The 142,338-nt window shown below is 46.5% G+C and overlaps 5 protein-coding genes across 8 annotated transcripts in view; 2 read left to right on the top strand and 3 right to left on the bottom strand.

The window, feature by feature from the left end:
- Positions 1-29,086, top strand: part of LOXL2 (lysyl oxidase like 2) — a 124,049-nt gene extending 94,963 nt beyond the window's left edge. The window contains exons 7-13 of the mRNA XM_043986445.1: positions 1,640-1,807; positions 5,433-5,595; positions 7,612-7,855; positions 17,986-18,101; positions 19,815-19,951; positions 26,429-26,540; positions 27,241-29,086. Coding sequence (XP_043842380.1) covers positions 1,640-1,807; positions 5,433-5,595; positions 7,612-7,855; positions 17,986-18,101; positions 19,815-19,951; positions 26,429-26,540; positions 27,241-27,320 — 1,020 coding nt within the window. The 3' untranslated portion in view covers positions 27,321-29,086. The remainder of the gene's footprint in view (positions 1-1,639; positions 1,808-5,432; positions 5,596-7,611; positions 7,856-17,985; positions 18,102-19,814; positions 19,952-26,428; positions 26,541-27,240) is intronic.
- Positions 29,087-34,516: 5,430 nt separating this feature from the next.
- On the bottom strand, positions 34,517-46,692 carry R3HCC1 (R3H domain and coiled-coil containing 1; the record flags this gene model as incomplete). Its single annotated transcript, XM_043981291.1, has 8 exons — positions 34,517-34,840; positions 37,047-37,142; positions 37,249-37,319; positions 38,109-38,284; positions 41,036-41,636; positions 42,170-42,307; positions 43,942-44,069; positions 46,669-46,692. Coding segments are annotated over 8 exons (1,365 nt in total), but the record flags the coding sequence as incomplete, so codon positions are not given.
- Positions 46,693-60,513: 13,821 nt separating this feature from the next.
- Positions 60,514-134,017, bottom strand: LOC122741570 (zinc finger protein OZF-like). Of its 3 annotated transcripts, none has more exons than XM_043985198.1 (5): positions 133,933-134,017; positions 123,659-125,081; positions 88,225-89,117; positions 80,754-80,763; positions 60,514-64,908 (listed from the first exon to the last, which is right to left on the bottom strand). In XM_043985198.1, exons 2-5 carry the CDS (start codon positions 125,008-125,010, stop codon positions 64,416-64,418), a joined length of 2,748 nt encoding a protein of 915 aa, XP_043841133.1. In that variant the 5' UTR covers positions 125,011-125,081; positions 133,933-134,017; the 3' UTR covers positions 60,514-64,415. The 3 variants fall into 3 exon arrangements, with proteins under 3 accessions (XP_043841133.1, XP_043841131.1, XP_043841132.1); XM_043985196.1 differs by lacking the exons at positions 60,514-64,908; positions 80,754-80,763; positions 123,659-125,081; positions 133,933-134,017 and adding exons at positions 93,580-93,675; positions 94,348-94,474; positions 101,280-101,356; positions 105,108-105,242 and having other exon boundaries at positions 87,097-89,550; XM_043985197.1 differs by lacking the exons at positions 60,514-64,908; positions 80,754-80,763; positions 123,659-125,081; positions 133,933-134,017 and adding exons at positions 93,580-93,675; positions 101,280-101,356; positions 105,108-105,133 and having other exon boundaries at positions 87,097-89,550.
- Positions 65,031-75,373, bottom strand: LOC122741571 (zinc finger protein 215-like). Its single transcript, XM_043985199.1, has 5 exons — positions 75,302-75,373; positions 73,109-73,599; positions 71,852-71,940; positions 65,939-66,052; positions 65,031-65,257 (listed from the first exon to the last, which is right to left on the bottom strand). The coding sequence occupies exons 2-5, from the start codon at positions 73,473-73,475 to the stop codon at positions 65,177-65,179; spliced, it is 651 nt and encodes a 216-aa protein (XP_043841134.1). The 5' UTR covers positions 73,476-73,599; positions 75,302-75,373; the 3' UTR covers positions 65,031-65,176.
- LOC122741572 (zinc finger protein 32-like) lies at positions 104,963-109,360 on the top strand. 2 transcript variants are annotated; one of them, XM_043985201.1, is made up of 3 exons: positions 104,963-105,545; positions 105,786-105,840; positions 107,645-109,360. In XM_043985201.1, exon 3 carries the CDS (start codon positions 107,932-107,934, stop codon positions 108,487-108,489), a length of 558 nt encoding a protein of 185 aa, XP_043841136.1. In that variant the 5' UTR covers positions 104,963-105,545; positions 105,786-105,840; positions 107,645-107,931; the 3' UTR covers positions 108,490-109,360. The 2 variants fall into 2 exon arrangements, with proteins under 2 accessions (XP_043841136.1, XP_043841135.1); XM_043985200.1 differs by lacking the exon at positions 105,786-105,840.
- Positions 134,018-142,338: the final 8,321 nt, after the last annotated feature.

Raw genomic sequence — 142,338 nt, 5'->3', positions numbered from 1 at the left:
TCATAGCACGTGTCTCCTCACCCAACACTCTGTTCCCCTCTCAGAGCCTCAGTTTCTTTATCCATAAAGTGGGGTTACCAGCAATATGTGTAGTAGTGAAGAGAGGGTCTAACCTTGAAATCAGGGTAGTCTAGTTTCATGGCTTGCCTCTGACACATGCTAGTTATGTGTATGATCATGGTTTATTCACTAGGTGTTGCCTAAGCAGATGAGATCATAGTCCCAGACCAAAGAAAGGAAGGAAGGAAGGAAGGAAGGAAAAGGAACGAAGGAAGGAAGGAAAAGAAAGGAAAGAAACAAAGAAAAGAAAGGAAAAAAGAAAGGAAGGAAGGAAGGAAAAAAGAAAGAAAGAAAGAAAGAGAGAGAGAGAGAAAGAAAGAAGCCTCTTTGTTTGATCCTGTCCTGGATAAATAAATTAACCTCTCCCAGCCTCAGTTTGCTCATCTATAAAATGGGTACCTACATCCCAGGGTTGTTGTGATGATCAAATGAGATGCTTATAAAGTGCTTTGCAAACCTTAATGTGCCAAATAAATGCTTCCTATTATGATACTGAGAAGCAGGGAAGTTTAGTAGAGAGCCAGAAGACCTGAGTTCAAGTCCTACTTCTAACACACCCCAGCTATATGACCCTAGGCAAGTCATTTTACTTCAGTGCTCTAAGCCCTAGTTTTTTAAACTGTGGGTCATGACCCCATATGGGGTATCATAACTGAATGAGGGGGTCGTGAAAATTTTGGCAACAGTAAGAGGCTATGTATACCTATTTTATATGCCTATACATATGACGTTGCATAAAAATTTCTCAGTCAAAAAGGGGTCACAAGTGAAAAAGTTTAAGAAGCCCTGCTCTAAACAGTCTCTAAGACTCAAGTTGCAGTAAGGGTCCTGACCTACATTGTTAGAGGGAATTTACTCATTTGGGAGGCCATTTTACCAATGAAGTAAGAGGTTCAGTTCTTACCAGAATCCAATGAGAATCAACCGAGATAATGCCTGTAAATGCTTTTAAAAATTTAAAGTGATAGACATACACACATACACGCATACATCCATGTACACACATGCATGTGTACGTAGAGGGGGTCCCAAAAGTCTCAGTGCACTTTTAAGTTGTAAGTTGTCTGTAGATATACACACGTGTACACACATGTGTGTACCTATTGCACATGTATATACATATATGCATATATAATAAGATACACATATACACATGAATATGTATTGTGTGTTACTTATCATTGTTATTGCCTGTGTGACCTAGGACAAGTTACAGCCTCTCCGGGGCTCAGTTTTCTCCTATGTGAAATGAAGGGATTCTACTTCTAAATCCTGTGATCTTGTTAACTCCAATGGGCAGAGCACTAGAAATTCTGTGAAGGTTCTAGATCTCTGGTTGGTGTGGGGGCTGTGTGTGTGTGGCCAGGTGGGGGTAGGGGTGGGGAGAAGAAGCAGTGTCCCATATACCCCACCATTGTTCATTCGTGCCCCCTCCCCCACCCTGGTCTCAGACTGAGGGGCATGATGGGTTTGGACTGGACTCCTGGGAAAGCCTGGGGAAGAGAGTGGAGGGACACGAATGGCTATTGTGAGAGGCCTTCCCTTCCCTCTCCAGTGACCATCTTCCTTTTCTCCACAGCTGCGCCTGAGCGGGGGCCGCAACCCCTACGAGGGACGTGTAGAGGTGCTGGTGGAGCGTAACAGGACGCTGAAATGGGGGACTGTGTGTGGGGAGAACTGGGGCGTCGTGGAGGCCATGGTGGTCTGCCGACAGCTGGGCCTCGGGTTTGCCAGTAACGCCTTCCAGGTAGGACCCAACCCCTTCCCTGGAGTCCAATAGCTCTCCACCTGTTGAAATCCTGCCAACTCTTGGTTTGGTTCAAGGTCCGTGCCTTTCCACGAAACCTTCCCCAAGAGACAAGTTTGGAGTCAATGAACCTACGTTTGAATCCCGGCTCTGTCATTTACTACCTGTGGGACCCTGAGCAAATCCTCTCTGGGCCTCAGTTTCTTGTCTTTTCTTTAAAAAAATAATAATAATGAACATTTTTATTTACAGTTTCTCCATCTGTAACTGAGGTCCCTATATTTCTACATCTCTAGTCCTATAACTAAGCTCCCCCACTCCCTTGTCCAACAAGAAGAGTCTAGGACACACCCCAGCATGATGAACTTTTCCCAGCGCTGGATTCCCAGTGTCTCCCCCCCCCCCCGGCTTTTTCCAAGAACAAAAAGAGAGTGTGCTCGAGATAAACCCGAGAGTCTTGTGCTGTGCCGTGATGATACGAGACGCCAAGGGAGGAGGGGCCTTGGGCTTGGTGATTTTGCAAAGGCTAAACTGGGTGGCGAGGTCGGGTGCTGAGCCGAGGGCGGGGAACCACTGGAGGGTTCCTTCCTGGCCTCCCCACCTCTCTAGCTCCCTATTCCTTTGCTGCAGGGGTGCGGGGATGAGGCCAGCCAGCACTCAGGCTGCTTGCAACAGCTGTTCCAGATGCAACGTGGCATCTCAGTTAATGCTGTTTACAGCTGGTCCCAGCAGGAGGGATGCGGGGGAGAGCAGGAGCTTGGATCTCCCGGGGCAACAGGAAAACAACCAGGCAGGTTGGCCCAGCCCCTGTCGAGCAGAGGGTACACCCCATCTCGGAAGGCCGAGGTCACCTGAGACACGCTCCTGCTTACAAGGACACAGTGGATGGGATGGGCAGTGAGGAGACATAAAGTTGGCAGGGCCCCATCATGCTCCAGCCTGGATGAGGCTGGACACTGAGAGCACAGGAGGGGAAAGATCAGGAATCAGCAGACCCAATGGCCTGACACTCGCCCAGAGTGAGCATCCCTACTGGGGCAAACTCGCCAAACCTCTCTGAATCTATAAAAGGGGAAGAATTATATTGGCCCTGACTATGCCATAGGGTTGTGTGAGGACAGATCTCTTTGTGAACCTTATTATTGTCATGGCTCAGTCGTTTTCAGATGTATCTGAGTCTGCATGACTCCATTTGGGGTTTTCTTGGCAGAGATACTGGAGTGGTTTGCCATTTCCATCTCCAGTTCATTTTACAGATGAGGAAACTGAGGCAAGCAGCATTAAATGACTTGCCCAGGATGACACAGCTAGTAAGTGTCTGAGGCTGGATTTGAACTCAGGTCCTCCTGACGCCAGAGCTGGTGCTCTATCCACTGCGCCACCTCGATGCCTCTCATGTGAACCTTATGGTGACAAGCAAATGGGAGCTACACGCTAGTAATCAGCATTTTTTAAGCACCTGCTGTGTGCCAAAGGCTATGTTAAGCGCTGGGACACAAGAACAGTCCTCATGGTCAAGAAGCTCCCATTCTAATGGGGGAGAGAACATCCGAGGAGACCCACAGTTACCCTGAGTGGGGATGACAGAACCTCTGTTCCTGCCTCACCAGTTCCATCTTCCCCCTCAAAGTAGAAGGAATATTTCCTACTCATGAATCATGGGGGAGAATGCACTGACTCGGGTGGGGGGGACTCTCTTGGGGACAGCTGCAGGAGAAGCCCTAGAGTCAGCCCCAGATTCAGGCCTGGCCATGGATCGCAGGCTGCTACACGAGCTGTGTGACTTTGGACGAGTCGCCCTCTCTGTGACTCGGTTTCTTCATCTGTAAAAGGAGGGGGTTGGGCTATAAGCGGCCTCTGAGGTCCCTTCTAAGTCTAGATGGGTGACCCCGTCATTGGGGATAGGACATGTAGGCTGGGGACTGAACCTACGATAGCATTGTTATAAAGAATCCCCAGGGGAGGAACCGTCCTCCCCCAGTGCAGATCACCACCCTCTCTGCAATTTAGACCATCAGAGAGTATCCTGAGGCACTGGGAGGTTATGTGATTTGTCCAGGGAGATAGAGCCAGATTGTGTCACTGGTGAGACTTGAACCCAGGTCATTTTGACTCCAACAGGGGTGTCTCATCATCACTCAATGCTGCCCATCACATGGCTTGCCTATTGTGGGTGTGTAATAAATATTCGTTGGATTGAATTGAGGGGAATTGTCATTGTTTTTGCCACTTGTAGCAGTTAATAAGGTAACACCTGGGGCAGCTACCTGGTGAAGTAGATAGAGCACTGGGACTGGAGTCAGGAAGACCTGAGTTCAAATCCAGCCTTAGACATTTACTAGTTGTGTGATCCTGGGCAAGGCACTTCACCTCTGCCTCAGTTTCCTAACCTGTAAACTGGTAATCATGACAGCACCTTCTTCCTGGGGTTTTTGTGAGGATCAAATGAGACAATAATTGTAAGTGCTCTGCACAATGCCCAGGCAAGGGTAGGACCGGGTAGGTGTCATATCCGTGTTAGTTATTGTTACTATTAATGATGGCGATCATCACCAATATTCTGCATAGACCCTGAACTGGGAGCCAAATGTTCTAGGTTCATATTCTAGCTCTGCCACTCACTGGACACCCAGCCTAGAACAAGTCTCTCTCCCCCTGCTCACTACTCCCCTAGTGCCTCCGGGAGAAAATACAATCTCTTCAGTTTGGCATTTAAAGGCCTTCCCCAAATGTGGCCCCTAGTTTCCACCTTATTTCTTTGCCCAGGTTTTCCCATCTATGTGGAAGGTAGTCCCTACACACCCTCACCTCTAGGATGCCTCCTTGGAAGCTCAGCCGAGGTGCCTCCTCCTGCAGGAAGCCTTCCCTGATGCCTGTAGCTATTTGTGCTCCTTCCTCCTCATCTCCTCTTTTTGGGGGTGGGGGGGGGGTGGAACCTGGACCAGTGACATCATTCACATGGAAAACTCTCAGTGAGAAAACCCTCTGCCAATGCAGACTGGCACTGCTTTGTGACTGTTGGTCTTGGAGAGTTTCCTGGGGATCCTGAGAGAGTAAGTGACTTGTCCAGGGTCACACATATGGCATATGTACAAAGTAAGACTTGAACCGAGATTTTCCTGACCCTGTGGCTAGCTGTGCCCACTATGCCATTCTGCCTCATGGTCCCATCAATCTGCCCTCCTCATGGTACCACAAAATATCCTTAGAACCATAGGGATCTAGAGCTGGAAGGGACCACAGAAGCCACATAGTCTAGCCCCCTCATTTTATAATGGAGGAAACTAAGGCCCAGGGAAGTTAGGTGACTTGCTCAAGGTCACGTGGGTAAGTGACCATTCATTAGAGGTGGAATTTGAACCTGGGTCCTGTGACACCTGTGGCCCGGCTCACTCCTTTGTATCGTGTAGGAGCACATAAACTCCTTGAAAGCTAGCATCATTTCACTTTTGTCTTTGTAGTCTCTTCTTCTAACACAGTGCCTAGCACTTGTTGGGTTGCACTGACCTTATTTTCTGCCCTCCATCCCAAGGCTGTTGAATGAGAGGGCAGCTAGCAAGGACAGGTCACCCTCCAAGGCAAGAGCAGGTCAGTACATTATTCTTTCATTTCTTCCTTGCCCTAGGAAACCTGGTACTGGCAAGGGGACATCAACGCCAACACCGTAGTCATGAGCGGGGTCAAGTGCTCTGGGACAGAGATGGCGCTGTCACACTGCCGCCACCACGGAGAGAATGTGGCTTGTCCCCCAGGCGAGCATCATGCTGCCGGCGTCGTCTGCTCAGAAAGTGAGTGGCTTTTAGTGCCTGCGCCCTCCCACCCTGCAGGGGAGCAGAAGCAAACCCTGGGTTCTCAAGGAGTATTTGTTACTGGGTATTTGTTTATTCTCCTAGTAGAGTGTAAGCCTCTGGAGGACAGGAACTGTCTCCCTTTTGGTTTTGTATTCCTAGTGCCTAGTACAGTGCCTGACACTTATTAATGAGTAAATGCTTGTTGAATTGAATTGAGTTACCATGCATTGGGGAAAATATGAGAGGCAGCAGGACACAGAGGAAAAAGCACTTACTCCCAGGGTAACCTCAGTTTACTCACTCCTCTCTGGGACTCGGTCTTTTTTCCCAAAAAATGAGAAAGTTAGACTAGACTATCTCAAAGGGACCTTCCTATTCTAAATCCTGTGGTCCCATGACCTCCATGCCCAACTACAAGAGAGAAAGAGAGAAATCAGAATGCCCAACACTAGTGAAAAGAAAGGAATCTCAGGGTAAGAAAGTACTTCCTCCACCATCTCCACTCAATGGCTTTGCCAGGTGGCTCAACCAGCCTCTGCTAGCTGACCCTCCTCTTCCTCTTTACCACCACCACCACCATTATGTCAGGGAAGTTTATAAGGTGTTCTTTTTGTCACAGACATTATTTGAACCTGTCCATAACCCTGTGAGGTGAGTGCCCATTTTATAGCTAAGAGAACTGAGGGCCAGAGGAGAAGTGGAGTGACCTGTCCAACATCGCACCAGGAGCCCATGGCAGAATCAGAAGTAGCAAAAGGAAGGAAGGAAGGAAGGAAAGAAAAAAAGAAAGAAAGAAAGAAAGAGAGAGAGAGAGAGAGAGAGAGAGAGAGAGAGAGAGAGAAAGAAAGAAAGAAAGAAAGAAAGAAAGAAAGAAAGAAAGAAAGAAAGAAAGAAAGAAAGAAAGAAAGAAAGAAAGAAAGAAAGAAAGAAAGAAAGAAAGAAAGAAAGAAAATCCTGGTCAATTTGTGGTACCACTCTTTTGGAACCACATCAACAATCAGATGAGCATCCAGAGGAGAATGACCAGTGGGTTGAGATGGAATAGAAAGGCACTCATTAGGCACTTCCTGTGTGCCAAGTGCTGTGCTAAGAAATGTGAATAGAATGGAAAATTGAAACAGTCCCTGCTGTCAAAGAGCTCACATTCTGTCCCACACCTGACTCCTCCATCACATATTATCGCCTCCAAGTAGAACACGGAAGAGGGGCTAGACTTGTTCTTCTCAGCCTGATGGGCACCCCTGGCAGGGATGGGTGGAAGTTCGACTTCACCTCAATGTCAGGAAATGATTCTAACTGTAAGAAAGATCTGAAAGTAGAATTTGTGATCTCAGAAGCTTTTCTAACTGAAGATCTTCAGGCACTCTTATTCCTATCTTATGGGACAGTCTTATTGCTATCAACAAGGAGGCTGGGCAGCCTCCTCTTTGGGACACTGTAGGAAGCAAGCGTTCATGTTGAGTTTGGACCAGACAAACTCAGAGGTTCTTTCACACTGAAATGCTTTGATTCTCTGAATTCAAGTGAATTCATAGTGGAATTCTATGTAGTGGAAATTCAGGGAATGGCAAAGATGTCGATCTAGGGACAGCTAGGTGGTGCAGTGGATAAAGCACCAGCCCTGGATTCAGGAGGACCTGAGTTCAAATCCAACCTCAGTCACTTGACACTTACTAGCTGTGTGACCCTGGCCAAGTCACTTAACCCCAATTGACCTGCAAAAAAAAAAAGATGTCGATCTAGACACGAGGAATAATGTAGAAAAACAAAATTGAGGATGTGTTTGAGGGACAGAGAACAATCCACTTCAGTTGGAGCATAGACTTTGTGGAAGAAATAACTAGAAAATTTGAGTAGGAAAAAAAAAAGAAAAAAGAAGGGTAAGGAGTCCTTTAGGCTGAGCCATGGAGATGAAGCATTTCTGTTGGTTGGCTTTGATTGCGTTTCATCGTTCCCTTTCCGCCTCACACCCTGGGGCTGTGTTAACCTCTCCGCCTTCCTGGCTCCTGGCAGCTGCCCCTGATCTGGTCCTCAATGCGGAGATGGTCCAGCAGACGACATACCTGGAAGACCGGCCCATGTTTATGCTGCAGTGCGCCATGGAAGAGAACTGCCTGGCATCCTCTGCTGCCCAGACCTCACCCACCACAGGCTACCGCCGGCTGCTGCGATTCTCCTCCCAGATCCACAACAACGGCCAGTCGGACTTCCGGCCCAAGAATGGCCGCCACGCATGGATCTGGCACGACTGTCACAGGTAAGCGTCTGCTGCCCCCCTCCCGTCACCCCGCCCACCCCACATGCACTTCCCACCTGGGAGGGGTCCCCAAGGCTCAGCGTCTGCCAGGGTAGAAACCGTGTGATCTAGTGATTGCTTCCAGGGGCTACGTAAGCCCTCGTCCAGAATCCTGTCTTCTCGTTCTATCTGGACGTGGTGTAATAACAACAGCAACAATAGCAATAATAATATTGATGTGTAATAATGATGACAGTGATATAATAGCTATAATGTAATCAATCATATGCAATGATGATCTTAATAAAATCATGATTATTACGATATAAAATAATGATAATGATGCAATAGTTATAAGTATCCTATATAATAATGGTGACAATGATAAAATAGTTATAATAACAACAATGATGGTGATGCTAACATTTATATAGTGCTTAGTACCAAGTGCTTTTTATAAATCCATCTCCTTTGATCCTCTCAAAGACTCTGCAGTACATACCATTATTACCCCCATTTTACAGTTGAGGAAACAGGTAGACAGAGGCACTTCCTATGCCTTGTGTGACTTGCCCAAGGTCACACAACTAGCAAGTGGAGACAGACAGACGTGAGTTAGAATCCTACCCTGGACTCACGCTGGCTGTGTGACTCTGAACAAATTATTCAAGCTCTCAATGCTGAGGATGACTCCCCTAGACAGTACATTGCAGAGAAGGTATCTCTGCACATTTCTGTCCGTTTGTCATAGGGATGGGGACAATACTAGGTTATGTGGGAAGAACACTGGACTGCCAATCAGGCAACCTGTGTTCAAGTCCTGACTTGGGGTAGAGCCTATGGCAGAGATGTAGCAAAAACCCTAAGATGACCCATCCCGAGCCCCTCAGCCCCGGGAGGTGAAAGGACTTATGCACAGTCATACAAGGGAATAAGCATCAGAGCAAACTCAGGCTCTCTGACGCCAGATCCAGAGATCTTTCCAGTTTACCGCCTTCTCCCGTCCCTTCTCTAATCCTCAGTTTCTTCATCTGTTCAATGGGGTGGTTTTTGAATTTTCAGCCTCACAGGGCCTGCTTTGTAGACCTAAAGGCCTTGAGAAATGTGACATGGAAGTGCTTAAAAAATTTTGGTGTGATTTCATCAATATGAGGGGGCATATTGGACTCTGGGGGCATGGTGCAGCCCCTTTTATAGCCCTCCTAGACCCACAGCCGTTCTGTCTCCCTGCTGTCCTCCTCTCTGTGCCTGAATTTGACCCCCAGGGCTAGGACCCCTTGTGCCAAGTCTGGTGTTAACCCCAGAAGGCTGTGATCTCCCTGCGTGGAACAGTCCTTCCAGTTTGGAGGTCAAGCTAATGAGAGAAGGGCAGGATGTCATTGGAAGGGGACACTCGCTTTTAGAATTATTATCTGGATTTTGCTAGACCCAAGCCATCCCAGGACCGCACAGACTCCTATATCTGATGTTTAAATTCCTCTACAAGCCTTTCCACGTCTGTGGCAGGCTATTCCTCTTCAAGCGTTCTGTGTCCCTTCCAAAGTGATCTTCTCTGATCAAATCTGATAACACGTGTGTCCCTTTGCAAACCTTAAAGTTTTATATAAATAAAAGTAGTTATTATTATTATTATTAGCTTCTTCCCAATACACAGCAGTCCAGCCACCATGTCTTTGCACTGGTTGCTCCCCAAGCCTGGAATATGATCCCTCCTCTTTTCCTTGTTGTTGTTCAGCCATTCAGTCATATCCAAGTCTTTGTGACCTGATGGACCATAGCACGCCAGCTCCTTCTGTCCTCCACTCTCTCTTGAAGTCTGTCCAAGTTCATGCTCACTGCTTCCCTATCTTTCCATCTCATCCTCTGCCGTCCCCTTTTCTTTTTGACTTCAATCTTTTTCAACATTAGGATGAGTCCCATCTTCTCATTATGGAGCCAAAGTATTTAAGGTTCAGCTTCAGAATCTGACTTTCCAATGAATAGTCTGAATTAATTTCTTTAAGTATTGAGCAATTTGATCTCCTTGCTGTCCAAGGATCCTCAAACGTCTTCTCCAGCACCACAGTCTGAAAGCTTCTATTCTGCGGTGCTCAGCTTTCCTTATAGTCCATCTCTCACAGACACACATTTTTATTGGAAAAACCATAGCTTTGACTATACAGGCTTCAGTAGGCAAGGTGATGTCTCTGCTTTTTAGCCTGCTGTACAGACTTGCCAGCACTTCCCTCCCAAGGAGCAGGCATTTTTCCATTTCATGGCTGCAATCACTGTCCGCAGTGGTATTTGAACCCCAAGAATATAAAAACTGACACTGCTTCCATTTCTTCTCCCGCTATTCGCCAGGAGATGATGGGACCAGCTAGCAAGACCTCAGTTGTTGTTGTTTTTAATATTAAGGTTCGAACCAGTTTTTACACTCTTCTCTCTCACCCCCATTAAGAGGTTTATTAATTCTTCTTCACTTTCTGCCATCAGAGAGGTATCATCTGCATATCTGAGATTGTTGATATTCCTCCTGGCAATTTAATTCTGGCTTTTGATTCATCCAGCCTGGCATTTCACATGAAGTACTCTGCATATAAGTTAAATAAATAAGGTGACAATATACAGCCTTTTTATACCCCTTTCCCAATCTTTTTTTTTTTTTGGTGAGGCAATTGGGGTTAAGTGACTTGCCCAGGGTCACACAGCCAGTAAGCGCAAAATGTCTGAGGCCGGATTTGAACTCAGGTCCTCCTGAATCCAGGGCCGGTGCTCTATCCACTGCGCCACCTAGCTGCCCTACCCCTTTCCCAATCTTAAACCAATGAGTTGTTCCATGTTCAGTTCTAACTGGTGCTCCTTGACCTTGTGTCCTAGGGACACAAGTAAGATGATCTGGTCCTCCTGTCTCTTTAAGGATTTGCCACATTTTGATGTGACCCACACAGTCAAAGGCTTTGGTTTAGTCAATGAATCAGAAGTAGATGTTTTTCTGGACCTCCTTTGCTTTCTTCATAATCCAGTGAATGTTGTCAATTTGGTCTCTAGTTCCTCTGTCTCTTCAAAAACCAGCCTGCTCTTCTGGGAATTCTTGGTTCACATATTGCTGAAGCCCGGCTTGCAGAATCTTAAGCATAACCTTATTGGGGCGTGAAATGAGGGCAGTTGTTTGGAAATTTGAACATTCCTTGGCAGTGCCCTTCTTCAGGATTGGGACACAAACTGATCTTTTCCAATCCAGTGACCGCTGTTGAGTTTCCCAAATCTGCTGGCAGATTGAGTGCAGCACTTTAACAGCATCATCTCTTAGGGTTTTAAATAGCTCAGCTGGAATTCCATCACCTCCACTAGCCTTATGGTTAGCAGTGCTCCCTAAGGCCCATTTGACTTAATTCTCTAGGATGTCTGGCCCTAGACCAGTAACCACACCATCTCTTAACATCAGTAATGTTAAGATCTTTCTTTTATAGTTATTTTGTGTTTTCTTGCCCCCTCTTCTTCATCTCTTAAATCCCAACCACTTTTATCACGTTCATTTTTGCATGAATCATTCCCTTGATCTCTCTAATTCTCTTGAAGAGCTCTCTAGTCTTTCCCAATCTATTTCTATGCATTGTTCACTTAAGAAAACTCTTATCTCTCTCTGCTATTGTCTGGAATTCCACTTTCATTGGAGTATCTCCTTCCCTTTCTCCTTTCCCTTTCCCTTAATTTCTCAGCTACTTCCAGAGAGTCAGTCATTTTACTATCTTGCTCTTTTACTTTGGAGTTGTTGTTGTCTCTTACACAACAGCGCAAACTTCTGTCCAGTTTTTGGGATACTTTCTACCAGACCTAAACCCTTAAATCTATTTGTTGCTTTCACTTCATATTCATAAGGGATGTTATTTAGGTCATACCTATGTGGTCTGATGATTTTCCCTACTTTCTTCAATTTAAGTCTAAATTTTGCAAAGAAGCTCCTGCTCTTAGCCAATCAACTCCAAGTCTTGTTTTAATTGACTATGTAGAGCTTCTCCTCCTTTGGATGCAAAGTATATAATCATTGCTATTTCAATATTGATCATCTGGTGATGTCCATGTGTAGATTCACCTTTTGGGTCATTGAAAAAGAGTCTTTTGGGGCAGCTAGGTGGTGCAGTGGATAGAGCATCGGCCCTGGAGTCAGGAGTACCTGAGTTCAAATCCGGCTTCAGACACTTAACACTTACTAGCTGTGTGACCCTGGGCAAGTCACTTAACCCCAATTGCCTCACTAAAAAAAAAAAAAAAGAAGAGAAAAGAAAAAAAGAAAAAGAGTCTTTGCTATAACCAGGGAGTTACCTTGACAAAGTCTGCCCTGTTTCATTTTATGCTCCAAGAACAAATTTGACTGTTAATTGCAATTTTAAAATTTCCTACTTTACCATTTAATCTTTTATGATAAATGTGACATGTTTTGGGGGTGTTATTTCTAGAAGATGTTGTAGTTTTTCATAGAACCAATCAACTTTGGCCTCTTTGGCATAAGTGGATGGACCTAGACTTGTATTATTGTGATGTTAAACAGTTTGCTTTGGATTCAGATGGATCATTCTTTCATTTTTGAGATTATACCCCAACACTTCTTTTTTCTTCACCCTTTTATTGACTATATGGCTACTCCATTTCTTTTTTTTTTTTTTTTTTTTTTTGCGGGGCAATGGGGGTGAAGTGACTTGCCCAGGGTCACACAGCTAGTAAGTGTCAAGTGTCTGAGGCTGGATTTGAACTCAGGTACTCCTGAATCCAGGGCCAGCGTTTTAACCACTGCTCCATCTAGCTGCCCCCAACTCCATTTCTTCTAAAGGATTCTTGCCCACAGTAGTCTATGTAGTGATCACCAGAATTAAATCCACCTGTTCCCATCCATCCGCGTTCACTGACATCCAAGATGTTGATGTTTAATCTTTTCGTCTCCTGTTTGACCACATGCAGCTTGGCTCATAGATCTCACACTCCAGGTTCCAGTGCAATATGAATCTTTACAGATTCAGTCGGACTTCCTTTTACCACCAAATGCGTCTGCAGCTGAACTTCCTTTTGGCTTCTGCCCATTCTTTCTGGAGATACTCATTGCTGTCCTCTGCTCTTCCCCAGCAGTGTGTTGGACACCTTCTGACCTAAGGGGCTCATTTTCTTTTTTTCTTTTTTCTTTAATTTTTTTTATTTAGAATTTTTATTTTCCCAAATTAAATGTAAAAACAAATTTTGACATCAATTTTTAAAAACTTGTTCTAAATTCTCTTCCTTCCTCCCCCCCCAAGAACTCAAGCAATTCAATATAAGTTATACATGAGTAGTCATGCAAAACATTTCCACATTAGCCAGGTTGTGAAAGAAAACAGACAAAAACAAAACTTCAGATAAAGGAACTAACAAAAAAATTTATGCTTTAATCTGTATTCAGATACCATCAGTTCTTTTTCTGTAGATGGACTGCATTTTTCATAAGACCTTCAGAGTTGTCTTGGATCACTGCATTGCTAAAAACAACTGAGTCATTCACAGCAGATCATCTTACACTATTGCTATTATTTTGTATACAGTACATTTCACTCTGCATCAGCTCATGCAGGTCTTTCAAGGTTTTTCTGATAGCATCCTGCTCTCATCTTTTTTTTTCATAGTAAACTACATTTATATAGTACTTTAAAGAGAGATTTCCTTACAATAAACCCATGAGGTTGATTCTTGCAACAACAGTAATAGATGACATTTATATAGTACCTTATACCTGACAAAGAATTCTCTTCACAATAGGAAGGGCTCATCTTCTGGTGTCATCTGTTTACCATTTTAGTCCATGGGGTTTTCTTGGCAAAGGTAGTGGATTGATTTGCCATTTCCTTCTCCAGTGGACCACCTTTTGTCTGAACTCTCCACCATGCGCTGTCTGTCTTGGGTAACCCTGCATGGAGGTTATGGTTTCCTTGAGCTATGCAAGCAAGCTACCCCCCCCCTCGCCCCCGCCATGACAAGGCAGGATCTGGGATGGGGGTGGGGAATGCCCTCCTCTCTTCTACCTACAAGAATCCCTCATTTCCTTTTGATGTGAGTCTCTCCCTCCTCCCTCCAGTTATTGGCTCCGTTTTTGCTCTGAAATTACTTTCACTTACTTTGTGCATATTGTGAATTTATTGATCATCTTTGCCTCTCTAGACTCCATGCCCAGGACAGTGACTGGCCTGTAGTGTCAAAATGTGGGCTGCCCAAGGCCAGGGGCTATTTCATTTTGGCTTCTGTACCCTGCATTTCTTGGCATACTGCTTGGAGTAGAGTAGACATTTAATAAATGATTATTGAATGAATAAACATGGGTTTCCTCTGGCGAATTATATTAGCACCATGAAGACATTGGTGCCTAATGGATTCCATTTTTTTCTGGATTCCATTTTTAAAACCATATGGATTGCCAGGGACAAACCCACAGACATCTTAATGCTGAATCTGCTCCTGCATACATAAGTAGAGTATAATTATCGTCTATGCCATCCATATGGAAGCACACCCGGAGATTACATGGTAGGAGACTGTATGGGCCATATATTTACCCCCATAAGAAATGCTCCCTCTTCTAATAATAGGCCCATGGAGATGTCATTGAAAAATGTCTTCTGATCTCTAGCCTCAAAGAAGTCACCCTCCTTCTTCCACATGGTCTAGTTTATTTGAAGCTTCTAAGTGGCCAGGTGGGTGTTTCAGTCAGTAGTTTGGGTGTGGCGGACAGAGGAGGCAGTCCTGATTAAGCATTCAGTCATCCTTCCCATTCCTTATTCTAGGGAAAATAGAAGGGGATTTTTCTGGAAGATAACATATGGACCACAGAATTTCTCAGAGAACATCTGCTAAGTTATGGAGGGGCTATGGTCTAGGGTGGAGGTGGGAATGTCCTCACCAAACAAATTACAGATCTTTGAAGATCTGTCAGAATACTAAAATATGAGGGCTAAGTTGGAAATGGTCAGGACTTGGAGCAGGAGCGACCAACCTGTGGTCCTACGGCCATGTGAAGGATGAGGAAAATAATGGTCCCCACAAGTTGGGGTGGGAGATAGTATCATATGCTTTGAAAAAGTTAAAATGATGTCATAACAATGAGACCCATGAAATCTCTGTGGCCAAGCCAGTAGGCCCTTTGGGCTTCGCTCCTGTGGCCCTGGATCCTGACAGTGGAACTTTCTTGGCCAGAGCCAGGCTTCCATATCATTTCCCAAACCACGATGCTCTTCATACTCTCCCTCCCCTTTTAACTCTCTTTTATGTGCTGTCTTCCCCCATTAACATTAACATCTTTCTTCCTTCCCTCTTTCTTTCTTTCTTTCTTTCTTTCTTTCTTTCTTTCTTTCTTTCTTTCTTTCTTTCTTTCTTTCTTTCTTTTTCTTCCTTCCTTCCTTCCTTCCTTCCTTCCTTCCTTCCTTCCTTTCTTTCTTTTTCTTTCTTTGTGGGTCAATGAGGGTTAAGTGACTTGCTCAGGGTCACACAGCTACTAAGTGTCACGTGTCTGAGGTCAGATTTGAACTCAGGTCCTCCTGAATCCAGGGCCAGTGCTTTATCCAGTGCACCACCTAGCTACCCCGAATTTGTATTTCAATGTAAATTTTTTTGTATCAATTCATTCATTCTAGTCTTAAAATGTAAGCTCTTCAAGGGCAAGGACTGTCTTGCCTGCTTGTTTTGGCATCCCCAGCACTTAGGACTGTGCCTGGTACATACTTAATAAATGCCTAATTGGTCATCATTCATTCACATTGTTGTTAAAGCGTATGGACAGTCATGAGAAGTAAACCCCCATTTTAAAGGCAAGGAAACTGAGTTCAGATGACTTGCCACAGCCAGTAAATGTGACCACTTCTCGGGTACGTTCCAGAGAGAATTAGTTTTCAGGTATGGTTTGGGTGAGGCGGAGGCCGAAGTCTCTCCCAAGTCCAGAATTCTGTTGATCCTGTACTTCTAATCCCTCTTTTGTGTTATGGGCTTTCAAATACTTCATCTCTACCTATATGATCCTATAGCCTCTAGGAGGGCAGATTTCATCCCTCCAACTCTTAGGGGCACCACACTATCTAAGGCTTAGAAGAGACGTCTGCAGTGCTTCGGTTTAACCCATACTTGAGAGGAATTCCCCCTAGAGCATGCTGGGAAAGGAGTCCTCCAGCCTCTGCCTGGGTGGCGGGGGAGCCCACCACCTTATTCTTCAGGATAAAGGGTCCCCCAGTAAGCCCCCCACTCTCCTAAGGTTTTGCAAGCAGCCATCGATCTTAACAGTCTTGGGGAAGGAAAGGAGAAGGGGCCCAGTGTGGGAGAAGAAGGTATATTCCAGGATGGAAGATTCTCTTTGACCAGACTATTTGTCTGGAGGTCTGGCCTGGACTCTGTTTAGACAGTGAAATATAAACGGATTTCTCTCTGGTCCTCCCAGCTGGTAAACAGGAGAACAGAAGCCCACCTCTGAATGAGGCAGACGTTTTTAGGCCCTGAGTCCGAGCCAAGGTCTTGGTCTGCTCTAGGGAGAAGCTCAAGTAGACTCCCTGAAAGCCGCTCCGCCTGTGGACACCACAAAATGATTGTTCTCGGGGCATCTGATGCTCGGATATGTCTTCCACAGAAACTCAGCTGACCTGGGAACTGCCACCTGATGCCAGCAGGCAGTCAAGATTAGCATTCTCAGGTAGCATGTTCAGTCCTGAAAACATGGAAGGAAAAGGCACCTCTTCCCCCCCTGCCCCAGAAAGTCAGCCCTCAGAGGTCAACATGTCTAAGGAGAAGAGATGATTGGATAGAGAGCCTGGAAAGGACTTTTGAGATCATTCAGGCGAACCTTTCAGCTGAAAGGACCCAAGAGGCTTAGCGCCCAAGGCTTGAAGGAGCCTATTTGAAAACAGGGGAGGGGCTGCCAAAAATCGCACTTTAAGATTGTGTTCTCTTGAACCTTCAGCACCTAGGTGGGGCCTGGGGTCAGGAAGATTCCCCTTTGTGATTTCAAATCCGGCTTCAGACATTGACTATCTGTGTGACCCTAGACAAGTCACTTAATGCTGTTTGCCTCAGTTTCCCCATGTACCATGAGCTGGAGAAGGAAATGGCAAACCACTCTGGTATCTTTGCCAAGAAAACTCCAAATGGGGTCACAGAGAGTCGGATGTGACTGGACAACAAAAATAACAAAACTCTTGGACCTGACTCTCTAAAATAGCTGAATATATATATATATATATATATATATATATATATATATATATATATATATATATATAGTGGCTTCCCCTCAAAAAAGCTTATATAATTAATAGGGGCAAACCCATATTGCACATATTTTTGGGAACTCATATTTTTGTCAGGGCAGGGCACTCAGCTTGTGTTTCATCTGACTTTTAAGGTCACTGGCCCCAGGGTGGGGATGCCTGTCCTCCCACACCAGGCACCCAAGGGCCAGAGATCTGGACTGGAAGGATTGTGGTTGGAAGCAGGGGGTCAGAGCTCAGATCTGAGCCCTGCTGATTGCCAGCCAGCAGGCAGAGGACAGGCCTACAATGATCCCCCTCCTTTAAAAGGTCTTTTCCTTCATGTCTTATGTTCATATTGAGCCTTTGAGCTTACAGAGACCTTTCCAAAACTCATCTTTGTGGATCTCTGCTGTGAGAATTACATTGGCTAGGGAATATTAGACCCATTTTACAGTTGAGGAAAACGCAAGGTAAGATAAGTAAAATGACTTGTCCGGGGTCACACCACTAGTCAGGGGCAAGTAGCATTGAGACTTGAACTCAGGTTGCCAGGGTCCTGGGCTCAGAATCACAGAGGGGCCTCAGTCAGAGGCTATCTAATCCAAGGCACAAGAGGACAAGACTCTTCTCTGTAGCATCCCTGATAAGAGGCTGGTCCAGTCTCTGCTCGAAGACCAGCATGGGATAATGGATAGAGCACTTGACTTGGAAATCAAGAAGACCTGAGTTCAAATCTTGCCTCAGACACTTCCAGCTGTGCAGCTCTGGGCAAATTGATGAACCTCTCTGCCCCTCAGTTTCTTCATATGTAAAATTAGGGGGGCTGAACTTGGCCTCTCAGGTCCTTTCTAGCTCTGTCTCTACCATCCCATGGGGATGCCTTGAGTGTTGGTGGGGGCTGAGTTTTCTCCTTCTCTCCCCTAGGCACTACCACAGCATGGAAGTCTTTACGCACTATGACCTGCTGAATCTCAATGGGACCAAGGTAGCCGAAGGTCACAAAGCCAGCTTCTGCCTGGAAGACACCGAGTGTGAAGGAGGTGGGCTCCCTTCCAGCCAAGGATGAGGGGAGGGGGGACGGACCTGGCTTCCAGGTAATGACCCCCCACCATGCCTAAGAAAAGGCCCCTCATGCTGCTTTTGCCTGTGCCAGATGGAGCTTCACAGGTTTTTAGAGTTGGAAAGGGTCTCAGTGGTCACTTAATCTAAGCCACAACTGACTGTGACATCCCCAAAGAGTGGCCATCCAGGCTCCATTCAAAGACCTTTAGTGATGGGGAACTCACTACCTACTCTCTTGGCCCATTATGCTCTCAGACAGATCTAAGCTAAACCCACCTCTCTTCATCTTCCTCCCACGGCTCCCAGTTCTACCCTTTGGACCAAGCAGTACAAAATGAAAGGCAGTTTGGGCTGGATGTGGGGGAAAGCTTTCACTGAAAACTAACCTTGTGTGGGGAGGGCTGTCTCAGAAGGCAGGGGGGCTTGAAGCCAAGGCTGGAGGACCACTCTTTAGCAGTGCTGTCAAGGGAGTCCCAGATGAGGCGCAGATTGGGCACCAGCATCCCTCACAACTCCAGAATGGCGGCCCTTGGTCACTCAATCCATGGGCTGGTGTTTGCAGAGAGGCTGCGTGAGGCCTGGGGGATCAAGGCTCCCTTGGTCCCTGCTCTCAGAGATCTTTTAGTCTAGAGAAACAAAACGTTCTCATACAACAAAGATAAACAGCCACGTTAGACCAGAGGGAGGGATGTCACGGCATGTGGGCTTACGTGACATGGTCTGAGGGCAAGAAGTGTGGAGGAGCTGAGGTCACTGTGGCCACAGCTATTGGGCAAGACCCTGTGAAGGATTTGGGGGTTGGGCTGGGCCTGGAATGACCGGAAGGATCTGGCTCTGCTGAGAGAACCAAGCTGGGACTTCTGAGCTGCTGATCTACATGTCACTGGTTATACTCTGTAATTGATACTTACTTGTTAAAAGGGTTAGATTCCAGCTAATTGTGCCTGAGTGTGTGTGTGTGTGTGTGTGTGTGTGTGTGTGTGTGTGTGTGTGTGTGTGTGTGTGTGAGAGAGAGAGAGAGAGAGAGAGAGAGAGAGAGAGAGAGAGAGAGAGAGAGAGGGAGACAGATGAGGGGAGAGAGAAAAAGAAAAAGACAGATGGGCAGAGAGAGAGAGAGGGGGGCAGGGAGAAACAGAGACAGGGAGACAGAGAAACACACAGAAAGATAAACAGAGATAGAAAGACAGGACCGAAAGAAAGAGAAAGGAGGGGAGAGAGAGCAAGAAAGGAAAAGACAGAGAGATAGGCAGAGAGAAAGAGAAAAAAGAGAGCCAGGGACAGACAAAGACAAAGAGAGATAGAGAAAGGAGGGAAATAAAGAGAGAGGAATAGGGAGAGAAACAGAGACAGAGACAGAGATAGAGACATAAAGAAAGAGACAAGAGATGGAGAGAAGGGAAAGAGAGGAACAGAGAGAAACACACAGAGAGGCAGAGACAGAGACAGAGCGAGAGAGACAGAGATAGAGAGAGGAGAGGGGAGAGAGAAGCAGAGAGACACAGAGACAGACAGACAGACAGAGACAGTGAGACAGAGATAGAGAGAAAGTGACTCTGGGGTGAGTCGGCCAGGGAACATCACTGCCGAAGCAGCCAGGTGTGGCTAGCAGCATGGGTGGATGACTGCACCTCAGGGAAAGGAGTTAGCAAGGAGGACGACACAGTCCCTCCTGTCTCTGCCCCTTTCTCTAGAAATCCAGAAGAATTATGAGTGCGCCAACTTCGGCGAGCAGGGCATCACTCTCGGCTGCTGGGACATCTACCGCCACGACATTGACTGCCAGTGGGTTGACATCACTGATGTGCCCCCCGGGGACTATCTGTTCCAGGTACGGCTTCAGGAGCTCCCCTCCCTCTCCCAGTCCAGAAAAGCAGCTGGCTTGGGGAGGGAGAGAGGAGGAGCTGGTCATTTCCCTCTTGCCACAGCCTGCCCTGATGTCCCATCTATCCCCTGCCAACTGCCCAGGCTAAGTCTCCAGGCAGCCCCTACCCCCCCCCCCAGCAGCCTTGGTCTCCTGAGATTCTGGCCCTCCCCCACAACCTGAGCATGTCCAAGCAACGTGACTGCCCTCACTCTCAGCACCTCATCTTGCAAACAGTGTGAATGGTAGTTGTTCTGCTCACCTCACAAAGCTGTTCTGAGGCTCCATTGAAATCAGGAGAGGCGTGGGGATGCCTGTCACGGGCAGAGTTTGTTCCCTTCTGCTAATGCAACTCAGCATCTTCTCTGCAACTCATAGTCTTAGGGCACTGAGAGCCCAGTTAAGTGACTTGTCCAGGAACACACAGCCAGTGTGTGTCAGAGGTGACACTTGAACGCAGATCTTCCCAGTGCCGGGGCCAGCTCTATCCATTCTGCATGGGTGTCAGGCTCAAATAGAAACCTAAAAAATGACTTTGAAAACCACAGGTAGACCCGATCTCTGTTGTATCGCACTTTTACTTATTTTCTTAAACATTTCCTGATTACATTTTAATCTGTTTGGGTTGCGCTCTGGGCTGTTTTCAGGGGCCACTGGTTTGACATTTGTGTTCTTACCATGCCCTCTCTCATATGATCTTATGATACAAAGATGAAGAAAAGAATCCCTACCCTCGGGGAGTTTATAATCCACTTGAGAGGATAAATTGAGACAAATATAAGCCAAGCACTGAGTACCTGTTCTTCTTCAGTCGTGTCCTACTCTTTGTGACTCTTTTTGGAGTTTCCTTGACATTTCCTTCTCCAGATCATTTTTCAGATGAAGAGACTGAGGCAAATGGGGTTAAGTGACTTGCCCAGGGTCACACTACTAGGAAGTATCTGAGTCAGGTCTTTAGGATTCCAGGTCTTATACTCCATCTACTGCACCACCTAGCTATCTTGGTGAGGTCAAAAAAGAGATTGGAGGAGACAGTGGTCACTGCTCACTGGAGATTAGCCAGGCTTTGTCCTAAAGGTGACAGATGAATTGGGCCTTGATGACCTCTGGATGACCTGCTAAGGCTGCATCTCTATGGTTCCTGTCTTCAGGCAAAGATGAGAAGCCTGGCCAGGGGTGGGGTGTAACCCCACAAAAGGCATGGGCTTGGGAGAGAAGATGAGTCTAGGCAAAGGCAGCCGGTCCAGCCTGTGCTGGCTGGTGGGAGTTACCCTGAGAGGCTGCTCCCCACTGGGCAGGCCGGCCACATTCCTCCACCTCTGTAGACGTGTCTCTCTGAGCCTTTCTCCTCTTCCCTTGCCCAGCCGGGTGGCACGGTGGGTAACCAGGAATGTGCAATCCAGCTTTGACACTATTCCAAGGAATTCGGCCAGCCCAGGGCCCAGCCCCGTCCCCCACCCTGCCAATAGATCTCAACACCTGTGGAGAAGTGACCACAAGGGGAGGGCAGGAATGAGCCAGCCTGGTACTTCTGTTCAGGCTCAGCCAGAACCACAGACTTAGAGAGGGAAGGGCCCATCAAACATCCGAGGTGCCATGTTAATATTTAACAAGTCAGCATCAAGGTAAGAGCATCCGCCCATCCACACATGATGTGCAAAATGTAATCATGCATATGCATCTCACTAGACTTTTACTTAATTTTTCCAATGAACAAAAAAATCCATTTTCTTTCCTTCCCACCTACCTCTCCCCATTGGGGAAAAAAGAAAGGAAGGAAGGAAGGAAGGAAGGAAGGAAGGAAGGAAGGAAGGAAGGAAGGAAGGAAGGAAGGAAGGAAGGAAGGAAGGAAGGAAGAAAGAAAGAAAGAAAGAAAGAAAGAAAGAAAGAAAGAAAGAAAGAAAGAAAGAAAGAAAGAAAGGAAGGAAGGAAGGAAGGAAGGAAGGAAGGAAGGAAGGAAGGAAGAAAGAAAGGAAGAAAGAAAGAAAGAAAGAAAAACAGGGGCAGCTAGGTGGTGCAGTGGATAGAGCACCGGCCCTGGATTCAGGAGGACCTGAGTTCAAATTTGACATCAGACACTTGACACTTACTAGCTGTGTGACCCTGGGCAAGTCACTTAACACCAATTGCCTCACCAAAAAAAAAGAAAAGAAAGAAAGAAAGAACAACAAACCTCTGTAATAAATATGCATAATTGAGCCAAACAAATGCCTGGATTGGCCAAATCCAGAAAAGTATGTGTCCTTCCACTCCTTTCTCTCTGAGGTGGGGGCAGGTTTCATCCTAGAACTGGGATTGGTCTTGAGCATCCATGAGTTCCAAAGTCTTTCAAAGGTCTTTACTGTGTATGTGCATGTGAGTGTATATGAGTGTGCGCATGTGCTTGTGAGTGTGGAGTTTCCTCGAGTGGGAGCATTCTATAACAATGAAATCACAGATCAAGGGCCTACCCCTATTATACTTAACACATATAAGTAGCAGTCTGGATTTGAACCCAGAACTTCAGAGTTCAAATCTGGTTTTCTGCCTCTTATTTACTAGTTGTGAAAATATGGGCAAGTCACTTCACCTCTCCCAGCCTCTGTTTCTTCCTCTATAAAATAGGAACCCACTTCTTGTTGTTGTGAAGATCAGATGAGAAAATATTTATAAAGAACTAGACATGCCTTCAAGTTCTATAGAAATGTGAATTATCTGTCCTTTTTTCTGAGGAAGAAACTGAGGCACCAGGACTTATGAGGGGGTCACACACTTTGTATGTGGCAGAATGGGGATTAGAACCCGGGCTGCTAACTTCCTGTCTAACATTCTTTCCTTTGTATCACCTGAGAAGGTAGAAGGCCAGCAGGACAGAGGAGAATGGGGTGCATTGTGCCCACTCCTGCAAACGTCTCCCAGACATTTCCCCTTTGGTGTGTGTGTGTTTAAACAGAGCCGATGAGGTGCCAGGTTATGAATGAATATTCCAAAGTGACTTCAGTGGGCAGGTTTGTGTTGGCTATTTCCAGGGTAAACCTCTGTGGTGTTTCAGAGGGGCAAGGGTGGGGGGAAGCGACGGTGGAAAAACCGTGGTAGGAAAGTGGGGCATTCATAAGTCAGGACACTCATCTCCTCTGCCAAAGGGAGAGGGCTGAGCTCAGAGGGACCAGGGAGCCTGATGCCCACTTGATGAGGCCATCAGAACCGCACCCTGAGGGTTGGGCCGGCAGCACCCAGCAGAAGGCCCATTGCCCCCCGGCTGAGGAAGCAGAACTGGTGACCCTGGAGGGCTCTGAAGCCAACCACGGGCCGGCCCAGCCTTGGTCAACCCACTTCTATGCTGAACCCAGCAGTCTGGCTCAGGGTTGGGAGGGTGGGACCCAGCCTAGGGATAAAAGAGGCCGCAGACGGCCTGGCAGGGAAGGGAATCTCAGAGGCAGCCTCCAGCCTCTTCCCCAGCAGGCTGGTGCAATGGGGAGTGGGGAGGTGTCCCCGCCCAGGGCTCAGCTTTTAATGATCATGGTTAGTATGCCATACTGTTAATGATGATGGTGGTGGTGGTGGTGACCATCATCATCCTCCAGGGAATTTCCTCACCTGGGAATTCCTTGTGACAATGAAACCACAGATTTAGTCGTCGTCAACAACAACCCTTAATTTTATCACTATTATTGTCTGCGACAGCCAGGTGGCACAGTGGATGGAGCACTGGTCCTGAAGTTGGGAGGACCTGAGTCCAAATCCGACCTCAGCCACTTACTAGCTGTGTGACCCTGGGCAAGTCACTTAACCCTCGTTGCTTTAAACATCTGGGGCCATCTTCAGCTGTCCTGATATATATCTTGCCACTGGAGCCAGATGGCTCTGGAGGAGAGAATGAGGCTGGTGACCTTGTACAGCCCTGCCTCACTTAAATCCCATTCACTGCAAGTCATGACATCACCCCGATGTCATAGTCCTCTTAGGGAAAGAGCCTCTCCACCTCATGTCAGTCCTCTCCAATGTCCAGAAAAAAGCCTTCCCGTTTCTAAACCCATGCCCCGTCCCTGCTCTACTAAGTTTCTGTCACCTGCAGGCTCCCCTTAGTCCTCAGTCCATTTTGTAGAGCAGAAATGGCTGCCAGGCCACCAGGCTCCCCCTACCTTGTCAAGTGACCTGCCCCGCCTACTTCATTTCCAAAATCTCAGAGGCCAATCAGGGCAGCCCTAACCCAAACATATATAGTATACCCAGATTCATTCATTCAACAAACATTTAAATACCTAGTGTGTTCTGTGAGAGACACTGGAGGAGATGCAAGAGGGGCAAGTTCTTTCTGATGGTGTCCTCAGGCATGACCCCCACTGAAGAAAATAGTTTATAAGAGCCATAGGATTAATTTTTTTAAATTAATTTGATTTGCCCATTAACATGCATTTATTTTCTTTTTAAATGTTTATTTCATTAAATATTTTCCAATTATATGTAAAAATTTAACATTCATTTTTTAAAATTTTGAGTTTTAAATTCTCTTCCTTCCTCCCACTCCTCTTCCACCCATTGAGAAGGCAAGCAATATGATAACGATTATACATGTGAAATCATGCAAAATACATTTCTATATTATCCATTATGCATTCATTTTCAGCTTTCCCCACTTCCCAACCCTAAATGAACAAAAAGATGGCAAAGCAAAACCTTCCTAGCAAATATGTACAGCCAAGCAAAACAGATTTCCTTCTCGGCCACGTCCAAGAGTCCAGATTTTATTCTGCCCCCAGTCCATCTCCTCTCAGTCAGGAGGTGGATGGACATCATCCTTTATCATCAGTCCTCTGGAATCAGGATAGGCCATTGCATCGATCAGGGTTGACACTGTAGAAATTATTTTTCTGGTTCTTCTGACTTCAACCTGCATCAGTTCATGTGAGTCTTCTCAGGTTTCTCTGAAAACAACCCCTTCATCATTTCTTTCTGTACAGTAGTATTCCATTCCCTCCATATCCCCTAACTTGTTCCTCCACTCCTCAGGTGATAGATAACAGGCACCCTCTCCACAGAAAAAAGAGCTGCTCTAAATATTTTTACACACATGGGTCCTTCTTGGATCTTTCTGGGCCTACTCATTGGTACAAAGGTCATCCCTCCTTCCCTTCCCCTCCCGGTTCCCTGAGCCAGCAAGCAATCTGATATAGGCCGTACCTGTTCAATTATGCAAAACATTTCCATGCCAGTAATTTTGTACAAGAAGACTCCAACAAACAAAGAGGATGAAAGTGAAAAATATTATGCTCCAGTCATAATTAATAGTTAGCATTTATATAGCACTTTGAGATTTGCATATGTACATTTGTTATCTCATTTGATTTTTACAACAACCCTGGGAGGGAGGTACCATTATTCTCATTTTACTGAAGAAGAAACTGAAGCAGATTCAGTGAATTGCCCAGGATCACACCCTAATAAGTGTGTGAGGATAGATTTGAACTCAGGACGTGCTAGTTCCAGGTGGGCAGCGTTCTATCCACTGTACTCTCTAGCAGAAAAATGAAGGGGTTGGTCTAGACTTCTGAGGTTCTTTCCAGCTCTGGATCTGTGATCCAGGGAGGGTTAAAGAAAACCTGAGAACTGCCTTCAAGTATCTGGAAACTCACCAGGGACTGGAGGGATCAGACTCTTTTCTGCTCAGTGCTGAAGGGCAGAATTGGGAGCAGAGATGAGAAGTTTGGGAGATGATGTCCCAGAGAACTTCTCAAACGAGAGCTGTCCCAGTGTGAGGGAGGCCCCTCACTGTAGGAGGTGGGGGCTCCACCTCACAGTCAAGGTCAAGCAGAAGGCAGACAGCCACATGTTGGGGACTTTGTAGGGGAGAATCTCCGTTAGGTCCAAGGCCAAAGTCTTACAGGCATGATGTGAAGGCACACCCCTTCTCAGCATCTGAGCATTGTTAGACCATGAGTTGGAAGTGACCTCAGAGACCTCATTTTACATGAAGAAACTGAGGCTCCAGAGAGATGAGACGGCTGGTGCCCAAGGGCACACAGTGAGTGGCAGGGCCAGGAATCCAAGGGAGGGTATTTGATCCCAGAGCCAAAGCCTCCCCGACCAGCCAAGTGTGGCCCCCTCCCCTAAATGAGGTTCCATTTCCAGGAGCCTGGGGCTGGTTGCAGCCTTTAAAAGTACATCCCAGCGGCTCCCAGGCCCAGAGATCTTGAGAAAATCCAGTGTGTTCAAGCCCATGCCTCCCAGAGCATGGTGGACAGAGGTCCCAGAACAGTTGACTGCTGAGCCTGGAATCAGGAAGACCTGAGTCCAGGAGGGACCTTAGAATCTGATCCAACATTCTAATTTTATAGAGGATGAAAATTCCCTAGAGAAGGAAAGGGACTTATCCAAGGTCACCTAGCTCATTAAGCTGGAGGCCTGGTCTTCTGACTCTCACATTCCAGATGTTGCTTGACTCGATTTCCCTCTCCCTCTTCCCAGATCATCATTAACCCCAACTACGAAGTGGCTGAGTCAGACTACAGCAACAACATCATGAAGTGCCGGACCCGCTATGACGGGCACCGCATCTGGATGTACAACTGTCACATAGGTGAGTCCAGGGCGCAGGCTGGGAGGCAAGGGGGCAAGGACACAGAAGCCCCTGGAGCTCCCTCCACATCTCCTCCCTGCACCTCTTCCTAGCTCTGAAAAGCCCACGCAGGTGGTCTACTTCCTCAGGGAGCCAAGGTCATTCTGTCGCTTTTGGTAGTGGGCTCAGGCCCCACGCCAACCTCCCTCTCTGGGATGGGGAAGGAAGCTACAGATGCCAGGCCCAGGCCGAGGCCGCGTTTTCACGCCCAGCCTTGGCCGGCAGAAGGAGGGCACACAGAACTGACCCCAGAGCTATTTAAAGGGCTGGGCAGAGGCCACCCAGCTCAGTGTGCTTGTGACCACAAAATTGTAGGAGTTCAGTTTAACAACCAGTTTGTTGCATGTTGTCTGGCCCACTTGGCAGCCCTGTGTGTCAAGCTGTCTTTCTGATGTGAACTGAGGAGTGGGGAGCTATTATTGCTTAGCCAGCCTTCCTTTCTAGGGTATATCCAATTCAATTGAATGAATATTTATTAAACACCTACTGGGCGCTTCCTTCCCTACACTCTTCCTTTTTCAAGCGCTCATGTAGTCTCTCCTTTAAGTGTTCCTAAAAGTTTTTTTTGGGGGGGGGAGGAGGGAGAGGGTGAGCTTTTCTCCTTCCCAAATCAACCATTTCTCTATCTTCCCTTACCCGCCTCTCTCCCCTCCCCCAACAGGTGGCTCATACAGTGAAGAAACAGAGAATAAATTTAATCACTTCAGAGGACTCTCAAATAACCTGCTCCCCACTCAGTGAAGAGTCAGCCTTGGACCCCCTGGACCCCGTGCCCTAGGGCCTCACTGCACTGGTCTCCCTGGGACCTTCCCTAACCACTGCACAGCACAGCTCAGATGGATCCCCCATACTCCCTCTTTTTTTTTTTTTTTTTTGGTGAGGCAGTTGGGGTTAAGTGACTTGCCTAGGGTCACACAGCTAGTAAGTGTCAAGGGTTTGAGGTCGGATATGAACTCAGGTCCTCCTGAGTTCAGGGCCGGTGCTCTATCCACTGTGCCACTTAGCTGCCCCACATACTCCCTCTTTTGACTCCCCGACAATTGCCTTGGGTTCCTGCGGTGGGGCCCAGGACCTGCCTTGGCCTGGTGTAGTAGGCTCAAGACCAGGAAGGGACCTTAGAGACCTAGCCCAGACCCCTCATTTTCTAAATGGAACAACTAGCCCAGAGAGGGGAAGGCACTCACCCAAGGTCACACAGCCTGTGTTCTGATTCAGTTCTTTCCACTAAACTATGTTTTCTCCTGCCCAAAACATATCTGATATTTGAACCCTTTTCTTCTCTACCTCCCCTGGTACATGAGAGTTAGGGGGACACAACAGGGCAACTGCCACAGAGACACGCAGCACTCGGGGTTCAGGGGAGGGCAGGGCAGCACCCACCACGATGCAGAGGAAAATGGTCATCCTTACCCTAGTGAGCTGATCCTGCCTTACAGCCCCAGGTGTGCAGCTGCCCCCTCAGGATAGAAACCCAGCTAGCCAAAGCAGGCAGGGGCACTATCTAAGGAGCCCAAGGCCTCAGTTTCCTTGAGACTTTGTGACTCCAGATGCTCCCCGGCCTTCCCTTCATATCTCTTGTCAGACAGAGATTAGTGACCTCTTGGTATAGACCTCCAGCTCCCCAGGGCCACGATTTGAAGCTAGTGCCCTCCCCTTCCCCAGCCAGCTACCCTTTGGTGGAAATCCATCAAGAGAGTAGGCAGCCTGCTTCCCCTAAGCTCTTTCCAAAGCATCTTCTTAATCTCCCAGTCTCTATGCTGCTACATCCCCAGATATCCCATGCTAGAGGTTTAGCCAAAGCAATGCATGCCTGTGTCTTCAGCTCCAAAATCAAGTCTGTGTGGGCCTCCATTTGCAAATCACCGTCCACGACTGGGAAATTCTCTTCCCATTGCAATCCATGCAGCCCAGAGCTATGTATATATTTCAGGAAACCCCTGGTGGGGCAGTCACTGAAAAAAGCTTCCCTTTATTGCCTTCAAGTCAGAGGCAGCCTGCAGGGTTATAGTGGTGCTCACGCTCCCCCTCATCCTCCAGTCTGGTTGATTTCACCCAGGCTAGTCCTCCAGAGTCTGGTTGATTTCATCCAGAATGGATCCAGTGACTTCTCACTCCACTCAGCCTTCCATCTTTCCCACCACTCGCTGGTGCTACCTGTATATGTTTCATATCAGGGGACTGGGAGAGCATGTGCTTTTTTTTTTTTTTCTATTTTAAGGATACCAGTTTTACATTGTATTTGCATGTTATGTCCCAAACCAAATGTAATGATATTTAATGTGGGCATCTGGGCCCTTGGAAGCACAGCCATACAGAAGAAACTGAAGCCAAACCCACCTGTGTAAGCGCCATTGCTGCCCTCACCACATCACTACCACCACCATCGTCATCCTGCTGGGCCAACCTGAATGATTGGTGCTATAAACAAGTTCCTGGGTGGGAGGACACTCACCAGGTGCTGCAGGTCATCACAGATGTTTACATATACTTGAATCACAGGTGTTTGTTCCCAGAATAAAAGGTTACTCTTATATGCAACGTGTGTGTTTCTGTTGGGTCACGTGTCTGACCTAGTGCACAGATCGTCACTACCACCAGAATCACAGGCAGGGAGCTCACAGGGGCCGTCTGATCCCATGAGAATCCTCCTCTACAGTAGTCATTCAGCCTCTGCTTGAAGACCTCCAGGAAGGATGAGCTCACCCATCTTCCAAGCAAGCCCAGTATATTTTGTTTCTTTTTTTTTTTTTTGTGGGGCAATGGGGGTTAAGTGACTTGCCCAGGGTCACACAGCTAGTAAGTGTCAAGTGTCTGTGGCCAGATTTGAACTCAGGTCCTCCTGAATCCAGGGCTGGTGCTTTATCCACTGTGCCCCCTATTTTGTTTCTTTTTTTAAAATAGTCTTTTATTTTATTTTTTCTAATAATAAAGATAGTTTTCAACATTCATTTTAGTAAGATTTTGAGTTCCAAATTTTTCTCCCTCCCCTCTCCTCCCTTCTCCCCATGAGTTATACGGCACAACCATGTTGAACATATTTCTACATGAGTCATATTGTGAGAAAAGAATCAGAACAAAAGGGAAAAAACGTAAGAAAGAAGATACAAAAAACCCAACAACTAGAAAAGTGAAAATAGTTGGATCTTCCTTGTGACTCCACAGTTCTTTTTCTGGATGTGGAGGAGCTAAGTCTCTCCTAGTCGATCATCGCACAATGTCGCTGTTACTGCGTGCAAGTGTTCTCTTGGCTCTGCTCACTTCGCTCAGCATCAGTTCATGTGAGTCTTTCCGCCTGCTCATCGTTTCTTATAGCCCAACATATTCCATCACATTCATATACCACAACTTGTTCAGAAGCACAGTATACTTTTTTTTTTTTATTAGTGAGGCAATTGGGATTAAGTGACTTGCCCAGGGTCACACAGCTAGTAAGTATTAAGTGTCTGAGGCCGGATTTGAACTCAGGTACTCCTGAATCCAGGGCCGGTGCTTTACCACTGCGCCATCTAGCTGCCCCCCACAGTATACTTTGAAAGAAACACAAAATGCCATTCACTTTCTAGGACACCCATGGACGACATTTGGAACCTTGTCTGGGCCTCAGTTTTCTCTTCCTGAAAATAAGTTTTCCTCCGGCTCTAAATTCTGTGATCTTATGACTCCCCCTGCCCCACATGACATTCAGCACACAGTAGGTCCTTCCTACATGTTTTGCTGCGTGAATGAGTCTCAGAACTAGAAGGGACATCAGAGGCCATCTAGTCTGACCCATGCCTGAAGAATAATCCCCTCTGGTAGATGCTGGATCTGCTACGTGCTACCTGTGTGACCTTGGGCAAGTCCCTGGACAGCTCTGGGCCTCAGTGTCCCCATCTGTAAAATAAGGGGTCGGACGAGGTGGGCTCTGAAATCCTTCCAGCTCTGGATCTGGGCCCCTATGTTTGATTCTGAGTGATCCAGCCTTTGTCCAAGGACCCCGCGTGATGGGGGCGGGGGGGGGGAGGGCAACACTCCCTGACCAAACCTCTTCCACTCTGGGACGGTTCTCACAGCTTGAAAGTTCTTCCTGATGCCCAGCAAAAACTGGTCCTTTTTCTACTTCCCCACACTGGGACTGGTTCTGCCCTCGGGGGCCAGGCAGAACAAGATGTATCCCTCCTCCCTGGGACAGCCCTGGACACACTTGAAAAGAGCTCTCATGCTCCCCTGTTCTATGTGCCAAGTTCTGCGCTGGCTGCTGGGCATGGACAACATGAACACCTCTGCTTTCAAGGAGCTTGCATTCTAACGGGGGAAGTGGGGCCATCTACAAATACATCCAGAATAGAAAAGGTATAAATACAAGGTCCCCCAGGAAGGAGGGTGTGAGGAGGTTGGCCCAGTGAAGTGACATGCCCAAGGTCAACCAGCTAATCAACAAGCATTTATTAAGCACTTACTATATGCCAGACACTGTAATAAGCCCTGGAGATGAAAAGAATGGCAAAAGATAGCATTCATACCAGGTAGCCCACATTCTTCATGGGAAATAAATGGTGGAGGTAGAACTCAAACCAAGACATAATTCCAAGAAAGCAAGCACACAATAGGAGCTCACGAAATGCTTTGTTGTCTTTTTTCTCTTCCTTCCTTTTCTTTCTCTTTTTCTCTTGTCTCCTCTCCTCCTCCTCCTCCTCCTTCTTCTTCTTCTTCTTCTTCTTCTTCTTCTTCTTCTTCTTCTTCTTCTTCTTCTTCTTCTTCTTCTTCTTCTTCTTCTTCTCTCTCTCTCTCTCTCTCTCTCTCTCTCTCTCTCTCTCTCTCTCACACACACACACACACACACACACACACACACACACACACACACACCCCGCATGCTCTTTCTACTTGCTCTGAAATCAGAGGAATTGGGTCCCTATTTCAAATCCTTCCTGCCCCTTATTACCCCTGTAACCTTGGGCAAATGACTTCATGTCTCTGGGCCTCAGTTTGCTCATCTGCCAGATGAGAAGGTTAGACTCTAAAGTCCCTTCCAGATCTAAATCTATGATGCTATGATCCTCATTCCTGCATCTGGCTCTTTCCTAAGGACCTTAGGGATCCAGGATCGTCTGATCCAACTCCCTCATTTTATAGAGGAAACTGAGGCCCAGCTGGGTCAGTGAATGACTCAGCTTCTTGTGGCTAGAAAACAATAGAGGTAGCATTCAAACCCCAGTGTCCTGACTCCACCTCAGCTGTTCTTCCCACTGAGCAATACTGCCTCCCAGTATGGTAAAGGGGAAAGAGCATCAGCTCTGAAGTGCCAGAATCAGGGTTCAAATCCTGTCTCTGACACTCACTGTGTGACATTGGTTAAGCTGCTTCAACTCTCTGTGCCTCCATTTCTGTACAATGCTAGGGGTTCATCTTGATGACTTCTGAGGTCCTTTCCAGCTATGCATCTATGACCCCTCAGATGGGCTCTGAAGGGTTAGGATATGTGTTTCTCTGCACAGTGCCTGGCACATAGTAGGTGCTTAATAAATGCTTCTGGGCCCAGAACTAGGCAGCATTAAGCTGGCCACACTCTGTCTGGGTCTCCCTTGTGATTAATGTCACCCCAACAGAATGTCTCTGTGCAAACCTGATTGACCTTCTGGGACCTCAAACCTGTCACCTCAGCCTCAGCTGCACAACTCGGGTCTCGCCAAACAAGAGAACCAGTTCTTAAGGACCAACATGGGTCCCGCTGTCCCTCAGGAAGGAGAATTTCCTGCCCCCTTTCATTGTTTTCCTGGAGTCTCTATTTCAAGGGCTCATGGTGGTCGTAGCATGGTACCAACCAAAGCAAAGAGGGAGTGCAAACATGGCATCCACGGGATCTATTCTGAGGACTCTAAGATCCCTTCTCTCTCCTGCCCCTCCAGTCTCACGTAAGACCCTTATGTATGGAGGGAGATGAGCCAGCCACACAGTGAGTGGGTGAGATAATGGACGGTGGCCCCAAAGCATCCCTGGTCTTTTTCAATGGATCAATGATATCAACTTTGGCGCAGTCCATCTCTCCCCTAAACCACTTCCAGAGGATTGGCCCATCATGCTGGAGGCTTTCAGAGTTTTCTGGGTACCAGGGAGGCAGTGCCATGTGATGGTGAGTGGGGTCTGGAGTCAGAGACCACCCTGGTGATCAAACCTCTGCCACTGACTCCCTTCCTCCCCTGTAAAATGAGGGGGTTAGACTCCCAGCCCAAAATCTATGATCCCAGCAGTCCTGCTGCTTTTGGTATAACCTGCCCATTTCCCTTCTCTTTAAATATTTTTATTGATAACTTTTATTTTTTTATCACCTACATTTTTCAGTGTATTCCTCTTCCCTCCCTTTCCCAGAATGCCATTGCCTATAAGAGGAAAAACGGCATCAGCACAGTCTGTAATCTTCAAACACATTAATAACCTTGGACTATAACAAGCTGCAATACCAGGCCATCACGAGTCATTAAATCATTTCATCTAAATGTGTAAATTGGGGCAGCTAGGTGGCGCAGTGGATAAAGCACCAGCCCTGGATTCAGAAGGACCTGAGTTCAAATCAGGACTCAGACATTTGACACTTACTAGCTGTGTGACCCTGGGCAAGTCACTTAACCCCCATTGCTCTACAAAACAAACAACCCCCCCAAAACCCCATAAATGTGTAAATCAAAGAATTGAGTGAGGTTAAGATTCTGTGTTGTTCTTTGGAGACATCTGACCACCACACTGAAAAGGCCCGACATCATGTACAGAGTTCTGTACCTGTATCCCCCCACCTCTGCAAAGGGGATGCGGACAGGAGGATCATTTCTTCTTTCAATCTTTTTTGTTGTTGTTGTTTGTTTGTTTTTGGTGGGGGCAATGAGGGTTAAGTGACTTGCCCAGGGTCACACAGCTAGTAAGTGTCAAGTGTCTGAGGCCAGATTTGAACTCAGGTCCTCCTGAATCCAGGGCTGGTGCTTTATCCACTGTACCACCTAGCTGCCCCCTCTTCTTTCAATCTTACAGGTCACAAGCTGGCCCATATGCCTGACCTGAACACAGATCATCATGGGTAATACACTGCCATCTACTTTCCCCTTCTAAGTATCACTCCATTGCCTGGCACATAGTGGCTGCCTAATAAATGTTTAACTGCCTTTGAGTTATTCAGTTATGATTCTTTGGAGAGGATGATGTTCTGTGATTCATGGTCCTATAACAGTAACAGATTTTCTATGTTAAAGGTTTTGGGGGTTTTTTTGGGGGGGGGAGTCATGGAACAGCTCAGAGTCACTTGAAAGAACTGTTTCTTAAGATCCCATGTGGCACTGTAACTTCCACTATACCTGGTAGGACAGGAGGAGAAAGTCAGGAAGAGTTCTCACCTGCCCAGGTGAAAACTAGCCACCTCACAGTGTAATACCATGGACAGAGTCCTGGACTTGGAGTCTGGAATACTTGGGTTCAAATCCTGCCTCAGACACTTCCTAGCTGAGACCCCCCGTGCCTCAGTTTCCCTATGTGTAAATGGGATACTACCACCCACTTGCCAGTTATGTATTTCAGGGAAGGTAGGGCAGAAAGGGGCTTCAACCTCGGTTTGGATGCCGTTAACTTTTGTTTCCCATGTAGAAGTTTCCCCTCTACAGCCCACACAGAATTTCCACATTTAGGGAGAACCCCAACACCTCCCCGCCCCGCCCCCCCTCCCCCTCCAGCTGACCAGTTGTTTTGTGGTTTGGTCAGAGTCAGAAAGAGGAAAGACACTGGTTCTGTGAAAGGGCCCAGACTGGGGCAGAAATACCTGCAGGCCAGGTCGCAGCCGCCCCTCCTCCCCTCCCCCTCTCCCACCTGGTCCTTAAGGCATGGAGCAGGGAGGCAGCCAGCCTGGCGGACAGCTCCCCCTGGTGGCCAGCTTATCATCGCTGGGGCCGGCATCAAGAAAGACACAGGGGTCCAACTTTCATCCAGTCGGCTTTTAATTTTCTTCTCAACATCTAAAAGCATGGTCAAGGCCACCAGGCTGGGCCCCAGGGCTGGCGCCCTTTGGTGACGGCTGTTGGCTAGGGCTGGTCCTTGGGCGTGGTCTCCGGGGGCCGGCCCCCGGAGCCCTGGAGTCCGGGTCCTCGGGTGTTCCGGTGGGAAGCGGGCGACTCAAGACTGGGCAGGGGTCTCGCTCTTCAGCTGTTCTCTGTATTTCTTCTGGAGGCCCAGGGCCCGGGCCACGAGCCTCCGGGCCACGGCCGTGTTGGTCTGCGGTCGCTCCTTGGCCAAATGCAGGAGCTCTGAAAGTAACAGCCCCTGCTTGTCCTAGGCCGAGCCTGGGGTGGGGAGTGGGGGCCTCCATGGGAGGGCCCCCCTCAGACTCCCGGCCTGGTCCTCTCCTCCCCCCACCCCGACCGGAATAAAGCCCCGCCCCTCTACCTCTCAATTTCCCTGCCTGTAAAACAGATGCATCTTAAAGACAAGGAATCATAGATAACTCTCATTTCTAAAGCGTCTTCCCTTAAAGCGCACCCTCCCTCTGCATTCCTGGCACTTGGCGCAGTGCCTGAGACGGGCCGGGGACAGCAGGGATGCCTACCAGGGCTCCCTCCCAAGTTTCTCAGGATCCCAGGCCTGGCTCCCAGTATCCAGACGTGCCCCACCCCATCATCCAGGGCTTAGCAGAGGCCTCCTGCCTGAGCAATGGGCAGGAAGCACAGAGAGAAACGGCAGGGGGGGGGGGCTGTTATGTGATGCCTGCCCCCTTTCCCCGCTACATTGCCCCCCCCCCCCCCCAGAGAAGAGCACACAGCTCCCACAGGGCCTTAGGCCCCAGAGCCTGACAGGACCATAGGAGGTCATCCAGCCACTTATAGGCCAAGGCCCCAAGGCCCAGAGGGGCCAAGCTACATGACCAATGCTCATACCACAAACCCAGGACTCTAAACACTGCCCCACTTCTGCCTAACTAGTGGCTGGACCCTGCACCAGGGCTCTGAGGCTTCTAGATGGTACAGTGGGCAGTGGGCTGGGCCTGGAGTCAGGAAGACCCGAGTTCAAATCCAGCCTCAGACACTTACAAGCTGGGTGATACTTAATCTCTGCCTGCCTCAGTCACCTTATCTATAAAATAGGGATAATAACAGCACCTTCCTCCCAGGGTTGTTGTGAAGATCGAATGAGATAATCTATGATCCTATGAACTGACTCCCTGGCTAAGTCACGAAGTATCTCTATGCCTCAGTTTTCTTATCTATACAACGAGGGTGTGTGAAGTGGGGTCGGGCCAAAACGGAGGCCTCATCTGTGTCGTCTGGGCTTCTTCCTCTGTGTCTGACTCAAACATGCCTCTTCCCTGGGGTCTACCCTGACCCACCCAGCTGGGGCTGCTCCTCCCATGCAGTCCCTCCTTGGATCCTCCCTGAGGACCAATGACCATCACTGGTGATGACCTCTCCTCATCAGGCCTCACAAAGCTCCATCGACCTCTCTGTCTTTACCCATGTTGTGTCTTCATCTGGGGGGCAGGGGTCTCATCCCCCTCCTAGATAAGAGCTCTGGGAGACTCCTGTGTCTCAGCCAAACCCTGCATCACCCCTAGCACAGGCTGGGCAGACAGTGGGGACTTAGCAGAAGTGATGGATGGATGCAAGGAGAGAGGGAGGTCAAAGAGTATTCAAAGAGTAGCCATTATAGCACTTAACAGGCATGATCTGGGCGGTAAATGGGATCACTATTATCATCCCCATATTACAACTGGGGAAACTGAGGCAGGCCAGAGTTAAGTGACTTGCCAGAATGACTGAGGGCCTGGGGCTGAATTTGAACTTGGGTTTTCCTGCCTCCAGGTCCAGAGCTCTACCCCCACCCAGGCCTCTATCTCTCTCTGGGGCAATGAGAGTTAAGTGACTTGCCCAGGATCACACAGCTAAGTGTCAAGTGTCTGAGGTCGGATTTGAACTCAGGTCCTCCTGAATCCAGGGCCAGTGCTTTATCCACTGCACCACCTAGCTGCCTCTACTTTATCTCTCAACACAGCCATCACTCAGTGCCTTGGAGCTCTGGAAACTCATTTACTGTGTACAGACATTAGGCCCCTTGCCGGTTGGGGGGGTGGGGGGGGCCAGACCAGGCTTAGCAGCATGGGCACTTTCCAGTGTGGAACTGTACTTACAGGCAAGTCAGAGCCCCCTCTGTAAGGTAGCATTTTTAGAGAACTGACTGGGCTAGCTCAAGGGGTTAAGGGACTTGCCCAGAGTCACACAGCCCAAGCTGGACAGAGATGGGATTTATATTTTCTATTTATAGACTGCTCAGATGCTAAGTGGTAGGGACTGCCTCATTTGGCCTACACAGAGTAGGTCCATTAGAAAATGGACCTACCTTCAGTGTCTGGGGGCTACTGAGGCAGGAAAGGGGGCAGGGCAGGGAGGGAAGGGCCATCCCCACCCCCCCTTCCCCCACCCACCCCCAACCCCCAATGAGGCCCAAGCTCTGGCTCCTTACTTGGACGCTGGAGGGCTTTGAGCTTGGACTGTTTGGTTCCCTGAGTGAGGGGACGGATCTTTAGTGCTGAGAAATCCCTGGTCAGGGCTTCATTGGCTGCAGAGGGAGAACACACCTGGATGTCAGGGAGCTCCGCCCCATGCCTACCCTAGAGTCAGGCTTCACCTGGGAGCCTGGAGCAGAGAGACTGCAAGGCCATTACCTGATGCCAGGCAAGGAAAGATGCCCAAAGCATGGGTGTCATCCACCCACTGGATCTTGAACCCCTTCTCCCTGTGGGGAAAGAAGACACATCATTGGTAAGAAAATATAACCAAACAAAAGCATTCTCTCTCAAAACCTTTCAGAAAACATCCCCGCACCATTCCCAAACGCGTCTCATTCTCTACCGTGTGACCCCCAAACAAGTCACTTGATTTCTCAGAGCCTCAGTTTCCCAGTCTGCAAACCGGGTTTTACTAACAGCACTCACCTCCCGCCGCTGATGTGAGGGACAAATGAGGCCGCATTTGCAAGCCTTTCGTGATCATACAGACGTGTTCTCATCTCTGATTGGGGAGGGGTCACCAATTTAGAGTTGGACAGCACATTAAAGGATGTCCTCTAACTCCCCTCATTTTACAAATGTGGAAACCAAGGCCAGATGAAGTGAAGTGACCTCACAGCCTTGCAAGTCTAGGCTGGAAGGGACTTCAGCCCATCTAACCCCTTCTTCTACAGGTGAGGAAACTGAGGCTGAGGTAGTCTGAGTGACTTACAAAGTCACAGCCCCAGCCAGTGAGCGGCAGAGGCGACATCTGAACCCAGGGCCCCTGAGATCCTAGGCCCATCCCCCAGAACACTCCCATACAGAGTAATGAGATGCCCCCCCACACAGCACCCTGGTCAGCTTCACTTATGGAATGATGGGGATGGAGGCCCCTGGGGTGGGGGGACAGGAGACAAAAGGGATTCACCCTCTGCGGATGGAAGCGATACTGCCAGGCCAGGGGTTGGGGCCGCCACACTGGCTCCTTCTCCTTCCAGCCCGTGTCCCCCTAAACCTGGCCCCTGCCCACTCACTGAAATTCCGAGAACACTCCCATGAGGTCCTCCGTCTTCAAGGAAGGCTCAAACCCGTAGATTTCTACCACGTGGCCGAAGCTGCTCTCTCCCAAAGACTGCTCGTCATCCAGGTAACAGCTGTCCAGGTGAATCTTCTTGATGTGAACCTCTCTGTCAACCAGGTTGTCCATGATCTGGGAACCAGCCAGAGGGGAGAGTCTTTGGGGAGGCCTCCTGAGACGAGGCGGTGTTTGGGAGGAGCAAGCAGAGCCCCTCCACACGGAGTGGGAGGATGGGGGGAGATCCAGGTTCTGTCATTGAGTATCTGTGTGTGTGAGTTAGTGTGCACACGTGAATGTGTTTGTGCATTGTATATATGTATGTAAGGCTGAGCACATGTGTGTACGGTGTATGGGTGTGTGCGTGTGTGTACACACCTGCACGAGCGCACATGTCACAGTTGCACACACATGTGTGTGGTTGGACATGTGTTATATTGCACGCATGTATACACGTGCATGCATGGGTGGGTATGTTGTATGTGCATGTATGCATGTGGGCATGCATGTGCTTTGTTGTGTTGCACATGTGCATGGGTGAGTGTACACAGATGCGTAGCCTATATGCCTGTGTACTGGTCCGGATACATGGGGGTGGGGGGCTCCCAGAATGGCCAGTCCCTCCCCCGATGCAGCTCTCCAATGATTCTCTAGCTCTGCATCACCCAGGCACTGTGTGTCTGAGGCCAGACTCAGACGAGGCTCTTCTTGGCTCTGAGGCTGGCCCCTCCCCCCGCACTACACTGCCCCTTGCTGGACGGCCCACAGGAGGAAATCCCTTCCTCACTCTGCGTCTCAGCTCTCCCCACTGGGCTTGGACCTGCTGATATCCCGAGCCCCTTCTTAGGTTGCTACAACCCCAGGGACGAACACAAGAGGGAGCCCAGCCCTGTGGGGGAAGGGAGGCAGAACAACCTTTGGCGATGGGGTCAGAGGCCTTGGGCTCGGGCACTCATCACCTCTGGGACCCTGGGTAAGCCCCTGATTCCCCAGGACCTCAGGGCTGGAGTCAGGGACCTCTGAGGCGCTTCTAGTTCCAATCATGGAATATGGGCATCTCCCCAGGGGTTCTGAAGACACTCTCCTACAGTTATGAAGGGGCTTTTGGAGGAGGGGGCTAATGAGGAGACCCTTCCCCAGCACAGTGGTAAACTGGCAGCTGGGTTGGGAAACAAGAGACGGGTTCTATTCAATTTTCCCAACCGGGCAGGTCATGGAACCCTTTCTGCTCTCAAGTTTCCCCATCTTTAAAATGGGCATAATTTCACCTGTTGCATTCTGGGCTCTTCCCTCCCTCATTCAGTTAGGTGGTACTATGGATAGAGTCAGGAAGGCCTGAGTTCAAATCCTGCCTCAGACAATTCCTATCTGTGTGACCCTGGGCAAGTCACTTAACCTACATCTGCCCCAGTTTTCTCAAGGGAACAATGGGGATAATAACAGCACCTACCTCACAGGGTTGTTGTGAGGATCAAATGGATATTTGTAAAGTGCTTTGCAAACCTCAGAAGCTCTCTCACTCTCTCTCTCAAAAAAAAAAATGTGTGTGTGTGTGTGTGTATGTGTGTGTGTATGTTTATATATATGTGAGTGTGTATCATAATAGTCTAATATATAGTGTATATAAGAGATATTACTATTACCATAGTTCTTGTTATTATCATTATTGTTATCACTCCTAAAGCACCAGTCTGACCATGTCACTCCATGACTCTATAACTCCAGTGGCTCCCTATGACCTCCGGGATCAGGAACCAAATTCTCTCTGGCTCTCAAGTTCCTGGCCTCCTGACCGGCTCCAGCCTTCTGAAACTTCACTCTGCTCTTCACACTCCCAAGTCCAGTCATCTGCAGTCACTCACCAACACTCCAGGAGGACACTCCGACTCCCACCTCCATGCCTGGGAGGCTTTCCCTTCCCCCATCTGTCTTTTGGAATCCCGGATTTACACCAAGACTGAGTTTAAGTCCTTCCTTCTGCAGGTGGGAGCCAGAGTCACGCCCCCTCTTCCCCCACCCACCCCACTGCTGTACCTTCTTCCCTGGGCTCACACCTGCCTTAAGCTCTTCTATTATCATCAATGACAACAGTCATAAGGAGCAGCTGGCTCTTATACAACACCTACTATGTGCCAGGCACTGTGCTAAGCACCTTACAGATGTGACCTCATTTGATCCTCCCAACAACCCTGGGAGCTAGGTGCTATGATTACCCCCATTTTACAGATGAGGACACTGAGGCAGACACACCTGCTAAGTGACTTGCCCAGGGTCACAGAGCTAGGAAGAATGTGAGGTCAGATTTGAACTCAGGTCCTCCTGACTCCAGACCCATGGCTCTTAACCCACTAAGGCCCTGGGGAAATGCTCCCTGACTGGGAGCCAATCTGCCTTGGGAGAGGACCCCAGGCCCCGTCCAAAGGAAAGAACAAGTCAGGTCAGGCAGGGGTCTCGGGGCAGCCTGGAGACCTGCTGTGGACCAGAAGGATGCATTGCTCCAACCTCCCTTCTGCTTGGCGATGGCTCTGCGCCGGAGCGGGGGGCAGGAGACGGACAATCCCACTGGCCACCCAACACCCACAGAGGCAGTCCGTGCTCCAAGTGAAAGGCTGAATCCACAGATAAAAAAATGCCCATCCCTGTTCCCTGACACCTCCTGCCCTCGAGTTCCCTGGCTCCACCAACACCCCTCCCCCAAACCTATGCCCCGGTACTGATAGGTAACTTCTGACATCTCCTCCTTCTCCTCCATCCCTGGGAATGCAGCTGTCTGAGGCTGGTCCTGCCTGTGCTGCCCAGGTGACTTTGGTCCTGCTTCCTTTTCTGCACCAGGAAGGCTCTTGGACAGGGTCCCTCCCCACATCTCAGACCCAAGGGGCCCGTTACCTCCTGTATCAGCTCCACAGACTCATCCTCTGAACAGCTGTAGTCTCCTTCGTCCTCCGCCCTCTTGGGAGGGGGAGTCTGCCGCCTAATCTCTGAGGATGGCTGGAGATTGGAGCTGACTGGATCCTTTGGCTCCTGGGAGTCCCCCTCCTGTGACTGGCTCTTGGAGCCGGGGGGATCCAGCTCCTCTGAGTCCGGCTTAGGCTCACCCTTTTGGCTCATTTCATTCTGGTCTGTGACATCTCCTGCCACTCCGGGCACTGCCATGTGGGGCCGTCTGGGATCAGGGTCGGGGCCCTGCTCCTTATTGCCAATGTCTTTGGGCTCTTCTGGGGTTTCTCCAGCTGGGTTCCTGTCCCCATCCCCATCCCCGATATCTGCCCCTTGCGGGGACAGGTTTGAACTCCGCTCAGCTTTGTGGCGTAGCGCCCGAGGCACATACAGGGCCTGGTCAGGTTTGCGGCCCCGCTGCCTCCGGCCTGGCCGTGGACCCCGGGATCCGGTGGCTGGCTCCTGGGCTAAGTTGGGCCGGGGCCTTCGGACCTTGCCCTGGCGGCCGGGCATCGAACAGGAGGGAGTGAAGTTATCCAAATTCGGTAACCTAGAAGCAAAGTGGGAGAAGAGGCATTCTATGTGGCCACAGGTCACTCATGACAGCTGGCATTTCTGCAGCAATTGAGGCACAAGAGCCCTGAGCCTCAGGGAGGGTAGATATTCCTTTCCCACTTTACAGACCCCAGGGTTGGAGCTGATAGGGACCTGAGGAAACCAAGACACAGGAAGTCAAAGTGACTTGCCCAAGGTCACAGAGGTGGTCAAACTGGGAATCAGACCCAGGTCTTCTGACTCGCAATCTTCCCCATCCACCATGCAGCTCGGGACCTTGCCCAGGGTCACATGGCCAAGAAGTGGCAGCCTGGCTACGCCCAGTCTCCCAATGCCAAGGCCAGCAGCCTTTACAGTGCATCCCACTTTCAGGGCATGATTTGATCAAAGAAGGGCTCAAGCCCAAGGCAGGGGCTGTGTCCCGGGGTCTCTGGCTCCGAGGCCCCCATCTGTGTCCTCCATTGAGAAGCTGGAGAGCTGATCCCAGAGTCCCCCGGGGGCTCAGCCCTGGGGAGCAGGGCTTCCCACCTGCTTTCCAGATGACAGATGACAGTCCTCCTCTTCCATCCCTCCCCAACTGAGAAGCTGCTCAGGAAATCGAAATTCTCGGCTGTTCGGTGGATCAAGTACCGGAGGCGACTAGAAAGGGGTGGGAAGAGAAGCACCCTGTGGGAGGGATGAGGGAGGGCATTAGTCAGGCTGGTGTCACTGGGGGATTCCCTGGACCTGTCCTGGACTGGGACGGGGGAGGGACTCAGGTGGCTCCCTACAGGCCACCCTCCAGGGCAGTGAAGGAGCCAACCATCTACTCAGCCAACACAGAAGGAACAAGAAGGGTCCTTTTACAGATGAGGAAAGTGAGACCCGGTAGGGCTGAGTCACTCGCCTGAGGTCACATGGCTACTGAGCATTAAGATTGAGACAGGCCCTCAGGTCTTTTGGCTCTAAAGCCAGTCTCCTTACAGAGAACCACACTCGTCTTCTCAGCTGAGTGACCCTGAGCAAATCTTTGCCTCTCTGATCCTCAGTCCCACCGTCTATAAACTGGGCACAACAATAACTATACTGCCTGCCTCACAGGCAGGGCTGCTGAGGGGCTCAATTGAAAGGATGCAAACAAACAGCTCTGAAGAGTTTCAAGCACTATGTTAAGGTGTGCTATTCTCATCAGGTCAGGGAAGAAGAATGTAGAGTACTTGGGATTTTCCCAAGGAGCTCGGGCATTATACTATCACTGACTCAGACCCAGGAGGGCCCTCAGAGGTTATCTAGTCTTTGCCACTCATTTTATAGATAAAGAAACTGAGGCTGAGAGAGGCCAAGAGATTTGTCCAACGTCACAGGGGGCTCAATAAGCACCAGAGCCTGGGCTGGAGCCCCCACTACAGGTGTCTGCCCAATGCATCCCGCACAGGATTATCTGAGCTAGAGAGGGACATCTGCTTGGGAACAGGTTTAAGTGACTTGCCCAGAGTCACACAGCTAGTCAGTGTCTGAGGCTGGATTTGAACTCAGATCTTCCTGACTGTAGGATGGGCACTCTGTCCACTGGGCTGCTCAGCTGCCCCTGAAAACATGCTGCTTTAAAGTTGGCAAAGTACTTTACATAAATCACTTCATTTGATAAGGTGATTAGAGATTGCTTGTCCAATCAGTCTATCAACAAACATCTATAAAGCACCTACTATGTGCCAGGCATTCTGCTAAGTGTTTGGGATACAAAGAAAAGTTCCCATCCTCAAGAAGCTTCCATTATAATGTCAGAGGTGACATGATACAAGGTCCCCTTCATGGGGTTGTTGCAAGGATCAAATGAGAGCTTTGTAAAATGCCGTGTGAACATGAGCCACTATAATTATCGGATCTCCTCGGCACCTTACAGCCACCCTGGGAGGTCAGTGCCAGAAGCGTTATTATTATTATCACCCCCATTTTAGAGATGAGGACACTGAGGCTCAGGAAAGTTGAAGTGACTCACACAGTCACAAAGCTAATACAGGTAAGAGGCAGGGTCTGAGCGCATGTCTTCCTGATTCCAAGGTCAACAGTCCATCTAAGTCACACTGTCTCTCTCAGCCAAGATGTTTAACCCTGATCCCTCCCGGGGCCAAATGCTTCCCTTTGTTCAATGGGGCCACAGACTATGCCTTCTGAACCGTGGACCTGCATATAACTGATCTGGGTGAGAGGGAACGGAGGGGTCAGCACGGATCCTGGAACCAAGCACTCCTCTGTATGCTGAGAGGGGACTGGATCGGCAACTGCACCTCTCAGAGCTCTCTGCCCCCGAGCTACCTCACCTGGACAGCTGCTTCTGCAGGAAGAATCGGTCCAGCTCCTCCTTGACGTGGAGGACGAAATCATTCTCTGTTGGGGAGAGGACGACACCATCCAAGCTGAGCAGGGCCAGGGTGAATTCTGAGGATTCCTGCACAGAAGACCGAGAGGTTGTGACATCAGACAATGAAGCCGAGGATGAGGAGAACAGGGATCCACGTTCTCACTTTCAAGAAGCCCCAGTCAGGGAAGGAAAGACCGTCCATCCTACTTTACAGAGGAAAAAACCTAACATGGGCCGAGTCCCTTCACCTCTGGCTTCTCCATCTGTGAAATGACTGATGGCCCCTAGGGTCCCTCGAGCTAGGAGGCCAACGTCCCAGGACCACAGTCCAGGTCTATGTGGTGTATTGCTACCAAGAGCTTTGTACCCGCACTACAGAATTGGCTGGAATGTGGTGGTGAATTCTGGGCTAGAGCCAGGAGGCCTAGCTTTGGTGCCGGGAGCAAGGGGGAATTTGCCTCGCCCTCCACCCACCCCATGGTCATTGGATCCCCAGAAAGCATGGGTGAGCTAGGTCATGCAAATGTCGTTATCTTCTTCTTATTATTAGAGCACTGGACTTAGAGTCTAAGACTTGAGCTTAAACCCTAGCTGGGTGACCCTGAGCAAGTCACTTAACTTCTATCTGTCTTAGTTTCCTCAATTGTAAAAGGGGGATAGTAACAGCACCTACCTCACAGGACTGTCGTAAGGATCAAATGAGATCATATTTGTAACAGTGCTTAGCACAGTGTTTAGCCAATGCAAAGTTATGGAGAAAGGACAAGTCTGTGTAGCACCCTACTCACTTTACCACTAGGGGTCGCCTAAGGTGCTTCCCAACTCAGACATTCTGTTTCTTAAAATCCAACATTCCTGGTTCTAAGACCTCTTTCAGCTCTGACATCCTAAAATCTAGTTTCTTCTGTAAAATGAAGTGGATGGACTAACGGATCTCTAAGATCCCCATCAGCTATGACATTCTATTTCCCATTCCAGGATGCTCTGAGAGAAGCCCCTGAATTGTATTAATAATAATTGCTAGTATTTATATAGCACTTTATAGGTTTGCAAAGTGCTTTACAAATAGTATCTCATTGAAATGCAAATTAAAACAACTCTGAGATACCACCTCACACTTATCAGATTGGCTAATCACAAGCAAGGAAAATGACAAATGCTGGAGAAAAATTGGGATACGAATGCAATGTTGGTGGAATAGTGAAATAGTCCAACTATTCTGGAGAACAGGTCTGGAGAAAAACATACCCCAAGGGGTATAAAACTGCGTACCCTTTGACCCAACAATAAGTCTATATCCCAAAGAGATCAAAGGAAAGGGAAAAGGACCTATTTGTACAAAAATATTTAAAGCAGCTCTTTCTTTTTGTGATAGCAATTGAAAGTTGAGGAGATGCCCATCAACTGGAAAATGGCTGAACAAGTTGCGGTATATGATTGTGATGGAATGCTATTGTGCTCTAAGAAATGATGAGCCAACAGATTTCAGAAAAACCTGGGAAGACTTATGAACTCATGCGAAAAGAAGTGAGAAGAACCGGGAGAACATTGTACGCAGCAACAGCAACATTGTAACAATGATCAATCGTGAAAGACAGTGACTCCGATCAAAACAATGACCTAGGACAATTTCAAAGGATCCATGATGAAAAATCCAGAGAGCAAACTCGGGATGATGATGATGAACTCTGCCGACTGAAATATATTTTTTCACTTTAAAATTTTTTTCTTGATTGTATTTCTGTGTTTTCTTTTGCAACATGGCTATATAAAAAACGTTTTCCATGACGTCATTATATCATCGCAATAACCAGACAAGGTAGGTACTATTATCACCCCTTTTTACAGATGGGGAAAATGAGTCAGAGGGAGGGTAAGTGATTTGACCATGGCAGTATTCGAACACTGCTGTAACTTTCCACGTTCTAATCTACCATTGGAGGGCTCTGATTATTCTAACATTCCAAGCTCCCTTCGACCGTTCTACATTCGTCTATCTATTGTGGCATTCGTGTTCTATCTCCTGTAACACTCTACTTTCTATTCTAACATTCTACGGCCCACTGCAACATTCTAGGTTGTATTTATTCTGCATTTCACTGTAGCATCCTGCGTTCTATTCTAATAGTCTACATTCTATTAACATCATTCAAACCCCCTACGTCCTTCGGCCCTCTCCAGCTCCGACAATCGAAGTTCGAACTTTTGCTGGGTAAAACGCGGAGTTGGAGTGGGTGACCTCCGGGCAATCAGATCTCAGTCTATGGCCCCCTGGAAGAGCCCCCCACTGGGGGATCCCCAACCCAGCGGAGCCGGAAGCCGCGGGAGGTCATCCAAGGCTACAGCACTCCGTGGAGGCGTGGGAGGGGGAGGTCCCAGACGGGTCAGTGGGAAGGGGGGGGAGGGGCTTGCGGGAGTCAGGGGTCCCGCCGGCGCGGGGGTCGGGGGCGTGCACACGCTCCTGCCTTTGGCTCCAGGCGGGTTCGATGCAGACCGGGAGGCAGCGCCGCCCCCACCCCCACCCCCGGGGCGCGATCGCCGGCCCCCAGCCCCCGAGCAAGGACGTGCACTTGAAGGGTGGGGGCGGAGGGGTCTCAAGTAACCCCTGCCCGACCCCAAGTACTTGGTGCGGTGCGCAGTACTGCCCACCCCGCCTCCCCCAACGCGGAGTCCCCGAGATACTCACCGCGGCCGGACCTCCGAGCAGCCGTCACTCCTAGTCTCTGACCCGCCTCCTCTCTCTGACTCGCCCCTCCCTGCCCTTAAAAAAAAAAAAAAAAGCCCAACTCCCCGGGCAGGGCCGCAGCTCCACCCCGCGGCCCGGGGGAGGCATGGCAACAGGACGGGTCCAGATGCTCACAGCGACCTTAGAGGGAGCACATCTCGTCCAAGCCCTTCCTTTTACAGAAAAGGAAACTGAGGGCCCGAGAGACGGGAAGGGACTTTTCCCAATGCCCCAGAGTTAGGAAGAGGCAGAGCTGACTTCTGATTCTAGACCGCGTGCTTTGTTCCAACCCCCCCCCCCCAACACACACACACACACACACACACACACACACACGCACACACACACACACACGCACACACACACACACACGCACACACACACACACACACATACACACGCACACACACACACACACTCCCCGGGCCTGGCTTGGCTCATCATAGATTTAGAGCGGACATGACCCTCCTCATTTTGTAGATGAGGAAACGGAGACAAGTGAGTCGTCCGAGGTCACAAAGAATCCGGATTCAAACCCAGGTTCCCTAGATTCAATCAAGTATCTTTTAATCAATAGCCAATCAATAAACTTTTATTAAGAGCCTACTGTTTGCAAAGTATTAAGCGCTAGGGATACAAAAAGAGGCAAAAGAGATATCTGAATATATGTGTGTATATATATCTATCTATATGTATATGTATAGAGATATATAGATATAACCTATATCAGATTACCTGCTGTCTAGGGGAGGGGGGAGGGAGGGGAGGGAGGGAGAAAAATCTGAAATTGTAAAGCATGTATAAACAAAAGTTGAGAACTATCTTTACATGTAACGGAAAAAATAAAATACCTCATACATTAAAAAAAAAAAAGAAAAAAAGAGATATCTGAGAGGCAGCTAGGTGACTCAGTGAATAGAAACCCACCCCGTCCAGGAGTCAGGAGGGCCTGAGTTCAAATCCACCCTGACACTTACTAGCTGCGTGACCCTGGGCAAGTCATTGAACAGCGATTGCCTCCCCACCCCCCCACCCCCAAAAAGACAATGCCTTCCCTCAAGGAGTTCAGAGTCTAATTATGTAGCAGGCACTGGGGAGGAAGAATGAAACAATCTTTACTCAAGCAAGGAACTTAAAATCTTAAGAAGGGAGACAGCCAAAACTGACATATTGACATACATTCACACAGAGGAAAAGCTGATAAACTGGGGCCCTAAACCCCTCCTTAATGTTGCTCAGTGATTTCGAGAAGATGTCTGCACCCATAGTCTAAGATTTTTAGATGCCCAGAGCTGGAAGGAGCCTCAAGGGTTCTCATTCAAGACACTCATTTTATAGACCAGGAAACTGAGGGCCAAGTGATCATCCGGATGGCTCTAGGATTCAAACTCAGGACCTCTGTCTCCAGAACCAGGGCTTTCCACTGTATCTTGCCACCTTGCCCTGCTGAGAGCTCCATGTATAATTCTGGACGAGTCATTTTTTCTTTCTGAGTCTCAGTTTTCTCATCTGTAAAATAAGTCTAGATCACCTCTAAGGTCCCACTTATCCTGTTTTTGTTGTTCAGCTGCATCCCATTCTTTGCGGTCTTTTGGGGGGTTTTCTTGGCAGAGATACTGGAGTGGTTTGCCATTTCCTTCTCCAGCTTATTTTACAGATGAGGAATTGAGACAAACAGGGTGAAGTGACTTACCCAGTGTCATAACAGCTAGTAAGTATCTGAAGCTGGATTTGAACTCAAGAGGGTGAGTCTTCCTGACTCTGGGCTCAGCACTCTATCCACCTCAACACCTAGCTGCCTTTTGCCACCATGTGCCAAGGGATGCAGAGGTTGGCAGGGGTGGGGGATGGGGGCACCATAGCTGTGTCATTCCATCTGCAATCTTGAAGCTGTTTGTTTCTGGGATAATGGCCCAATAATAACCTACTTACATTTCTATAGTATTTTAGGGTTCACAAAAGGCCAGACACAGGGGGTGGGGATGGTAGAAAGAGCAGAGGATTGGGAAGCAACCATCCTAGCCTCAGTCCTGGCTTTGTGACTGGCTGAGTCTCTTTACACTGTTTTCTCTTCTGTAGAATGAGGGGTTTGAACTGGGTGATTTCTAAGAGCTTTCCTAGCCCTAAAATTTGATATTTACTAAAACCCTACTAGCTACAGATTGCAGTCATGGTCTTCTGTGTTTCCTAGGAGAATGCACACCCCTGGAGGGCAGGCACTGTTTCCTTTTTGTCTTTGTACCTGCATGGTACAGAAGAGGTGATCAATAAGTGCTTGTTGATTGACTGATGGATTTATTTTACAGATGAGGACACTGAGCACCCTTAGGTGAAGTGACCTGTCCAGGGTATGGAGTTATTAGGAGACCCCCTGCTTTCTAGAGCTAAGGCCCAGCAGACAAGCTGTGCCCTGAGCTTGGCATAACAACAATCCTTTGTGCTCCCGCTCTGGATGATCTCAGCCTCTGGCAAAATCACATCATTATTGGATTGCTTCGACCAGCTCCAGGTGTTCTCTGAGCTCAGACACACACTGGACAAGCTCCGACAAGTACCATGTTCCAGTCACGAAGCCTTGCTATGAATCAAACTTGCCTCATTGTCGCTATGAGCCCTGGGCTACAGCTCACTTAGTGTGTGGCCATTGGTCTAAGTACTGAGATCTCCCCACACTGCCTCAGGCCTCCCCAATAGGGGTGCCCCCCACGGGTCTATAGCCCCTCCTTGCTTGCAAGTCATTTTCCTCTCTTTGAAATTAAACTCCTATTTATTCCTGACTCTCCTGTCTCTAGCTTGCTCTGCTCAGCTCTGGCCATCCACAGGTTAGGACCTGGATCCACCCCACTGACAAGGGTAACACGGCCAGTGAACATCTCAGATGGGACAGTAACTGGGAGCTTCTCCATTCCGGTCCAGTAAACTAGCCACTGTCCCTCACTATTCCAGAGATCTCAGGCGGCCTCTTTTTGAAGGAAGAAGAGGTGACTAATTGGAAGGCCTGCTTGCTTAATTAAAAAGGGGGCAGCATGGTATAGTAGACAGAGACCTGGATCTCTGGTCAGGAAGATGGCTTTGAATCCCACCGGTGACAGTTATCAGTTGTGTGACAATCACTGAAACGGTCTGTGCCTCAGTTTTCCAATTTGTAAAACAGGGGTGATAGACAGCCATGTAGATGTCACACCTCACAGGGCTGGTGTGAGGCACAAGGTGGGCACTAAGCCTGAAAAGTGAAGGCAACTCCAATCTTTCTCCAGTGCCCTGACTTCCACGTTTGAGCCACATACTATGGTGTTAGGCTTTTGACTGTCTCTCCAAGCCAGAATGCTCTGCCTCCTTATCTCCATCTCCAGGCTCCCCTGGCTTAGTCAAATATCACTTTCTATAGGAGGTCTTTCTCCACCTCCCACCCCCTCTCCAGCAGCTAGAGTCTTCCCTCTGAGATTAGCTCTCATTTACTCTGTATCTTTTTTTTCCCATAGGGCAGTGAGGGTTAAGTGACTTGCCCAGGGTCACACAGCTAATAAGTGTCAAGTGTCCAAGGCTGGATTTGAACTCAGGTCCTCCTGAATCCAGGGCTGGTTCTTTATCTACTTTCTCTATCTTGTGGATATTTTATATAGTTTATTTATTATTATTTTTTTTTTGGCATGCTGTCTCCTTTATCAGAATGTCAGCTTCTTGAGGGCAGGATTATTTGTTTGCCATTCTAGCACTTAGCTTGGCACATAGTAGGTACTTAATGGATACTTGTGGACTGACTAATCTTCCATAGTCAGATAAGAAACACAGAAGCAGCCTCACCCTGGGGGACTGGCAGGTTATCCAATCAAGCCAAAAGATTCTATTAGCAAGAGGATTGGAGGAATGTTCTCTATTTGGAGGTGGTGGGGGCGGGGGTTTGCAAACATGCTAGAGCAGTAAGGGGATTGGCTTGTTAAAACCTTGCCTGTGTCTGTTGCTGTTTTGTTTTTGTAGCTGTCTCTCCCTCCCCCCCACCCACACACACCCTCCTCTCACCCCTACAGACTCCATGAAACATTCAAGACAGGAAATCTCAAGTTCAAGGAGTTTAGAAAATAGGGCTGGCAAAATTTTAAAAAGAACTTTTTTTTTAATGGGGCAGCTAGATGGTACAGTGAGTGGATAGAGCACTAGTCCTATCAGGAACTCAGGAGGACCTGAGTTCAAATCCAGCCTCAGAGACTGACTAGTTGTATGACCTAAGCTCCTCAGTGCCCTTCCTCATCTATAAAATGGGGATAACAGTAGCACCAACCTCCCAGGGCTGTTGTGAGGATCAAATGAAATAAGATTTGTAATGAATGAACGATTAGATAAGTAAATAAATAAGTGAGTGGATGGATGGATGGATGGATGAATAAACAAACGAATGAATGAATGAATGAATGAACAAATAAACAAACAAATAAGCAAATAAACAGACAGATAAATAAACAAAGAGCTGAATAATTAAATGAACAAATAAGTAAGTAAACAAACAAATGAATAAATAAATAGATGGAAACCAAAACTCTTTTTTTTTTTTTTTGGTGGGGCAATGAGGGTTAAGTGACTTGCCCAAGATCACACAGCTAGTAAAGTATCAAGTGTCTGAGGCTGGATTTGAACTCTGGTCCTCCTGAATTGAAGGCTGGTGCTTTATCCACTACATCACCCAGCTGCCCCCGAAACCAAAACTCTTAACACAGTGCCTGACACATAGGAGATGCCATATAAATGTTTATTCCCTTCCTCCTTCCCCTGTGTGATCATGGGTAAACCTTTCTGATTATCAGTTTCCTCAAGTGTAAAATGGGGGTATTTATTGCCCCTCACAGGGCTGCTGGAAGGCTTAAATAATTAATATGGTGTGGTGGATAGAGCACTGGGCCTGGAGTCAGGAAGCTCTGAGTTCGAATCTTGCCTCAAACACTTACTTGCTGTGTGACAGTAGGCAAGTCACTTAACCTCTGTTTACATCAGTTTCTGTAGTTGCAAAATGGGGCTAATAACGGAGTCTGCCTCCCAGGGTTGTTGTGAGCATCAAATGAGGTAACACTAGCTATTAATGTTAAATGCTTTGTATAACCTTAAGTGCTATACGAGCCTCAGCTATTTTTATAACCTCTGAGATCATGTCCTGTGATTCTATCATTGTAATCAGTCACCAGCAACCTCTGTTTGGGAAAGCCCCTTCCCCCCCCCCCCACCTCAGTTTTCTGATCACAAAGGTCCCCAAAGGTCCTTCCACTTCTCGGATTCTAAATTCTGGAGACGACCACTTACTGGAAGAATGGTTATGCCTCCAACAGAAATGGGGTTGTCTGGAAGACAAATGGGTTTGGTTGGGCAAGGGGCAAAGGAGAAGCAAGTTCAGTCTTGGACACCCTGACTTTGAGATGCCTCCAGGACATTGAATTGGAGGTGTTGAATGGGCAGTCACTGCTGTGGGCTTGGAGATCAGAAGAGAGGTTAGGGCTAGCACATAGATCTGGGAGTAACCTACACAGAGAGGATAATTAAACCCATAGGACCTAATAAGGTCACTCGGTGGGTGAACGTGCAGAGAGGAGAGGGCCCAGGACAGATCCTTGAAGAAGACCTATAGTTAGGGGGCATAAAAAGACTTGAGTGGGGGCAGCTAGGTGGTGCAGTGGATAGAGCCCCGGCCCTGGAGTCAGGAGGACCTGAGTTCAAATCCAGCTTCAGACACTTAACACTTACTAGCTGTGTGACCCTGGGCAAGTCACTTAACCCCAATTGCCTCACCAAAAAAAAAAAAAAAAAAGACTTGAATGGTCTGATAGGTAGGGGGAAATCTAAAAGTAGAATATCATGAAAGATGAGACCATTGTCATCAATGTCTAATGCTGCAGAGAGATCACTGAGGAGGCTTGAGAAATGCCTATCAGATTTAGGAATTAAGAGATCAATGGTAGCTATGGAGAGACCAATTTCAGATGAGTGATGGATGAGATAGAAGATTAGATTGCAAAGTACTGAGAAGGAAGGAGAGGAAGCAGAGGCAGAGAGTGTAAACAACTTTTTCAACCATTCTGACTATGAAAAGGAAGAGAGATTTGGGACAATAGCTTGAGGAGATAGTAGGGTCTAGAGGAGGAAACGAGCAAGAAATGAGCTAGTAGATGGAGAGAAACTGAAGACTAGAGAATGGGAAGATGATTGGGGTTGGCATCTCCTGGAGAAGATAGGAGGAGATGGGATCGAGTGCAGTAGAGGGGTTAGCCTTGCTGAGCAAAAGGACCACTTCTTCATCAGAGACTGGGGTGAGGAAGGAGAGAGTAAAGAATCCTTTTATAGATTAGGGGATCGAGGGAATAGAGAGAAACTGAGAGATGGTCTAGTGAGAGCACAACTCCAAAGAAAGGACCTCCAAATCTATCTATTCCAATCTCATTTTTCAGAGAAGAAAACCAAGGTCCAGAGAGTTTAGTTGACCCAAGGGTACGTAGTTAATGAGCTGAATTCAGAATCAAATCGAGACTCTTTCCACTACCTCACACCAGGCAGAGAGGAAGGGGAAGCAGATGAGGAGGGAAGAGAAGAGAATAAAGAGAAAAGTGACCGGTGATGGGAGGGAAGAAGAGATGGGTGGGGAAGGGGAACAGAGGGGACAAAAATGTCGGGCAGTGGTAGAATGTTAAGACCCATGAAAGCAGACGGTTTAGTGTTTGTCTTTTGCACTTCAGTGAATTGACTGTGAGAGAGAAATTTGCCCAAAGCTGGGACTTACCAGGTTGACAGCTGATCTCTGCGTGTACAGATTCATTGATGTGTCCATCTGTCTCATCACCCTCTCCCCCTGCTGGGGAAGAACCAGCACCTCCCCCAAAGCATTAATCCCTCTGTTGTCACTGAGCTCGTAGGAGACCAACTGCCTTCAGCTGCCCGGTGGGTTCTAGCTACCCATCTTAAAGGGCCAGAGACACCAAGAAGGCCCCCAAGAGGGGCTGTCATGAACACCTCCTAGGGTGATCTGAAGGAGTACTGAGGAGCATCAGACTTCCTCTCTTGTGCCAACTGACCTTCAGATCTGGGCTCCTGCCACTGGTCAGCCACTGCCTAAAAGTAGTGTCAAGGCCCAGAGAGGTCTGTGGAGAAGGCAGAGTACTCACACCCTGCTCCTGGAGAACAACTCTGTGAAACCCCCCATTGCCTCAAATGTCAGAATAACTCAAACACACAGTTCACTCCCTGTGTTCCTTCCAAAGCAGGAGGCGAACAGAGTTATGATTAGGGAGCTCTTGATTTCTGGTCATTCGAGTAGGAGTCTTCAGAAGCAGCCAGGGGGACCAGGAGGCATGAAGATCTGAGGTTAAGTCCTCCCTTAGGCTCTTACTAATCATGTGACCCTGGACAGTCACCTAGGCTCTCTCAGCTTCAGTTTCCCCCACCTGCGAAATGAAGGCTAATAATGTCACTTACCTCCCAGGGTCATTCTAAGGTTCAAATGAAAGCTGGACATGCTGGCTATTATTGTTTCTCCAGCTGAACATAAGCTCAGCAAATAGAGGTTGATTCATTCTTTGTATGTCCCTTAGGAAGGTGAGTTGCCCTGACCACATGATCCTTGGCCAACATCCCTTCTCCCTCTGGCTGTGTGGTAACAACTTTTAACGTCTTTTGCTTTGAACTATTGTGTCCTCTGGTTGGCCTCATAAAAGAAGACCCATCAGAAAGATGTTGAATGAGTGTTGACCCTGAAACCTGGGGCAGGTTTCAGGGAATCCATGAGTGAAGGGGTGATGCACCAAGGAAAGAGAAAGAGAGAAGAGGAAATGTAGGCAAAGGCCTCATCCATTAAAGACATTTAAATAGATGGGGACACCAAGTGTTCATGTATTTAGACTTGATGTCTTGGGCTGGAGCTGAGGGTGGATGACTGGGTCCCCTGTTCAAAGATTAAATAGGTGAGGGACAATTAAAGTGTACTGGGGATAACTGACACCCTGGGAACAAACTTCTGTCCCTTCACTAGCCTCCTGCTTGCTTCACCTTGCTAATTACCCATATTTTGTGTGTTTGTGGATTGGCATTGAATGCCATGCATAAATTTGCGGCTGACTCTTTTCTTGGATTGTTTTTATCTCCTGTGTATTTCTGGGTGCCTATGCCCCTATGCTTCTTTCTACACTGTAGCCACTTTCTTCAGAGTCCTATCACGGTGAAGATGTACGGGCAGCGTTCTCTTTCCTTTTCCTTTCCAACTGAAAGCCTTTTTGCTTAGATCTGCAAGATGATGGACAAAGATTGGCACAGAGTTGCCTGTGGCACTGGGAGATTAAGTTCGGGGAAACAAAGCCCATGGAAGGACTTGAACCCGGGTCTTTCAAATTGCTATACCATCTCTCTATCCATTATGAAACACTGTCTCTTGATATATACATTATTATTAGCCTTTATTAGGCCCATTCTAGCCCTGGTCAAGAGCCTGTTATTCCCATATTTAAAGCTGGGGTATTCTGACACTATTAGAATACCTTACATACACTTTTTCCTTTGCACTTCACAACTCTGGGAGAGAGGCAGGTCCTGATGTTATCCCCATTTTGTACATGAGGAAACTGAGCCTCAGAGGCATGGAATGTCTTGCCCGTGGTTACACAACTAGTGCCAGGCAAGATTCAAACCCTAGTCTCTCCTGACTTCACCAGTCCTACACCATGTTGGCTACAATTTTAGGTGTTCTGATAAAAGCATGAAGCCCTCTCACCTCAAAAAAGCAACATCTTTTTCATAGAGAGTTGAAGTGGGTTTTTTTCTTCATCTGGACCTGTCATTTTATCAGTGTGGGGAATGTGGTGTGAACACTCCTTGATGACAGTTTCAGGAGGGTTTGTGGAGGCATTGAGAAGTCACTGAACTAGGAGACTCAGAGGCCACTTAGTCCAACCCCCCTCACTTTCCTGAGGAATAAACGGAGGTGCATAGGTTAAATAACTTATCCAGGGTCTCAGAGCTAATCGGAATCATAGGTGGGGTTTGAACATAGATAGGTCTTCTGACTCCAGAATTTGTGTTCTTTGTACTTCCCTGCCTCCCAAGCAGCCTTAACAGAAGGTGGCCCCAGGTCTCCCTGCCTCCGAGGCTTCCTGACTTTATCCCCACTGACCCGAAGCCTTCTGTGGGGACAGAAGGCAAAGAGCAAGCTCCTTTATTCATGCTACCCTTCCAGAACTGGCAACTGTCGAGATGGGAAACCTGAACAAAGCCCACCACGGGATTTTTCTTTGGAGACTGGACTCATCCTGCCTGTGGCATCCTCTCCAGATTCCTCTTTTCAAAGGAAGAAAATCCTGATTCCTCCTCCTGCAAAGGGCAGGAGGCAGGTCTCAGTCTAGGACCCTGGAGCTCGCCTCTGTGTGAATTCATCGCCATCTGCCGGCTCCGCAGACATCTGCCATTCAAGAACCCGGATGGGAAAAGGATGAGCGGAGCCAAGCCCAGGCCTGCAGCGATGTGGAGGTGCAGAGTCAGGACCCATCGCCTTGGGAGCCTCCCCTTGCTACCCTTTGCTATTTTTTCCTGTGTGAAATCTATGGTGGGTCCCTAGGAACTCCTGCACACAGCTAAATGGGGTTGGGACGCAGCCCCAGGCTAGGAGTCAGGAGGCCTGGGTTCTAGTTCTGCCACTTACTAGCTGTGTGATCTTAGGCAGATCACAGCCTCTCTGGGCCTTAGTCTCTTCATCCATGCAATGACCAGACTATCTGTATGGGGCTTTTCAGCTCTTGTTCTCTAGGCTCCGTGTTCACAGTCACTTAACCCTCATTGCCTTGCCAAAAAAAAAAAAAAGAATCCTGCTGCCAACACTCCTGCCACCACTTCCCACTTGTGTGGCTATGGACTAGAAGTCATAACTTCTTTGGCTCTCAGTTGTCTCATGTATAAAATGGGCTTATAATATCTGCAGTACAAATCTCTGGTAGCCCCAGCAGTACACAGTAATGGGATTGTGGTGAGGATCAAAGGTAACTCTAGCTGACCTTCCCAGACAGCCACCCTGCTTTCAGAGCTCTCTCTCTCTCTGCACCCGTTATCTCATTTAGATAAGTGATTTGGTAGGGAAGCCCCTTCGTCAACTGCATGGATGCATGGATGTATATAAATGGCAGCCATTGTCACCACGGATCCCCCTGCCACCTACCCAACATCTGTTACTGTTGAGCAGGTGTAGAGAAGCCAAAAAAAGCAAAGAACAGCCTCTTCAAGGCAGAGCTCTTGGAGTTTATTCCAGGCTCCATCTCTTCTGGACAGCTTCTATGTGGCAGAGGAATCAAGAGCCCTTTCCAATTCCCCACCATCTTGGTACCTTTCTCCAATGCACAGAATCACAGAATCTTAGATCTGGAAAGTACATCAACCCAACCTGGACTGGAAAGAAATCTCCACTTGAAGAGAGCCTTGGGAAGAAGCAACTGTTCTCTCCTATACAATGTCTAGACTCCTTTCTAGCTCAGAGTCTAGAATCCTATGAAAGAGGAGGCAAAACAAACAGTGGAACGTACAGATATCTATATGGCTGTGGACTAAGCATCCCAGGAGCTGAGGGACAGCAGTGCCATAGTGCAGAGGGTGTTGGATGGAACTGGCTGCTGTGAGAACCAAGTTCTAGGCCCAACTCCATCATCAAAGAGAGCTTTGACCCTATTATTGAACCTACCGGGTCTAATTTACTCATCTCTTAAATTGGACTGGAGGGTGTGTGTGTGTGGACTGGATAACCTCTCATGTTCCTTCAGGCTGTAAATGCTCTGCTATATTGGAATCAGGAGGATCTTTTGTTGCTACTTTTAAGAATCCATGATGCTGGGGGCAGCTAGGTGGCACAGTGGATAAAGCACTGGCCCTGGAATCAGGAGCAGGAGGAGGAGGAGGAGGAGGAGGAGGAGGAGGAGGAGGAGGAGGAGGAGGAGGAGGAGGAGGAGGAGGAGGAGGAGGAGGAGGAGGAGGAGAAGGAGAAGGAGAAGGAGAAGGAGAAGGAGAAGGAGAAGGAGAAGGAGAAGGAGGAGAAGGAGAAGGAGAAGGAGAAGGAGAAGGAGAAGGAGAAGGAGAAGGAGAAGGAGAAGAAGAAGAAGGAGAAGGAGGAGAAGGAGAAGGAGAAGAAGAAGAAGAAGAAGAAGAAGAAGAAGAAGAAGAAGAAGAAGAAGAAGAAGAAGAAGAAGAAGAAGAAGAAGAATCTATGATGCTCAGGTGAGGCAGGGCCGATTATCATTCCCTACACCTGAGTCAACAGTGTCAAATGCCACAGGGTGTGTTCAGGGCATGGACTTAAGAAAAAGAAGCTTAGCTAGAAGGGAATCATTGGTGGCCTGACCACCTTGCTAACTGACGGGCTGTGGGCCAAAGCTAGATTTCAAGGAGCTAAGGAAGAAACCTTATAACCAATAGCCCAGCTGTCAGAGTGTCTGGTAGGGGTGGTGAAGCCAAGCTGTGAGGGCACTGGCTGCAGCAGGGTCAGGACCATGGAGAGCTCTGCCCAGGGTTAGAACCACGGAGAGCGGTGATTGGATCAGTGTGGAGGACTCCCAACCCAGGGAAAAGGGGTGATGTTGATACTCATAATTGAAGTGGGGGCCTGCTAGTACCTCCAGGTAGGTAAATGAATGAGTACACTGAGTGAAAAGGAATTGATTAAACGTTTAGGTGTCAGCAAAGGGGGTTCCAAGCAAGGGAGGAACAAATCCAAGTGAAAGTCCCTATGCTCAACAAGCTTACATTTTAATGGGGTGGGGGAAGCAACACAAATAGGGGCGTGATAGCAAGGAAAGTGTTTGGGTCTGGGAAGTAAGGACAGGGGGAATGGAAAAATAAGGCAGTTGATCAACATGCCCCTTTCCAGAACCAGTAATTGTGCTGATCTGATAATTCTTAGAGTGAGCTCTGGGTGAGGGGCTGAGGGGCAGAGAGGTATATACTCTGTGGCAGGGCTGGACAAGGAGGACAAGATGAAGCGTGGTTGGGTCTGGGCCTGGCAAGATATCATGAGCTTTCACCAATTAATACAAATGCCCCAAGGTCAGAATTCCAGAGGCAGCAGCCCCAAGCGGAGCCTTGCTATGTCCATGGAAGCTCCAAGGGAACATTGGGATCTGGTCCAAGCATTCAGGGCCCAATGACTACATCAGTTTTGCATCAGAAATGTAAAACTCCTTTGAGCGTGATCATATGGTATCTGTATATGCCGATGGAGAATGGGGCTGATGACTGGGACATAATCAGGTGGACTGGAGAAAGAGCAAAAATAGGAGCCAGACCTGAGGAGGTAGGGGCAGGGTGGTGTAGGGAGCCTAGACTGGGCCCTACAAGACTGGACACAGGCTCAGGATGTTAAGAGAGCATGTTTTGGGGCATCTTTGCCCTATGAATTCAATGTCAGGATACTCAAGGGAGTCATGAGGTTGTCTCTCACAAAGCTTTGCCCATCGAAGATAACAAGACAGAAAAGAATTCTAGCAAGCCTTGAGATCCGGGCAATCTTTTGCCACATTATGAAGGCTTCTCTCTCAAGGGGAACTTGAAGGTGTCTGGACACGGACACTTGAGTTTGCTCTGAAATATGTCAGACTGGATGAGGCAAACAAGGCTGTGGAAATGCAGGAAGGTGTAGGTGTGAAGGATGAGGCCAGAGAAAACACTGCCAAACCTCAGGATAGCTGGACACTTTGTGATAAGAATCTGTCTGGTTGCAAAAGATTTGCTGGTCAAAGACAATCTGGACTGAGGTGGTTCTGAAATGCAAAGACTAAGCAACAAAAACCCTATTACCACAGACTTAGACAACCTTCCCATTGACATTTAGAAAAGAGGCATCTAATTATTTTCAGGGCAATGAGGATTAAGTGACTTGCCCAGGGTCACACAGCTAGTAAGTGTCAAGTGTCTGAGGCTGGATTTGAATTCAGGTCCTCCTGACTCCAGGGCTGGTGCTTTATCCACTGTGCCACCTAGTTGCCCCAGAGGCATCTAATCTTGATGAAATATAGAATAGCCTAATGCCGAAGGGGATAATTACCTGCTAAGTGATGAATCAAAGGATTTCTCTTTTCTTCATTAAGGCCTCTCATGTGTCATGTTGGCTATGTCATGGCAGGGTCAATCAAATAACTTTTCATTGAGTTCCTCTTACAAATGAATGGAAACTTCATAACATTAAAAATGAGCCAAGTATGTGTTTGTCATATTTGGCCCAAGTCCAGTATAGAAATGTGTAGGATGTAGAGTATATGAGGAGACATTAAATCTCTTGTTGGTATCTTTGATAGCATCAGGGTTCCTGTCTAGCTTCACTTAAAATTATTATGCATAGTTGGTGATGATTTAGAGAATCACAATTTGACCTTGATTAGTAGAATGGGTTTTTAAGGTCAATGACAAATAATCTTACAGAATATGATCCATTTGGGTGGCTTCTTAAATCCTATTTTTAGATCATCTAATAAAAACTAAACTGCCTTCTCAAATGTAAAAAATAACAAAAATCCTATTTAACCTGTGGAATTTATCTTGATTGAAAGATAAATATAGAGAAGATGGCTTCAGGAGAACAAGCTTTGGACATTCATTGAATGAGGGCAAGTGTCCCATGACGCTTCAGGAAAGTTCGGTCAGCAGGTATCTGAATACCCACCATGTGCTTGGCCTGATGGGGGATAAGGGATAAGGCCAGAATGTGGTTTGTGCCTGTAAGGCTTAGTTCTGAAAACAAGAAAGAAGACATTTCATTCAATAGACTTTTATTAAACTTCTATGTGCAAGATACTTTGCTAAGCACAGGAAACACAAAAATGAAGTTCTGCCCTCAAGCTTGCAATCTCATTGTGTGGGTCTGTGTGGGTAACAGGAAGCTGTACTAATAAGTGTATGGGGTAGGAGGGTGAGAGAGGTTAAATAAATGCTCTTTGAAAATTTAAGAGATCCCTTTCCCATAGGGGGCAGGGCTACGCCAGGCAAAGCTTGCTTAATGGAGACAGAGGCAACCAACGGGCCTGGTGGAGAGAGAGGAGGAAGGCCAACGGAGGTGCCAGAGGGCAGAGAATGGATCTGGGAGCCAAGTTTGGCTGGAATGTAAAAGGGCAGTGGGATTGCAGTGTGAAATGAACCTGGAGAGGTGGATGGGGGAGCTCTGATGGTTGGGAGAAGAGCAGACCTGCCAGTCAGGGCAGCTTATGAGGGGAAGGCTGGAGGGAAGAGAGGCCAGAGACGGAGCAGCTGAGGCACTAGTGGCAAGAGGCAACGCGGGGCTTGGCCAAGGGGCCGAGGCAGCAATTGTCAACTGTTCATGAGGAGGTCTCTGGGCTTCCCCTCTCCAAGCTGTGAGCCAGTGAGAATTTGTCAAGTCCCAAGGCTCATCAGGCCTGAGGGTGACTTCTGGTGATTCACAAAGCACAAATCCTAATTCCAAAGGGAACCCAGAAAGCATTGCCAAAGATTACAAGGCACTGGGCAAGACGCCGAGTACCTTAATTATAATAATTATAGCTAACATTTATATAGCACCTTAAGGTTTGCAAAGTGCTTTGCAAATATTTTTTTTTATTACAAATATTCTTATTTGATCCTCCCTCACAACCCTGGGAGGCAGACATTATCATTATCCCCATTTTATAGCTGAGAAAAACTAAGGCAAACAGACTTGCCAAGGGTCACTCAGATACTGTGTCTTGAGTCAGGATTCGAAGTCAGGACTTGCTGACTCCAGGCTGCTATCCACTCTAGTCTCAGGTAACAGGTGGTGTTTTTATCACTTTTGTCTATCAAAGGTGCAGAATTCATTCTGAAAAGCATTTTGGGGGAATCGAATAAGAAGGGGGCATCTGAACAAGCTTTGGATTCGTGGACGCCGGAACACAACAAAGGGCAGCTAATAAGAGCTGAAAAGATTTGCCTAAATATGTAGCTTTGTTTGGCTCAGTGGGGCTTGTTACAAGAATCGTGTTCTCTTTTCCTATTGGTGGTAGGAGTGGGACTCAAGGGAGGAAAAGAAGCTAGCGATAGGGTGGCCACAGAAAAAAAAAAGCCAAGAGTCACTGAAGCATTTGTGAAAAATGCCCTGAAGAGTGAAGGAAATTCTGAGGGAAATAAAGGCAAGCAGCACAACTTGCAAAGTAACACATTGAATTTATTATTGAACTTTCACAAAGCAAGCTACCCATAACAGATTTGTGTTCTTACACACAATCCTTTTTCTGTTCTACTTTGTATCTCATTTCCTAGTGTCCATTATATTTAGGATGAAAAATGCAAAAGGTAAAGACAAGAATGTGTTTGCCTCAAGTCTTGCAAAGCCACTCGCAAGGGTGGTAAGCTGAAAAGAAGGGAGACGTGGGCAGGACGACTCCCTGTCCTCACGCAGCTGGGTACGGTGGGGAGGAAGAGTCACCGTGAGAAGAGTCCTGGTCCATACTGAGAAGGCTGTTGGAGACAAAATCCCAGAAAGGAGCAAGAGACCAAACCCTTGGCCTTGGGTGTGTGGACACACTTCGGCCACCGAGTTAGCGGAACAAGGACTCCCAATCAATGACTGGCACTGGGTTTTATGGGAGAAGACCTGTGCCTTAATCAAAAAATGAAATAGGGCAGACCAAAGGGGGCCTGCTAGGAAGGCGGCCATCTGGGAACGCCAGGCTGTGGGCAAGGAGGCAGCAAAGGGCACCAGGGCTGTGCCAGGACACAAGGAAGGCCCAGAGGTGGCTGGGACACGGATCACAGGCTGGGGAAGCGCGCTCCCGCAGGGGAGGACCGCCTCAGTTCCCTGGACGTCTATCCGCTTGAGTCCAAAGCATATGTTCACCTGACATCCTCTTATTAGGAAAAGGGGAGGGAGCAAGAAGGGGAAATTCTATTCTGAATGGGGAGGGAGGGCAGAGGCTGCCACTCACCCAGCCTTGGGGAGAGCGGGTTTCAAAAGGCTGCTCAGGCAAAGAATGAACAGGATATCCCAGGGACTACAAAGCGACACAAGTTTGCCCAGAAGGCATGGGAAGCTCTCAAGAATGAAATTCTGAAGAAAGAAAGAGATGGAGGTGGATCCCCTAGGCACTGAAGAATGGACAGTGGACAGGAGCAGCATTGCCATCGCCTGGGAAGCACACTGACTTTGGACTCAAAGGGACTTGAGGTTGAGTGCTTCTGCTACCCTCTGTGTGGCCCTGGGTAAGTAACTTCACATCTTGGGGCCTCGGTTCCCCCACATGTCAAATGAAGGAGTTGGCTTCAATGAGCACTGGGAGAAGAGTATGGGGCTGTGAAAGCAGCTGAAGAAGCCAGAATTGACAAGTGAAGAACAGAAAAGCGTTTTGTTTTCTTTTGTTTTGTTTAGTTAACAGGAGGAAAGAGGGTCCCAAAGAAGGGACAAGCCCACTTCAGTGGGGAGCCGGAAAACAGGCACGGGCGGAGCTACACCACAGAGCCTCTTCGGTCTGTCTGGTCCTCCCACTTGGAGATTCTGTAGGAAATGCAAAAGACTAAACAGCCAGCATGAGCACAGCAGCTCAGGCCGCCTGAGGCTTCACATGCCCCTCGACTTCCCTGGGCCTGCTGCTTCATCTTCAATTGGGAAGCTTGCACGAGCAGCTTGGGGTCTTTGGAGGGTCCTGGATCTCTTCTGCGGCCTGGTGAAACCGATGGGCCTCTTCTCAGAATGAGGTTTGAAAATGGATAAGATATAGAGGATTAGAAAGGAAATGATGTCCAGCGAAACACTTCTCAAACTATTTTCAATGGCCCCGTTTAAGAATGCCTGGTCTAAATGGTCTCTGAAGCTGCTTCTAGCTTTTAGGCCGCGATCCTGATCTCACCACGCTCCTCAGAATGGAATCTATCTTTGTCATTGAACTGAATAAACACATAGCTAATAAGCGTCAGAGGCAGCGCGTGGAGTCCGATCTTCCAGATTCCAAATCCAACGCTTTACCCACCACACGGCGTAGAAATCAAGATTTCCAAGCCGGTGGGAGGGCGGAATCATAAACCGAAAGAGAGCTCAGAACGGGTGGGCTTTGAGGGAAGATCATTTGGGTTTTGGAAATATCTTTCTGAGGCACTGGTGGGTCATTCATGTGGAGTGGTAGAAGAGGCAGCTAGGATGGCGCGATGTGCGCGCCTGAGCGGTGCACGCGCGCGCGCACACACGCGCACACACACACACACACACACACACACACACACACACACACCCCTCAAACAGAATGATCACTGAATTAATGGGAATGGATGCAATGGCTAAGGGGGAGGATGGTAAGACCAAGCGGCCAAGCTTGAGACACTGGACACACAGAACAGTGACTAAGTTTAGGAGAAAAGAAATAGGGTGGGAGGCAATAGTCAAACTAGGAGATTCGGAGAGATTTGGGGCTATTCATGATAAGGTAATTCTTGAGTAGAGAGACTCTGCCAGGCAGAGGAAGGTGAGAAGAGATTCGGAGAGATTTGGGGCTATTCATGATAAGGTAATTCTTGAGTAGAGAGACTCTGCCAGGCAGAGGAAGGTGAGAAGAGGGCATCTATAAAAATAAGCCACAGCAGGGAACCTAGGCCAGGGGGATGAACAGTCCCCAGGGTGGGTGATCTGGAAGAGAGGTGGGTCACAAGAACCAAAGAGCTGGGGAAGGCAGATGAGAGGAGAGGGCCAAAGGACCAGTAAAGAGCCTTTCTGCTGGAGGGGAGGCCCATCGTGGGCCTGTCTATATGTTGTGATGCTGCTGGTGTCTAATGAGAGCTGAACTATTACTGAAGGCCTTAACACACTGATTACACTTATAGGGCTTTTCTCCAGTGTGTATTCTCTGGTGGATGATGAGGGCTGAGCCATGACTGAAGGCTTTCCCACAGGCGCTGCATTCATAGGGCTTCTCCCCAGTGTGAACTCTCTGGTGTTTGATAAGGGATGAGCGCCGGGTGAAAGCTTTCTCACATTCATTACAGTCATAGGGTTTTTCTCCAGTGTGAGTCCTTTGATGTTCAATAAGGGATGTGCTTCGAGTAAAGGCTTCCCCACATTCCTTACATTTGTAGGGTTTCTCTCCAGTGTGGATTCTCTGATGCCGAATACAAGTTGAGCAGTCACTGAAGGTTTTCCCGCATTCCTTACACTTATAAGCTTTCTGACCTACACGAATTCTCTTACACTTAACTGGGTCTGAAAACTGCCTGAAGATTTTCCCACGTGCCCCATGTGTTCGGGGCCTCTCTGCTGCTGGGCCCCTCTGATGGGGGTCGGATTTTGAGTCTGGACCTAAGGCTCTCCAAGCTCCATCCAGTTCATGGCCACTCTCCCCACAGGCAATCTTGGGGGGAAATGTCATTTTCCTGAAACTCCTTGGGAACAAAGCTCTCCTGGGACTCACTCGAGCAGGGCTGACCTTCTGTCTCCCCAGCTTGTCCTCGTTTTCACCTACTTCTCTCAATGTGGAAACTGGAGCAGCATTCCTTCTGGGCCTTTTTGTTACTGACCCTGAGAGTGGTATTGCTTCAGAGATATCTCCCAGAGCAGCAGGCTCCTTGATCTCTGTTCTGGTCTCCCAGGCTGAAAGAAACAAAGAATAGGTCTTTTACCAGTCTAGAGGAAATGAGGGAATGACACGGAATACCATGACTCCTGAGGAGCTGTGACCTTGTTCCACATGGAGAGAGGGTGAGAGGAAGAGCAGAGGGAGGGGGAGACCAGCCTTCTAGGAAATGGAATCCTTTCCGGAAGGCTGTGGGCAACACAAGGAAAAGACAGGTTTGGATGAGCAGAAATCTCACAGCAGGAGCAGAGAACAAGCAGAGGTTTGGAGAAGGCAAGATGAGATGGGAACTCTGGGAAGCAGGGCAAAGAAATGGGTGGCACTCCCTTGGGACTTCCAATTCACTTTTCCCCAAAGCCCTGGGGGCTCCTGATTCCTCTGGACTCCCTGGCACCCCTCCCCGACCCTTCTCTAAGTTGTCTTCCCACAACACAAACTCCCGGAGGGCAAGCACTCTCTCTTTAGGGGCTTGGCATAGTACCCAGATACCACAGGCACCTAGGAATGTGCAGGGCAAAGAAACAATGACCCCCAAGCAGAGGGGATGGACAAGGATCTCTGCTGAATGCCTCTAGGCCCATCTCTGGCTCATAGGATGGTGGCGAGTCTGAGGAGGGGTCCCTGGGGAGCAGATCAGAGATGCCATCACACCAGTGATCACTTCTAAACTCCATTCGTCTCCACCCTCACTCTACTACCTGGGCAGCTGATCCTTGGGTGCAGGGCCTCTTCGGTTCCCTGGACAGCCAGGATCCGGGCTTCTTTCCCTCCATCCAAGTCAGGGATAACATCTGGTCTGGGAACAGGGACTCCTGGTGGGGAAGAAATGAACATGGTCATGAGAATGGAGCTGTCGGTCTTTAACCTTGTGGCGTGGGGGAAGAGGAAGAGATGATTCTGGAGAAGATAGGAGAGGAAGGCCAAAGTCAACGGGTACTTATAAAGCACCTACCACGTGCCAGGCACTGTGCCAAGTCACACCAGCAGAATGCCTACACCGTTCTACGTCCCTGCCTGCTGAAATCCTTCCCTTTCCCTTTCAGCCCTCACCTCCACCCAGCCCAGGCTGAAAAGGGAGCTCCTTCGGCCTTTTTCTTATAATTGGAAGAAGTCTGGGAGGCCAGAGTCCATCTTGGATATGAAATGATTCCTTCTCCATCAGACTCTGTTATTGGTCTGCTATTAACCTCTGCTTCAAGGCCTCCAGCGTTGGGGAACCCCCTACACCTCACAAACAGCCCATTCCACTGCAGGATGGCTCTCCCAGGGATCAAACCTTGATGAGCCCTTTTGCAATTTCTAACCACTGTCTCCTGGTTCTGCCTGCCCAGGCCAAGCAGCACAAATCTGGTCCCTCGTCTCCTGGGAAACCTCAATACCTCGGCATGACTGATCAGAGACAGTGGGGCCCTGGGGTGCGGCACACCCGGCCCACGTGGCCAACAGGGGCAGGTCTTGATGAGATCACACTGCACCATGCATCTGTCCTCTCAGAGAAGGGGGAGGCCCCCCCCCTCCACTCAGTGATGAACATTCTCAGCCCTGGTCACACCCTCACATCCTAGGGAGGAGGAATACCTGGAGATCACCATCCAAACCCCGTTCCACACCTTCTCCCACCTGATTCCTCCTTGTGCCTTTAACCCTCCCATGATGAAGCTCCAACCTAGCCACAGCCGGATCTTCTTCCTCGGCGCCTTCGGGAATGCCCGTTCCATAGGAATCCTAGCCCCCCTCACCTGAAGTCTTTTCCTCCCACATGCCTTCCATGTACTAGTTTTCCCCATGGCGCAGCCTCCCTGGCCACCTTTTCCAGCACCTCCTTCATTCTCCTTGGCTCCCTGGACAAGGCAGAGGAATCAGAAGGCTCTCTGCTCTTCATTACTAGCTTCTTCCCCTCCTCCTTTGAGACTCATGCAATTCCTATCTACCACCTCAGCCAACTTCTGGGAGCTGTGGTCTAGGGTCCTCCGGTCATTGCTTTCCCTGGCCAGCTTAGACTTTTCTTCTCCTCCTCTACTCCCGTCCCATCTTGGGGGCCTTCATCATACAGTCATTCTCCCTCAAACACCCACAACCTACTCACCTCCCGCTTCATCTCAGCACACCCCTTCCTCCTGCCATCCCCCACAAAAGCATCGCCTCTTCATTCAAGAATTCCTATGTCCAACAGTCATCTCCTGCTTTCCACCTCTCCCTCTCCTGCCCCTCACCAAACTACTCTTAATCCACCCTGTGACCTCCAATCCCTTGACCCCTGGATTCTCTTCCAGGTCATCTCCTTTGCCCTAGCCACTCTTCTCTTCTCCCCATCTTGCCTCCTTGGTAACCAACTTCACCCTCCACTGCTTTGGTCTCCTGAATCCCCAGCCTCCCTATCATATATGGCTGATCACACCCACCGGCTGCCTTCAATCCGACCCGCACTGCTGAACGAAGGTGGCAAAGATCAGGCAACCGCTCTTACTGGGCCACTCACACTGCATGTTACATGCTTCAGCTGGGCCCTCACTGCTGCTGGGCAATCCGACACCACTTCCCTCATCAGCTCACTTTCTCACTCTCCACTGAAGCTCTCACCAACCTTTTCAGCCCTCTTCAAACCTCCCATGGCTCCCCTTCCCCCTACCCTCTGTTAAGGGCTAAAATTCTAGCTAGTTTGTCTAAAATATCTAATGAGTGGTCGCCAATAAATTATAAGCTTTAGCAAGAGTTAGGTTTTTAAGCATTTATTAAGGAGAATAAGAATTTGGTAAAGAGAGAGAGAAAGGCCTAGATTCCTATCTATTAAAGGGAGAGCACATTTCTAGCTCCCTTCTCCGCCAGCGTCCTCAGGAAAAAAAGACCGAGACTGAGCGCCAGTCTCTTCCTTCCTCCTCCCACTAGTCTGCGTCACTTCCTGATGCCTGGTCTTGCCCTCAAAGACCTTTGCTTCATGGGCAGAACTCTTCTACAGTAAGTATTCAGCAGGTGGAGTTATTCCAATCATTACACCTCTCAGCTGACACCCTTGCCTCCGCGAGGCCATTCGCCATGAACTCCCCCTTCCACATTTCCTGTTTGTCAGGTGCCTTCTGCCCCTCTCCTCCCTTCCCCGTCTCACATGACAAAGTGGCCTTATTCCTTACCAATGCTCACCCCCCCCCCCACAGGTGCTCAAGTGGGCCCTCTCCATCCCATCTCCTCCAGCAGACGCCCCCTCTGTCATCCCCTCTTTCAATGATTTTCAGTCCCTTCCTGTCTACAAACATGTCCGTGTCTCCCCTTTCCTGATCCTTCTTGCTAACTTTCATCCAATTTCTCTTCTGCCTTTTTTACCTAAACTCCTGAAAGACCAATTACAACCAGTGCCTCTACTTTCTTTGTTCTGTCTTCTTAAGCTCTTGCAACCTGGCTTCCAACCCCATCATTCCACCAAAGCTGTTCTCTCCAAAGTCACCATCTGATCCCTTAGTGCCCCAATCCATTGGCTGTTTCTCAATCCTCATTCTCTGCAGCCTTTGACCCTGTTGATCACTCTCTCCTCCTTGGTGTTTTCTTCTTTCTCTTCTTGTTGTTGGTTGTCCTTCATTCTTGAAGAGGCCCATGACATGGAGGTGATGGCATGACTTGCAGTGAATTGGAATTAAGAGAGGGAGGGCTGTGTAAAGTCACCAGCTTCACTCTCTCCTCCAGAGCTATCTGGGTCCAGTGGCAAAACACATCAGGATGGGTGGAGATGGCCCTGGATGTTTGAGGCAATCGGGGTTGAGTCACATACCCAGGGTCACACAGCTAGTCTGAGGTGAGATTTGAACTCAGGTCCTCCCAACCTCAGGGCCAATTCTCTATCCACTGTGCCACCCAGCTGCCCCTCTCTATTCAGGACATTTGTGTGTGTTCTATTCTCTCCTGGTTCTCCTGCCTAACAGCGCCCTCTGCCTCCTTTGCTGAATTCTTCTCTAACCACACACCTGTGCCCTCTTCTCTTCTCCTTCCATACTGCTGCACCTGCTGATCTCATTGGCTCCCATGGATTTCACGACCATCTGTATGCAGATGACTCCCAGATCTACCTTTTCTGCTCCCATCTCTCTGCTCACCTTCAGGCTCCTATCTCCAACGGCCTTTCAGGCACCCACACTGGATGTCCAGTGCACATCTCCAACTCCACATGCCCTACACTGAACTCATCTTCCTCCCTAATTCTGCCCCCACCCTGGCTCACAACCTGATAATCTCCCTGGACTCCTCACTTTCTCCCCCTCGCGCCCATATGTAAGCAGTTACCAAAGCCTGTTGACTTCAGCTCGGCAGCATCTCTCCTGACACTGCCCTCACCCTGGTTCATGCCTTCATCATATCGTTCCTGGTTTACTGCAATAGTTGCTGAGGAGAGGGGGGTGTTCTGCCTGCCTCACATCTCTTCCCACTCCAGGTCATTCCTCAGTGATTTTCCTAAAATGCAGGTCTGACCGTGTCACCCCTTTTCTCAATAAGCTCCAGGGGCCAATATAAAATGTTTTATTCGTTCTTCAAAGCCGTTCCATACCTGCTCCCTCCTGCCTTTCCAGTCTTCCTCACATCCTCTTTGATCCTGTGACGCCAGCTTCCCAAATGCCCCATGAATAAGCCCCTCCATCTCCTCTCTGTCTCTCTGGTCTGGAATCCTTTCCTTCCTTACCTCTGGCTCCTGGCTTCTGCAGGAAGCCTTCCCCGACCCCTCTTGTTTCTGGTGCCTGATCCATCTTAATGACTTCCTATTTATTCTGTCTAGGGTTTTCTAGACATTAAATTCTGAGCTCCTTGAGGGCAGGGACTGCCTTCTGCAGCACTTCATGTTGACTGACTGAGGTTATCTTTGCACCTCCCTTCATGTCCTCCATGTTCCAGTCCAATTATCCTACCATCCTTTGCCCAGCCTCTTCTCCCATCTAGAATCCTCGTCCTCCTTCTGTCTTCTAAGAGAGGCAGCCAGGGGCACCACAGGGCACAGAGTGCTGGGCCCATCCCGCCGCAGACGCTTACTAGTGAGGTGACTCAGGGTGGGCCCCTGAGCCTATCAGATTTGGGGACATTAATGGCACCTATGCTGCAGGGCTGTCTTAAGGATCGCGTGAGACTGGATCTGTAGAGCACTTGGCACAGTGCCTGACACACCGTAGGCAGCTTTAGAGAATCCCCCACTTCCTCCAGGGTTCTGCTCCAGGACGGCCCCTCTAGGGCTTTCCAGGTCTCCCAGGGGTCAGCCCACTCCCCACCTCCTGAAATCACCTTTCTTTGACTATCTGTGCACATGCTGTATGCCAGCACCCACTGAGGTCGGCTCAGTAGCATGTGTGTGTGTTCAAGTAAGAATTTCACAGGTTCTAAAAATACTAGAAACTGAGAAATGAAAGAGGATCCACTTGGGAGAGATCAACAGTGGGGCAAGCCTCTCTTACCCACTGACACGAGGTTCCAACACTTCTCTGGCTTTGTATCCTTGCACGTGTCTGTCTGCTCCCATTCCACCTAGGGGGAATAATCCTGTCAGATGCCCACTCGAGGGCTTTCTATTCACAAGAGTGGGGAAGTACCGAGGAGATACGGTGTGATGCCCTATGCTGACCCTGAAGTCCTGAGACTAGGACCAGGGCTCAGGCGGCCAGAACTGTAACTGGGGACCAGACCAGCCTCCACGGCAGCACAAGAAGTGAATAGACATGGAACCTTCTATTTCTTTGGGAGGGATGATGGTGAAGGGTTTAAATTCCACTGTTCCCACCAAAAAAAGGAGGCTGATGCAGGCCTGACGGGCTTCAAGAACAATAGACATGGCCACAAAAATGTAGACAGAAATCATAATAAACAGAAATTAGGCAAAACTGAACAATGTGGAATGGTTTTACTGAGCTGGGCTCCCAAGTAGACCTAAGAAAATACAGCCCCCTTTCTTCACTCTGTGTGCATGTACGTGAGTGTGTGTGTGTGTGTGTGCGCGCGCGCATGCGCGCGCTCGTGCACACATGTGTTCTGAGGGTTGTGGAGGTGGGTGGGGAGAACTGTGGATGAGGAACGTTGCACGAACTGTCAGAAGCAGCCCATGTGGACCTTGGGTTTGCTAACATAGACATTTTCCCCTCTTTAATGTGCCACTTAAAGGCTCTCTGGATGGAGGAAGGAAGGGATATATTCAGAAATGAGATATGATACAAAAAGCATCAATTAAAACATTTGAAAAGAAAAAACAATAAAAATCCAAATGTTTTTTTAAAAGAGTTTGTGTTGCATCATCCATCTGGCGCTGGTGGCAGTTAAACTGCCGGGTTCCGGAATCTGGCCTTTCAAGCGACTATGGGGAGGACAAATCATGTCTTCCCTGAGTCCTTGTTAGTGGCAGTGCCCAGGGCCCGTTTCTGGGCAGACTCATTCAGGCACAAAGGCCAGAACGTGGGTCAGCAATCACATGGTGATCATTTAGCTGTTGGTGGCTCAACGAGCAGGGGAGAGCTCTTCACTCCACTCCTCCCTGGGGCTCTAACCGACTCCCCTGGCTGGAGATATAGCTAGGCAGAGCACCTAGAGGTGATGGAAAGGAACAGGCATGGAAGGGACAATGTGGGACAGGGAGTGAGGCAACTAAAACTCACCTGACAACTGGTGTGCAAGAGGACACTGGGCTTTTCTTCATCTTCCGTGCTCCCTTGGTGGGAAAGGCCCAAGCCACGAGGAGGCTGAGCTGAGGGAGAGAGAAGGAGCTGTGAAGAAGCCCCATCCTGTCCAAATTCTCAGGGCCAGAAATCCCCTCACACTCATCTGGTGTCATTCCTCCACTTTCTACACATTGAAAATTACTAAGACCATAAAAGCAGCTCCATCTTCTCCTAGCACTCTCCCTATTGCTTTCCTGGGTCCCAGTTCTTTCCCTGTGGTCTTAACAGGTTTCAAAGCAATGATCTCTGGCTAAGAGCCAGGGCCGGGGGACCTCTATTAATAAGAGCTGGCCATCTGTAGAGCATTTTAAAGTGAGAGATGGCTTTTACATATACTATCTTATTTGATCCTCATGGTATTTGCGTGAGATTATGATTTGTACTGTCAAGATGAAGAAACTGAGGCACAGATAACTGAGTTAAGGGACTTGACTGTGGTCACAGACCCAGCAAGGACCTGGGGCAAGAGTCACACCTGGACGTCTCCTGACTACTGAGTCAATATAACATGCTGCACCCTTCTGTGTTGCAGTCACTTTCATGTAACCAAAGAATCTTTTCTGGGCCAAGTCCTTTTATTAATCTGCAAAATAAGGATTGAATAAATATGTAAAGTTTAGAGAAAACAAGCGTATATGCTCACAAGACTTCAGTAACAGTGGCACAATAAGATTTGGTGGATGGTTCGGGAATCGGGACCCTGGCTGCTAATCCTGAATGAGTCAGGAGCTACGTGACCTTGAGCACTTGTAGTGTTTAGTGCCTCAGGGTCCTTAGCTATAAAAAGGGCACAACCAAAGACAACCTATTTCCTAGGACTCTGGGGAGGAAAATGAAACAGTTTATAAATATAACATCTGGTCACAGCCACTTAGCAGAGCACCTATTCACAGGTGGGATGGCAGACAGCAGTGCTTCTGCAAGGAGCCCTTCTCTGGGGTTACACGAAGGAAGGGTAGGTAGTGATTCAGCCATGTCTAGCCTAGCTCCAGAGCCATAGAGGGCCTCATGAGGAAGAGAGTCTCTCCCACTCATCCAGACCATGTGTTGCTGTGCATACCAAAGGTTCGAGGATTGGGCCCACGCTGGGCTTCCAGATACCACGGTCAGCTGCTGGCCTCCCTGCCGGCAGGAAATATTCCTCCTTTCTTCATTCACTCTCCCCTGTCCGGCCCACGCTTCCTTAACACTCACCTCCTGCCTCAAGCACATGAGGCAAGTTCTCCACCAGGGTCACAACCTCCTCGCTGTTGTCTGGATGCTGTGCCTTCACCCAAGCCTGGATGTCTCTGGGCAGGACGGTGAGGAACTGCTCCAGCACCAAGAGCTCCAGGATCTGCTGCTTCGTATGAATCTCTGGCCTCAGCCACTGCAGGCAGAGTGCTCGGAGCCGGCTCAGGGCCTGGCGGGGCCCGGCCACATCTGGGTACTGAAACTGCCTGAAATGCTGCCGAGAAGTTTCAGGGTCCGAGGGCTCCTCAACCAGCACGCTCTCTTGCTTCCCAGGGGCATCTGGTGTGTGCAGGGAAAGGAGTTGGGGCTCCAGGACAGCCACAGCCATCACTTCCCACAGGGACAGACTCTTTCTGGCCGGGTCCTTTACTCTCTTTCAAAGTTTTCTCCCCACCGGGGGGCCCATTCCCGTCAGACTCAGGCTGAGCGCCCGTATACTCTACTAAACATTGCTGTGGGGAAAGATGTTTAGAAGTCAGCAAAAAGTAGCCAGTAATTCTGGCCACAGCCTCATCCCAAGGTTCTGGAGAAATTGCCGAGGCACTCAGATACACAAATGGGCAAAAAGTCGGCCCCAAGACACATCTCTGCCCAGCTGCTAAACAAAACGCAGTGGCTTCCAAGTGGCCCCAACGTGCGCGCGCACGCACACATACACAGTGTCTGCCCACATGGACACCACACAAAGTTTGCTCAAACAGAAAGAGATGAAGAGATATGGACTGCCAAGGTCATCTGCTCTCCCCTTTGGGGACCAGAAAGTGAACTGTGAGGGGACTGAAACTGATGGGAAAGCAATGCCTTAAGTCCCAAACGTAAACAATCTACCCTGGCTTGCTGAGCCTCAAGTCCCCTCCTTCCCCAACACTTGGGAAAGAAACTGTTTACGCTATATAGGTCATGGGGAGGAGGCCTGTGCCTGAACCCTGACTGCAGGCAAGTCCCCGAGTCCTGAGGACTCTCAGTTTCTTGACTGACAACATGAAAAGGACATAGAGTTCTGAACTATTATGATCTGAAACACTTCTTTATTATAATCAAGAAAAAGGAGCCATTTCTGGGCCACAATTGTTGTACAAGAGTAGACAATGTGGTTCCTGTAGTTCCCAGATGAAGTCACCCCTTTGTTTTCTGCACGTGAAGTCCAGAGTCTACCTACTTCCTAACCCACCCGGATCATCTTGTCTGTGTGTCAGGAGTCTGGCGGGAGGAGCTTCCAGCAGGTGGCCTGGGCTCTAGCCCAGCTCAGCCACCTAGCCTCTGGAGGCCTCACTAGACAACACCTCAGGGCAGCTTCCAGGGCCAGACCCTACACCAGGCCCACCACGCCAGAGGGGGAAATGTCAGGCACGATGCCGAGCCTATTTCTCTTACTGAAGAATCTTTGAGCTGTCCGTGGATCACCAGGAAAGGGGTGGAATTCACTGGCTGCGAATTCAAGCCAGAAGCTCCCATTGCTCTGTTCCTCTAGGGTTTGCCAAGAGCATCGTCCAGTTTACATATGAGGACGTGGAAGGGCAGGGGGCGAGGTGGGTCTCTATGTGTGTCACACCCCTAGGAAGGGCCAAGGCAGGGGTCCAAACCCAGGCAGGTCCTTAGGCTCTTCTTCCAAGTGTGTGTGTGTGGGGGGGGGGGCGCTGGGGCTCAGCTCAATGATTCAGGAAAGGGGTATGGGAGGGGGGTCTTTACTATGGACTAGGCCTTTGCCTGGATTGATGGTCAGAGGGCCTGAGTTCTGCTAAGTCGCTTCATCTCTCCACACCTGTAAAAACTAAGGTGATCTCCCATGTCTTTCAAGCCCTATGATCCCCCAAGGGGAACCGTGGCCCTGCTCCCTGAGACCCCTGTCCTAGCCTGAAATCCTCCCGTGTATCAGGGGAAGGGGTGGTCCTTAAGACCCCCTGTCTCAAGGCCCCATTCTTGAGGCCCCCCCAGAGACCCCCTTCCAGAAGGGCGGCCCTTCCCCCCCCCCCCCGCCGCGTCCTCCCCCTCCCCCAGGACCCAACAGCCAAAGGGCCGCTTCTCCCCCACATCCCTGAGGGTCCCTCCCCTCCATCACGACAGGCCGCCCATCCTCCCATCCCGGAGGGTCTCCCTCCCCTCCATCCCGGAGGGTCCCTCTTCCCCTCTCCCCCAGACCGCGGCCGGCCGTACCGACGAGGACCGGGAGGTGAGACCGGGTTCCGAGCCGTAACACACCTGAACTGCAGCCAGGAGCGGGGGCGGGGCTGCGCGCGCAACCTCAGCCTCAACTGCCGCAGGCGGGTTCGCACAACTACGATTCCCAGAAAGCCACGGGGTACGCGGCCGCCCAATCACGAAAGGCCCTCGAGGCTCTGCCCCTTTCCTCTAGGTTCCCACGGCTCTCGTCGCCTGCCAAGCGGTCCTCGGCTGGGGAGGGGGCGGGACACGGCATGCATTTTCACCAATCATAGGCCACGCGCTCTCGTCGGTTCCCTTCTCCCCCCTTTCCCTGCCTTCCTGCCCGCCCGTTTGGGCGTCTGTCTCCATGGCAACCGCTAGGCAGCCTCCGCCTCCACCTGTCCCAGCAGGCTCCGACACTTCACCTTGGGGTTCGGAGCCGCGCTTCCCAGCCTGGACTAATCCATGGCCTCGATTCCCTGCCATTACATTCAGGATTACGCGCCACTGTGTGCCAGACACCGTGCTTGGCGCCGGAGACACCAAGAAAGCCCTCCCGGAGCTCACAGTCTAATGGGGGAGGCTACAAGTGGGCAGTGCCGTACAGACAAGATATAGACGGTGTATAGGGATATGTGAATGGGAGGCGATCCACGGAGGGAAGGCCCTAGCATCAAGGGGCAGCAGGAGAAGCTTCCTGGAGGTGGGAGCCCGGAAATGGAGACTAGGAGGGGAAAGCATTCCAGAGTGTATGTGTGTGTGTGTGTGGGGGGGGGGGGGGAAGCAGCCAGTGAAAATGCCCAGAGTCAGCCCCTGGGGTGTCCTGTGTGAGGAGAGCAAAGGACGATGTCATGGGACCTCATGGTGGGGGTATAATAAGGTGTAAGAAGACTGGAAAGATGGGAGGGGGCTTAAATGTCAGAGGACTTTACATTAGGTTCCCAAGATAATAGGGAGCCACAGAGTTTATTATAGGGAGTGACCCAGTTAGATGCAGGTTAGCAAGCTTATCTTGAGGGCTAAGTAGAACATGGATTAAAGGTAGGTAAAAGTCGCGTGTATTCTCATACATTTGTCCAAGAACAGGGCTCCTGGGCCCTGAAACAAAGCATTCTAGAGAGAGAAGGGGTTCAGGACTATGTTCACTCTGTGAGAACAGATAACTCAGATGATCGGCATCTATTTCCTGAGATCCCCTCCCCCACTTCAGGCCGGGAGTTGCCAGACTTTCTCTGTTAAACCACAATATCAGTGTTCATTCTCCATCTGGCACAGATCCAGCCTGTAGACCTCTGTCTTTTCTGCCTCTGAAGTAAACCTTGAAGTTTGGGTATTTTGAACAAAGATCCACATTATCTACTTCCCCTCATGTGATGCTTTTCTCCTCCAGGGTACAGGGGAGTGCCATTGATTTGATTCTGAGTTACAGAATCAAGATTGTGGATTTGGGGGAATCTCTCAACTCTATCTCAGGGTCTAGGCACTTTCCTGAAGGAGCAGAGATCAAAGGCCACGTGCATTTGGAGTTAGGTACACCTATCGACCACTCCCGATTCCATGGCACTCGGGGTAAACATGAGGTACAATGCATAGCTCAGAAGTGCTTAATTCCAAGGACTCTCTGCCCAAGCCAGAATGAAACACAGGTGATGAGACAGCAAAGAATGGACATGTACTTTAAATTTGGAATTCAGCGTTGATCATGGGGAATTAAATGAAGCAGGAAACACTGTCACCACCCATTTCCCAAGGTTATCACACCCCACTCTTGAAGGGACCAGAGGCAGGGGGGTTGCTCTTGAGTTTCCCCCTGCATCTTTAACACAATGAGAGACCCAACCAGCTTCGGTCACAGCAGGGAGGTAGGGAAGGCCACTATGGGACTGTTTAAAGCCCCTCTGTCTCATGTAGACATTTGCTCATTTTTCTCAGGACCTGGAGAGGCAGTGGTGAGGGGGTCCCATAGCCACTTTGGGTCTCTGTGCAGTTCATGTTTTCTTTTCCTCTTTTTTCCCCCCTCCCATCACCAGTCACTTTTTTCTTTATTCTTTTTTTTTTTCTGCCACTCCAGCCGGAAGGCTGCCTCTCAGCGAGACTTCATGTCACTGTTGACCCTCTAGACTGACTTTCCAGTTGCCTCAAAAAAAAAAAGGGGGGGAGGAAGAAAGGCAACTCTACCTGTGTCAGACCATGGACAAACCAAAGTTGGCCTGGAAGTAAACAATAAAAGACAGGGGCCATCTCTTACACCCATTACATGCCTTTTATAAAATGGCAGTCATTCCCTCTTTCATTTAGTGATTTATCTATCTGTTTATTTATTTTTGCGGGGCAATGAGGGTTAAGTGACTTGCTCAGGGTCATACAGCTAGTATGTCAAGTGTCTGAGGCTGGATTTGAACTCAGGTACTCCTGAATCCAGGGCCGGTGCTTTATCCACTGCGCCACCTAGTGGCCCCTAAAATGGCAGTCATTCAATCATAAATGGGCTCTCCCTTCTCAAGGACTGAAAGGGTCAAATGCTCCTTTCTTTCCATTCTTGCCCATCTCAGATGTCTTCTATCAGTCCTGCACAACACTCCAATCGCTGCTAATCACAAGGCTTCCTACTTATAGTTTTGTGACTATTGGCTCATTGGACTGTGTATACATTGCAGGATCTCTGTCTATTCTACATAAATTCACAAGCTGCAAAAACAGAATTATGACAGACCAGTCAACTCTGTTGGAGGACGCCAGCTTGTTTGCAGATGGATAACTTAGGGAGTGGATCCGGTAAAGTCAGGATCTCTCAAGAGATGCTGCGGAATATTCCCAGATCTAGTTTCTTCTCATCCCCTTTATCCCCACCCTCTTTAATAATTCTGGTCTGCTCACTGGATGTCAATTTTCTTTACAATTAAAATGATCTGTCTTTATCTTGGGAGAAGGTATAGGCTGTACTGGCTCACAGGGAAGCCAAAGCAAGGAGCCCTCAATTGTGAGCCGTCTCCTTTGATCTGTCACTTCCCTGAGGCAGGAATTCTAACCTCAGAATTGAGTATCACACAATCGAGAACTAGGAACAGGGAACATGGCTTAGAGGATGAACAAAGTCTTGAGGTCAGAGTTCTGATGTGCAAAGGGCAATGACGACCAAGTGTCCACATTGCTCAGCATTAATACAGTGAAGGCCCAGGAATGGAGGCCACCAGGTTACTTAAGAAATTTATAGCCTGAGTGATTAGGGACACCCAGTCTTTTTTTAAAAAATCATCTCAAGCCCAGGACTGATCAGAATTAAATACCTCAGGGGGTGCTGAATCCTTAATACTACAGTTTTGGAGTGGGGAGTCTCTTCTTAAATGTCATTAAGGCTCAGTTCTTCACAGACCCATTCATTTTACCTGAGCTCTTCAAACCAGCTTGTGGACAAGACCACAATGGCCACGCTCAGCCAAATTGAAGGGAGAGAGAACTTGGGCCCACTCATGGATTCTCACCCTCACTCACTCAGACGAGGGGAGTTGCTGAGGATTCTGTCATTTGTCTCCACCTCCTTGTGCCCCCTCCCCCCATTCCAGTTTTCACAAAGAGTCTATCAGCATTAATAGTGAATGTACACTGAATCCCAAGGCCTTTACAGGCATGTTGAGCAGAACATTCTCCAGCCACTCGTAACCCTGACAAGGACGAAATCTGTTCTCAGAATTTGATTTATGAATGTCAAAGACCCAAGCGTTCACCTGATGGAAATGATAATGAAAGGCTTATCGCATTAACTAGGAGGAAGGCAGGGGAGAAGGGGAGAGTCCCAGATCTGAAGCCAGAGAATGACTGCACACACGAGTGACTCCACCATCTGTTCCTCAGTTTCCTGATCTGTAAAATGAGGGGGTTTAACTCGATCACCTCTAAGCTCCCTTCCACCTCCATGATTATATAACCCAAAGGGAAGGACGAGCCTATGGTTTCTCAGAGGGGTAAACTGTTTCCATTATTTACAGTCTGTGAACTTGTGTTCGAACCAATTTTTTCCTCTATTTGGGTTTTAGGTTGTGTTAGGAAATGAGGCCTTAGAGAAACGTCTAAATGTAAAACCCAGGAGGTAATTTCTGTGTTAAGTATTCTCAGTGATCCATGGATATTCAACTGATGATTGTCAGACCTACTTGTTTAGCCCTAACCTCTCTGCTGGCTTCCACCTGCCTAGGAGACATCTCAAACTGGATGACTTGTGGACATCTTAAATTTAACATGTCCAAAATGAACTCGTTACTCCCTCGCCCCAAATCCCCCTTCCAAACATCCCCATTACTACTGAGCATGACTACTGTTACCTAGTGTTGAAGCCTAGGTGTTGACTTCTCACTATTCCTCTCCCTGCCCCATCTGTTGTCAAGGCCCATCAATGTCACCTTCTTCACATCTCTTGCATGTACACATGTCATCTTTTCTAACATTGCCACTCCCCTAATGCAGGCCTCCATCACCCCAATCCTGGACCACTGCAATAGCCTGCTGGTTAGTCTACCTGCCACAAGTCTCAACTCACTCCGGTCCATGCTCCACTCATCTATCAAAACGATTTTCCTAAAGTGCAGGTCTCACCATGTCGCTGCCTCACCCCTCAACTCAATCAGTACCACTGGCTCCCTAACCCCTTGAAGAGCAAATACAAAATCCTCTGGCATTCAAAGCCGCCAGTAACCCGCCTCTCCTCCTCTTGCCAATCTTCTCACATCCCTCCTTGCACTTTTGGACCCAGTGACAGTCCCTGCTGTTCCTGGAAAAAGACCCCCCCCCCCAGTCTTGTGACTCCAAGCATCTTCCCAGGCTGTGCTTCAGGAATAGAACGCTCTCCCTCCTCATCTCTGACGCCTGGATAAAACCTGCCTTCTCCAGAAAGCCTTTCTTGGTCCTGCCTAATTCAGGTGCCTGTTTTTGTGGATTTTCCCAAAGTCTACTTCAAGCTCCAGAAGGCGGAGGCTGCTTTATCCTTTGAATCCGAAGTGCTGGGCACAGTGCTTGGCACACAATAGGTGCTTACACATGCTTCCTGAATGGTTCTGCTGACTGTGCTCTACAACAGTGTTTCTCTGAATCGCTCTGTCTTACTGCGCAATAACCTTCCATTAGGTTAACAGACCATAGTTTTTTCAGTCTTTCCCTAAAGGATGGGCACCTTCTTTGGTTTTAGCTTATTTTTGCTGCCACAAAGAGGGACCTCTGTTTCTGTCTTTGATGTCTATATGATGTATTCCTAGGAGTGGGATTTCGGGGTAAAAGGGTAAGGGACGGTTGCTGCGTCTGTCCTGTACACGTGCAAATTAAATTGAAAACAGCAGGAACACGTCACAGCTCTGCCAACAAACGGTGGTCCTGGAAGTCTTTCTTCCTGCAGCTCCTCCAACATGAACCATTTCTATCATTTTTCATTTCTGCCATTTTTCATGGAGTGAGGTGAAATCTCAGCAGTTTTTATTGGCATTTATCTATTAATGATTTGGAACATTTTTTCCACAAATTTTCTTTAGAAAATTCCTTGACTGATTATTTTTTGAGAATGGCTCCAGGTCTTCTATATTTACAGAAATTCCCCATATATTTTGGATATCAGACATTTATTGGTGATATTTGATGTAAATATTTTCTGATTCGGTCATTTGACTTGTTTTGATTTTATCCTCATAAGAGCTTTTAAATTTTGCTTACATAAAAGTTTCTATTTCTCTTTTATCATTGCTTCTAACCCTTGTGTGGCTGAGAATTCTCCCTCCTACCCCTAACTGTGGAAAGTACTGAATGTCATTCTATTTTCTTGTTTTTTGTTTTTTTGTTTTGCAGGGCAATGAGGGTTAAGTGACTTGCCCAGGGTCACACAGCTAGTAAGTGTCAAGTGTCTGAGGCCAGATTTGAACTCAGGTATTCCTGAATTCAAGGCCGGTGCTTTATCCACTGTGCCACCTAGCTGCCCCCATTCTATTTTCTTGTGACATTTTATATTCAAGTTCTCTAATCATTCTGAGTTTATTACGTAATATGGTATAAGAGATTGGTCTAATTCTAATCTCTACCAAATGCATTTCAGTTTCCCCAGTAGTACTTGTCAAATCAAATACCAAATGATTGTTTTCCAGTCAATCAAGAAACATCTGTTAAATGCTGACTATGTTCCAGGCCCTGGGCTAAGCTCTGGAGACATAAAGAAAAGGAAAAACATATAATGCCTTCTTCAAGGAGTTCACATTCATAAGCATGCAAGATATACCAAGAGTAGAGAGAAGGTCATGGCGGGGGTGGGGGTGGGGAAGACAGAGGGAGAGCAGGCCCAGGAAAGGCCTCCTGCAGAGGGTGGACTTTCAGCTGAGTCTTCAGGGAAGCGAAGGGGTAGAGACAAGAAGAGAGAACCTTACAGGCGTGGGGCATGAGGTGTGAGGCACAGTCACTGAAAATGCAGAGTCAAGAGATGGAGGATCGTGTGCGAGGGACAGGAAGACGTCCGGTGTTCAATGGATTGTAAAGCACATGGAAAGGGGTCAAGTATCCAAAAAACTGAAAAGGAAAAAGAGGCCTCGGGTGTCCAAGACACTCTATAGCTAATGCTTAGTTTTTAAAGTCTGTCCAGTCTATACACTGGGCTCCCCTTGAGAGCCCAGAAACAGTCTTGGGCTCATTCCTTAGACATGATAGCCCACCTCCCATTTCAACGGCTGTCCCCCATTCCAGGAATGGGAAATATACATATACACACACACACACATATACACACAATTTATCATCTCTTTATAAATGTGTGAATATTATATGTGTTGTATATGTATGTCTATACACATACATACATACAATTTATCATCTTCCTAGCAAATCTCAGCATTTGGACATATACCTGTATAGCTTCTATTCATTTTTTGTTTATCTCTTGTGAATTCACCTTGTTTATTTTTTATTTTGGTAATTTAATTTTCCTGTTTTTCCTGGTCAGGTTGGCTAGTGGTTTACTGTTTCTATGTTATTACTCAGTTTCTGTTTAGTTCTGTTATCTTTTGTACATATTTCCTTTAAGACTAATTCTGTGTTATGGTCCATACGGGATTTGTTTATTCTATCTGCCTTTGTACATTTGTCTATTATTCCTTTAAGTGCTATCTGGCAATCTAATTACATAATAAAGAAGTGTTGAACTCAAATATTAATTGGGGGGAATGACACAGACTAATCCATACACACAAGGATCCCTGCATGTAATGTCATCTCTATTTTATTCAATATCTCCCAGTTACATCTTTTTTTTTTTTTTTTTGGTGAGGCAGTTGGGGTTAAGTGACTTGCCCAGGGTCACACAGCTAGTAAGTGTTAAGTGTCTGAGGCTGGATTTGAACTCAGGTCCTCCTGACTCCAGGGCCGATGCTCTATCCACTGCGCCACCTAGCTGCCCCCCCCTTACATCTTAATCTGGCTCAGCTGATCAAGTGTTGCTCCTAACCACTAGACTGACTGACAGGGAAGCCGAGCTCCACACTTCTATTTCTCAGTGATCTTAGTCTGTGATGGCTCTTTCCAAGCAGCATTTTCCTCTTGCCCCCTTCCTCATTTTTTAACCCCCGTCCAGGATTCCCAGACTCTCTTCTCAGAAAAATGAATTAACTGGGGCAGCAGGAGGCAGTGGGAAGCAGATAACCCTCACCCTAAGGAGAATGACCTTGTCTTTTATCCATCATGCTACCATCCTTTTGAACCTATGAACTGCTTGCTGTTCGGCCTTCTTAAGACACGACTTGCTTCGTACCCAAGCACCCATCTCTTCCACACCAGTGGGCATCAGTAGTGAGATATACTAGTCCACCTGACAGGATAGGGTCTTCTGAACTGTCCACAATCCGCAACCCCCCCCCCCCAAGTTTCACAGTCTTATCTCTCCACAGCTCCTAAGGCACGTAGCTGCTCTCCATGTGTTCTCCTAGTTACACCCAATTCCCACTTCTTGCTGCATTCTGTTTCTGTTTTCTATCACTATTCTCACAGTACCCCACAGGCAGGAAAGGGGAGAAAGAAATAAAGCCTTTTATGAGCTGTTCCCCCTTTGACCAGAGCAATCATTACCTGGGCCCTCCTATTTCAATCTCTCTCTCCAGTCCGTGCAAGAGGCATTTCTTGGTATCATGCTACCAACATCATTGTTAATTTACTGGTGAAGCGGCAGCTAAGTGCAGTGGATAAAGCACCAGCCCTGGGTTCAGGAGGACCTAAGTTCAAATCCAGCCTCAGGACACTTGACACTTACTAGCTGTGTGACCCTGGGCAAGTCACTTAACCCTCATTGCCCTGAAAAAAACAAACAAACAAACAAAAACAAGCAAAAACAATTCATTGGTGAAGGTTTATGTTCTGAAGTATCCCTTTTCCCATCTACTCGCCACCTGATTTTTCTTTGAAGTCTTTACTTCTCAGATCAATAGATGGAAGATGGAAAATGGCCAATTTAGGTTTGATGTTAGGAAAAACTGCCTAATAATTAGATGTATCCCAAAGGGGAATGGGTTGTGTTGGGGTCCATCTCCTGAGAGGGCATCATGCAAGCCTGGGTATGCTATAGTGGGGATTTCTTGACCAGTGGCTGAGCTCTTCACCACTCTCAGATTCAGGGGTTCTCTGTATTCTATTGAATATTTATGTTCTTTCAATCTTGTCTTTTCAAAAGGTATTTCATAATTTTTCATCATTTCTAGATTTTTTTTCATTCCTATTCCTTTTCTTAAGAGACTCTAATGACATGGTATCTGTCTTTTGTTCAAAACTCTCTAATCTCATTTGATTTCCTGATTCTTTACATAAGCTCTAATTTTTTTTTTTTTAGTGAGGCAATTGGGGTTAAGTGACTTGCCCAGGGTCACACAGCTAGTAAGTGTGAAGTGTCTGAAGCCAGATTTGAACTCAGGTCCTCCTGACTCTAGGGCCAGTGCTTTATCCACTGCGCCACCTAGCTGCCCCATAAGCTCTAATTTTTGTCCTTCTAAAATATCTTAATATCTTCTCTTAATAAGCTCTGGTTGCTTATCTGAACTGTTCTGGACATTCTCGGAACCATTAATTTTTTTTCTCTTTCTTTTTTTAAAAATTTTATTTTTGGGCAAGGCAATGAGGGCTAAGTGACTTGCCCAGGGTCACACAGCTAGTTAAGTGCCAAGTGCCTGAGGCCGGATTTGAACTCAGGTTTTCCTGAATCCAAGGCCAGTGCTTTATCCACTGTACCATCTAGCTGCCCCCAATTTTCTTTTTTTCTTTTTTTTTGCAGGGCAATGAGGGTTAAGTGACTTGCCCAGGGTCACGGAGCTAGTAAGTGTCAAGTGTCTAAGGCTGGATTTGAACTCAGATTCTCCTGAATCCAGGGCTGGTGCTTTATCCACTATGTCGCCACCTAGCTGCCCCTCAGAATCATTTCAGGGAGGCCTTCAGGAATGTGTAGGCTAGCTTCATCCCCCACAGATTTTGACTTGTTTACTTTGTTGAGAAGTACCTACCCACTGGGGTGGATCTTTCCTTTCAATATTTACTAGTTTCCCTTCCTCAGTCACTGTTATTCTTCATCAATACCTGACTGATTTTTCTGTGGCTCCCTTGCTGAAAAATGAGCTTCCTGCCAATCGTTTCCCTTCAGAAGGCCCCTCCTTTGGCCCCCACATTGGATAAAGTCTATTTCCCTTAGAGAGTGAGGGTGGCCAGTTGGGCCACCATTGCAGGGAGGCTACAGGTGGCCACTTTCACTGGTCCCATTCTTCTAGGCTCAATGGTCCTTTCTGCACCTAGCTTTCTTCAGTGCCCCTGAAGCCTGGTCGTGAAAAGATTTGGGAGAGGTCTCCCCGTACAGTGCTGAGAGGCATGTCCTGGGACATCTTTGTAGTTGCTTCTCTTCCCCTTCTTTTAATGGGTGCCCATTTCCTTCCATGCCATATTACTTTTTAATCAGTGGTGCATATCTAATCACCTTCTTCCTTCACTTTCTTATCCCCCAGGCTCTGTATTCATCCACTGTTGCCCCTTTCCCTCCCTCATTCTTGGGAGTACTTTCAGGGCTTTCTAATGCATGAACTTAGGCCCCCCCAGGAAATCTGGTCCCCGCCAAAACTAACAGCTTCAAAAGCTGAGGGCAAAAGATGGAAATTGTGATGTGTGCTGAAGGCTACGGGGGTGACAGTTCTGACAGCGGTGACCAAAGTTACCATCCAGACTAGAGTGCCCGAGATCAGAGCAGTGGCAAGAGTCAAAAAGCATCTTTGGGTGGGCGGTAGGGAGGGGCGTCTTTGGTCATTTTTAAAGAATTCCTTTGTGCAGAATTCTTGCACTTATTGTTGATTTTTAAACTTGTGTTATTTGGGGAGACCTGATCCCCCAGGATCATCTCATCATCTTTCCAGGATTCCTCAGAGACCCCTTTCCATATTCTTTTGTCATGTGGGTTCCAGGGGGCAGAGGAGAGTGTAAGGAAAGACACACAGAAGGGGCAGAAATAGCCTGGGCCTTGTCTTAGACAGTGGCTACAGCTGTGGTGGGAATGCCAGGATCGGCATCATCTCTGCAGAGAGGAGCAGGAGAGAAGACAGAGGCTTGTTGCCTTCCATACACAGAACACTTTGGCCACATCCTCACTCCTGGGGAAATGGTTGCAGGTGGAGATGCACTCGGCAAAGAAGCATACAGAATGTGGTCACATTTCAGGTGTGTGTCTGGGCATTCAAATAGATGGTAAATCGCGGGGTGGATACACACTTTTAAAGGCAAGGAGTAGGAATCAGGGCTATAGCACACACTGCCCCTGGAGTCAGTCGCGTGTTTTTATTATAACTCTAACCTGTAAATGTGTTTTATTGTTAGTGGTAATCTTCTTGGGGGGGGGGGCGGGAGGGGTTTGGACCTGTGATGTAGTTCAGAAAGAGAACTCCAAAAGATATGTCTTCAGAGAGTCCTCTGGGACACTGAGAGGGCGGGAGTCAGTATGTGTCAGCTCCTCTGACTCCAGTCACTCCACAAAGCTGCCTGTCCAGAAGTTAGGATATTATTACGCCGTGCCTGGCACATAAGAAATGTTTAATAAGTGATGGAGAACGAATAGACAGTGTCATTGGGAGGCGGAGAGCATCGCAACCAGTCCAGACATGTCTGGGGAGGCCGAGTGTAGGAAAATGGAAGACCTCTGGGGGCTTGAGAATCAAGTTCAGTGACGTAGAATTACTTTTATTAAACAAAAGCCATGCAAAGTGACTGGGAAATAGGCTAGAAAGAGCATATGCTTTAGTGATGGGGAAATGCCTGAGCTTTTGTTTATTTCTTCTATTCTTTTACCTCAGATGTTCAAGTTTCACTGTTTTCCTCAACTCGACTTCTGTTCTTTTCTTTTCTTTTTTTTGGTGAGGCAACTGGGGTTAAGTGACTTGCCCAGGGTCACACAGCTAGTAAGTGTTAAGTGTCTGAGGCTGGATTTGAACTCAGGTCCTCCTGACTCCAGGGCTGGTACTCTATCCACTGCACCACCTAGCTGCCCCAACTTTTGTTCTTTTCATTGTAGCATAGACTTTAAGCCAACTATCACAACTCCCAGATGTGATGACGAGTCCAAGTCCCCAGAGTGTGGCCACTAAATCTCTTCAGGATTCTGGGGGTAGCCCTGAGGAACTTTTTGGGAGCACATCTTTCTAATGCTATAGCTCACAAATTCTCCAGTGGTGGGATTATGGACAGATTATGAATCAGTCAGCCAGTTTTAAGGAATTTTTTGAAAGGAGTATTTACTAAGATGTTACAGTAAGAACAGTTTATATCCCCCCCCCAAACTATGACACACTGTTCCCTGAGTACACAGAGTCCAGAAGAAAGGGCTCAAGCTTGGAGAGCACCTGTGACAGAAGGTGAACTCTTAACTCAATCTCTTGTCCCTCCCTTCCTAGAATAATCCACCTTCTGCAGGAATCTGCCTTCTCATTTCAACTTCCAACACAGAACCCATCAGCACCTGCTGCTGTCCTGGGGAATGATGCAAGATGGGCAGTCCAGAATCCTGTGGAGCCTTCAAGGAGGTCCTCTTCTGCCCGAGGCATTCTTTCTTGCGAAGCAATTCCTTTCCTTTCCCTTGCCAGATGTTTGCTTGATTCCAAATCACTCTTAGGCCCAAACCAGTTTGATAGTTCATAGAGGATTCCAAGAAAGAGAACCAAGTCTCTTCAGCTAATGTGAACATTCCTCCAGTGGATCAGGGACTTTTTCTGATCATTTGAGACTTCTCACCTAATTACGGTATCCATCACTTTAGGCGGAGTGTGTGTGTGTGTGTGTGTGTGTGTGTGTGTGTGTGTGTGTGTGTGTGGAGTGACTTGAGTTACTCTTTTGAGCCCCACCCCTTAAAGCCTTAGGGTGGCTTTTGCAGATCTCTAACCAGAGGACTCCCAGCTTGGGCTTCTGTTATACTACCATCCCCTGGTTTTGTAGAAGGGAGGGAGAAAAAAGCTTCTCGCTTCCCTGCATCATGAAATCACCATCATGCCTGGAAGCTTCTTCTTAACCACCACACATGGCAAAGTTGGTGACAAACTGTGACTTCACTATTTTTCCATCACTGGCGTCTTACCGAGGCCTTTTCTTTTGACAACAATCATTTCGTGATGTGGCCTCTACCCACCCAGTAATCCTGCCTTTGTAACAAAACCGGGCAGCCCAGTGGCCTTGTCTGACAGCGTGTGTAACACGCCATACCCGTGTTCTCCCACTGCTCCAAGGAAGAGGCACATTTCTCATCTCTCCTCTTGGATCACGGCCGGTCGTTACAATTAGGCTTCACGTCTGAAGGTATGAAGTGATAAATGTAACTGATGCTACATTCGTTACTCTCTAGTGCTTAGCCTCTATCTGATGAGGGAAGAGCTACATCTAAAGACTAAAGGTTTTTCCATATTCATCAAATCAACATGGTTTATACTCCTCATGAATTTTCTGGTGTTTAATAAGGTATGAGTTCTCACTGAAGGCTTTTCCACATTCGTTACATTCGTAAGGTTTCTCTCCAGTGTGAATGAACTGATGTTTAGTAAGATGTGTCCCCTGGCTGAAGGCTTTCCCACATTTTTCACATTCATAAGGTTTTTCTCCAGTATGAGTTCTCTGATGTCGAGCAAGATGGGTACTCTGGCCAAAAGCTTTTCCACATTCTTTACATTTATAGGGCTTCTTTCCAGAATGGTTTTTCTGATGCTTATTAAGAGACGAGCTCCGGTTGAAGGCTTTCCCACACTCCTTACACTCATAAGGTTTTTCACCAGTATGAATTCTCAGATGTTGAGTGAGGGATGAGTTTTCACTAAAAGCTTTTCCACATTCCTTACATTTGTAGGGCTTCTCTCCTGTATGAATTCTGACATGCTGAGTAAGGGCTGAATTTTTGTTGAAGGCTTTACCACAATCATTACACTTATGGAGCTTTTCTCCAGTATGGATTTTCTGATGTTGAATCAGGTTTGAGTACTCGCTGAAGGCTTTCCCACATTCCTTACAGTTGTAGGGCTTCTCTCCTGTATGGATTCTGAGATGCTGGGTAAGGGACGAATTCTTGTTGAAGGCTTTCCCACATTCTTTACATTTATAGAGTTTTTCTCCAGTATGAATTTTCCGATGTTGAATGAGGTTTGAGCTCTCACTGAAAGCTTTACCACATTCTTTACATATATAGGGCTTCTCTCCTGTATGAATTCTATGGTGTTTTGTAAGGGATGAAGCATAACTAAAGGCTTTTCCACATTCACTACATTTATATGGCTTCTCCCCAGAGTGAGTTCTCCAATGGTTTTCCAAATGTGTATTACTGCTAAAGCTTCTCCCACATTCAAAGCATGTGTAAGGCTTTTCTCTTGAAAAAAACTCCTTATATCTACTTAGGCATGAATTCTGTTTGAAGCGCTTCCTGGGTGAGTCATATTTATGGGGTTTTTCTCCAGAAGGACATCTTTTTTTTCTGTAAGAATTCACTTTAGACTGAAATTTCTCAACAATTTTCTTGTGTTTCTGGCCTCTTTGTCCAACTGGGATCTTCTGCTGAGTGACTGTCACATCCCTCAAATGGGTCTCGCTTTTTGGCTTCGTCTCTAACTTGCCATCCCTTAAGCAGGCAGATTTTACTGGATTAGAAACCCTAGTGTTACTCCTTGTAAGGTTTACCACTTTGTCTCCATGGGATGATTTTTCTTCAGAAATCTCCTTGTTTGGAGTTGCTCTTTTAGTCTCAGGCCTAGTTTTCTGGGCTGAAACATAATGAAAAAGCAAATGTCCCCTGTGCTTCCAACTCAGAGCGAGGAAAATTCTCTAGAAGGCCGGGGATACTGGAAATGACCACCATGTCTATCAAGAGTATGGCTTTCCCAATTCTCAAATGCAGCTGTGCTATCAGGGCAGAAGAGGGGTGAAGGAGATGAAATGAGGCCCAAATTGGGGGAAGTGAGACTGAAACAGCAGCAAAGGTAAAAACAGAGAATGAAGATGGCCTACACAGGAGAGTATAACAGATAACGTATGAAAGCAGGGATTCTGGGGATCTGGCATCACAGGGAAAAGGGGTGCCCACTCTTACCACCCTAGCCCAGGTCCTCACCACTTTATACCTGGATCACTGAAAGATTCCTTTCAGGTCTCCCTGATCTAGTCTTCCTACTTTTTAAATCATCGGGCATATTGATGCCAGATTTTTTCTTCTCTAAACACAAAGTTCATATGTTATCCCCTTGTTAAAAAGTCTTCCATGGCTCTCTAAGTTTGATGGTATATAGTCAAAATACTCTGGGCTGGCATTTTATTCTTCACAACTGGAACCCACTAGCTCTCCCACTCTCACTCTGGTCCTTGACCTCTGGAATTCACGACCCCAGTGCCAGGGGAGTTTAACTCATTCTTGGGGCTCCGATCTGATGGGTGACTAAGTACAAACTTGTCTGCTATATTGACTAGCTGGCCCCAGACATGCTTCATCTTCACACCTCATCTACCCAGGCTAACTTGTCCTCTTGGTTACTCCCCCTTGGCTATACTGTGCCCAGAGCAGGAGGCAGAATCAAATCAGTGATACCATTACTAGGGAAAGGGTACATCAGCTGAGTGTCATCTACATCAGTTTACTGTCCCTGTGACTCCCCTTCACTGGCCATTGCTGTCTATGGGTGGTCTCACTCTGTTCTATGAGAATATAAGCTCCCTGAGGGCAAGGACTGCCTCTTTTTATACATCTATCCTGGATGCTTAGCACAATTCTTGGCACATAGGAAGTGCTTGATTAACCCTCTCTTTCTTTCCTTCCTCTTGGTCCTATTTCGTTTCAGCTACCACTGCTTCTTCACATCAGCCCAGAACTCTAGGCTGTGCTCATGCTACGAGCCCTAGCTGACAGCATCTTTCCTATCCAAGCCCTGCTCTTCCTTCGAGGTCCGGCTCAAGGGGCTGTTTTCTCCCAAAAGTCTTTCCTAGCTAACCTGCTTTGCGCTGTCACTTCACCGTCCACATGCTTCAGAACTTTTCTTTTCCATAAAACGTGAAGCTTCTTTCCCCCCCCTTTTTTTTTTGAAGCTTCTTTAAGTACCTATGTTTCATACTTGATCTGAATCATCCTTAGATGCTAGCAGTTAGTAGGAAACTAAATATGAACTTACTAAATTAATGAATGGTCAGGAAGAAGCATGTCAGAGAAATAAGGAAAAAGGTGACAATCCCCCCACCCCCCAACCCAATGAAGGAGGAAAAAGCCTTTGCCCTGCTTGTGTCTATGAAATCCAACCGATCAAACGTTCACTGAGCACCTGTGTGCAGGGCACTCAAGCTAAAAGATAAATGCAAGACAAAACCTTCTCTCTACGGTGCTAGGACTGGGGGGAGGGAGGACACAGAGGAGTAACAGATGGGAAACTTCAAACTGTCTGCCATCAGTGACATAAGGACACAGAACAAGATTGTTAGTGGGACAACACAATTATAAGAGAGATCACCCTCTGCAGGGAGATCAAGGAGAGCCTGATTTCAGGCAGAGTGTCATTTAACCTCAAGGACGTCCATTCGGACCAGCAGAGGGGCCAGGGGAGGATGTGCCCAATGGCTGTGGGGCAGGGTGATGGCAACAAGACACGGATTAGATCAGCCTGATTCAAGGAGGCTGAACATCAGCATATTTGGGCCAAATGAGGGGCACGTGTAGACTGAGTTCATGGAAGACACTGATGGCTCAACGGCCGAAGGCTCGACGGGGACGACAAAAGGAAGTCAGGACAATTTCTTGAGAAGAAAAGCCCAATGGATGTGGCTTTGGGGACATCAGTCAGGCAGTAATATTCAGGGAGGACCCAAGAAAGGAAAGGCCGTCACAGAGACGGGCAAGGTCTGAGTCGGGTGGAGGAGGAGAGGATAAGACCAAACGTGAGGGACATTTTACAGGAGAGTCAAGAGAGGCCAGAGAGAGCTGGGGAAGCTGAACCAGCCCCATCCTCCCCGCACCGACTGGTTCCTAAGGGCCACAGGAGGGATTATTGTGCTCTGCTAATGGTCGGGGCACAGGCAGAGGAAGTGGGGGAGGAAGGTGGCAGGTGGGACCCTGGTGGGGTGGCCGCCCCAGCAAACAGACACTGGCTGCAGAACCACCAGAGAGAACGTACGCTGGTCTGGCACGTCCTGCATCCAAAGCCTGCGGATGTCCCTGGGAAACGGGAAGAGAAATGGCCCCTTGACCGGAAATGGCCACATGAATAAAGGGATGGCAATGAAGCTGATGAACCTGCCATGAAAGATGACGTGTAGAAATAGGGGATGGCTAAGTGGTTCAGTGAGGGATGCAGCTAGAACAGCGCACAGATAAGGTCTAGGAAACAATGAGTTTGGTGAGGGAGGGAGGCAGGCAGGAAGGAAAGAAGCATTTATCAAGTGCCTACTATGCGCCAGCCACTGGGCTAAGGGCTTCTTACCAACATGATCTCACTGGAGCCTCCCCAAATCTCTGGGGCTGTTATTATCTCCATTTTACAACAAGGAGACTGAGGCAAGCAGAGGGGAAGCGACTTGCCCAGGGTCACAGAGGTAGGAAGTTTCTGAGGCCAAATCAGAACTCAGGCCTTCCTGGCTCCAGGCCCAGTGCTCTGCCCATTGTGCCTCCAGCTGCTCTGAGGGAAGAGGACTGAGCTTAGTGGGACAGAGTATTCAGTAGGTGGGAGAATAAAAGAGAAGTTAAGAAAAAAAGGTGAAGGGGGCATGAGGATAATCAAATGTGACTAGAGTTTTGAGGAGCATCCAACTGCTCAATTTGACAAGGAGACTGAAGCAAGGAAGGCCTGGGAAAAGGCTGTCAACACTGACTAAGCGGTATCTTTTATTTTTGAAAGCCTGGATCTCTATGACTTTCAGGGGCCACTCAAGGGCCTGGTGCCAGGGCTGGCTGGCAGGGAGGCTTTTGTCGAGTTCATTTCTTTCTTTCTTTTTTTTTTTTTTTTTGGTGAGGCAATTGGGGTTAAGTGACTTGCCCAGGGTCACACAGCTAGTAAGTGTTAAGTGTCTAAGGCCGGATTTGAACTCAGGTCCTCCTGATTCCAGGGCTGGTGCTCTATCCACTGTGCCACCTAGCTGCCCCTTGCCTAGTCCATTTCTAACCAGGTCCAGCTCACCCTTCCTTAACTAATCTGGTGGCTCCCAAGGTTCACATCCTGATGCCCAAGTGAGTGTGGACCCTCAATCCTTAGTCCACTGAAGCTCAGACCTCTCTATTCAGACAATCAATCCTATTATCTTTCCACTAAGAGGGAATACATCACCATGCCCTGCAGGGGTGGTTTTCAAGAGGTCAGATTTAGTGGTGAGGTGGAAGTTTAAACCAGACCACAGGGTTTACAAAGATTAAGTAGTGTAGCAAGGAATTAGCAAGAGCGATATTTGAGGGATTTGTTAGTGAATGGAAAGAGGGAAGAATGACAGTGTATCTACATGGGGGAGCACCATCACACAAAGGGTTATCTTTGGTTGTCACTTCTTTTAAAGGGAGGTAAGAGACTGAACATGGCATGGAGGAAGGGAATAATGCTCAGAATGTGGTTACAGGAGATAAAGGTTGTGATTCCGAGGACGGTTGGCTTCAGGCAGGAGACTGGACAAAGCATGAGGGGCAAAGACTATAGGTGACAAGAAGCTGGTTTCAAGAACTAGCCTCCCCTTCTGCAGGCTGACAAGCTTGCCTTCCACCATCTCTGAGATGCCAACAACTTTCTAAACAGCCTTGATGGTGCTTGTCGACCTGGTTCTTACTCACTCACCTGGATGGGTGCTTCTGGGGACTTTTCTCTCCATCCTCCACAACTCCTTCCCTTGTTCCAGCTGGAAGATTATATCAGGTTTGGAAACGGCAAGTCCTGTTCATGGGGAAATAAACAGGACTTGATTGTGCCAGGGATAGATAACCATCTCAGAGCACCGTCCCGGCTCTTGGGTCTTGAGAAGAGAAGACAAAACAGTGAAGTCACAAGGAAGGTTGGAAAGATCTCTGAAGGGCATGGAAAAGAATGGTTGTGGAATTCCTTTTGTATCCCTGTGCCTAGCAGACTGCAAGTGCTTCATACATGATGGATGGCATCTAGAAGGCTCAGAGGACAATCAGCTCATCCGTCCTTCTCTCAGATGAAATGATAAGAATGGTATGGAGTGATTTGCCCCAAGCATTGTGGGTGATGAGGACTGGAAAGGACCAGCCTTGAGGACCACACGTGAAAGGAAGCCTCCCTTTTCTAACTCTGCACAGTGCACGTTGTTTGGCACCCAAGAGAAGGAAGAAATGCTGATTCCCAAGATTAAGAACCCATGCTTTAATGGATTAAAGTTTTATCTTAACCAGTTTTTTTTTTTAAAGGAAGTCATCAGTGTCAAAGGCTTCAGTTTGAACTCTCCCAAATATAGTTATTTATTTCTTTAAAATGAAAAGCTTAGCAAAAGGGATCAGCAATCAGGTCCTGACACTCAGCGAGCACTTCGGAAGCCCCACAGCTAACAGTCATTGAACACAGCCCAATGGGGGAAACTGTCCTTACCCAGAGAGACCAGGTTCCTATAGTTCTCCAGCATCACCTCCCTGTACAGATCCCTCTGAGCAGTATTCAGTCGCTCCCACTCGTCTCGGGTGAAGTCCACAGTCACATCCTTGAAGGTCACTGAGTCCTGAAACACCACACACACACACACCTGCCAGGGCCCAGGAACCTTGCCCTGGAAGCCAGTCTCATGGCTGCAGAATCATCACGTTACAGTTTCAGCAACAGGTACCAAACAATTTCAGGGGTCTGAGTATGAACCAAATCCTGGGCTAGATTCTGGACAACATAAAAACAGTCCACGAGGAGTCAACTTTTTCCTTGAGAGAAAAGACTTATACAAGTGAAACAACCACAGCTTCCGAGGCTACAATAGCCAATCCAGTGCTGATGTTCCTGGTACAACTGTCAGAACTGTTCTGGCCAAGGGAGCAGTCTGAGCATGCTGGAGTATTGAGTAGGTGGGCCATTAGCCATCCTTGAATAGACCGTGGTTAACATCTCAACAGGCAAAGAAGAGAAAGGAGGGCAATTTAGTGGGAGGACAGGATCTAGACCACACGCATGATCCCTAAGTCCCTTCCCCAGGTCTAAACTCATCTGCCTCCCCCAGGAAAGTTATTTCTCGGAGTTGGACCTTCCTGTTTCTATTTTCTTCATAGTCTAAGATTCCTTGTCATAGATGCATACACTCCCTCTCTCTCTTTTTTTTGGGGGGGGGGGCAATGAGGGTCAAGTGACTTGCCCAGGGTCACAAAGCTAGTAAGTGTCAAGTGTCTGAGGTCAGATTTGAACTCAGGTCCTCCTGAATCCAGGCCTGGTGCTTTATCCACTGTGCCACCTCACTGCTCCCTCTATATCTTGTGCACAGAAACATCTCAATGACTTGGAATGGTTAGGGCTCAAGGGAGCGGAGTTTCCAATTAGCCGGAAGGACATTCTTTAAGTCAGAGTTTCCTAAACTTCTGTGTGTCACAGACTCCTTTGGCTATTTTGTGAGACCTTTGAATCATGATAAAAAAAATTATAATGAAGAAGATGCTCAATTTCAGTGAGAGGTTAGTGAAATTAAAAATGTTATTTTTTTCTGATCCAAGTTTACTACCTCCCCCCTACCCCACCCCGTTAAAAAGTACTTTAAGTCATAAAAGGGTAAATTGGTGTAAACAAAGCTTTTAGTTCATTCTTTTCCAATAGTTATGGTTTTTTGTTTTAAGGAGGATTTTATTCTTTCCCAATAACACTGTTTGTTTTGGTTTTGTTTTTGTTTTTTGCGGGGCAATGGGGGTTAAGTGACTTGCCCACGGTCACACAGCTAGTAAGTGTCAAGTGTCTGAGGCCGGATTTGAACTCAGGTACTCCTGAGTCCAGGGCCGGTGCTTTAACCACTGTGCCATCTAGCTGCCCCAAGACTGTTTGAAAAAATGAAAAAATGAAAATTTGAATTTTTTTTTAGTTAATTCCTTAATTTAAAAAAGTCTTCTAAGACATCGACTTATGAAGTGAGACATACTTCATGTTAGATTGGTTTTGATGAAAATCTCATTTGTATGGATTTCCTGAAGTGTGGAAAACAGAGAAGGGCTTAATTTTAGGTAGGAGTTATTTTACTCTTAAATGTTTTATCTTCTTTTAAATTTGTTTTTATTATTATTTTGGTGGGGCAGGGCAATGAAGGTTAAGTGATTTCCCCAGGATCACACAGCTAGTAAGTGTCAAGCGTTTGAGGTCACATTTGAACTCAGGTCCTCCTGACTCCAGGGTGGTGCTTTATCTACTGCACCACCTAGCTGCCCGTTTTATCTTCTTTATATCGATGCCTTTTATTTGTAACATATAAATTCATCAGCTACAAAGACAAAAAAAAAAGCAAGTTGACAACACTGACCAGCATACTGACAGAATACTTCCCCCACACTGGAGGGAAGGAGGGAGATGCATTTCCTCCGCTCTCCTCTGGTCAAGCTCAGTCATCCCTATGACACGGTGTGCCTTTTGTTTCTCAGGCTTTCCCCATTTACTCCCCCACTGGAGAGTCCTCTCTCAGAACAAGACAAGCCAGGAGGTAAAACCAACAACAAAGCAGGGGTGCTCACCAGTGGAGGCAGCCTCTACTGGATGAGGGGCCTGTGTCCCTGGAGCCAGTCACAGAGGGGCCTCTTTGAGTTCTCTTGCCTTTGCCTCAGTTCATACAAGTCTTGTCTTGTTTCTTCCAACTGTTTCTAATTTATCGCACCTGGGGCTCAGTGTTTTCTGCCATTCTTGTACACAATTTTTTTGACTGTTTCCCAATAAATGGCCCATCTCTATTCCTCCAGTTTCCTGCCACCACAAAATGCTGTCGATGGATACTTGTGTATCTGTGGGCCCTTCTTTCTCTTTGACCTCCTTGGGGTTATGTAGTGCATAATGGGATCACAAAGACAAAGGGCAGGAAGAACTTTTCTCACAGGATCTTGTAACATCATTGTCGATTTGATGGGTGGGAGGTGAAAGAGGAGAACACAGCTCTGGAGTTAGAGGATCTGGGTTCAAAACCTGCCTCTAATACTTACTACCTGTGTGTGACTGTGGGCAAGTTCCTCCCCATCTGTGAAATGAAGTGGACAGACTACATGGTCTTGAAGGTCCCCCTGGAGTGGCAGAGCTAAGATCTGGTCTCTTATGGGTGACTCAGAGCAGTTTTTCACATGGTTGTTGAGAGTTCCTATTTCTTCTTTTGAAAACTTGTGCACGGCCTCTTTCGGCTCAAACATCGACAAATCCAACGACGTTGCCACGGCCATCATTCTAAAATGAATCACTTCCCTATTGAAATACGTTTCGGCAAACAAAGGGCTGTCAAAACTAACTTCAAGGACAGTACCGTGCTGCTGATGGCGGTGTTAATGACAGCTGTGAAGCTGGCTGCACCACTTCACCATTTGTTCCCCACTGACCGGGCTCCACTTCCCTGCTGACCATCATGAGTTCCCCTTCCTGCTTCTTTTTCTCCTCCTTATGCACCACACCACAGCTCTGACCCTGGGCTGGGCTCACAAACAGACAAGGCCAACAAAAATGACTTTTCCTCTGGTTAACAAACTGAGCAGTCAGATTACAGGTTTGTTCACCTTTGCCTCCTGGGTTACCCTCCGATGCTTTCTGTGCATGCTTATAGTTGGGAGCATTTTTTGGTTATGTTCTGAGTTGATAGATATCCCAGAGATTGAGGGTGTCAGATCAAATAAGATGACCCATGGAAAGCCTCTGTGAATCTGAACACTCTAGAACGCTAGCTACTATTTTCAGTTTAAGTAGCTATGTTACTGCAAGTGTCCTTTCATATACATGCTAGTTTAAGTGTTGGTGTAAGAAAGGAACCTAAATGTTCTGTCTCAGAGACTGGCCACTGGAGCAATAAGGCAAGGACATGCCATTTGGGGGAAATGGGTGGCGAAAGGAGAGAGGGTGAATGGACCCAGCAGGGGGCAGTGGCAACCAGCAGTCAGAATGGATTAGTGGTCAGTGTTTATCTGAAGAGTGAGGTTGGCCCAGGACACTGATGACCACCATTGACACCACCAGGAACCAGAAATAACCCTTCTGGTCCGTCTGAAACCTTGCCCTATCTAGATATTTCTCGGCAATAATCAGCAAGGTGATGAATTTCTATCTGTTAAACAGTTGTACTTTCCTGAGGTATTAGGGCCTAAGTGGGTTCTGCCAAGCATTCCCAAAGAAGCCTAATTGCCATCACAAGCATCGCTCTTTGAGGGGGCTGTGCCACATATGATGCTTGGGAAGGAAGCATCAAGATTCTCAACATCACAGCTTATAACGAAACCCATTTAAATATATTTTTGAAATTCCTTTTCACTTACATTCCACTCTGTACAAGGGGTATCAGGTGCTTTTTCTATAAAATCAGGATGATATTTGTACATCCTTTAACCCACAGGTTTGTTTTCAGCGACTGAGGCTACATAAAGTCCTTAATAAATTCTAAAGTAAACCCGGAGGCAAAATATATCCACCACCCACAGCCAACTCTCTTTTTGTCCATCCTTCTCAACCATACTCTGCCCACTCCCTTCCATTGTGCCCTCTGGAATTCCTGTTCCACAATGAACAAAGTGCTTTTCCCCTTGGATGGTACTCGTGCCCCTTTTCCCCATCTGCGTCTCTGGCCATGCTTTCCCCCGCTGGCTGTGTCTTTGTTCACCACCCATCCTGCCCTGTGGGTCCCCGACAGACAGACAGACAGACAGACAGACAGCAGCCCAACTGACTGTCCTTAAGCGTGAGTCTGGGCGTGTCGCTGTTTGACTCAATAATCTCAATGGGTCCCTTTGCTGGGGACCAAAGGCAAGTTCTCTATTTTGCTTTCATAGCTCTTCGCTGCCTGGTTCTGACGCACATGTCTGGACTCCCTGTGCACTGCTCCTCACCTCCATACTGGTCTTCTCTGTGGTCCTCCTGCACGGCTCTCCATCCCACATCTCCCTGGCTCCAAACCAGCCATCCTTCACCCCTGGGATGCACGCCCTCCTCACAGCATCCCTCTTTTTCCAATACATATGCAACTCAAACACCCCCTTCCACAGGAAGGCTTTCCTGATCCCCCCTCACGCCCCCATAGAGGGGCCGTCCCTCCCTATAAACTTTATACTTAAATAGCTTTTACTTATTTATATTTATCTTTTTACATCTATTTCATGGGCACATGTGCATGCAGGTACAAACACGCTTATTGTTTCCCCATTAGAATATAGCGAACTCTTTATTAAGTAGGGATGTGCATTTAATAAATGCTTGTTGATTGCCTAATTGCCTGCAAGAGCATCACGTGGATACGATGTCAAGGGATCATGATTCAAGCGTCTGCCACTTACAACCTCCCTTGAGCCTCAGTGTCCTCATTTGTAAAATAAAGACAATAACCTTCTGATGAGCTGCTTTACAGGTGGTTGTGAGGAAAGCTCTCTGAAGTCTTCAAGCTCTACCTAAGTGTGACTCACAGGTGTCATCGAGGGGGCAGGATCTCTGTTGTCCTATTGGAATATAACAGGCCTGCTGCAGTTATTCTCTTGGGCATCATCCTGCAGTGTGATTAGTTCCCTACTGTGGTGCTTGGTCACTGAGGGCCTGGGCCAACCAGCAAAGCTTGGGGCATAGAGTAAGAAAGAGCAGGTCCATTATGCTTATGTATAAAAATAAACTCTTTATTAATAAGCAGATAAATTGCTAAAAGCCACATTTTCTATAACACAAGGTCATGCAATTTGGAATACAATGTACCTGGGAAAAATTTGGTACCTATGCTGGTACCTATGTCAAATTTCAACTGCCCAAAATCACTATTTAATTTACCTTAATTTTCTTGCCACTTAAAAAAAATAACCCAAACTCTTGATTTTTCCTCTCACTTGTGCTGATCTCAGTAATGCAAAGTCACCGGCTTTGCCAGTGCTCGATGATCATGATGTTAAGATGTCTCTCTGGCCTATAGGAAACTACTGGCTGCATGCTTTTGATGCCCGTGGTGTTCTGACTGGCTGACCGCCTGCATCTGCCCTTTCTCCACTGTAGCTGAGGGAATGTGGGGGCCCTGGCTCTGTTACTCGGCAGTGTGTGTGACCCAAGTCATGCACCCTTTCTGGGCTTTATCTCCTGACTTACAAAATAAAGGGGAGGGGGGGAATTCTAGCTCTCTGGTCAGAAATGCTCATGCTCCGTCTGTTGTCTGGTCAAGAGCTGGTATCAGTGTCCATTCCATCGAGTAGCAGGCCTAGTTCACATTTACAGAGGTAAAGGCCTTAATTTACATTGTGATTTCTAAAGCATCTTTATGAGATAATTCATGGAAACTGAGGCTAAGACATAAAGTTGAAGCTAAATGTTTAATTCATTCAATTCCTGAATACCCCCAACTCATTTGGAGCTAGAGGGACCTTTGGGGTCCCCACACCCCAGTCCTCAGTGACACAGATGGTGAAAGGGAAGCCCTGAAGCCCCAGAGGAGAGCCCAAGACCTTTATCTCTTGGTTTCAAATCCATTCATTTGTCCCTTAACACCACAGGGAGGGAGATTTCGATTCTCCAGAAGGGCAAGCTTTCTGAGAAGCAGAACTCCCCACAGAAGTGGGTGGCACAGAGCGACTATTTCTATAGTTCTTATAGAGGACTAGCAATGGGGAGTTTATTATTAAATGTGCAATGTATTAATTTTATTAATGTCAAGTTTGTCACAACAAGGTGAAAGGCCCAACATAAGGCCTATAACTAAGAGGTATCCAAAGGCTGGTGGATGGCATTTCAAGTCCACCAAATTCTGGACCCTTCCTGTGTCTCTCCCCTTATCTTTTACTACTTTGACATCTGATTGGAGCCAGGTTATGATTTTTCTCATTGGCTATATCATCGTCCTCAAGCCATGCCTGCCCCAGGATCTGTTCCGGGGCACACAGCTCGATGATCAAGATTCTTTCATGCCTGCTCGAGCCCCCCCCATCACGTGTATATAATGATGCACTCGCTCCTTAGGATTTTGTACCTGCAGAGTGTTCCATCTACTGTAACGATCACTGGCCTGATGCGGCGGGCATCTGAATCCCTACGTGTATGGATGTAGCTCTGTGGAGATAAATGCCACTGCAGATGAGCAAGAAGTGGCCAGGAAGGGGGAAGCTTTCAGAAGAGGAAAACGGGAGGGGGAGCCACGACCCCCATTTCCCAAACATCAGGATTCCAGCCAACTCCCCTCCCCCTCCAGGTTCCTATGTAGAGTGTCAGGGAGAAGCTGTAAATGTGCTCAGCTCAGGGCTCAGTGGTGTCAGAGAGTGCCTCAAGGGTATGGAGAAAGACGCTGAGAAGATGAAGAAAATGCCACAAGATGCTTCTGCTGGTGGTTACTCCTGCAGTCGGGGACCAAAGAGGAAGCTCTCACTCACCTGGGACTGGGCAGGGAGGCCGGCGGTGGCCATCTCCACCTCTTTGGCGGGAAGGGCAGAGATCTTAGGCAGGTATGCTAGGAGAGAAGAAAGTGGGCGTGAGGGAGCAGCAGCTTTGGACACCCCAGGCAATGAGAGCAGCCCGACCCCTCCCTACCCAGAAGGCCAAAGGTGCTGCAGCAAATTAGATGGCATGGACATCAGACACTGGGGACTAACCGCTGCATGGGAACCGAACTCTGTGCTCTCGGTGATCTGAGCAATGGGCTCTGCCCAGCACAGGCTACACATGCACTGTTATGGTGGAAAATGGGGTACGGGGTCGGGGTTCTTAGGAATTCCTCTTTAAAGAATTACACCCTCTTGCACACAAAAGCAGTTAGAATAAGATGGTAGTTTATTTAGGGGCAAGGGAACGGAAGGGGGGGGCAGGGAAACCATGAAAGAAATCCTTGGACTTCTCATGGGGAGATAGGTATAGCACAAAGCACGTGGCTCTGAGGTACCAATCTCCTCGAGCAGGAGGCTGGCAGGTACTTTTATAGGGAACTCATGGGGGGGGGGGTGACCATCTGACTGTGGAAAGTTAAAGTTCCTTTAGTGAAGGAGGACCATCCCCCATTGGTGGTGGCTAGAGGAATTGGGTGAGGGGTGGCAACGGATCTCTCAAGCCATAGACACAAAGGCTGCAGCCACACCCAAACTTATCTCCCCAGGGGTAAGGGAGATCAGAATGAAGGGTGGAGGTCCCAAAGCTAGCTCAGTCCAATCTGGTTCTGCTTATCTCTCTAGGTCTATCTGTCCTCTGGTTTAGTTTTTCAAGAAGATTCCTCCATGTGCCCCAGAACTTCTGGGGTACTTTGGGCCCACAACATACACTGTGAGGTTGGCATTTCTTCATGATCCCTAAGCTTTTACTAAGTGCCTATAGTATACCAGGTGCTGTGTAAGTGATAGTGAGACAAAGACAGAAATAAGCAATCCCTGCTCAAGCTCATGTTCTGTGGGAGGAAACAACACATATTAACATGCGCACACACAGTGCGAACACATCGCACACACATCATACATACACACATGCACACATAGCACACACATGCACACCCAAAGATGCTGAACACAAAGAGGGGAGGCAAAGATTTCCAGGTTCTGGTACAGAGCAGAGCCACATCGTGGCCCCACAGGAGGACACTAGGAGCCCTCTTGCCCACCGGCTTCCTGTGCAGAGGGGGGAGGTCCTGTGGCGGCAGGCACCCAGCACACAGCCAGGTCCAGCCTTTTCCAATGCACTAATCAGTTCTTCGCCCTTTAAAAGTATCATTTGTTAGGCAGGATGGCCCTCTGGGAAGGGACGAGGGAGAGATACTGGAAGAAATGGTGGTGGTATCAAAAGAACACCAATACAATTTATTTTTTAAAAAGTGTATTACAGCACGACTAAAGACACCGTCGTTAAGTAACTGAAAGCACTCAGGGAGGGAAGGCACCGGCAGCAGGGGGCAGGGCTTGGCTCGGCTCTGGCACTGGAGTAGTGTCTGGGAGGGGGCTCAGGGAGTCCGTGCCAAGTCTGAGAAGCAAGAGAAGCCACGCTTGGCAGGTCTCATGTAGCACTGTTGAAGGCTGCAGACACGGGCTAGGGTGGTGAAGGACTTTAAAACCAGACAGGACTTCACCTTTTATCCGAGGGCAGAGTTTCTGATGTTCTTAGGGTAACAGACTCCCTTGGCATCTGTTGAACCTATGGAGCCTTTCTCAGAATAGTGCCTTTTCAATGCATCCTATAATCACAATAATGGGCATTTCTATAGCACTTTATGGCTGGCCAAACAGGTTACAGATGTGATCTCATTTGGTCCTCACAGCAACCCTGAGAGGTAGGTGCTGTTATTATCCCCATTTTACAGATGAGGAAAGTGAAGACAAAAGAGGGAAAGTGACTTGCCCAGGGTCACACAGCCAAGCAGGTATCTGGGGCTGGACTGGAGTTCAGAGCCTCCTGACTTCAAGTACTAAGAACTTACTCATTTTGCCACAATAAGATGACAAAGGAAACCAATTATACTGAGATACAGTCATCAAAATATTTAAAAACCAAATTCTTTACTGCAGGTTACAAAGCCCTGGACCTGGAGGAAATTGGGAAGCCCTTGGGCTTACTGCCCCTGTTGCCACATGTTCCCCCAAGCATTTGAAGCCCATCCCTCTGGCCTCCTGGGGGCAGGAAGGAGGCCCTGAGAGGGAGAGGGCTACAAGTGAGAGATGATGTGGAGAGACTGAAAGAGCCCTTGGCAGTGAAGGAGTCAGTGGGGGCCTCATCCTCGCTTCCCACAGCTAAATCCAAGTGATTTTCCTCAAGTCTGATTGTGCCGTGAACCAGCCTGATGGGCTGCTATCCCTGCACTCCATCCTGTTTGCCCTCATGCTTCTCCCACCCCCTCCTGACCTCGGCTTCTGGGGCCTTCCTCAAATCATCCTGCCCACCGTATTTACAGAACAGAAGGGCCCTCACACCATTCTACCTTCCCTTGTCAAAACCCCAAGGCCCTTCCCCGTCCTGGCTGCTGTCCTCTGGACCCCTATGGCTTGTTGCTGTCCTAGCAGGATTTCAATTCAATTCACCAAGGACCGACTGAGTGACTCAGGAGCCCTGTAGGGACCACTGGAAGAATCAACCCCGTTCTCTTCTGACCTCTGAGTCCAGGGTGTGATGACTAAGAACATGAGAGAATGGTTTCTGGGTAATTGAATCATTTCATTAATATGCCAGCAGGATATCAATAAAAGGAGGTCTAGGAGCCATCTCTCTCACACCAAAGACCCCTAATGGTGGTGAGGTCAGAATTCCCTTCCAACCATATGTGGTCCATCACATAGCAATCAAATCTAATTGGCTGATAAGATTGGAGGTGGGTTATATTAAAATGAAGTCTGGGGATACATGACTCAGGCCACTCCCTTTTTGGTAAGATGACATCAGAGAAAGAATGAAAGACCCTCTCACCCTAAATTCTTTCTATCTAGGTGTGGCTGTGCATACCAAAGTCCTTAGGCTTATTTAGACAAAAGAATCAAGGTTCCTTTGTAAGCTTGGCTTGAGCTTGACCCAGATGAGAGATCTGATGGAATCTCTCAAGGAGAGCTTGCCTTTGGGGGGGGGGGTAGGGAGGACCAAGAAAGAAGGAGAGATCTCTGGGTCCCTCGAGATAATGGTTATTAATTATTATTGCTCATAAGGGTCCTTGCCCAGCTGGACCCGCAGCTGCCCTCTCCTTCTCTCTGGGCTGTGCCACCTCCCCCTGGCCAGGGCCGGGCAGGGCGTGATTTCTGTGCCCCAGCAACTTGGCCCACCTGAAGCGCCTAAGAGATGCTACTGACTCGACCTGGGGCTGCTGGGAAGCTGCTCAGCAGCACCCAGGCGGGAGCCCTCCCGGCTCTGCATCTGCGCTCCTGCCGGCCCAGCCTCAGTTTCCTCACCTGTAAAATGGGAGACAGGGCTGGCTCTGCTATAAAAGAACCGGGGGGGGGGGCACGCCCCTTCCCACACCCCCTCCCCACCTCCGGGCCTCACTTTGCCCAACAGCAAAGGGCGAGAGCGCAGCCCTACAGATCTCAGAGCATCCAGCAAACTATGCTCCGCGCATGCGCATTCGCCTTCGCGCCGGGGCTTAGTGACGTCACGCAGGGCTGGGAGGGTTACCATGGAGACGTCGAAAACGAGCGCGAGCCGCCTCGATCCCATTCAAGGTTCAGCTCCAGCCTCCTCGGAGCTCGCAGGTGTTCCTCCACGTAAAGGCACGGCGGAGGGAAGAGGAAAGAGGCGGGACTCACCTTCGGGCAGAGCAACGAACACGAACACGCGAGGAACTAGAGCGATATAGAAGAGACCCAAAGCGCTCCAGGGCACGGCTCAGAACGCGCAGAATCTTTCCCAGAGGCCTCCACGGCGGCCCTCCAGAACGCGCCTGCTCAGCAAGCACTGGCCCTGGCCCTGCTCCCGGGGGTCTCTGGGTAGTGTAGTCCACTTCTCCACTGGGCTAGATCGGAAGGTGCATGGGGCCATAGGCCGCACCCCCATGATTGGGTCCATAGAGTTGGAAACAGAGCGCCTCGCGATGACGGAGCTCCGGGCTGGCGCCGCCCGGAGGAGCCTGGGAAATATAGTTTGGGTTGAGGAGGAGGGTGGAAGGAAGGAGATGCGCGCGCAGCCCCTTCCCGGCGACCAGAAGAGTGTCTGTCTCTCCGTCCGGCGGTTGCTCGGAGCTAGAGGTGAGTCCGGGACTTCCTTCTCCCACCGTCCGAACTGAGTTCGGGTCCGAGTGGGAGGTTCTGAAATGGAGTTGGGGAGGGGAAGGTTTGCTCGCGGTCACCATGGTAACCGACCCCTGTGTGACGTCATGCCTCGCGGCGGGAGGGGTGTCACCATGGTAACCTCCCGCCCACGAGAACCCTGTGACATCACGCCGCGGCGCTGCGTGGGGATACGTGGCAGGATGCCTTATTTTACAGGTGGGGAAACTGAGGCACGGAGAGGACAAAACTCTTGGCCAGGGTCTTTCAGCTGGTAAGTGTCTGAGGTGGGATTTGATCTCAACTTTCCTGGACTCCAAGTCTATTCATTGCTTCTGGAGGTCAGGGACTGTTTTACTCCTCTTTCAGCCCGTAGTAGGCACTTCATCCATGCGTGTTGGTGAATTGATTGATAGGTAGACTTAGAGCTGAAGGGGATCCCCATTTGTCCAACCCCCGCATTTTTACCGATGAAGAAACTGGGGCTTGGAGGCCAGGTCTGTGCCCCTGTCTGCCTGTGTCTGTAGACTTCCCTGGGTGCCTCGGGGCTGGTGGTACTGCTGCTGCTGCAGGGAGAGCCGCCACAGCTGGCTGGTGCCCCCCTTCCCTGCCTTCTGCAGGCAGCCCCTGAACCTGTGACTTCATGCATGCAAGGGTCAGCATCGACTCTGCCCCCAGGAGCCCTCATCAGGGCCTGGCTGTGACCCTGAATGAGGCTCTGCACTGGACAGCTGTCCTGGCTCTGAGGGGCCACTGCCCCCCTCCCTGCTCATTCTCAGAACTCACAATAATGTCCCAGGACTGGACATCAAGGACCCAGAGGTCACTTGCCCCCTTCAGCATCACTCTCCCTTCTCTGTGGGACCAGAGGCAAACCTGGGTGGGCCTCCAGGCTCTGTAGATCCAGGACAAGGGAGGTGTCTGAGCTAGAGGAATCTTATTTGGGAAATTTCACTCCCCGTGACAGATCTGCATTAACTTCTCACCGGCAGGCTGCAGTGCAGGCGCACTCACAGAGCAGAAATAATAGCCCAGAACATGAATAAGAGCAACTGCCTCATCACTACAGCGAGTTAGGGTGGGCAACTGCTCGGTGTGCTTGTACTTATTCACATCTACGCAAGCCTTAGCACAGCAGCTGGTGGGAGAGGAAGCACTTAGTGATAATGGTGGTGATGAGGGCAACAGTGATGATGCTAATAAGCTCTATGGGGTGTGTTGTTAAGAAGCTTTTTTGGCGTCAAGTTTCACACAGGGAGAGACTGAGGCTCCTGGAAGCCAGAGCACTTGTCCGGTGTTGCCCAGCCAGGAAGTGGTCAAGCTGGCTAAATGCAGCTGGACTGGGTGAGGTACTGGGGAATTACTGCAGCAACAGATCGTTAGATTGTGGCAGGGAGTTTGTTGGAGATGGGGTGGATTAGAGTCTTAGCTTTCCTGCCTGGCTTGTGACCGTGAAATTGAAAAATGAACAGGTTGGCCTGGCTAGAGTAGAGAGTCCAGCTTGGGAAGGTAGAAGCATTGAGAGGAGGGGAAGTGAGTGTGGGCAACAAAAGCAGCAATAACAAGAGAATTTACAGAAGTGCTTGAGGAATGACAGAGCATTTTACAAATGTCAACTCCATTAATCGTCACAACCACCCTGGGAGGTACCAGCTCTTACTATCCCCTTGTTACAGAGGTGAGGGGACTTGTCCAGGCTCACACAGCTCTAAGTGTCTGAGGCTGGATTTGAACTCCCCTCCCTGACTCCCGGGCCACTTCCAAAGGCCTTGCTTGGTAAGCATTAGGGGGCTGCAAGTTTCTAAGAGGAGGAAATAAATCAGAGATCAAGAGACCACTTTGTGGATGGGACCTCAACTCCCTTGTCTCCTTTCTTCCATGCAGTTAAAAATCACACGGGAAGGGGGCAGTAGGTGGCACAGTGGACAAAGTATCAGCCCTGGATTCAGGGGGACCTGAGTTCAAATCCGACCTCAGACGATTGACACTTACTAGCTGTGTGACCCTGGGCAAGTCACTTAACCCTCATTGCCCCGCCCCTCCCCCCCATCTCACTGGAACCCCTTTTCTTCTTACAGGGTCCTTTGTGAGGCATTTTCGGTCTAGAGGCAGTGGTATGAGGATACGGTGAGGTGACTCTTGTGTCTTGTGTGCTGGCCAGACGGAGTCCGAGGAGACGGAGTCCGAGGAGACGGAGTCCGAGGCGACGGAGGCCCAGGCGACGGAGGCCCGGGCCACGGAGGCCCGGGTGACCGAGGCCGGGGCCACGGAGGCCGGGGCGACGACGGAGGCTGCTCAGCGTAAGCCTCCGCAGGCGCCGGCCTCCTCCTCGGAGCCGGTGGCGGAGGTGTCGCCAGCATCCCTGATGCAGATGCAGATGCACTGCCAATGCCACATGTGCATCAGCGCCTTCCAGGCGCAGATGAGCCTCAGCGTCCACTTTAAGGAGCGCTACGCCCCCAAGATCTATGAATGTGCCGAGTGTCAGAAGACCTTCAAGCAGAAGGGGAGCCTGACGGTCCATGAGCGCATGCACACGGGCGAGAAGCCCTACGTGTGTCTGGACTGTGGCAAGTGCTTCCGCAACGGAGGCAACCTCACGGTGCATCGGCGGGTGCACACGGGCGAGCAGCCCTACAAGTGCGACGCGTGCGGCACGGGCTTCAGTCAGAAGGGCAGCCTCGTGGTTCACCTTCGAATCCACACGGGACAAAAACCCTACGAGTGTCCGCAGTGTGGGAAGAGGTTCAGCACCCGCGGGAACCTGGTGAAGCACCTCAGAGTCCACACAGGAGACAGACCCTATAAGTGCAGCCAGTGCGAGAAAAGCTTCACGCAGAGGGGCAGCCTGACTGTGCACATGCGCAGCTGCTCCAAGGCCCCCCTCTTGGCCTTCTGCGCCCCCGACAGCTGTTTCCCTTGATTTCCTTTGTTTCCCTTTCCGTTTTCCTCTCCATAGCCATGGCCACCACACACGATGCCCACATGCGCAGCCTGCTTTCTATTGCTTTGTGTCTCTTCACATGCTCCCAGTGAGGCCACAGTTCTTGTTTTATTTGATGCCCATCGCCCTGTTTGCTTTGCTCTGCTTTGAGGTGTCTTTTTAGGCTGGAAATCAGCTTTCAATTTTTTTCTTGCTGAGGAAACTTCAATAGAGCAGCCCACATTCTGAGCAATGATTCTTGTATCTTGAGTGCAAAGATGTCCCGCTTGTGATGTGTCAGACATGGGATACATTTGGCTGATTCTGCTGTTAGCCGGGTTGAATTTTCACTACACTTACAAAGTAACAAGTTCCCTCTTTCAGTCCAATGTAGGCCTTTGTTGAATACATCATTAGTATTTGAATTACATCCAAGATACTGCCAGTACAGTAATGGACACGTTTTCTTTGCCAGAATGCAGTTAGCGTGCACAAGAGTTTTTTTAATTTTTTGTATATACCTTTTACAGTTTATTTGCTGAAATTAAAGAATTCACATGGGATTGTCCTGCCAGGAATATGTTCAAAGATGACTGTGGAGCTACCAAACCAGATGCATCAACAAATGATTCCAGCCACCATGGCTCCCAGGCTGAGCTGTCTTCAGTTGGGACTTGTCATAATGACACTGTCTTTAAGTCATCTGTATAAATTAGGGGGGCACCCGGCCCTATCCAACCTTCAATATTTGTAATTCCAAAAGAATTTTGGAACTCCTGGTGGCTTAATACAAAATCCTGATGTCACAAAATGTTTGTTGCCTGAATCAACATGACAATAAAGTGCCTAATTTGTAGGTATTCAAACCATGGTTTCTTGGTGAGGAATGCGGCATTCTAATCATTTGACAAGGTGAGAGGAATTCATTGCCCAGATTTGTGAGGCTTGGAGATCTTATGCCCAATTGGATACATTTGTGTTTGAGATGACCTTTTGGACATTAATTTGTTTCTCAGTCTGTGCCAAACTTGTAGTATAGGTTTAAGGAATGGATTTGATGCTATCCAAGCGAAGAGATAGGGTTAGGGTCTGTGGTTTCACAGGGACAGGCCCAGCATGAGGGATCTCCCCCTATCAGTGCCAAGATGTATCTTCTCTACAACTTAGAGTCTTGGAAGCTATATATGGGACACAGAAGTAAAGGGATTTCCCCAGGGTCACGTAGCAAGACTTGAACCCAGGTCTTCCTGGCTTGGAGGCCAGCTCTCTATCCATTATGCATGGCTACCTCTCTCCCCACATAAGCCCTTCCTTTAGTTATCCTCATTCTGATCCCTCCAGGGCTAGAAAGAGTGTATGGTCCGAAATAAAAAAAAAAACCTTTTTGATAATTTCATTTAAATATAGTTGGTTTCCTGTGTTGGTTTTCTAAATATGGTTGAGTTCCTATGTATTTTGTGCATTTAAAAACATTCTTCTGAGAAGGATGCTACAGCAAAAGTCAAGAATCCCTGCTTGAAGAAGGAGAAACGGTTTCTGTGGCTGGTGGGTTGGAAAGATTATCCCCCTTCCCTTCATGTTTGTTCTCTCGGCTCCTGGAAGATTTTTGCCCATGCCCTTCCATCAGTGGAGGGCATCTGCACACCAAGTAGGTGACAGCTGTCTTGGAGCTGAGGACAGAGGGTTGGAGAGTGCAGAGAGGAGAGGGTTTATATTCAGAATGGGATAAAAATCTTACATTTGACACCAAGTAGCAGTTGGGCACACCCGAGGCATTTGATAGAGCACAGGCCTAAAATAAGGGCTTCCCTCTTTACTTTTTCTGAGAGTCATCTCACATTCTCTGCTGATACTACAGTCCTTCTGGTACTCCAAACAGAATTATCAACCATTTTTCGGGGGGCGCAGTTTAGGTATATTTTGGTAGTTCCATTAGTATAGTTCAAAAGGGAGCAATAGAATCACTATAAGAATATAATTATTCTATAATAATTATTCATAATTATCTGAATTTTTGCCACTGATATTAGGAAGTTTGATCAATGTTAGACTATATCTTTAAATTTGATAAAATATTTGTTATAATTAAGAGTAAATTGGAAAATGAAGACAACATAATCTTTTTTTTTTTTTTTCAGGGCAATGAGGGTTAAGTGACTTGCCCAGGGTCACACAGCTAGTAAGTGTCAAGTGTCTGAGGCTGGATTTGAACTCAGGTCCTCCTGACTCCAGGGCTGGTGCTCTATCCACTGTGCCACCTAGCTGCCCCCCTAACATATTCTTAATAGTCTCTCCAAGATCCCCTCACATGGGGCCAAGTACAATAGAGGACGAACAGAGTAAGGTCAGTCAATCAACAAACATGTAAATGCCTCCTTTGGACCAAACTTGGGGAGATAGAAAACCAAAAGTTCTTTCTGGAGTTTACATTCCATTGAGGGAGATGTGTGGGTATATAGGCGTATATTCAAATATATGTATATGTACATATACATCCACGCACATAGATGCCATCGAGGGGGCACTAGCATCCATGGGGGAAGGGGCTTCCAAAGGACTGAAGGAGCAGGATTCACACATCCAGGGCAGCTAGGTGGCGCAGTGGATAGAGCACCAGCCCTGGAGTCAGGAGGACCTGAGTTCAAATCCGGCCTCAGACACTTAACACTTCCTAGCTGTGTGACCTTGGGCAAGTCACTTAACCCCAATTGCCTCACTTTAAAAAAAAAAAAAAAGGATTCACACATCCATTTCCAGGCATCATCTAGTGACAAACACCACCCCATCAGCTTTATTCTGGCTGAGCATAGGCGTGCTCTGCAGATCCCTTCATGTCCAGGGGGGCTTTAATCCCCCTTTTCCAGGGTGGGGATTGTGAGGTGACCAACTTGACTCCAAATGCTCCTTTATTTGTTGGACCAGCTCCCCATGAATGAGCCAAAGATGACATTTTATTGATGTCCCCTTTCTTTCAAAGTTTACAAGCACCTGACAATAATCCTTAGAGTACTGATCAGCTTTCACAGTGTCCCTCTTACTTCACAGATAGGTTTTAAAGAAAATAGTTCATTCCCTGTCTTTCCTCTCCACATCCCTTTTCTTCCCAAATCAACTGATGCAGCTTTATTAGCTGGTCTAGCCGGTTTACCTTCCTCCTCCCCATCCCAGGCCTTCCCCCTCCTCCCCACATTATACAGCAGATTTTTTTTTTTAAGGATAGTTCTTTATCTGGCTTTCCCAACTGTTTCCCAGAACATCAGAAAAATGTGCTGCTGCCAAAATTGAATTTCGCTTAATTTTGGATCAGAAAAGTAGAAAGGAAGGACCAATCCTGTTCCATTTATGGCTCCATCGAAAGATGTAAGAATTTCTAAATACTCATTTGGGTATGTATTTTAGGGTCCTAATCTGCAGCCTTAATTCCCCGGGGAAGTTTTCCTCAGTTTGCATCGTGCCTAAGAGTTTTCAAAAGAGCCATCCTGGATTAGCTAGAAGGTCCCTTAGGGTCACACCCTAGTGTTGAGGTGGGCGATTTGTACATTAGCAGTGTTGAAATCTGCATATAGTTCTCTGTCAGACAATCAACAAGCACCCATTGAGCACCTACTAGTACTCCTGTTTCCTGCTAGGTTTATAAAGACAAAGCTGGTGCCCTCCATGAATTTCCCATCCAATGGGGGAGTCAACATGCAGCCAGTTGGCACAAACTAGGAGAGGGGAGGTGGTATCTGAGGGGAAGACACCAGTATCTAGTGGGGGGGGATTTCAGGTGAGCTGGGAAGGAAGATGGGGAAATGGAGGAGGAGAGAAGGAAGGACATTTCAGGCACAGGAGAGAGCCATTGCCGAGGCAGTCCAGAGATGGCGTCTCGTATGAGGAACAGCAAGTGAGGCCATGGAGTCTCTGGTGATGTGTAAGCAGACTGGGACATTATGAAGGGGACAGGTGGGGAAGGGCTTTCCCTGCGGACCAGAGGATTTCGTATCTGATTGTAGAGACAATAATGAGAATAGCTAGCATCTGTATAAGACAGATATCGCTTATATAACACACTTTACATATGTTAGCTCATTTGATCCTCACACCCATGCTGTCTAGTATCTCCCTTTTACAGACGAGGAACTAGAGGTTAAATGACTTGTCAGAGGTCACACAGCCAGTAGAGCAGGATTCAAATTCAAGTCTTCCTAAAGCCAAGTCCCATACCCTATCTATTAAACCACCCAGCTGTCCCTAGGGAGCCCTAATAAAGAGCCACTCAAGTTTACTGGATGGGGAGCATGCTTTAGAGAAATCTCTTCATCCGCTGAGTAGAGGGTAAATTGAAACAGAGCCAGACTGGAGGCAGGAATACCAACTGAAGGCCAGTGCAATAATCCAAGGTGAAGGGATGAGGGTCAGCATCCTAGCCTGGGTGGTGGCAGTGTTAGAGGAGAGGAGGGGGTGTGTAGGAAAGATTCTGTGTGGGTATTAATGACAAGCTAGATTTATAGGGCGAGTTAGAGCGAAGAGGTAAGGATGGCACCAAGTTTGTGAGCTTATGGGACCAGGTGGATTGTGGGGCCCTTGGTAACAGTGAATTTCATTCAGAAGAGGGAAGGGTCTTGTAGAAAGACACCCAGAGTTAAAGATGCCAACAGCATGCTGAACTAGATCAGGCTGTGGGACTTGAGGAGAGGAAGATCTGAGTGTGAATCCTGCTTCAGAGACTTATTAGTTGTCTGACTTTAGGCAAGTCAGTTTACCTTTCTCAGCTTCAGTTTTGTCATTTGTGAAATGGAGATAACAACAGTCACTACTGCACGGGTTTTTGTGTGGATCAAATGAGACAATATATGTAAAACCTTTTGCACACCTTTAAGCACTATATAGATGTTAGCTATTAATATGCCCGAGCGAAGCTAGGTGGCGCCACAGTGTCCAGAGTGTTGGGCTGGAAGTCTTCCTGAGCTCAAATCCAACCTCAGACACTAGCTGTGTGACCTGGGCAAGACACTAAAACCCTGTTTGCCTCAGTTTCCTCATCTGTAAAACAATTTTGTGGAAGGAAATGGCAAACCACTCCAGGATCTCTGCCAAGAAAACCCGATATGGAGTTACGAAGAGTTGGACACACAGAGGGATGATAGAAGGGGTGATCTGCTGGAGATGATGAGGGCATGGGATCTAGAGTGTATGTAGAGGGGGGCGTCTGGGTGAACAGAAGGGCCACCACTTCATTTGAGAGAGGAGTAAAGAAGGAAACAGTGAGATCTGGAGGGGGTCTTTTCTAGGGGCAGGCTAGGGAGTGATGCTACCTGAACCCAGAGCTTCAGGGCAGTGGATAGAGCACAGGACCTGGAGTCAGGAAGAACTGCGTTCAAATATGGCCCCAGACACTTACTAGCTGTGTGACCCTGTGTAAGTCACTTAACCTCTGCCTCAGTTTCCCCATTTGTAAAATAGGGGTGGTAATAGTATCTCCCTTTCTCCCAGGGTTGTTGTGAGGAGAAAATGAGACAATCATTGTAAGGCACTTTGCCAACTTTCCAGCATGATATAGATGCTAATTATTACCATTATAATTATTTTATTCCTAGAGCGCAGGATTGTCCATATTACTTTTCTGTTAGAGAAGTTTCAGTGGTTCCCTGCCCATCAGAATAAATCATAAATTCCTCTACTCGGCATTTAAAGCCCTTTGCAATCTGGCACAGACCTATTTTTATAGATCGGTTTCACATTTTCTCTTTTACATACTTTACATCCCAGCCAATCTGGTCCATTTGCTATTCTGAGCACATGTCATTGGATCTCCCACCTCCATGGGTTTGCGGGACTGTGCTCCATGCCTGTGTATCACAGGTTCTGGAGCTACCCCCCCCCCCCCCCCCAGCTCTGATACTACATCCTCTAGGGTTACAGGGAAGTCTGAGGGATTGGGGGTAGGAGCTATAGCTCACTAGCTCCCTCTACTGGGCATCATCAATGAACAGGCTATTTACTAAAGCTGTATGCTGCGTGTGTCCAGCCTTGAAGATAATTGCCGCAAACTGTCTTTGGCCCTGCAGCTTTTCTGGGCCTTCCGGTCTGGGGAAATCTCTTCAGGACTCACTTTACCAAAAAGCAGCCTGAAGGGGCTGGCTTTGAGGGGAATGGAGAAAGATTCTACCCTTCTCCGACAGATTCAGAAGAATTCCTTGTGCTCAGACCTTGGCTTGTCTGTGTGGCTATGGGTCATCACTCCTCAGTTGCCTCCAGGGAGGCCTCCTGAAAAGGGTCTCCACCTTCCACATCCCAGTTTGAAGGGAGGCATATTTGTATAAGCTGTTTGGTTTTAAATAGATGTGGCTGAACCCGCAGTCCTCAGTCCCATTACTGAATATGGACATAGCCAACCATCGCAGGGGACCCTGATAGTGAGAGAATGAAAACTGGTACAGGTCCTTGTGTGGAGGGAGGATGAGCGAGAAGGGGTGGGCAACCTGGAGACGGGGGAGGCTACTGCAGCAGTCTAGGCTGAGGGGTGCTGAAAACCTGACCCAGCCTGATGGTTGTGGGAGGTGAGAGAGAACAAGGATCTACAATTGGCAGCAGGTGGGACATGAGGGATGCGGGAGAGTGAAGAGGTGAGGATGACTGTGAGGTGAGCCTCATCATGGTGCTGCCCCTACAGCTTGAGCTGTAAATGATCTCTGATGGACACTGGATTATAGATGCAGGCTAACAGAAATCATGTGTTATGAGTGGAGATTCACGTAGTCATAATCAATTCTAGGAGAAACTACAATGCAGCAGAAAGAGTGCAGCCCAGGAGTGAGCATAGGTCTGGGAGTGAGCATAGGTCCAGGAGTGAGAACATCTGTGCCCCAGATCAACTCTGACTCAAGAGAACTCACTTCCCTTCTCTGACACTGAGGCGCCTCACCTGTGAAATGAGGATCCTAATCCCGCCCTGGAGTCAGGAGGATGCGAATTCAAATGTGGCATCAGACACTTCCTAGCTGTGTAATCCTGGGCAAGTCACTTAACCCCATTTGTCTCAGTTTCTTCATTTGTAAAGTGAGCTGGAGAAGGAAATGGCAAACCACTCCAGTGTCTTTGCCAAGAAAACCCCCAAATGGGGTCACGAAGAGTCAGACACAACTAAAATGACTCAACAACAACCCTTGAAGGGTAGTTGTATCTTATAAATGGATAGTTAAATCACTTACTGTTCAATAGTGGCTACTTAAACAATTTCTTGTTTCTTGTAATTGACATCTCCTTTTAGCCATTCTTGAATTACTGTTTTTATTGAATTGTTTAGACCAGGGATCAGTAAACTACAGCTTGTGAGATAAATCTCGCCTTTTGTTTTTATATGGTTCATGAGCTAAGAATGGCTTTTACATTTTAAAATAGTTTTATTTTAAAATATCAAGTTTTAAAATGATTAAATTATAATTTAGTTAAATATTTTTAAAATTATTTAAAATCTTGACTTTAAAGTGTAAAAAAACCCCATTCTTAGCTTGCAGGCCATACAAAATCAGGCAATGGGCTGGATTTGGCCAAAGGGCCAGTTTTTGGTGCTAGATTTAGGTGATTGCTATATCCACATGAGTATTTCTAAGTTTTTTGGCCATTCTTATCAGGGATTTCCTTGATGCATGTATATGTTTTTCTTATAACATTTTTTATAGATGGGAAAATAGGTATATATTTCAGTAGTTATTGATAAGATCTGGGGCAGCTAGGTGGCACAGTGGATAGAGCACCGGTCCTGGAGTTAGGAGGACTTGAGTTCAAATCCAACCTCAGACGATTAACATTTACTAGCTGTGTGACCCTGGGCAAGTCACTTAACCCCAATTGCCTCACCAAAAGAAAAAAAAAAAGATATAAGATCTGAGATTTTTATCCATGTCTTTGGCATCTTCCCCTCATTCAGGTATCTTGCTTGTTAATTTCTCAATGCCCTTTTGTGTTCCTTCCACGATAGACATTTTCTAATTACATTTAGGTTAGTATTTCCCATCTGTTCTTCCTTTCTCTATTCTCTTTAGTACCATTTCTACCTTCTCTATAAGCACATGGTGGGCAAGGTGATGGAGCCCAAGTATGATGATTCTACTGTCCTTGAGGGTGAAAAGAGAAAAAAAAAATCTTTACAGAACTTTTCTAAGTTTTATGCGTTTGTCTAGTTTCATCCTAAAATGTCCTTTGGATGACTACACTTAGTTGGGTGTCTCTTCAAACTTTCTTTAAACTGATTTAAGCTTCTACAGTTTTTTTTTTTTGTTTAATAGGTGATAACACTCAAACCCTTCAGCTATCATCCTCCACAACATTTTACAAATGAGTTTATATTCTAAACTGGTGTTGCCCTTGGCCACCATGTCATTCTATTTGGTAAGTAAATCAATTGCTGACTGAGTAGCTCTTTAAGCTCTCTTGGTATTTTTGTTATAGTAGTCGATTCACATTGGTTGAACTTGGGTTTGAACTTAATGGAATCAGGTTTGATGGTCTTCCATTTATCCCACTTTCAGCAGCAATAACATACAAATAGATCAGATCAAAGTTGTTTTGATTACACACCAGATCTTTTTCTTAGGGTTATTCTTTTGTTTTGCTTAGTATGAATTTTGACTTTTCCTCTAAAAATTAGTGATCTGACTGCAACTAGTGATTCAGGAGTGAGTTATTTACTGCCTCTTAAAACATAATCAATGATATTTACTTTGTCTTTCTATTTGATGTTTGCCATATCCATTGCCTTATCCACGGATTTGAAAGATGATTTCCTTGTTGCTCCTCTGCTTTGTTTATGATGTCATACTTTGTATCCAAGTCACATGTCCATTTGGAGCTTATCTTTGTATATGGAGTTTCTATCCTGAGTTTCTGCCAGAATGCTTTCTATTTTCCATTTTCCTAGCAGTTTTTTCCCCAAATAGTTTGTTCTTACCCTAGTAGGTGAGGGAGAGAAGGTAAGGGAGAGGGAGAGGGAGAGGGAAAGAGAAAGGGAGAAAGAGAGAGAGAGAGAGAGAGAGAGAGAGAGAGAGAGAGAGAGAGAGAGAGAGAGAGAGAGGGAGGGAGAGAGAGAGAGAGAGAGAGAGAGAGAGAGAGAGAGAGAGAGGAGAGAGGAGAGAGAGAGAGAGAGAGAGAGAGAGAGAGAGAGAGAAGAAAAAACAGAATCTTTGAAGTATTTTTTCACTATTTTTGGCAACGTAGCCAATATGGAAATCTATTCTGCATGACTTTACTTGTACTTTATTGATTATTATCAATACTTAAAGAAATTAATTCAGTCTATCCAAATACCAAATCTGAAGCTTAGAACCTTTGGTCACATAATGAGAAGACAGGACTCATTAGATAAGACCCTGATGATGGAAAAGATTGAAGACAAAAGGAAAAAGGAGACAGCAGAGGATGAGATGGATAGTTAGCATCATGTAAACAATGAACACAAACTTGGACAGACGTCAAGACACAGTAGAACATAGGAGAGAATGGTGTGCTATGGTTCAAGGGGTCATGAAGAGTCAGACATGACTGAATGACTGAACAACAATATGCTATAATAGGTATCATATTGCTTGCCTTTTCAATGGATGTGGAAGGAGCTAGAAGGAGGGAGAGAATTTGGAACTCAAAATTTTAAAAGGATGTTAAAAAAAGAAAAATGTTAAGTAGTGACATTAATTCATTGTCTTTTGTCTTTCAGCACAATGTTATTTCTTTGTTCATCTCTTATAATCATCTATGTCTGCTGTTTCCTTATCTGTTTTCATGATTGCTACCCTGGTTTTTTACATCAGTTGAAGCATGATAAATTTTGCCCCAGTACCTTATTTTAACTCTCTTTGAATATTTCCTGTTTCAAGGGTGTTTCTTGTAAACAATACATCGTTGGATTCTGCTTTACAGATTTAATTCAGTTCCAACACTGCCCTGCTCTACTCATATCTGTTCATAAGGATCCTCTTATGAATGCCTTTTTGCTATCTATGTATTAAAATATTTCATTACTTCTCTTCTTTCTTTGCTGCTCTTTTTGTATCACTACCACTACCCACCCATCTCTTCCACCATGTTAGATTTTTTGTATCTTGAAAGTTGATTTCTCCCTCAATAGAATCTGAGCTACCATTTAAAAAATATAGAATCTAAAGGAGAAAAAATATAATTCTGCACCTTAAAAATTAAGAAAGTCTTTGATCTCCACCTGAGAGAACAACTCATGGTTATTCTTGTGGCACTGTCCAAGAAATTTAGAGGCAAGAAGTCCCTAAAAAGATGAATGACTGTATTGATCCATTCCTATCCCCTCACACACCTATGTAGTTTCAATTGATCCTCACTTTCTTTTAGTTTAATCAGCCTACATCTTCTCATTTTCCCAGTTTTAACTCAATAAATGTGTCCATTTGGAACTAAATGGCCCCACAGCACCTGGAATTATATTTAATATTTTCTATTCCTTCTTTGTTAGACAGTTTTGAATAGACTGGGAAATACTGAAATCTTATATTCCCATTCCTTTCTAGCAATTACTGTACTCAGAGATTCCAAAGTATAGTTCTGAACATTTAGCTAATAGGCAACACCTTTCTCCCTACCAATCACCATCCTAGAACTGCTATTTTCTAACAGAAATCAGAGATTGGCCTTTTTCTTTTTTGTTTGTTTGTTTGTTTTATTTTGTGGGGCAATGAGGGTTAAGTGACTTGCCCAGGGTCACACAGCTAGTAAGTGTCAAGTGTCTGAGGCCAGATTTGAACTCAGGTCCTCCTGAATCCAGGGCCAGTGCTTTATCCACAGCACCACCTAGCTGCCCTGAGATTGGCCTTTTTCTAAACAAAAATGGAAAGCCAAGAAAGTGTCTTGGAAGCTACTAAGCTATCCACAAATCTGGAAACTCCCAGGACTGACTGAAGCACTCTTCCCATCTGTGTCTGGCTGAAAGGAACATCTTCTAATATCTTTTACGAGAATGATTTACATAATTATCAAGAACATCCTTAATAGGGGTGAAGGAACACTCAAGCTTTTGTAAACTATTATCCACAGTAGGCAGCTTCAGTGATGTGACAAGTAAATATTATGAGAAATTTCCTTTAGGGTTGGGGGATGGATAGCTGGGATATATAGCTAGGATACCCCATCCTCCCCAGTTCTTGCAATATACTTATACCAAAATTGGGGTCTAGAAGTAGTTTTCCAAAATTGCAAAGGCCACTCAGCCTTCCCATTATTGGGTAACTTGAAAAATTGGACAAATTTTGAAAACAATGTAACTTACTACATCAAGGCCAAATTCATAACTTTTTATTAACAGTGGATCAGTAAAACAATATACATTTTAAGTTGTATGAACTAGTAAAATTTAAGATGTAGGATAGTAAAATATTGTAAAAAATCCTTGGGGCAGCTAGGTGGTGCTATAGTGGATAAAGCACTGGCCCTGGATTCAGGAGGACCTGAGTTCAAATCTGACCTCAGACACTTGACACTTCCTAGCTGTATGACCCTGGGAAAGTCACTTAACCCTCAATGCCCCGCAAAACAAAAACAAAACAAAAACCCCTTCCCACCTACATTAAATAAATAGAGGCAGTTAGATGGCTCAGTGGATAGAGGACTAGGCCTAGAGTCAGGAAGATCTAAGCTCAAATCCAGCCTCAGACATTTACTAGCTGTATGACCTTGGGAAAGTCACTTAACTTCTGTTTGCCTTAATCTACTGAAGAAGGAAATGGCTAACCACTCCAGTGTCTTTGCCAAGTAAACCCCATGGACAGTATGATCCATGTGGTCAGACCCAATTGAATGACTGAACAAAATTAAATAATTAAGACCCAAATGACCAAAATAAGTTTCAACATTTTATTGAGGACTTTTGTTAAATAAGTTCTACACATAACCTTAGCTGAAACATGTACTCAAACCACAGTGTCCAAGTAAGCAAAGCTGGAGACAAAGAGGCAAGGCGAAAGTTGTGGTGTGCTTTTGTGTGTGTGTGTGTGTGTGTGTGTGTGTTTTTGTGGGGTTCTTTTTTGTTTTTTTTTGTGGGGCAATGGGGGTTAAGTGACTTGCCCAGGGTCACACCGCTAGTAAGTGTCAAGTGTCTGAGGCCAGATTTGAGCTCAGGTCCTCCTGACTCCAGGGCCGGTGCTCTATCCACTGCAGCGCCCCCTAGCTGCCCCCTGTGGTGTGCTGTTAACCACTAAGGGCACAACCAGAGAAAAGAGTGTCATGTGAAAACCCGAAATAGGAGATATCTGAGTGAAGAGACTAGTACTCAAAATGCTCTACTTCCAAATGGAAAGGGGGTAGGGGAGCAGGGGAAGAGACTAACTGCAATATCCTGGCCCACTTGGCAGGATTTCTGACCAACACTTCTGTGAAAAATTCACTATTCAAAGTGGCCAAGGAATGAGGCCCTTGAATAATATATAAGGGGTACTGGAAGGCACAAGAAGCGGCTTCAGTCATTTGTAGGCCCTTTTAAGGAGCGTGGGGTAGGTCTAGGAAAACCAAAGGGCTTGAACTGAGATTTGTGACCCTTGGTCAGAATGTTTTAACTCCATACAGAAGGAAAGATCCATCTACAATCCATCTCTTTAATTGGAAGTGCTTCCAGATAATAGACTATTCTTTGTCTTTTTAATTCACCTGTCTCCCAGAATCTTCTGAGCTTCCTGGACAAAGTATTTCAAATACCACCTTTTTTTTGGTGAACAAAAATCCTTTTCTTTTTAGTTGTTTTCAGTTTTTAAACTTAAAGATTTGCTGTTTGACATTACCTGTGTGTCCTTAGGTAAGTCAACTCTACAGAGATGGTTTCATTTTGTGTAAAGTGGGGATTAGTGTACATGTTCTTTGGCAATTATTGAAAACTCCAACTCCCACTGGTGGGCTGGTCTCCAGGGGGCAGCTTCTCCACTAAGAATCGGACTCAGACACTTGACACTTATTAGCTGTGTGATCCTGGGCAAGTCACTTAACCCCAATTGCCTCACCAAAAAAAAAAAAAAGAAAAAAAAAGAATTCTAAGAAACACTGAAGGGTTGTGGGAGGGGGTGAGGGGAGGGGAGAAAGGTGGTCGTGTGCTTCTCTGGTACTAAAGCCCAAGCCCCCACCAGCAGCTTTCCTTCCATTGGTTATCAACTAATATCAATTGGCCAGACAAGTTTAATTAGCTTTTAGAAATGGGTATTTACCAAGGTGGCATATTAAAAACAGTTGGTACAAAACATCCCCTCTGAGTGGGGGTCCACTATCACGAGCACACACAGAGCCCAGAGAAAGGGAGCAAGAACACATAACACAGACAAGGGACTATCTCAGATGTCTGGAGTCATTTTCCTGGAAGTACTTTTTTCCCCTTTGGGTGGCCTTATGGGGTTCCTCTTTTGCCGGGCTTCTCAGAGAGCCCTGTAGCTAGTCTTGTGGGTGTCTCCAAAGCAAACACTGCCATTAGCTATTAATTATCTGGGCATCCTGCTAGGATGCCCATGCGCTCCAACTTTTCAAAGTTCACAAGGCCTTCCTCTGGTTAAGTCATGGGGAAAAGGAGGAAACAGAAGATCCTCCGCTTTGCCAGTGATTCTTTTTCAGGGACTTGAATCGGAACTCTTCTCTCCTCTATGCTGCCAGACTCTCAATTCCTGGGTTGGACCCGGTCTGTTCTTTTATATAAGATCCACAGGGTATAATCAAGTCTCCTCAGCCAACCCCAATAGTCCTGTGCAGCATGGATTTATTGTATCCAGTGGCTTTCACTCCTATGAAATGACTTCTCAGACATGCTCAAATACCCTTGACTGATTGATTAGTAGGTGTTTTCACCTGGTTAAGCAATTCACTTTGAAGAGGTGGGATGATTGCTTCAATAGAAACATCCAGGCCTTACACATAGGTATGATTTATTCAACGGAGAAGTCTGGGTCTTCTCTAATTACTGGGGCAAGTGTATAGAACACTACTCTTATGAGCAGTAATATTGTATGTCCTATGTGACAGGGGCACTGTGAAGAAATCACTGTGAGAAACTCCAAGAATCAGAGAAATATGAGTCTTTAATATGGACGATTGAACATAACCCAATTGTTTAATTTTCTGCTCTGTAATGCTTCAAGCTGCCTCATGTGTTAAAAAAAAAAAAACAAGGAAAGGAGGGAAAAGTAAGAAGTAATCCTTTCAGTGAAAGGAAAATAATTATAGGGGAATGTTGGGCACTATGAATTAGGAATCACATGGAACAAATGAGAGTATCCTGAACCTTGACTTTAAGCTCCAAATTCTTCTTCTTCTTCTTTTGTTTTTTTGGGGGGCCAGGGCAATGAGGGTTAAGTGACTTGCCCAGGGTCACACAGCTAGTAAGTGTCAAGTGTCTGAGGCCAGATTTGAACTCAGGTCCTCCTGAATCCAGGGCCAGTGCTTTATCCACTGCACCACCTAGCTGTGCCACCCCCACCCCTTGCATGACTTTAAAAATACACTTAGAAGGTGCAAATGGAACCAAAGGACAAGAACTTACATAAAACAAAAGGCTACAGTTCTGAATCCCAAAATAAGCCCAGAGTGAGTTTATTTTTAATTGAATATATATATATATATATATATATATATATATGGATATATATGGATACACACACATATAAAAGCTATGGACAGGCTTTGGTGCTACAATGGATAAGCAGAAAGACAGACCTCTATTATGGAAATACAATGTTTCAGACATAGACTTTAATGTGTTTAATATTTTATATATATGTATATATATTACTACAAAGGACTTCATATCTCCTTAGTTTGCTCCAAATTAAATATGTTTAAAAAATTTTTTGCTGTTAGAAAGCTTGGCATTTAGTAGTCATTATTTTGCATTTTGGAACATCATGCTGCTCAATCAGATTTGAATGACTAACCATGAAATGACGACTTTTATCTTTTTCAAACCCCTACACAACATTACAGTTGGTAACAAATTGTACTGCTTGGACTCTCAAGTATTTAGCAAAATGATAAGTCTATCTGAGCTTTCCTCACAGTTATGGGATCCCCAATGTTATTTTCAAATGTGAATTACCTGAAATTTCATGAGATTCTAACTACACATCCATGATTTCATGAATTATTAAATTCACAGTGCTTTCCTTCAGTATGACTTCTCTGATGTTTAGAAAGGCATGACCTCTGGCTAAAGGTTTTCCCACATTCATTACATTTATAAGGTTTCTCTCCAGTGTGAATAAACTGATGCTCAATAAGGGAAGATTTTCGGCTAAATGTTTTTCCACATTTAATACATTCATAAGGTTTTTCTCCAGTGTGAATAAACTGATGTTCAAGAAGAGATGACTTACGACTAAACAGTTTCCCACATTTAATACATTCATAAGGTTTTTCTCCAGTATGAATAAGCTGATGTTCAGTAAGGTGTGTGCTCTGACTAAAGGCTTTCCCACATATATCACAACCATAGGGTTTCTCTCCAGTATGAATTCTCTGATGTTTGGAAAGGCATGAGCTTTGGCTAAAAGATTTCCCACATTCATTACAATTATAAGGTTTCTCTCCAGTGTGGATTCTCTGGTGTTTAGAAAGGCATGAGCTCCGGCTGAAGGCTTTTCCACATTCTTTACACTTATATGATTTATCATCAGAATGAATTCTCTGATGTTGTGTAAGAAGTGTGCTCTGGCTGAAGGCCTTGCCACATTCATTACACTCATAGGGTTTCTCTCCAGTATGAATTTTCTGATGTTCAAAAAGGGAAGAATTGCGACTGAAGGCTCTCCCACATTCATCACATTTGAATGGTTTCTCTCCAGTATGAATTCTCTGATGCTGAGTAAGGTGTGCACTCCGGCTGAATGTCTTCCCACAATCATTACATTCATAAGGTTTCTCTCCAGTATGAATTCTCTGGTGTTGATTGAGATAGGAGCTTTGACTGAAAGATTTCCCACATTCATTACATCCATAAGGTTTTTCTCCAGTATGAATTCTCTGATGTTGAATAAAGTGTGTGCTCTGAAGAAAGGCTTTTCCACATTCATTACACTCATAGGGTTTTTCTCCAGTATGTATCCTCTGATGCTTATTAAGGGATGAGCTCCGACTGAATGCTTTTCCACAATCATTACATTTGTAGGGTCTCTCTCCAGTATGAATTATATAATGCTGAGTAAGGGTTGAGTGGTCACTATAAACTTTTTCACATTCATTACATTTATATGTTTTCTTCTCTGTATTTCCCTGATGTTTAACTGTATTTGAATTCTGTTTGAAGTTCTTTCCATGCATATCACATTTATGCTGTGCTTTTTCTAGAGGAACTTTCTGTGTTGTAACAAGGGTTGACTTTAAACTATATATTTTTCCAAACTGACTACATTCTTTAGGAGTTTCATTGTGGGTGATTGTTGCTTGCTTCAGATGTCTCTCCTCATTTACCAGTTGTTTCTTTAACCAAACATCAGATTCCTTGGTTTCTCTTAACTTGGAGTCAGAGGGACTAGCCTGTGATTCCATTACTATCATCTGAGATGATCTTTCTCCAGAAATTTACTCTTTTGGAATTGAATTATTAGCCTCAGACCTAGTATCCCAGTCTGAAAAACAAACAAACAATTATTCAGTTGGCAGATTTTTCCAATGCTGGGGAAAAGGTAAAGGAGAAAATAATGTAACTCTAAAGAATATCTACAAGGAACATACGAATTTGATATATCTCATAAATGGTTTTGCAATCTGGCAGGAAGAAAGGTCATAAAAGGGAGTGATGGCTGATGCAAAGTGAAGATCAAAGAGAACAGAGAGTATGAGCAATATAATATAATTCAACTGTTTGGTTTGCTCAGCTTTATAATTCTTCTAGCACTTAGTGACTGATTCATAATTCACTGAAGCATAATTTTCTTAGATTTGAATGAATCCATTACCATGGCAGTGGTATTATTTTTTTCAAAGTAAAAGGGTTTTGTTAACCCTAACCCACAGTCCTGTGTTGTTACTATATTTCTGGAGAGGTCTGATGGTTGGACCTGTGTGAAAGATGGAGATCGCCTAGACTAAAGGTCTACTTAAGCTTCCGTCAACTCTGCTCCCTTATCCTATCTGTTTAAAGTCAGTCTTCCTTATTTGGGTTAATGAGGCTCATAAAGCTGTGATCCCTACTTGTTCCTAAAGCAGTGCCTTTTATGTCCTGTCCAGGGCTTACTTTTTGCTTGCTACCTAAGATCATTTTCTAGTTCTCACTTTTAGGAATGAAGGTGTCAGTAAGTGAACAAGATGTGTTCCTAGCTTGGATTCTCCTTGACCATCTTATTAATGCAGTAGTAAGTAGGCTTGTGCAAATGAAAACTTTAGATTCCTTCATGTAGCTGATTTCCTGTATGTGGCTTCTAAGGATCCTGGATTAGACTCCAAAAGCCCAGGTGCTTAATCTGCATGTGAAACTTTATCTGCTAAATTGTAGGGCTCCATATTGTTCTCAGACTGAAAAGCCTAATTGTTTTTTTTTTTTTTTAGTGCCACATGTGGCTTGTGAGAGAAATGGAGACAAAAGCTTAATAGAATACCTCCAAAATCAGCCCCCCATCCATGTTTACCAACCCTCACAAAGCTCACTACTTGGGTGCTGTATCCACAGTCTGGGAGTTTTATGGTGAGTGTTTTGTAGGAGAGCAGAATATGGGGGATAAGGGAGAGAAGATGGAAAGGCTTTGCCTTATTCAACCCCTAAACAACACCACTGCTGCTGGCAACCTGTGCTGCCTTGACTCAAAGGTATCTGGCAAAGTGAAAAGCTTGATCGAACTTTCACCGTGATAATGATGTTCCGAGTGGCATCCTACAAATTGAGTTATCAGATATTTGATGAAAAACCTAGGTAAACATGAATGATTTCACACAATCATTAAATTCATAGGGCTTTTCAGTGATGCTTCCACAGAAACAACCTTGGCTCAAGGCTTTCCCTCACTGATTATGTCTACAGGGGTTTTCTCCAGTGTGAATGAGCGGATGTTCAATAAGATCACTTATGAATAAACATTTCCCACATTTAATACATTCAGTAAAAATGCACAGTAAAGGGTCACTCAGAATAAATGCTTTCACACGTTCATTTCTCTCCCACATGATTTCTCTGATGATTATCAGTGGATGAGCACTGGTGGAAAGCTTTTCTACTATCTCCACATTTGTAGAGTTCCTTTCCCAGAATGAATTATATATTGTTGAATAAGGGCTGAGCAGTCATTAAAGACTTTTTTCATATTCATTACATTTATAAGTTTCCCCTTTTGTCTTTCCCTAATATTTAATCTGAATTCTATTTGAATTTTTTTCTATGTATGAGAAATTTATGTAGTCTCTTTTCTAAAAGGATTTTCTGTTACATAGCAAGAATTGGCCTCCAACTAAATTTTTTTCCGAAATGACAAAACTGGTGACCTCTTTTTTTAGTGAGAGTATTCTTGGGATGATTATTGCTTGTCTAATATCTCTCCTGGTTTCCTTGTTGTTTCATTAATCAAACAGTTCTAAACTTTTGGAGTATCAGGGAATATCCCACATAAATCTTTCTATTACCACAAATCTGAGATTATTTCTTGGTTTCAGAAATAGCACCTTGAATATGATGGGAAAGAATTAAAAAAAAAATACACATGCCAGATCTTTCTTCTAGGATAACTGAGAAGTTGTATTGACAAGATAATGGAAGTGAATGGATATATGTGTGTGTATATGTGTGTATGTATATATATATATATATATATATATATAAACATATATATACATATATATAAAACACATCTATATATACACATTTACCTATATAAATAAGCTTAGAGAAATCAAATTAATTTTCCAGGTTCACCTAGCTAATGTGTTGTTTAAAAATCTAAATGTGGGTTCTAATCTGTCCCCCCCAGTTTTGGGGGGAAACTGGCTAAAATCACTGATAAATTCACCAAAAGTTTAGGCTTTTAAGGGTTTATTAAAAGATATAAGATAGTAAAGAGAGAGAAAGATTGAGAACAGATTTCTTTTAGCATGGAAATTTTAGCCTTCCTAACCTTCCACATGAAGTCCTGCCACCAAGCCGATGTCTCAAACCCAAAAGAGGAAGAACCCCTCCACCAACATCTGCTTCCTACTTTGTGTTCTCCTCCCAGAAAATGGGAGGCTCCTCAAATTGATTGGCTGGTAGCTTTGATAGAAAGTACCCATGAGCAAATGTCACTTCCTGATGCCAAGGAACTGACCACATGACTTGCCCTCAGATGCCTTCTCCTCATGGCAGAGCTTTCCTACAGTAACTCTCCAGCAGGTGGCATCACTCCAATTGTTACACTAGTAAGTATTTAAAGAAGGATTTCAATTCTTTCTGATTTCAGGTTCTAAATTCTAGTCACTGTCCCACTTGCCAGGGAAGGACATCTGGGATCATGGGAGTATAATATTTTAGGAAATGCTCTCTGCAACTACCCTAGTTAAGACCCTTATCACCTTACTCTTTTTTTTTTTTTTTAGTGAGGCAATTGGGGTTAAGTGACTTGACTAGGGTCACACAGCTAGTAAGTATTAAGTGTCTGAGGCCAGATTTGAACTCAGGTCCTCCTGACTCCAGGGCTGGTGCTCTGTCCACTGCGCCACCTAGCTGCCCCTCCTTTTTTTTTTAGTATCACCTCACTCTTGAGTAACTGTAATAACTTCCTGACTGACCAAGGGTTCCAGTTTCTTTCTTCTCTATCCATTTGTTATGCCATCAATAGTTTGACCTTTAGGGGCAGCTAGGTGGCACAGCGGATAAAGAACCAGCCCTGGATTCAGGATTCAGGACCTGAGTTCAAATTCAGCCTCAGACACTTGACACTAGCTGTGTGATTCTGGGCAAGTCACTTAACCCTCATTGCCCCGCTCCCCCTCCCCAAATAGTATGACCTTTATTGAACAGTAATTTAACACCATTTAATTCTGCTATAAAACAGTTATTTGTTCTTATAAGACAATGCATTTTAATATTTTCTTAATGTCTACATGATGAAATCCCAACTTTTCAATGTTATTTGAAACTAATCCTAGTCTATTAACCTTATCTTCACTACTCTCCTTCACCTAGGTCTGCCACTTCATCATTCCCCACACAAGCTATGATAGCTCAGTCTTTCTTTCCAATGAGAATGTCCTTTTTTTCTTTGTATCCCTGGCATTTGGCACAGTGCCTGTCACAGAGTAAATGTTTAATAAGTGTTTGCTTACTAAGTGGAATCATTCTACAATCTTTTTTTGGGGGGGGGGCAGTGAGGGTTAAGTGACTTGCCCAGGGTCACACAGCTAGTAAGTGTCAAGTGTTTGAGGTCGGATTTGAACTCAGGTCCTTCTGAATCTAGGGCTGGTGCTTTATCCACTGTGACACCTAGCTGCCCCATTCTACAGTCTTAACCAACCTTCTGCTCCCATCCCTCACTTGTTTCCCAGTTTGAGTCTGAGACATTTTTATAATCAAATTATTTGTGTGTATTTGTGTATTCAACCTCCTTATCTACTTCAGATAAGAGTTAGGTTCTTGGATATTCACTTCCCCCACCCCTTCCTCTACATTTATATACTCTTCTCATGAAGGACAATTATTAGAAACACATCAGTGTATTTCCTTTCTCTTTTCCTTTCACAAACCCACAAGAAAGAACCAATTCACCTCAAGGAACTCTTTTTTAATTCAATTTCCTCAATACTCTTTGAAGATATTAAGGTTTTGAAGGTACACAGTTCTTCTCTTAATAGAATGTTGGCACTATATCATCCAATTGCTCAAATAATTTAACTTTTCTAAGTTTCTCTGGACTCCTGTATTTGCATTTCAAAGTTCATATTTAGTTTAGAAATCCTCTATTCTACTAAAAATCCATTTTTACCCCTATAAGATTATCCTCAGCTTCTCAGGGTATTCTTGGTTGAAAACGCTGTTCTTCCCTCATATTCCTGTTGGTTTTTCATATTTAAACATTTCCCATAGTTTTATTTTTCTTTCTTCCCCACCAATATTGTATTAAGGTAAAGGCTTCCAGGTCCTGTGTGATCCAAATTGTCATTCTTTGGTACTTGAATTGCTTTTTTCTGGATAGTTGCTGTCATTTTTTTCTTTCATGTGGGAGCTCTGGGTTTTGGTTATGACATTCCTTTTTGGAATTCCTTCTGGAATTCCTTTTTGTAGGTGATTGGCAGATTCTTTCTTCCTTTATGTTGCCCTCTGTATCCAAGCAGGTTTCACTTATGATTTCTTAGTATATAGCACTTAAGCTTTTATTTATTTTTTTTAATTCTGTTTTCAGGGAGTTCAATGACTATTAAATTATCTCTCCCTCACCAGGTCAGTTGTTTTTGATATCTGCTTACATTTTCATCTAATCATTTGATTTTTCCCTAAGATTTTTTACTGTCTCCTAAAAGTCACTGACTTCTGTTTGGCCTATTTTAGTTTTCAAGGAGTCCATTTCTTAGGTAGGGTAATCAATCAATTAATAAACATGTATTAAGTGCCTACTATGTTCCAGCCATTGTGCTAAGTGCTAAAAATCCCCCCCCCCCAAAAAAAGGGGCAAAAACCAGTCCCTGCCTTCAAGGAGCTTACAATTTAATGAGGGGGACAACATGCAAACAGATATGTACAAAGCAAGCTATATACAAGATAAGTAGGAAATAATTAATAGAGGGAAGGGACTGGAATTAAGAGGCGTTGGGGGAAGCTTCCTGTAAGAGCTAGGATTTTAATTGGAACTCTTTTTTTGTAGGGGGTGATAAAATAATGGGATTTGGCAGATACTCAAAGGCTAACCTGGAGATTAATCTAAAATGATTGAATTAAGTGAGAGTGATTGATTTTGCTGATTAGCCTACTTCAAGTTAATTAGATTGTAACCAAACCTGGCTAGCCCTTAAGAAGGTATTGTTCTCAGAAGCTAAGGGCTTTGAACTCAACATGAGACCACCTTCAAGTCCAGTGAACCAATGGATTTGGATGACGCTAACCAATCAGCTTGAAGCAGTGTGTAAGGACCGCCTCTGCTCCAAACCTTTAAAAAGCTTCCACACAGTTTGAGAGAGTTCATGGTTGAAGCAGGCTCCTGGGGGAGGACTTGAGGAAGAACCAGACCAGGCTGGAACTCTAGGCTAGATAGGTCTTTTCTTAACTCCTTGTGTTCTCTTTTTTCTAATACCTAGTATGCTTTAATAAATGCTTAATGCCCCAAAGACTGGTGCTAAAGCTTCTAATTTAAGGCGACCACACATTAGATTTTTTAGACATCACAGTTAGATTTTAAACATCACAAGGGCAATGAGGGGGTAAGTGACTTGCCCAAGGTCACACAGATAGTAAGTGTCAAGTGTCTGAGGCTGAATTTGAACTGAGGTCCTCCTGAATCCAGGGCCGGTGCTTTATCTACTGAGTCACCTAGCTGCCCCCTTAATTGGAACTTAAAGAAAGCCACAGACATCAGTAGTCAGAGTGGAGGAATAAAGCATTTCAGGCATAGAGGTCAGCCAGAGAGAATGCCCAGAGCTGAGAGATGGAGTATCTTGTTTGTGAAATAGCCAGGAGGTCAGTGTTATTTAATCAAAGAGTATGTGTCAGGGATTAAGGTGAAAGAAGACTGGAAATGTGGGAGGGGATTAGGTTATAAGGGCTTTGAATGCCAAACAGAACATGTTGTATTTGCTCTTGGAGAAAATAGGGAATCCCTAGAGTTTATTGAATGAGGGGGAGGGGGTTGGCATTACTGAATGTGTGCTTTAGGAAAATCATTTAAGTGGCTGAATGGAAGATGGGCTGGAGTGGGGAGAGGCTTGAAGCAGGTGGACCCCCCAATAGCTATTGCAATAGTCCAGGCTCGAGATGATGAGGGCTTGCACCAGGGAGGGCACAGTGTCACAGAAGAAAAGGGAATATAAGGGAGAGATGCTCTAGAGGTGAAATCTACAAGAGATGTTGCAGAAGTGAAATTGACAGGCCTTGGTAAGAGCCTGGAAATGGGGGAGGGTAAGAGAGAGTAAGGAGCCCAAGATGACTGACTCCTAGGCTGTGAGCCTGAGGCATTGGATCTGTCTTCTAAGCTACTCATTCTCCTTCCAATCTCTTCCTCTAGAGCTTTTGTTTTGTTTTTTTAAAAATCTCTTGCTTCATTTCTTCTAAGTATGTGGTTCTTGGGGAAAATATTTTTTCCTTTGAGTCTCTGCTTACTGTTGTTTTGGGGGATCTCTATATTTGCAATACTTTTTTATCCCTCTCAGTGTTTTCTCAAACTTACTCATCTCTTCAGTTTTGGTTCCTAACTGGGGCTTTGTGGCAAGGCCAGACTTCATCCGGTGCTGCACTTTTGGTGGGTACAGAACTATACTGGTTAGCCCAAGGGAGATGGGGGAGATTCAAGAACAAATTTCTAAAGACACAAAGGAAAACAGTTTCAATGAGGATGAAAAATGGGATTTGTTTGAAGAGGGCAATGTGGAGTCATGGGAAATTCATCAACCAAATTAAATATTAAAAAGAAATGGACAAATCCAGTCAAATCCAATTAGTATTTATTAAGCACTTACTTTGTGCCAGGCACTGAGTTTACATTCTAATCAGGGAGACAACATATAAAACTAGATACACTATACATACAGAGTAGATGGAAGCCACTCTAAGGGGAAAGTATCATCTGGTAAAACTCAGAAAGGTCTCCAGAAGTAAGTAGGATTTAAAACTGTGTTTTGAAGGAAGACAGGGAAGCTAAGAGGTGGAAGTGAGGGAGCAGAGTATGCCAGCCATGAAGATGTTGAGTGAAAAGGCATAGATATGGGTGATGGAATCTGATGAGGTGTAAACAGGGCAATGATCCTGAACGTAGGAAAGTAAAGTGTTAGGAGACAGAAGAGGCAGAAAAGGACCAAGCTGCGAAGAACTTTCAATGCCAAACAAAGGACTTCATATTTGATCCTGAAGGTAAGAGGGAGCTGTTGAGCAGGAGGGGTGAAGGGGTCAGATCTAAGTTTTAAGAAAAGCACTTTGGTGGCTGAATGGAGGATGAATTAGAGTGGGGAGAGATTGGAAGAAGAGAACCCAATTAGAATGAGAGTACAGTAGTTCATTTGAGATATGGGCCCAAACTAGGGTGGTGGCTGCGTATATGAGATGTTGTAAAGGTAGAAGTAACACTATTTGGCAACGACTGACTATATGGGGTAAATGAGAATGAGGAGTCCCAGATGACGCTGAGGTTTAATGCCTGTGGAACTGTGAGGATGTGGAGTTTTCAACAAGACTAGGAAAACTGGGAAGAGAAACGAGGATAAATTTTATTTTGACTAAATTGAGTTTGAGGTGCTTTGAGGACATCCAGAGGAAGATAGTTAAGTGAGCCAAGGGCTGGATATGCAGGTAAGACCAAGAGATGAAGGATAAATATAAGACTGGGGCACAGTGCCCTGGAAATAGTGTAAGGAATGCTAACGCTGTCAAAGAGCCAAGGCTGGTGAGTGAGTCAATAACTATTTATTAAGCACCTACCGCGTTCCAAGCCCTGGGGATACAAAGAAAGACAAAAGACAGTCAGTCCTCAAGGAGACAAGAGGCAAACAACCAGTACAAAAAAAAAAAAAAGATACATACAGGATCAAGGAACAAAAAATGACTACAGGAGTTGGTGTCCAGGACAAGGGCTCTCCTTGATGAATTCAAGTCACCTGACCCAGATCAATGATCCCCTCGGGTCCTGAAAGACCTGGTAGCTGTGACTGCTCAGTCACATTTAGTGTCCAAAAGATCACCGAAAACAATTACCATGGACTGAAGGCAGTTCAATGCTTTCCCAATTTTAAAAAAGGAAAGAGGACAAAGTATACACACTAAGGGCCAGTGAGTGTGGCTGGAAACGAAATGCTAAATGAAGTTTAGAATCATGGCAGAATTAAATTTTTATTAAAAAAAAAACTCATAACAAGTTATGAAAAAGCTGGACAGCTTCACCAGTAAAAGAAAAGAGAAAAATGATAAATCTGTAATTGAACTTGTTAATAGACTCGATGAGCAGCCCCTCTGGTAATGTCTGCAGCAGCCTTTGATCCGTGGAAATTTCATTGAAAGAAGCGATGTCTGTCCACAGGCATCTGACAAATTGAACCCCCAGCGCCTGATCGTGTGGTTTGTGCTTTGCCCTGGGAACCAGTGATCGAGTGGGAGTGGTGGTGGTTACCACACACACCTGCCAGAGCTGCGCATGCGCTAGCTCTGCTCTAGGCCCCGCCTCCCGGGCGCGCCCCCGCTCAGGCGCCCCCATGTGCGCGCGCATGGTACAGCTCGCATACACAAGAGGCGCGCCACACCTAGAGAGACACGCAGTTTGCATACACAACACACCAGCACGAACACACCTATATAAACACGCACTACCCCCGTGGGTCCGGACTCACCTTCCGAGCGAGCGGAGCCGGTTTCGAGCCAACAAAGGAGCCCGACGCTCCATCTCACTGAGGAAGCGCGCGTGCGCAAATGGACCCGCGAACTACCATGCCCAGAATCCTCTGCGTCCCAATGCCTCGATTTCCCAGACGCCTCCGCGGCGCGCTGGCCCCAGCTTGGATTGGTGCGGCAATAGATTTAAGACTTTTCTCGGCTTCTGAAAAACCGGGAGCGACCTTTCAGGTTCGCTAGACCATCCAAAGAAGGAAACTGAGGCCCAGAGAGAGAAAGCATCTTCCCCAAGGGTGCACAAAGCGTTAGTGGCAGGGTCCTTTGCCTCCAAATTCAGCACGCTCTTTCTTTTATCCCCAAGTTTAAGTCGGGTACACCTTATCCATCCAGCAGACCGCAGAGGCAATGGGATTGCTCTTGGTCAATGTTGAAAGATCTAGGACATGGGAGAAGTGCTTCACTCAGGACTGGAGACAGGCCTAATTATAAAGTTCCTAATTATATTGATGGATGGATGGATGGATGGAGAGATATTGATGGTGGAGTCTGCAAACTATAGACTATTGAGCTTCAGTTTTGTTCCTGGCTAATCATTCCAGAAAAAAAAATTATACACACATAGATACAGGTATAAATAGATATATGAAATGAAATTTATATTTGTATATTATAATGAAATACACGTTTGATTTCAAATTGATTATTTCTTTTCAATTTGTTTTAATACAGAGACACATTCACAGGGAAGCAAAGTGGAAACTAGAAATTGAACGAAAGGGATTTTTCTTTAGCATATAGATTTGGAAGCAATGTACATTTTCTTTTTTAACTTATTTAAAAATTGACTCTTGTTCATGTAAACATCGAGTTATTTTCTTAATGAAGTCTATGAAATATCAGAGATCCATCTATTTTCTTCCTTTTCAATTCTTCCAGTAGTTATTTTCTGTCCATTTAACCGAGAAAGCAATATCTGAAGAAAATACAGCATTTTTAAATAATGTTGTTCATTGTTAAGCAAATTATTAAAACAGAATTTTTGGTGCTTTCGTCCTGTTGTGATCTTCCTACATTCTATCAGGAAAGGAGCTATCCAGTGTTAACCTGGAAATTAAGGAAACAATCAATATAGGAGAAATAAGGTCTTTAATCGGGGCAGAGGAACTATAGCTCATGGTATTGCAAAGCTCCGAAGCTAGGAATACCCAAAGATGGGAACAGAGGACAGGGTTTTAATGGGGTAACAGAACCAAAAGATTGCTCCAGAGTGACAAATAGCTAATTAATGTAAATGAACCTTTTACAAAAGAAATAATAGAACAGCTCCTAATTTAAGTATAGGCGTTACTGACTCTGAACAGAAACTACTTAATGCAGGTGGACCCTTTTTACATAATAACATAAAGTCCAGGGAGTAAGGTGGGGAGCATTGGGAGGGGACAAGTTGCTTGGGGGAAGGTCCATAAATCCATCCAGTCAAGTGAATCAGCCAAGATGAGGAGGAAGCATGGATGGGTTGCGATCTGCTCTGCTGGAAGAAGTAGGAACCTTCATGAGATCACAGATCCACAAAGATGTACATATTGACATTCTGTATAAGGTGACATGTGTTATCTATGGGCCTTCTGTTTCTATCACAGTACCTTGAAGTACCCACAGTAGCTACATTTGTGACTGAAACCAATGATTCCTCCTTCCCCCACTATGCCAGGCTAATATGTGGGTGGTTTTCTTTGTTTAGAAGTAGGCATTGTTTTTAATATTGACCTTGTGAAATAACAATATACTAAAAATACTCTGCAGTGTAAAAAAAAATCCATTTCCCCATGTTGAAAACAGACAACTCCCCACATGTGGACTGGCTCTATTCCCCTAATACTGGAAACAAAGACCACTTGGAAAACAGATATCAAAATGGGAGTAACAAAACCTGTCTCAAATCTTAAACCAAAGCCAGTTATAAAACAGCATGGATGACAAACAGTCTACTGTGTGCATTTAGAGGCAGCTAAGTGGTGCAGTGGATAGAACCCTGGACCTGGTATGAGAAAGATGAGTTCAGATCCAGCCTCAGACAATACTAGCTGTGTGACTCTGGACAAGTCAATCAATCAAATAAACATTTCTTAAGTGCCTACTGTGTGCCAGGAACTGTGCTAGGTGATGCAGATACAAAAAGAAGCAAAAGACATTCCCAGCTGTCAAGGAGCTTACAATGCAATGGGGGAGACAGCGTGTAAACAAAAATATACAAAGCAAGCTAGATACAGGATAAATAAGAAATCACTAACACTGGAATTAAGAGGGACTGGGGAAGTCACTTAACCTCTGCTTCAGTTTTCTCATCTGTAAAATGGGGGCAATGATCGTATCTACCTTGCAGGGTTGTTATAAGGATTAAATGAGATAATATTTGTAAAAAGTGCTTGGCATAATGCCTGGCACATAGTAGGTGTTTAATAAATGCTTAGTTCCTTCTTTTTCACCTTCTAGACTTTCCCCCCCTTCTTTTCACCTTGGAGAAATAGGCTTATCTAAAATAGCCTTGGGGAAAGGAGGTGATTCAAAGAAATTAAAAGGGAAAAAAAAGCAAGTAAAATATTTTAAAGAAAAAGGTAATGCTTCATGTTTTGTTTTGTTTTGTTTTTTTAAGTAGGAAGAGTTAGATTTGACTGTGGCAAGGGGCAGGGTGAGAGAAGGGTTGGAAATATGGGAAAAGGAAAAAGAAGGGGGAAGGTAGAATATGATCAACCCCATATGTTACTGAAATGCTGCCTATACCAGAGCCAATAAGTGTCCCAGGCCCTGAAGGACCAAGGGAAAGATTAAGAATCTCAGTAATGAATAAAAATGAGCTGGTGTTGAGGCCAAATTAGCTGAGCTGGCCTTCGTGATAAAAGGCAGCCTGAATGAAGTCTATAACAAAGCAAGGAACTGAATGGTCTTTCCAGTTAGGGGAGGAATCCTCTCTCCATTGCTTCCAAAGGTCATCTTGGAAAGTCGTCTGAAGTATTAAATGAAAGATCAAAGGTGCTGAGAAAACAGCAGGTGTTCTGAGAATAGACAGAAACTTAACCCATGTAAAGACATAACAGCAATGATAAACTGACTTTGTGGGGAAAGGTTTTGTTTCCTAATGCTTCATTAAGGAGAAAGTATTTTTTTTTTATTCGAAATGAAAGGCTTTAATATTGACCTTGTGAAATCACAATATACTAAATTTCACTAAGGAATTTCACTAAGGTTGCTGCTGGTGGGCACTAGTGAATTAGGGGATCAGTCACAATAAGCATTTCAAGAAGCCTTTGAAATCAGCAAAAAGGAGATGCAACCAACTGCTCCTAAAAGAAGCTGGATCCTTGGCAAATAAGGCTTTTACCAAAGTCATTTTGGAACTTAATAAGTTAAGTGAAGAAGCAAGAATCATTCACCAACAACGTACTAATTATCCAGTTATTAGAGAAAACCTAAGATTATGGATATTGGCAATCCAAGGGGGGTGTGAATTGAAGTAGGAGAAGGAAGAGAGAAATAACTAACCTAACTTCTGTCTGCCTCAATCTGAAATGATGACAATGATGATGGAGGAGGAGGAGAAGGAGAGGGAGAAAGAGAAGAAGGTAATACCTAGCATTTACTGAAGCAAAACAGAGCTCGAGTGACTTGTCCAGGGGTCACAGCACTGGGTTAAGTATTTTACAAAGATTATCTTGCAAGGCAGGGTTCTTAAACTGGAACCTCCTTTAGAGTAATTGAGAGAAATTGTTTTTGGAGTAAATAGAAAAGAAAATTGAGCTGACTTCATTTCTCTTAAGTCTGAACATGTTTTGACAGAAGAGATTTCATTCTTGACACACATAAAGGACAAAAACAAATGTTTCTTTTCCTGGCAAATCCCACAGTCAAAATTTGAATGCACTATTTTTTCAAAGTTAAAGGATCCTTCCTTTAGAAACTTTAATTTGATATGCCAATTAAAATTGTTTAAGAATTGGAAGTTCCTTATTTAGTAGGTTTTCTGGCCTTTCTTGGGACAGAGATATTTTTATCCTCAGAGCATCTGTTTCCCGCCTGGGAAGCTCTTCCAACCTTTTCCAATAGTCCATTCTGACTTCCCCCAAACAGTGGGAAATAGGTCCTTAAAGCTTACCCACCCACTGGAACCTCATTTGATCTTTACCTACATGGGAAATCTGGCCTTAGATCTTAGGGACCAAAGGTATGTATTTCTAACAGATATGGACTAAATCCAATTCTACCAGCTCATGAGAACTGATTGTTAAATTTTCAGAGTGAGCATTTTACACCTTGAAAATTGGCAAATGCTACAAATTTATTGTTTTAGCACAGTGCCCAGCACATAGTAGGTACTCAATAGATCTTTATTCATTGATTATTACAAAATATTGAAATCTAAAAATATATCAATAGTTTATTGTAAAGATAAACATTTCATAAATATTTATTTCATTGATTTTACTCTAGACTTGAGAAAGTGATGAAGAAAATGTGAATAATAAATTATGTCATGCATTTTGGGAGGGTGAGTTGTTAAACATTTACCAGCATATCTTTGCTTCTAGAATTCACCATCTGATAGATAGTTTGATAGACTCAGCCAGGTAACAGACAACCAGCTCTTATTCTTGCTGCTCAGCTTTATTTTTATAGCCTGTCAGAGTATTTTAGACAATCTTACACCTGTGATCAATCTGCTGTATAGCTAAACACAGAACAAGTCCAAATTTACTAAATAAGGCACCAAGAGACCATGGAGAGAAAACCAAATGCCAGCTGGAAAATCCTGGATTGAGTGGAGGCTGGAGAAATTCTCCCGGGATATAGCAGCAGTTAGCACAGTGTCTAGCACATAGTAGGTACTTAATACATGTTTATTGATTGGTTGGTTAAGCTCCTTCTAATTGGACAGGGCTGCTAGTTCCAGGTTTGATCTGCTGCTGCCTTGTGACTAAGGAGAAGGCTGAGAACAAAGTTTTTGTTATCAGTTCAGTGGTGACGGCCAATCTCCTTTACTTCAAGAGCATATTTGGTACCTTCCCTAATGGGATCACCAATGATCTGCTGCAGCTGAAATTTGCTTAATTCAGGCATGGTGGAACATACTAGTTACTCCTGGTTTGGGGGAGGCTGAGGCTGGTGGATCACCTGAGCTTGGGAATTCTGCTCAGCAGTGGGCTAAATCCAATCTGGTGTCTGTACTGAGTCCCGTACCAGGGGAGCCCCTGGGAATGGGGAATGGGGAACTGCCAGGTTGGCTAAGGAAGGGTGGGTGAATAAATTTAGGTGAGAAAAGATTAAAGGTCCCATGATGATCAGTGGTGGAGTTGGCATTTGAGTGGTCCCTTCACTTCCAGTGGGGCAAAATAGGGAGACCCAGTTTTCAAAAACAACCCCCCCCCCCAAATGGACAAAAAAGATACTTTCTTCATACCACATTAAGTTGGTGACATAGCATTACAGACCAGGCCTATACTGGAAGGGTGTAGGCTTTACAAAGTTAAGTACATAAGGCAGCTATGACATAAACATGGAAAGGAACACAATCACCTCTGAGTGGGTCTGATTTTTCCCCCACACTGTTAGATGCCATTAACCTAAATGTTGTTATTTTTGTTGTTTAGTTATTTTTCAGTTGTGTCCAACTCTTCATGACCCAATTTGGGGTTTTCATGGCAAAGATACTGGAGTGGTTTGCTATTTCCTTCTCCCCCTCATTTTACAAAACAGACTAACAGGGCTAGGTGACTTGCTCAGGGTCACACGGTTAGTAAGTGTCTGAGGCTGAATTTGAACTCAGATCTTCCTGATTCCAGTCCCAGCACTCTATCCACTGTGCCACCTAGCTGCCCATTGAGTTGATATGACAAATCAGCAATATTAAGCAGCTAAATTCTGAAGAAAAAAACCCTTCATGTTTTCAAAAAGATCCTGACTTCTATTTCATTCACCATGAAGTTTTTCAAAGAGGAACAGCCCTCGTGTTTTCTATAAGTTTTTAAAAAATATAATATCAATCTTTTGGGGGGGAAGGAGGTGGGGCAATGAAGGTTAAGTGACTTGCCCAGGGTCACACAGCTAGTAAGTGTCAAGTGTCTGAGGCCAGATTTAACTCAGGTCCTCCTGGATCCAGAGCTGGTGCTTTATCCACTGCAACACCTAGATAGCCCCAATATCAATCTTTTCAACACCTTTTAAATGAGGAAGAAAAACTGTTACTCTGTTCTTTTAAACAAGTTTACCAGAGACAATTTATTTACCAAGCATTACCACTTTGAGAGATATCCAAATGAACCAAAGGTAGAAATTCCTTCTCTTTGTTAGACTTCTCTGTGAACCAAGGCATGTAGGCTTACATGTTTACAATGATCGCAAACAAAAAAAAAAGAAAGAAAAAAGAAAAGAAAAAAGAAAAGAAAAATAAAAGAAAAGAAAGAAAAAAGCCAAAATTCTACAGAAATTTTTACTGTTAAGAAATTTATGTTTTCATAACTGTCTCCTAAGGAAAACAGAGTGAGAAATTCACAGAACAGATCAGAGAGCAATTAGGAAAACACAGCACCATGTCCCATTAGCAAACAGGCATGTACATGCAGATATTCCTTCCAAAGAAAGAGCTCAAAATTCCTTTGTGAATGAAAGTATTTAAACCTTCTTTGCTCACTGGTTACAGACCTTAGTGACTAAGTTTTAGGTCTTTATTGGTAAATCAGTCAGATACAGATTGATTAACTTTCAGTTTTCCTAGCTTGCTAGTACAAGATGTTATTAAATCCATCAGCATGATACAAATCAGTTTGACAATTTAACTTAAAAGCAAACAATATGACAAGAGTATATGATTCAAAAGGGGCTGTTACAAATAAGGATAACCAGATGTTTTTTTACAAGTATTGGGGAATAAAACAGGATGGCTCCAGCAGAAGAAGGTGTTTATTAGAGAGCCAGAAAATCTACCAATTATCCTGGGGGAAAGAAGTCAGAATAGAGATCTGCTAGCTATAAGCTCCCAGACATTTGGAGAGGCAAATGGTATAACCCAAGTAACTCTGGGGTTTGCTTGGCACCCACTTGTATATTGCCTGGCTTCCGTTGGAGAGCATTTTGATCTCATTAATCCAAGTTTTCATAAGATTCTTTTGGATAATAAGGCTGCTCCATCAAATCCAGGCGGTTTATATATTCATTAATCATCTCATTTGTATCTGGATTATTAAATTTTGTATAACATTAGAAAAGATAGAAAATTCAGCTTCAAGGTTTCTATTTGCTCAAGCAGAACAATAATAATTTAAAGGTCAGCATATTTAAATCATGGAGAATATCTTCTTGAAATCATTCAATCTGGTCCAGTGTGGAGAGAGAGTGACTGCTTTTTTTTTTTTTTTTTTTTTTTTTGGTGAGGCAATTGGAGTTAAGTGACTTGCCCAGGGTCACACAGCTAGTAAGTATTAAATGTCTGAGGCCGGATTTGAGCTCAGGTCCTCTTGAATCCAGGGCCAGTGCTCTATCCACTGTACCACCTACCTGCCCAAGAGTGACTGCTTTTAATTGGGATAATCAAAAACTATTCTTGCTCTTCATCTGGCCACCTTGCTAACCTATTTCAGAAAGTCATAATTCTTTTCTGACCCTCAATGATCCTTCTACCACAAGAGCCAATTAGATATTTGAATAGGATGAAATTGTTTCCTTGGAATTTGATCAAGTACTGAAAAGGTTTTCCTTGTTCCCTGGGACCAAATACTTTAGATAGAGACACTGAAATAATATTGTTCCTGCGTATATCCGTATAGAAAAGGAGATCTTATTTCAGGGAGCCAGAATGAGAGATGGTGGTTAAATTTTTTGAACATTTACATCTCAGAAATCAGTAAATGCTAGAAACCAGGGCTTATCTAGGTTTAAGAAAATGGTGGAGAACATATTAATATGTAGATTACTTTTAAAGTGTGAGATTATTGCTTTTTTTTTTCTTCTCTGGAGAGTTGATTGTTAAACATTTACCAGCATCCCATTGCTTTATTGGGTATGCTTCCATAGTCCTCTCATTCTTTCTTTGATCTCTTTTCAGTATATGCCTAGTCATGGTATCTCTGGGTCAAAGATTATATACAGTTTAGTGACTGTGGGGCATAAATCTAGATTACTTTGCAGAAACGTGAGACCTACACTGTTTCACTGATAGGACATCCAATTTTTCACTGTCTCTTGTTCTCTTCTGACCCTGGAGAAGAGTCGTAGCATTCTACAGCTGTTCAGAAAAGACGCTGACCCTAATAACCTTGGAAGAAAGAGCTGCACTTCCCATTTTAGGGGTGGGGAGGAATCTATCTACTTCTCAACCTGGGATAAGAATAAACATTCCTGTCAGCATGGCATAGTGG

This window comes from Dromiciops gliroides, chromosome 2 (assembly GCF_019393635.1).
Source record: "Dromiciops gliroides isolate mDroGli1 chromosome 2, mDroGli1.pri, whole genome shotgun sequence".
Classification (NCBI taxonomy): domain Eukaryota; kingdom Metazoa; phylum Chordata; class Mammalia; order Microbiotheria; family Microbiotheriidae; genus Dromiciops; species Dromiciops gliroides.
The sequence above is the reverse complement of the archived record's forward strand: the minus strand, read 5'-3'. Positions and strand labels throughout refer to the sequence as shown.

What these genes read in the sequence shown, in the direction of transcription:
- LOC122741571 (XM_043985199.1), bottom strand. Translation starts at nt 73,475, where the DNA reads ATGGCTGTGGCTGTCCTGGAGCCCCAACTCCTTTCCCTGCACACACCA. An exon ending in TCATGTGCTTGAGGCAGGAG is followed by an intron (nt 71,941 to 73,108) that starts GTGAGTGTTAAG and finishes TCTCTCCCTCAG; the next exon opens with CTCAGCCTCCTCGTGGCTTG. An exon ending in TCTTGCACACCAGTTGTCAG is followed by an intron (nt 66,053 to 71,851) that starts GTGAGTTTTAGT and finishes CTTCCCCACCAG; the next exon opens with GAGTCCCTGTTCCCAGACCA.
- LOC122741572 (XM_043985200.1), top strand. Translation starts at nt 107,932, where the DNA reads ATGCAGATGCAGATGCACTGCCAATGCCACATGTGCATCAGCGCCTTC.
- LOC122741570 (XM_043985198.1), bottom strand. Translation starts at nt 125,010, where the DNA reads ATGATAGTAATGGAATCACAGGCTAGTCCCTCTGACTCCAAGTTAAGA. An exon ending in GGGAAAACCTTTAGCCAGAG is followed by an intron (nt 89,118 to 123,658) that starts GTCATGCCTTTC and finishes GAGAAGCTTTAG; the next exon opens with CAGTAATACACATTTGGAAA.